Genomic DNA, 144,179 nt, shown 5'->3' with positions numbered 1-144,179 from the left:
GAAATTGAACATCAATCTCATAATGGTTACATCAAGAGATCAACACAAGTCTACTATAGATGTAGCTGTTCTGTAAAAATGTGCAAATAAATTAAAATAAAAATAAAAATACAACAAATACACAAGCACTTGTACCAATAATGGATATTCTTCGAACTATTTTTACTGTACCAGTTTTCTAATACAATCCTGTGATGCGACAACCACTAAAATAGGTAGGTAAAACACAGTGATGCAACAAAAAACTACTTCTGTTTTCACCTCCCCTCTCACTAAATAAAATCTTCCAGAATCCATTTCCCTGGAAATGTTAGGAAACCTGCTATGCTTACTGTAAAGGAACAGTGGCAGAGTAGGCATCAAGGGTAGGTTTGGTAACAGGAGGCTCTAGGAAAGAACTGAGACAAAACCATGAACTGTCCTGTGCCAGGCAGATAGAGCCTCCTCTGAAACCCCTGGGAGCACCCCATTCAATTCAAAAAAATTAAACCAAAGGACACCACTTCTGCTCAGATATCTTCTCAGAAACAGTGACAGCCACTGGAGGAGGAGAAATGGAAGGGACACACAGCAGATGATGATGTTGGAGACTACTAGTGCTTGGATTAAGTTAGAGGAGGTACAGCCCCAGGAGGATTGCGGGCGGCTAAGCCATGCTGAAGTCAGTACACATCCCCAGCAGCAGATAAAAGTTAACTTGCAATCAGAGAAGAACACACATACAAAGTCTAAAAAGCAGCAGTGAGCAGGCTTGTTCATGAAGTCCTCACATGGTTTACTTATTTGCATGCATTAATGGACTGCAGTGAAAAGCACTGAAGACAAAACATTAGCTGATGAGGATAGGTGACAACCTTCAATTTGACGACAACTATTCACTGAAGATCTACATCCACGCCTCTGGATGGTTACAACAATTCATGCTACATATTCTATTTCTTTTGTATGTGGGGTTGACAAAGCAATAAATAGCAGAAATTTAATCTATGATTTTTAATAAAACAATAAAGAATGTTTTGTTTTTTGTGAAGATATACTAACTTGAAATTCTAAGGAGAAACTATCTATTTTTCTTTTTGGTAGGTTCATGCCATTTTACAATGCTCTTGTACCCGGCTCTAGGGGCTGTACAGATTAGCCATGACTTGAATAGAAATTCATTCTTTTTCTTTGCTGAATGAATGCCATTATTTGCTGTGGGTTGTAAGTACAGTTATATTTCTGAGAATTTTATTTCTGTCTATAACAGCTCAAGAATAGGAATATTACTTATGTTCCATTTCATAGTTCTGAAAGTGTTTTGACCCCACATAGAAATTTGAAGACCTTTTCTGAATAGGGCCTTCTATTCACAAAATGATTTTTTTCTGTATTATTTTATTAATACAAACACACTTCACCTAGTGAAAGCAGGTCTTACATAATATATAAGAGGCATCTTATTACATTGTGATAACTTTGAATAGAGTCTTTTGACTATGAAACTTATTTTTTCTACTTAAGTGAATGTAAACTCTGTGGACAATGAGAAGTAACATTTTTTGAAATGACCTTCAGGTGATATTTCAATAAAAAACCACATGTAAATATTTTCAAATTCAAATAAAATATCCACAAAAAATAGGCTTGAATAACAAAACAGTGAAATAGATTATCTTGTTTCACACGACTTTGTAAGTGTTTGAGAGCTGAATTTATATATATTTTTTAGTATCCTTTTAGATTTAAGTCCAGGGCTGATACTCTGTCAGAAAGGTGTTATCATCTTACCATAGCTAGTATATTTCTGTGATTCAGCACCTCTACTTTTTCCAGTGTTTTCAGGAAACCATTAAATTTGTAGCAACTTTGCAATTTCTGTAAGAGTAGCAGCTGTTGACTTAGGACAACTTTTCCAAAATAAAATATTATTTCACAATCAGACTATGACACTAATCATTGAGAATATGGTTTAAGTTAGCCTTCGGTTAGTTTGCTAAATATTTAGCATTTATTTTCCCAGGCTTTTGGTAGCAGAATTCTCCCTCAAATCTGCTCACATCTCTGGGTCCATTTGTTCACAGTGACATTGCCATGAATTCACCTAACTCTCATCTAATTTAGTCCTGAGAGGATGCTGAGGGGAATTTTTTTTATATAGCAACTATTAAAAACTAGTTTTTAATATTAACAATCTTATTAGTAATCTGTTCTCTATTTGGTCTTCATGGAAGTTCCAAGCACCAACTAATGGTTTTGACATACCAACACATACTGAACTCAAGGACAAAGTAACTTGGCACAAGGGAAATTTAAAGTAACATTAAAAAGGACATTTACTTACAAATATCCCTGAGATGCCCAGTGCCATCAGAAGGAGCAATTGAATTCTGGAGGCAGATTCACCCCACAGCTTGTATTGGCTCTCCAGAAAGAGCTCCCTGAGGGGCTTCTTCATAGGACAAGACACAAGAGAGAACATGAAACACTCAGCCAGAAAAGGAAAGACATGAGACTCCATCAGCAGTGCTGACCAAAGTGTTCAAAGTTCTGCCAACCCCTTGATGTAACTTTTAGTCCTGACTCTTTGCCTCCTATTCATACTCTTGTACAGCACAAGCCCTGTGACAGAACAAAAATGACTGTGGAGGGAAAGACAGCAAGGGTGGTCTTCAGCTGCAGAGACACTTTAAGTGGACTTAAAATGCTTATGGGGTCAAACTCAAGCCATTACAGAGTTCTATTCTTTCCATCAGCTCCTCTGAGTGATGCCAGAGCCAAGTGTGCTAGTAAGCCATGTCCCATACATCTGTTCTCAAGAGAGAAAGCAAAGCCTCAAAAAGACAGAAGCACTGTGGAACACAAGATGCTTTTCCGTTGAGCACTGCGGGAAGGCAAAAAAGACTACTTGGACACAGGAGTGCTTAACAACTGAAAGTAAAGCTAAATGTCAAATTTTCACAGTTACCTTTAGGACAGTAGCAGGGAGACTTTCACAGTATAATTTGTTAGGATTATTTGCATCTCTAAACAGTGAAATAGATTTCATATCCACTTGTATGCAGATAACCAAATGTAAACAGAATTAAACATCCCTTTTAAATAAAGCCTTTAAATATTGGGATCCGAAAAATATAAAATGGAATACTGTAATTATGCAGATCACATATGACATTATTTTCAGTTAGAAAAACATGCTAAATATTTTCCTTAGGTTAATTTCTGTTGCCTCATGCATGCCATTTAAAACTTATCTTCCATTAATGAAAATACATAGGCAATTTAATAATAAACTTTGAAATAGTAACCCTCAAAAGATATTAGTGCACCAATAGCAATCCTATTAAGTGAAGCATCATTTAGAAGCGTCAATGGCTCTTACACCATCGGTTGCAATCCTTTACTAATTTAACATTACAGCTTCATTTCTTGTTCTAATCTGATCTAATTTACCCTTCTTATTTCCTTGCTTCTGGATATGCTAGGTTTGCCACCCAATGAGTTTATTTCGCTAGTCATTCACTTTTAACTGTAAAACCAAACTATTTGAGGGGAATAATCTCCCTGCAATCCAACACAGGCTAAAGAGCTCTTATTTATGGAGCATTTTGTGTCTTGAATTGAAGCATTATTGCGAAGAGTGAGCAATAAACAAAAACACCTCAGGGGCCTGGGAGGAGCAATGTAACCAATTACATTTAATTAAATCAAAGGATGGGAGCCCTAGGGTTGAATGAGCTGAAGAACAAATTTGCATTAACACCTAGCAGCCAAACAAGTAGTTCTTGGTTTAGTCTGGAAGTACAATTGTTGCCATCTATTCTCCGCACTGAAGGGGGGCCATTAGCTAAATTCTTAGGATTTGTTTGTCCACTGATGAGGGGCTGCCTTCTCAACATTTCACCTGCTCACACAGGAAAATTGCCTACTCAAATAAACAGCTTCTTCTGAAACCCAGCAAACAAACACCAGCACATGATTCACAAGTTTGCAATTCTGTCACACCTTTGTCCAGAGTCAACAAAGATAACTCTGCCAGGGCTCACACACCTAAGGGAAGTGGAGTCTCTCTGAGACCTATGTGGGTGGGTGAGGGGAGAAGAAGTGGGAAGAATTAATCTGGCCATAATGAATGCTATAAATTGGAACACCGAGGATAATAATTACCTACAGCACTTCAGAAATGGATGCAAACACTGAGCCTCTCATGTAATGAGAAAACTTTCTAACACTAAAGTAATTACCACTGTAATGCACCTCAGCCTTTCTCTCCACTGTCCAGAGGCTGGAAAGAAAGATCATGGAAGTCTGAGAAGAGCAGGAAATTGAAATTTATAACCACAACTATGAAAACTGTAGAGAAATTAAGAGTAATTAAATACAGAAATTTTAGGAGTCCCCAACTCTGTGTTTTCCTAACTATGATGCTGTAGGGGAAAACTGGAGAGAAAGACTACAAATGTTTCATCCATTATCTACTGCTCTTTTTTGAATGTTTGTTGCACAGTTGTGAAAAAAGAGAGAGTTTACATGTAAAGAGGGCGACTTTTTTGAAGGTATCTATGAGGAATTTGGCAGGGTAGCAATAACCAAAATTCTTTTTTCATTATTTTAAAGATATACTTTCATGGATTTGTAAATATAATAATTTCAAGTCATTAGAGATTCAAACTTATTGTCCCATACCTCATCCCAGACACAAAGTATGCCTTAATCTACATCTGCCAAAAGCATAAATTAGCTTATCCATTTTAGGTTATACAACAAATAAAAAGGAATGTAATGGCTTCAAAACACTGCCCTAAACCTAAGCTAAAAGGCTGAATTATTAAAATAATTTTTTAGGCAATCAGTGGTCATTGTGCCTTAAAAGTGCAATAGCCAAGATTCTCATTTTGAAAAATGCTGAACATGCGTACATAATATTTTCTTAGCTCTTGTTCCTTGAATATAAAGATGAAGAGTACAGTAAACAGCAAATGACTTTTGTAGAGGTCTACATAGTCTGATGGCAGTCTTTTCAGGAAGTAAGCTGTTTCCCTCTTAACCTTCATTTTCTTGCTTTGGAAGAAATGAAATTGCAGCCTTACTCTGCAAAGTGACCATGTAAAAATATAATTTTATTCTTACCAGACAAACTTGCTTCCTGTATTTACTCATAGCTACATTTTCCTCTCATAATGACAAATAAAATATGTTTTAGTGGCCTTTTATACACTGTTAGACCCTAAAAGCTAAAGGAGATCTAATAGCTTTCTTTAATGACAGAAGTTGACTCATACTTTCATCTTGTTAAAGGAGTAGTATCCAGCTTAAAATAAATGAGAAAACTCTATTTTGGAGTAAACTTCTGTTAAAGATGTGCTTCTAGACTACACCTACTCAAGCCTTCCAAATTTAGCAGTAAACAGTGACCTTTGTGTCAGTTCTTGTGATAATGAGGATACAGGGAGTGTGAGATAGGTTTGTTAATCTGGAAAAAAGCCCCAAACAAACCAAACACAACACTTGTGCTCAAGGTGGGCAAGTTTTTCCATTAGATCAAACAGCTGATCCAACTGACAGATTGGTACCAGAAGCCAAAATAAGGAACAGCAAGGAGCAATGATGATCATGTACTGGGATTAACACAAAAGATGGAACAGCACTACCTCCTTTAAGCAGCAACAAGCTGACACATCAGCACGGCATATAGTGGTACAATACCAACAAGTGACTAGCTCGCAATTTACCATCACCTTCACTTAGACATGTTTCTCAAGAGATCAGACAAAATTACCTCAAAGCTGAATTTGTGTAGAGAAGCACTAGTATGTTCTGGAGATTGCTTTCCCATTTTGTTTTAGAATGTGCTTAACTAAAATATTTTAAAACCATGCCAAGACAAAGACTTCAGTTTCACATGTCCTCACCTGCCTTAATCCACATTAATTATAAAGAACCCCCAAACAACAAGATTTCTTGCTATATACATGTACTTGTACTTTATGGATAAACTGCTCTGAACATCACTGCTTTTCCCTTCTTTAGATAACTACAGACCTGATACACTTCCTAACTCTTGGGCTTGATCTCTGCAAAGAGGGGTAAGGGGAGGAAGACTAAGATTTATTGTAGCAGGAAGAATATCACAGGAGGGTAGAGGCAGCCAGGCAATGGTTGTAGGAGCTCTTGAAAAAAAATCCTTTATCTTACATCCTACTTCCAGTGTGTTTATAAAGAAAAAGACAATGTTGCATGTGCATGAAAGTAGTTGTGTTTCTGCCAGGGTTTTTTAAAGATTAGCATGTCAATCAAAATGAATACAGCTAGGTTTGAGGTGTGACATTTATTTTAAAAAAACCCTTTGCTGGAGAATCCTCTATGCCAATTTTACTTATGAATGAAACCAGATAATGGCAAGAACCTGTGAAATTACCAGCTATTTCTGTACATTCAGAAGTTTGACACCGAGCCTACTGCAGCCATCCACTGCTGCAGTATTGAACCTCAGGATTTACCTACACACAGAAAGCACTATTCTGGAACTCAGTCTCCATGCATTCAACAAGCACATATTTTTTGAATTACTATTTTGCACTGTTTCTGAACAGCTCAGCTCTCCTGCTCAGCTAAGAAACTTTCTTATACATGAGGTAAGTAGGATTCCCTTTAGACTGAAGGAATGAAAGAAGAATAGCAAAGCAAATAGAAGTGCAGCAAAAACAGTTTGACAAGTAATTGCAGGCATAAGAAATGGTGGAACTAAGGAAGAGTGATATATGGCTTACGTGAAAAAATTAGAAAATATCATAACTATGGCACATCTGCCATAACAATTCACCTCCAGCACTTCTCTGCTATATGAAACACAAAACAACAAGTCCTCACAAAGGTCAATCTGATGATGCAGTAGCTCTGTGAATTTACAGTGCTGAGGAAATACATACCAGCCACCTTTCTAAATACTGACTTTCTTACAAGATCTAAAAGCAACCACACTGTGAGAGAACATTCCAGATGGACAGAGTGATTAATGTACCTGCTGATGAGCAGTACAACTTCAATCTGCACCCTAAATCCCTACACACCAGAGAGCTTCTGCTTGCAGCACAATTAAGGTTTTACACTAGTCCAGACAGAAAGTGGAGAGAGGTGATGCCAAGGCTGTTTCCAAAAAATTGCTAACTTCTCTTGAAGACCTGCTTGGAAAGATATTTCCTGTAAAAAATATACATGTTAAAATACATTACTTTCTTGAAGGAAAGAATAGTTTTACAATTTCAAATGCTAATACATTCCTCTTCTTTGAAAATATACTACTTGTTTTAGTTTACTTTCATTTCTTAAATGTTTTTTTTCTCAAAAGTATCCAATACTAGGGGGACTTTTTAATTGTGTTTTTGAGGTCAACATGCTTCTCATTTGCAGTGATATTTTGTGGGTTTTCTGTCTCAATCTCATCCATTCTATACTATTTTCAAATCTATTGTCCTCAACTATTCTCAAAAAACAGTTATTTCAATTTGAATTAATTATCTCTTTTTTTATATGCTTCTGTTTACCCAGTAGAAAACTGAAATGTGCTTCCTAATTACATATTTGCTCCATCATTCTAATTAAATTGTTCATTAATTAATCTCAGCATTCTTTCAAGCAGATTCATAGCACTTACGTAAGTAACACAGAGAGGCATTTTACACAAAGCAGGAGACAATGACATGAAATTTCACTCTGCAAAATATAGTTGGAGTGTATGAGTAAAATTTTCTGCTCCAAACTGCTCTGTATTGGTATTCAACTGTCTCCCACTGCATGTCTGACACTCTATTCTTGATATGTTTAAATTAGGAAAAAGCAATTAAACAGTTAACTTTCAAAGCAATATACAGATCTTACGTGAATATTATTTTATATATTCACACATGGTAAAAGATAGTGAATAGTGACAAATTAAACCAAAGCACTTTCATTCAAAATAACCAAAAAACATCAGTTTAAAAAGATGTTAATTAACCCTGCAGGATACATGCAGGATTTGAAATGAGTCCAAACAATGTCCAGCTTAATGCTAAGAACTTATAAAATGAGCTATCAGGGCCTATTAGTGCATTATAATGGCTTAGATACTTGAAGAAGTGACCCTAAAATCTCTGTTCTGACCCGACTTTCAGAAATGGGGCAGAAGATTGACCTTCACACAATATAATCAGCAAAGGATCTAAAAAATGTATCTCTCTGTTATGTGAAACCACAGTTTTATTTACTCAGGCATGTTCACTTTGGAGTTAAGGTCCACTCAAGCATCATTTCAGGGTTAAAGGTTATAGTATAAAGCCATTATGTTTTCAAGCAGAGTAGCATGCTACCATTTGTTTTGCAGTAATATCACAATCAGACATTACCTTTTTAGCTTGGCCCAGCGGTGAGTTTAAGACCCTGGTGTATACATTGTAAAATAGACTGGTACTTTCTAAAAGTCATTCAAACTGCATTTGCTAAATTTTAGATTGGTGTCTATTTTGTCTATGCTCTCACATATAGACAAACAGAGATACAGAAAGGTTTATGATCTCTGATGCTGTAGAAGATCTGTTTATATAATAATGAGATTGATTATACATTCAATATATAATTAATGTACAGAAAAAACCCAGTAATTTCATAATTAGTTTTACAATGGGGTCAATGTCTTTGTCTCAGAAAAATGAATAGACTAACTGTAAAAGTAGCTACAAGGATAAAAAGGATTTATAAAGTTCTCATTCAACACCTGTTTAAATTTTTTTGCTACTGTTTATCAGTTCCTGGTTTTCACTACATACCTATTCCAAACAGTGCTGATTTTGGCTAAGGTAGAGTTAAGTTTCTTCACCATGGCTGGTATAGGGCTATATTTTGGATTTGTGCTGAAGACAGGTTTGGTAATATAGAGATGTTTTTGTTATTGGTGAGCAGGGGTTACACAGAGCCAAGGCCTTTTCTGCCTTTTGCACCGCCACACTGGTGAGGGGACTGGGGAGGTGTATGGGAAGCTGGGAGGAGACCCAACCAGGAGAAGCGAACCAAATAGGATATTTGGGTCAAAAGGGACCAAAGGGATATTCCATATTTGACCAAGGGGATAGTCCAGACCACATGACATCATGCTCAGTGTATAAAGTGGGAGGACGAAGGAGGAACAGTGGAGACATTTGAAGTGATCGCCCAATTCACCATTATGTGTGATGGCGCCCTGGAGATGGCTGAACACCTGCCTGCCCATGGGAAGTAGAGAAATTCCTTGGTTTGCTTTGCTTGTGTGTGGCTTTTGCATTCCCCACAAACTAAGAATGTTTTTTGGTCAGGAGCTTACTAAATTAAGACTTTGTGCAACAATAAAGCCTAAGTTTGATCAGTGTCTATAAGACTATTCAAAACAACAAACTGAAAGTTTCTTAAACTGACAACAAATGACACAATCTTGATTTTAACGTACTCTTTGGACTTACACGGGGCTACTGAAATTTACCTCCAACTGCTAGATTATTACATCCAATTTTATCACCACAAACTACTATCTATAAAACCATAACAGAATTATGAATCATAGGATGATTCAGGTTGTAAGGGTTAGACATACAAATGAAAATACAGATTTCAGAAATAAGATGGTTTCTGAGTACAAGTTATGCATGCCAGTTATCTCAGCAAGTACTATTTTCCACATGAAGGATTCTTGGGTTTGTGATCTGAAGCCTAAGCATAAAATGATTATAGTACAAATTTGTATACAGAATTACAACATGCATTTCCCTCAAAGTAACACTGAGTTGCCAAATTTTGGAAATTACAAAATTAGTTAGGAAATGCTGCTATACCCTTAGCATAGCTGTGTTGCCTGTTTGCCTTAGGAAGCAACATGTAACTAAATACTCCCACATACTGTACTTCACCGAGGACCACCCCTTCCTTCTAGCCCACAGAACTAGAGGCAAGTCTTCATTTAGTGATAAAATAACCAGTACTCACACTTCAATTAAATACAGATCCTTCTCTTGCTTTCTGAATTTACCTATTAATAAAGCAGGCTTCTCTAGTTAGAAAGCCATATGTAGGCTATTAATTGTCTGCTTTTCAGTATCTTTATTTGAAGAAGAGCCAAGCATTCACCTCTAAGAGAACAATTCCTTCACCTCACAGTCCTTGCTGGCTATGTTTCTTACATGTGGTGGTGACTGGGAATAGACAGAATTCAGAACAAGGCCTTCTTTAGGTGAAGCCCTGAACCACAGAAAGAGGAAACACATCCACTAAGTCTTAAGAGCCTAAAGAACCTAGAACCTTTTTTTTTTTTTTTCACATTTCTGCTTTTGCTGTTCCAATCATCATTTCAGCTGTGATTTTTTTCAGCAGATCAGACCTTAACCTTTGAGATAAATAACATACAAGCCAGCCATTACTGAGAACCTTCTGGCAGGTGGAGGAGATCTGATCTCCAAGCAGCTGCACAAACTCACAAACTATGATATTTTCATTTGCACAGGCAAAATGGTGCATTTTGTAAAGCCAAGGCATTAAAACATACTTCTGTGAGTATTTTTAAACATCAAAAATCCCATCGTCTGGAGTATCAGCTCCTCCACAAGTTGATAGCAGGACTGTGACTTTCAGATTACCTTAAATTTCTTTACGATTACACAAATTAAGTAAATTAAAACAAAGATCAGCAGTTAAAAAGAATGAAATACATATTTCACCTGAGCAGGCACAGGAAGGGATCAGCGAGATCTCTAGAAATACAGTTCTTTTGCTGGCCCTATAGGAAACATTACCTGAGGCGCCCATTATTTCTCTCCAGCCCCCTTGAAGCTGAGCTGCATTGCCTCCTTACCACCTCTTACTTCTAGTCTGAGCCCACATTAATCTTATTCATTGTGATTTAATACAGGCTCCTCTCTGCCTAATCTGATTTATCTCTTGGAAGAAAACTAATCAAATATTTCCAATTATTTTTTATTTATTTTTCTTTATTTCCAATTCCCCTTCCAGCCCAGCCACTACTCTTCCACTCATTTTTCTCATCTACATTCTCCTTGCCTTCTGACACTTTGTTACCAGTCTCAGTGTTATTCCTACTCCCTCCTGCAATCATCTCCTCTTAGCATCAGAAAGCAGCATGGATCTTTTCCCCATACCTCAGCTATGACATTTCTGGTAGGAAAAAAAAAAACAATTAAAATATTAAAGACAAACAACTGTGGCAGTACCTGCCACCATCCTTCAAACTGTTTAATATACAGATGAAATCTACAAAGTCTACAAATATATATACACACACACATATACTTATGAAATATGGATCTATAAAATATGAAATATATTACATTAAAGCAGTTATATCACCTTAACTGTATTAGTTTTTATTTTCTTGAACTGTACATTTGGAATATCAAGTACTGTGTTTCGGTAACTACTTTATGCAACATTCAAATTGCCAATTCAAAAAGAGGAGGAAAAGTAAAATTTGCTACTCATTTCTATGCCAAGTTTCAATTATCACACTCCTTATTATTCAGTACAGAAAACATTTCAATACTTGCTAGATTCTCACCTCATTCAAATTAAAATAATTTGGGGGGATTTTTTTAATCAATTTTAAAGGGAAGACAATGTTTCTGATTCATTTGACAAGTCTTGCTGAAGACAATGAAATTCTTTATATTACTAAGGCAAGTCAAATTTGACTTGTACTAAAAACAATTGAAAAAATATGACAGTAATTCAAAAGCTGACAATGCTTTCAAACATTTGGGGAAAGATGGCACATTGTAGTTCTACTTTCATGATCTTACAATAATTATGTCACCAATAAGATCCTATTTCAGACAGGGTCAAAGTAAACTGTCAGGTAAAATAAATCTCTGACAATATCTTAGCAAAAAACACCCTGTTAAAAAAACAGGTTTTCTTTTCCATATATATAATAGGAACATATAAAATTATGTGTAATAGCGTTATATACATACACATTAAGAAGTCCATACCAATTAGATCAATTAAAAAATCATAAGACTAATCTCTTCTGAGCAGCACACATGTCTGTAATTGTAGAATTAAAAACACTTTGCAGTTACAAATTAAATACCTATACTTAAATGTTTTGATTTGTAAAAGTATCTAACAGGAATAACCATGCAAATAAGGCCAGGTGAAAGTAAGGTGCTGCCCCTGGGGTAGGGCAAACCCAGGCACAAATACAAGCGGAATAGAGAACAGACAGAGAGCAGCCCTGGGGACAAGGACTTGGGGGTGCTGCTGGGTGAGAGGCTGGACATGAGCTGGAAATGTGCCCTCACTGCCCAGAAAGCCAAACCTGTCCTGGGCTGCAGCCAAAGCAGCGTGGGCAGCAGGGCCAGGGAGGGGATTCTGCCCCTCTGCTCTGCTGGGACCCACCTGGAACCCTGCATCCAGCTCAGGAGAGACATGGACCTGCTGGAGAGAGCCCAGAGGAGGAGCACAGAGATGATCAGGGGTATGGAACAGCTCTCCTTATGAAAACAGGCTGAGAGAGTTGGGGTTGTTCAGCCTGGAGAAGAGAAGGCTCCAGGGAGACCTTATAGAACTCTTCCAATACTTAAAGGGAGCTACAAAAGAGCTGGAGAGGGACTTTTGACAAATGCATGTAGTGATAGGACAAGGAGTAATGGCTATAAACTGACAGAGGGCAGGTTGAGATTGGATAATAGGAAAAAAATCGGGCTGGTGCAAGGTGTCCCGGCCCATGGCAGAAGGGTTGGAACTGGATGGTCTTTAAGATCCTTTCCAACTCAAACCATTCTATGATAATTGGACTCATCATTTCCACCTTTCTGCCTACTTCTTTTTGATAGTTCACATCCAACTATTACAACAAAGCCCTTTAAATGCCAAACATAGAAAAACCTGTTTATTCTAAGAAAGAAAAAAAAAGTTAAGAAACAATTGAAAACACATGAAATATATTTCACAATATGAAAACACAGAATTTTCATTAATTATTCTCACTCATTAGCAGTTCAATCTGATCCTAGATAAGCGTTCCAGAACTAATTGGCATAATTTCTCTCCTTTCTGTTAGGCTGTCACATACCCCAACAAACCATGAAATGTGTACTTCAACACAAAATATTTACCATATCATTTTCTGAAGAGCACATAAAGAGAATCCTCAAAAGGAAACACTAGAGTAATTATGAGGAAATAATTTTTTTAAATAATGGCAATCACAACAAATCACAGCACTTATATTACCTCTACCAATTTTTGTCTGAAATTAGCTATATTGTTGTGCTGCACCTACTGTCAGCAAAATTAAGTATTTGAAAATCTATATTATTTATGTTGATTGCTATCATAATTACTTTTGCCTGCCAATGAAAAGTGTGAGGTATTATAACTTCTGGAGATTAACATGGGAGATGTGCAACCGGCTCCTGCAAAAATTTACATTGTAAAGCATTTATGAGTTACAAAAAAGATTGCAGTGAATGAAGTATCTGCTAAGTAGCTGATCTTCAAAATATATACAATACCTCTATTATAATTTAAGCTTTTTTCAATGCTAGGCATGACAGCATGTTTCTATCTCTGGAACAGGAAAATTCAATGGGAATTGGAAGGATAAATATTTCTTTTTCAACAGGTGCTTTGAAAACAAGGGAAATAATTCAACAAGAATTTTAGCTGAGCAAACAATTAGAAGGCATTATTTGGAGGGCTTCCAAAAGTTGGAATCCCTGCTTGATTCATATGATTCTATTGTCTTAGTGGATACCTGTTTATTTCTTTGAATTATGTATATTGAAAGATAATATATTTTACTGTCCATTTAAAAAATATAGATATCTCCATTTTTAAATGTCAAACCTGTATGGCTATTTTATTCCTGTGTATCTTTAACATTTTGTGGGCCCAACTACATTTCTGAGTAGCTTAAAAATGCAGCTTAAAACCTTTGTAAACGGTTTCTTTTTGCTACTGCTACTGTCATTACTTTTAAGTCATGGCTTACAAAGCTGTTCACATTTTAATGCTCAACTTTACGGTAAGTAAAAAGCCTGCTTCTTCATGAGAAAGTTACAAAATTCCTCAGGAGTGTGTCTACATACAGCAAAGAATAATTAAATTGCTGCATGCATGTGTTTTTAAAATGCATAAGTTCTTTAACTTGATAGCCATATGTCAGAGTTTCTTTAGGGAAAACAATAAAAACTGTACCTTATGAAATTTAAACACAGCTCAAGAAAGGGACAAATGTCATATCAAAAAAAAAAAAAAAAGAAAAGAAAAATATTGAATGCAAACTTCAGTTTGTACCTTAGACTCATGAATTTTCAACCTTTTTCAAATATTATTATTAATCTAAAACCAGATACAAACAAGCACAGTCCTTGTTATTAATCAATATAATGAATCTTCTGCCCTGGTAGGAGTTATTTTATATAAACAGTTGACTTTTGGTTTCAGCACTTTCTCACAGATGTGCAATTGAAAATGCCTGCTAATCTCACCTGGCAAAGGGAGAAACATTAGAGTACATAAATACTGACAGTTCACTGCTGTTTAAGAAATAACTGCACTACTCCAATCAAAACCAGCCAAAATCCACCTACATAAATATATTTTCTGAGACACTCTAAGATTAAGAATCTTCCTCTGTTACTTTAACCTAGGAAATAATCAGAAAATGGACTCAGATTCACCTGTCAGTAAGTAAGCTTCTCCCACAGCAGATGTGCAGCTGCACATGCCTTTCTCATAGGGAATTTATCTTGGTTAGTCTTCCACAGAAAATATAATGCATGATTTTAAAAGCAGATTATGGCTGTGGACAAAATTATCAAATTAATTCTTACTAGTAATAAAACCCCTTCTGTTTATCTGGCTAAGCTCATTTTCAGCAGAGTCTTTAACCACGCAAACAAAAGGAATTAATATTTTCTACTTTGGGAATGTCCAATTAAATAGTAAGCAAACCTACTGCTTCAAATTCCCACAACTTAAAAATGACAACCAAAATACAGCAAAATAAGGGCCCTGTATACAAGCTGCTTTGTCCTATTATATTTTATTATGAAGACATTCCAGTACTTTTAGCCTGACAGAATTTATACTAAGGTGCAGATTTGTAAAATGGCTTAAGACTGTACAGTGTTTCAGCTGTGTGAATAGGCAAATTTTACTGAATGAGCTTTTGGTGAGGTAGGCTACTGTCTTCACATTCTAAATTCATACTTATAGGCAGATTGCAGTGGGGTTTTTCCTGACACACTGTCATGAGGGATTACCAAATACATTTAGTAATATTTTTTCTTGTCTTACTGTCCAAAAGGAGCTCCAGTATACATAAAAGCTCTGAGCCCATTCTCTTTGCTAACTCAAGTGTGCTGACTATCCCTGTTTTCATGAAACTTCCTTCTAAGTGTTCTAATCATTAGAATCATATCTGAAACCACATAAGTCCTACAGAAAATCTGCAGCTACCTCATAGAAGGTTAAACAAACAAAAAAATTAAGTTACACCTTCTATTATTTTTGACAGACACAGATAAAGTATGAAAGTAAAGGAAAGGATTTAAGATTTTGAATGCCTCAAGTTAGGAACTGACATTACAAAGAGAGGGAGTGTTAATGACACACAATCAGCTGTGGTGAATTCCAGGCCATGCCACTCAGCATGTAGAAAGGCCTCCTTACCTGAAGGAGGACAAAATTTTATTGTCAGAAGATCTAAAATTCAGTTCAGCAATGACCAGAACTCTTTTTTTGACACAGCTCTAAGTCCTTCAATTTTGACACCCCCAATAGGTGGCATTTAAAATGAGAAGGCACTCCTGAAAATATAACACTGCAAATTAACAAAGATCTTGCAATAAATCTGTATGTGGGAAAGGTTAGAAGTCAAGTGGTTCTCTGCACACCACCACTGTATGATGGCTTGGTTCTGCCTCCCACTTCTAACCATGAACAGCTCTGTAGAGACTTATGGGATCTCCAACCTCTAAAATGGATATAATATTTGTTTCACAAATGTGATATTGTATGGATGCATTAAAAATAAGAAGAGTGCTTTGGGGACTACAGCATTATCTTCTGAGCTGATATAAATCAGATGTTTAAACATGACAACAAATACTGCCTTAAAATATGGGGATGGGCCTAAGTTTAAAGGGGAACTCAAAAATTCAATGGTAAAAAAAAAACCCTCAGATAGTGAAACATCTTCAATCAGTACTCAAATAGATGAGAAGAAAGTAAATTTAACTCACAAAGCATAGGCTACAGTTTGACAAAAATACAATAGACAAGGAGTTGGTGTTAAAAGGTATAACAGGCTCAAATTTCTTTCTCTTTCGTCCTGAATATTATTACAGAATTCTATTTCTCCAGTACAAGAAGCCCAAACGCATTTGAGTACTCCCAAATTACCTAAAAGGCCCCAAACAAAAAAAAAAAAATTAAAAAACTCCAAATCTTGCATTATTTCACTTTCTGTCACACTTATCAAAAGTAGGGAGATGGGAAATAAAGGGTATTATGGTAGATGACTTTTAAAATCCTATACTAATTTTTGCTAGATGACCAAACGTCACAAAACCAGTACATAGCCCAGAGTACTTGCAGTTCTCCTTCAGAACACCAAAGAACTCAAAGAAAGAACTATGCATAAAAGTGTAGATAGGATATATCTGTAGTATAAACAATTAAAATAACAGCTTCAGAAAATGAATGAATTTGTAAGACAGAGAATCATCAGGTGGCTTTCAGTGCATAAGACAATTATGCATTCGATAATTAAGTATAATGTTTCATTCAATTCAACCTCTCCCTCATCGTCACATAATTAAAAACTTGAAACAGATTCATGTTTTTCATTCTTTTAATGCATATTCCATGATAAAGTATAACAATAAAAAATAAATTACAGATTTTAATTAAAAAGCTATTCACTAGAGGAACAAGATTAGTGGCCTTTTTATAGGGCAGAAGGAGTAGATGTCTTGCATTAAAACTTCAGAAAGTCTTTTGACAATTTCATAAGAAACAGGCTAAATAAAATTTGGTTAAATGGGTGAAGAAAACTGACTATGGAGAATAATGGGAATAATTCTCAATGATTTGCTATAAAAGCAGGTGAATTTAACAGGTGGAGTTTTCATAAATGCCTACACCAGACTGTGCTTTGTTCTGTGTTTTCACTGATCATCTAAAGGAACATGCCTATTAGCAATTTATCCATTTTAGAAGTCCAGGAAGTTGAAAAACAGGCTTCAAAGGATAAAACAATGAACTGGGAGAAGTCCGGAAACAGGAAGTTCAACAGGGACAAACACCAGGTATTCAAATTGGGTAAGAATAATCTGCTACATAAATACACAGTCAGGAATAACTGATTCCTTCTGAAGAGGACCAGGATTTTATGGCAAGTCAACAGCTCAACAGGAGTCAAAGTCATGCTGTTGTAAGAGGAATATTCAATATTGGGATTACAGGCTGTAAAACACAAAATCTCCTGGTTTACTTAGCATTATAGAAGTCTCAACTGGAATACTATGCCCAGATTTGACAAACACTCTTCAAGAAAGATGCAAACCAAATGTATGGAGTCTAAAGAAAAGTCAGAGCCTAGCAAAAAGTGCAGCTTAAGAAAACATGATAGAATTTGGCTTGCTGGATGTAAGTAAAAGAAGATATAGGCAAGGCCATGTGATGATTTAATATACCAAAAAGCTATGGCAAAAGAAAATTTCAGTTTTGCCAAGGACCAAACCAGTAATAAGTTTAAGCTTTAGTAAAAAAAGGCTACCATTAGATATGAGGAGATACTTTCTACCAGTAAGGAGAGTAGATGTGAAATCATTGCTAGAGCCAGTATGTTCTAAATCATTGTTTATGGGATAGTCACTAAAACCTTTTGCAGGTGGGCTTCAGTCTTAATTAAAACCACAAGGCTGAACTCCAGTAATTCTAACAAGCTTACAGTTACTCTTCACACATTTTCTGTTTACCAAAACATTTGTATAGGAGGGTCTTTTAATTCACTAAGCTTACCAAAAAGTAGTTCTTTATATATCTGAAATAAAGTCTTATCCACTTCTTTCCACATTATCAAAAAATATTTTTAAAAGAATACCTTCAACCTGATATAATTTAATTTAAATGTACATACTCTCAATAACAGTATTTAATTTATGAAGCTAAGTACTAGAATACTAGAATCTACACTGAATTTTCAACACTACTTATTTTAAATACTAGATCTACATTCCATTTTCATCTGGTCATGGCTATGTAGATCAGTTTTCATCATATTTTTCAGTCAGAACTATCATCACAATGCAACAATCAGACAAAACATTTCAAATGGATACATCCACCAAAGGTTTCCAATTTTCATATTCTTCCAGAAATATTTTACTCAAAGTAGGGTCTTTTTAATACAATTTTAGGAATTGGTGTTAAATTGAATTGGAACCTTTTACTGTGACATTTTCAAAAGAAGACATGAGTTGATCCATTTGAATATTATTTTTTAAAATTAAACAGAGTGCAACTTTTGAAAAGTTCTCTAAACCAAACTTGAAACAAAACCAAAACAAGGTTCAAGTTATGCATAACATTTCAGCTGCTTTTGTATGAACAAAACAAATAACAAGGACTGTCCTTGCTGCCCCCACACCTCAGCCACTGATGGGGCTATAACACAGTACAGAGAAATGCCCATCCAATGTGCATGTCAGAAACCACCAGCATCAGGTGGTGGTGTCAAACAGAAGGGAGATCTCAGCCCTGAAAAAAACAGCACTGAAAGCATGGCTAGAACATGGCAAGTGAAAGGAATTGTAAGAATAAAGTGAATTATTACAAAGAAGCATGCAAGTTCCACACAAATGGTAACAACCCAGTGCACATCAAACTCATTTGAAACTATTTACTTCAATTATGCTCAAATTTGAAATGTTTTTAGAGAAAACTTTAAAATGTTTTAAAAGACTAAGATGAATAATAGCAGAGCACAACTTAAAGGGATGCTTACCATTATCCTGCCCTATCTCAGTTAAAGAGGTGACTAAGATAAGTTGCCTAAAGCAGAAGTAAACCCCATAAAATTAATTAAAATCATTCACACTTTCCTTCTACCAACCTACTTTAAGGTGTTATATTATACTTTCACAGTTTTAATTAATGTAAATCAAAATATCCAATTTCTCATGGTAATCCATTTAGAATACATGGAATACTTTCAAAAATACTTCACATTGTAGAAGATTAGCACGAATAGTACACTTAGAAACCTACTAGTGCCAACTACTTTTTAAAGATTAAGACAACAGATGATGCCAAAACATAGCTAATCAGAGTGCCAAGGTACAAAAAACTGCTCAGCAACACAGAAAAGTAACTGCAGTTGCTCTGAGAGATTCACATATTTTTACCAAAAGGTTCTCATTGGAATAACCTGAACAGGAGAACCAGTTCCTACCAAAACTTCAGTCTGACCCAGCAAGAAAGAGGGTACTCAGAAGGGCTGAACTGGGCTTCTTCACCTCCCACTTCTCTAAGCTAGTGCCATGCTTGAAAGCAGAGGCAAAAAGACAGATAATGTTTGGAATACATAGTAGGAAAAAAGTACTTTAGATGAAAGGGAAACTGATCACAGTTATGACTTCTCTTTTCACACACAGGTTCCTGATAGAAGATTTTAGTGAGTGGGGAAAAGCTGAATATTTCAGGACAGTACCTACAACAGACAAAATCACTGATGTTCCATCAGAGAACAACCTCATAAAAACAATTCTGGTAGCAAGAGTAACTTAAAAGGTGCCTGCTTCTCTCCATATACTTATTTTCTGCTCCATTCCATATGCCTTATGTGGGTTATGTCAACATGACTGCTTGGGATGATGCTGTAAACTGAATCATTGAAGTTAACTGGATGAAGGAGGGAGGGAGGAAACAGCTGGTTTTTCTTAACCCTGATCATGAAATGTTTTATTTAAAAGGAAGCTGCATAGTGAATAGTAAATTGTAGGTATCACAAGTAAAATATTTAATTCAAAACTACAGGTATGGTTGCTACTCAAACACTCTTCTGGACAATTTATTTTTTGCTGAAGACCTCCAAAGGGCTCTGAGGTTCTGCCATGGTAAATCATTTCAAACTGCCACAGCAGAGGAATGAGAGAAGGCTGAGAGGACAATGGGTGGCAGTTTCTTCAGGTGAGAATACTGACTGAGGCATGGAGAGGCAGGAAGCATATTCCAGCTGGCAGGCTTTTCACCACTGATCACCAGATGTTTACTCAAAACAATGTGGCAAACTTCCACAGCAGCAGCTGAAAACTGCACTCTGCTCCCTGCCTGATTCCAGGTAACATTCCACGCAACACAGGAGTGCCTCTGCTGCCATAAAGGATGTCATCTGCTGATTGTCCCCAGGTAACTTTATGGCATCTATCCTTCCAAGCATGATCATTCTGTAGCTGCCATCATCTCTCCACTGAGGAGTGCACATATCTGAGGCACACAGTGAGAGCTCTGAAGAAACAAGTAGCTCTCTAAACCCATCATCATATACCACCAGAAAGAAGATATTCTTCTTGCTTTAGTTATTTGAGAAAATGGAGGAAAGAAGAAGAGGTTCTTTGTTTTAAAGAAAATTTTAAAATATTTTTAAAGTAAATTTTAAATGAAGTTGCATAATTACCAGTTTTTAGTATCATTTTAAAATTAATATAAACTAAAAAAAAGGTGAGATCTAAACAGAGAAAAATAATTTGTTTCCTTCTTGATTTTTGTTTCCAAAACACCTCGACACAAACTTGAAAGTTAAGGAAAAAAATCATTCTCTTATGTTATTTTCATGAAAAATATTATATGAAGGGCAAAAATATCCTTCAGTTTAGCTACCTTATTTATTTTGGAAACATATTTTAAAACACATAAATAAATTTAAAAAAAAAAAACTTGTTGCAGAGACTAGAACTTCTAAATGTAAAATTATCATAAACAAAAACAGCTCTAAAGATGTTGAGTAAGTGTTTTGTAACAGTAGCTATAGCCAGACACTATGTTTTGATGAAATTCATGAAATCATGTAACATTTTCCACCAATTAAACTATTAAAATAAAAAAATCAACAAAGGAGGGAGTATATAATTCTACTTTTTCGGGATTTCACATAGATTAGCTGTTTTCCTCTATAAACAGAAGCAACAGAATTTAAAACTATCCTGTTTACATCTATCCCAAATGCAAAGCCTAAGAGTTTACAGGATCTACTTGCCTACAGGAGCAACAATTTTGGAGTGTGTGCCTGGGCAGCTCTGTAACTGTAGCACCCTCTGCTGCTCTTTTAGTTCCAAAACATATAATTGTACACCTAGCCAAGTAGAAAATAAAATGAGTATGTGTTGAACATGTTGTTTCTTGAAAATTAAATTATTAACTAATGCTATGTGCAGTTTACAATAAAATGTTTTGCTATCACATATAGTATATTTTCAATTTTATACTACTTGAGCATCTAGAATATCTTGTTTCTGGGATAACATCAGACAAAAACCTACTAGATGAACATTCCAAAATATGCTGTATTTCACTTATTAAAATTCTCCTTTACACAGCCTGTAGCTCGCTTAGACTGGGGGCAAATAGTAAAGAGGTTTCTGTTTTGGCCCTTTTCATTTCACTTAATCTAAATGTTTACATAATCTGCAATGATTGCTTCTGGGATAGAGTCATAAGCACTTCATTATAACTGCTTTCTCACACTCGGAAAGGCAAGGGAAGGAGACACTCTCAAAAGCTCATCCCTGCAGAATTTTCCTTAATTTTGGATTTCTTCTGCCAGGATGAGCATGTGGTTCCAGGGGCCAGCTGATGCTATCCCATAATGCCACCACCAAACCCTCTGCCTGGGATCCATCAGTTCTTTTAAAGGACTGTCTCAGGACTAGAGATGGTGTCAGGTTGTACCCTCTCTTTAACAGATGGCATACTGTTGTCTAAAACGAACAGACTGATCCTTTCCCTCATTCCAGTCCTCTTTTCCCTGCCTCCTGTTTATGCATAGAATTAAAGCTGAAGGAAGGGCATTTAGCACTGCATCCTCTCTGTGTGGAGAATTCATTTAGAGTTTTCATGTGGAAACCACTCTCCCACAAAGGATGAGCAGAGAGAAAAAAACTTCCACATTTTTCTGAGAAAGTGAAAACCCATTGCAACTTGTAATGTGAATTTTCATTCACAATGGCAATCCTATAGTGCAAATGCATCTTCAGAAATCTTTTTTTAAAAGGCAGAATACAAGTGTAGGTATACAAATACAAAGTTTGAACGAGCCATTGTGCAGAGGCAATTTTCAAAGTTAACAATTGGGACCCTGCAATACACCACTGACAGCTGCTGCAGCTGGCTCCCCTTTTATCTAGAAGTCTTTCTGGTGTAAGGCAGCATTTTTGGAAGCAATCACAAGTACTCCTCAAAAGCTGCTTATTGATATTTTATATAATGCTGCCAGCTAGTGGCACATCTTGTACTGAGTTGATACCTACTGGGAGTATGGGGACAGTGGTACTAACTGGAGTCTGCTCTACCACTTCTCTTTTGATGGCATACAGTGATGTGGCTGTCAAAAACCATAAGCACAGAGATCAGCAGGGCAAACAGAAAGACCATAGAAACAGTCCCTGAAAGAGCTTGTTTTAACATAAAGTACTCACTAGAAGAAACAAAAAAACTCCCCTCAAACTACAAAAACCGTGTTATTCGAAAAAATTATTATGTTTAAAAACAAAGTGAAGTTTTTACAAAAGCTAATCTGTTTCATACAAAATTATTTCATTATTTCTACTAATTTCTAGAAAAAACATTAATCTTGCTGGTAAGTATTCAGTACGGCAACCAAAACAAACACCCAGAACACAAAAACATTTCCCTGTTTTGTGGTAAGTCAGTCCAAGTCATTAAACCTTAAACTTCATTTAAGTGAAGTTTAGTGGCCAGTAAATAAATGCTAGCTATGCAGTGTGCCCCAAAAGAACATAGCACATTGACTTCTGGCTAGCTCCATTAGTATTAAATATCAGGAGAAATAATCTGATACTGTCAAAGATTATTTCAGAAATATCTGGGGGTTTTTTGAATACACTATGATTTGATAGTAAAAAGTTCTTGTAGAACACTACAGAAACTATAAAAACCAGTCAACCTAATTTTAGAAAGACAACAGTAGTTACCTCTGGGGGTAAAAGGAGGCAACACAACACCCTCATAATTTCCACACAAAGAGGGGTAACACAAAGAGAGTCAAGAAATACAGAGGAAAAGTGCAAAAAAAAGACCCAATTTGAATTAAGGGAGAACGGGAGCATGCAGAAATTCCATCAATTATGACCCAAACAGAGCAGCTCACTAAACATATGACTGGGAGAACTTCACTATGATGGTGTAGCAGGCACAAAGTTATTCTGGCTTGGATACTGACAACATCTATTCCATACAGGTGGTAGCAAAAAAGTGTGATTCTTGCACTCCAAGCCAGTAGTGCCTGCTGCCAGAAGATGATAATTTCACAGTTATGCTAATAGAGTGTAATCTAGAGTGCATAGTAAAACAGGCATAAATCAGTAATATGTAGATCCATACAGACAGACAAAGACATTTAAAAATAGGGAAGCAGTGAATCTGGAAATGACTTGGCAAACGCTGTATATAATAGCACGGCATGAACCCTCAAAGAAATTCTGAATCCAAAAGGACAAATGTGAATCTTTGTATAAACAGAGAAACAGTGAGAACCACAAATGTCATATTACTCTGTGTTAGCACTGGTGGTGTGCCTATTAGAGTGTAAGTCTCTTTCCACCATCTGCAATCAATAAAAAAGTAGCTGAAATACTGGAAGAGGAGCTGACAACACATCTATCAATAGGAAAGCATACAAGAACTTTAGCAGAATAAATTCTTTGTGTTAACAAGGAAATCTGTGTAGATTGAGTACAAACTCAATACCCACACAAAGAACAAGAAATCCTGTTACCATATTACACTGTACTGATTCATTACCTGAAGCACATTTAGACACACACACAGAAAGTATTTTCTCTGCTGTTCAAAAGAAATACTTAAGTTGTTATATAGTTAGAACTAATAGAATTAATGTTTATTAAAACGTAGCTTTGGAATACTAAGACTGGAAATTTGAGATGAAACATATATATCAAAACAGTTCTATATCATTAGCTTGGGGGGGGGGAAATATGTGTAGATTTCTTTAACATCTGGCAAACTTCACCAACTTATTTTATCAGTTTTCTTCTTTGAAAACAAACAAACCAAGCTGAAAGATAAGGCAAATAACCAAACAACAATTACATGTATATCTCTAAACGTTAATTATATAATAGTAATTACTCATCACTTCAAAAATGTTTCAATGTTGGCTCAGCTTTGTTTCCACCACCTACCACAATTTGATAATTCAAGTCCATTAATAGCATAGATGATTTTATTAATAAGTATACTGAAGCAGAGCCATACTGGGTCAGACATTGATGGCCCACTTAGAGCTCATCTTGCCTCAGGTTAATGCAGCCAGTAACTGATGCTTAGACAAGAGTGAAAGATCAGGACAAACATATCATCCCACTGCCCCATTAATTCTCCTAACACCCAGCACTTCCTAAGCCATAAGTGATGTCTGTATATTTAATAGTCACAGTATATTTTTCTTGCCCAATTTTTTCTTCTTTTTTTGAATTTATTTCATGTTTTAGGATTCCAAAACATTCTGTAGGGAGGAATTTCACAACTTGACTGAGTGCTTTCTTTTGTGTTTCTCTGGTTCAAGTTTGTTCTCTCCAAGCTAGAAGTATCCCTGATTGCTTCCCATGTTCCTGCACTGCTGTCCCTCACACAGCCACTGCTGGCCCCTGGCCAACACAAATCAATGGGCTAAACTAATGTTTTATCCACTCCAGTCCAGTTGCTCTAATGTTCCCACCATAGCCACAACCAAAAATAACCTGCACTGGGAGAACTTAAGGGTGTATCCAACACAAACAATGGTGCTACATAAAACTGTAATGCTATGGTAACCCTACCCAGCTAAATTAAATGGTTATTGAGGGCTCATACAGAAATGTTTTATATTGGTGCAGTTAGACTTTTATCAACATAGTACTGTACTTGAATAAACAGCGACTTACAGACATTCCCCGTGTTGTCAAAACTTGTAAGAACATCTTTAACATTTAAGAGGCCATTGTGAAATCTGGAAGAAAACAAAAAAAGCAACTTTACTAATACATAAACCATGAAAAAAAATCTTCAAAAAAGAGATTTACCGTTTGCATTCACTTCTCACCATCCCCTTTCACAGTGAAGCAGCAAACAGGTACCACTGTAGCCACCAGGGGGAAAACAAGGGGACAATCACCAGTCTTCAAAGTCCCAGCACTGAAATCCATTAATCAGGAGGACTGTGTTTCTCAGAAATTACTATCAGCAGGAAAACATTATGAAGGAGCATCAATTTTTATTTAGTTGTAGAAGTTACACAGAGAAAGGAGGAACTTTGGTAAATCAATTTCTTTGAAAGGGAAAATCCATAAAGTATTTTTTAACAGCAGCTGTATGCACATTCCTATTTTCTCCCACAAAATCAAGAACACTTAATTAGGTTTATGCTAATTAATGTGTTCAGTTAACTGCATTTGTTTTTGGTTTTACATTTGCATAACCCATAAGAAATGAACATTTGAAAGTGGGGATAATTAATTACCTAAATTTCATACACCTACTGCAAATTTTAGAATGCAGTGAGCAAAACACTGACAGCAGCAGAAAGAATAAGCACCAAAACTGAATAAAAATTTACCTAAGATTTGCCTTCAAATGGGCAGTGGTACATACATAAAAAAGCATCTAATTTTGTTTTAAATATTCCAAACTAATCTAAGCCCAAAATGAACAAAATATTAGTCTCACACTTTACAACAATCAGATCACACAGCTGTTTCACAAATGCATGAAAGAAAATCTAAAAGGAATTCAGCAAGGCAGCAAAATATGAAAATATAGGGTTTTAATAATGTTTCAAATATAGCTTCTAAGGCTGTTTGGGAACACATTAATTTGAAATACTAAAAAAAAAATGCAATAAATCCCAGATTTTTAGCACCTACAAAATTAGTTCTCATTGCCTCAGCTGTTCTTTCTTGAAGAAAGACTGCTGTAAGAATGGGGGGAAAAAATCAATTGCAATTTCTGCAAACATGAAATTGCATAATTATTGTGAAAAGCCCACTATTTATAGCTTCTGATAAGCATAACCATTAAATAAATAAATATTAACAAGTTAAATTTTGAAAAGCACCAAACAGCAACTAGACAAATTCTTAAAAAATGAAAATTAAATGGAAATCAAATTAACAAACTGAACTGAGCTCATCAGAAGCCACAAAGAACTCTATGAGAGATGTTACAAAAGATTCAGCTGGACATGAGTGCTCTTCTCCCAGGTACACAAAACCAAACCAAAATTACATGCCTTCTCTGCAGAGAAGTCTGCAAGAATGCTGATGGATCATACGGATTTTTAATGTAGTTCTTTTTTGCAAGTTTGTTTTCCGTCAAATTGGACACCCAATTCAACAGAGCTGGTGCAAGAGAACTAACAAGAAAGGAGATAGGTTTGGTAGTTCTGCCATCCACAGAGTGCCCTTTAAACTCTCCCCTGCTGACTCCTCAGAACTCTATAAACTCTGTAACTCTGCCTCTGTCTGGGGCTGGTGGGGTCTCCTACACAACTGTGAATGTCTCATTTCTAAATGAATGCAAATGGAGGGTGGGAGATGCTGAGGAAGTAAAGAAATATTTTAATCTCTGTTGGCATGCAGGGTAGTCTTGGGATAACATGTTTTGGTTTCTTTTTCCCCCCTCGATTTCTAAATGTACATAGTTCATATCTAAAGGAGATTTATTATGTAACTCTCCAAGTGAAACAAACAAAGATAAGAATAAAAATTTAGTAGTCTAGTACCAGTAGTTAACAGAATGAAGAAAGAAAAACAGAAGTAAGTGAAGTGTCCGGGTCTAGAGAAGAATACAATTCATATACTTAAGGGTCAAAAGGTAGGGAAACACAAAAAGGAGAAATTATAATATCACAGCACAAGCCAAAACTGCTTAAAATTTGTGGAATCCAAAAGCTGAGGAATTCAGCATAATCTCTTCCAGCAGACAAGTTTTAGGACTGAAGAAAGCAACATGCCAACACCTGATCTACTTGTGAAAGGGACAGCTCAGGAAAACACACTTCCAAACAGCAATAGCCATGTTTCTCCATTTGGAGATCTGTACTTGTGGAACCAGCAGACAAACTCTGCACCAAGCATTGCCCAAGTCTTCCATCACAGCCCTTACTCACAGACTTAAAGTTACATGCACCTGTAAACACAGGTGTTCTCTAACCCCAAATTCTGCCATAAACAGTGTGCTACTCAGTCCTGCACCTAAAAACCAGCGCCTGTAGTTTGGGACCCACTGCCCTGCACATGCATCCTCAGCAGTTCTGTAGCAGCTGCTGCTTCACTGTCCCATCCCATCAGCTGCTCCTCCACCAGCAAAGCCAGAGAAAACTGCCAAGATACAGCACATCTTGCTTTCATGAGTGCCTGTCACCATCACAGCTTTCCCAGTGCAGCTGACAGAGTCTTAAGTGTCATGTGCACTGAATTATTAAAGTCAAGGAATCACAGAAGCTTGGGATTAAACCCCAACCCTTAAATTCCCATAATTTCCACAAGTATCTCAAAATATGGAAGAACGTTAGTATTCAGTTCTTTAGAACATGTCACTGATGTCATTCAGTTCAAAGTTCAAAGCTCTGATTGCTGAGATCAACAAAGTCCTTCAAAGAAGCACAGGTAAGCATCATGGAAAAAGTGAATTTCAAGCTGGCGTGGTTAATCTGATTCACAGTGTTCTTATAATAAGTCTCCAAGGAACAACAGGCAAAAATTTCTATGGCTGAGGCAGTGAGTAATAGAAGACAAATCTATGAACAATAAACTAATTCAACTCATGTTTCTCCTGATACAAAGCAAAGAAGAATTCCTTACTCTGAACTACAAATAAATCAACTTTGGATGAAGTCAGAGAGAGTGAGATCAACCTTTAAATATATTAATGTTCCTTCCTCTCCAATTCAGGCAACATAAGTGCAGACTTTTCCATGTATATAAAAATAGCTACGGGTAGTACAAAAAAAAGTCTTTCAGTAGGTGACTATTAAGGCATGCACCTCATCAACCATAATGAAACAAAAGTAAGTTCCTTCTTTCCCTTTATATTATTCTTAAACTGAGTGATGAAAAATAACACAAGTAAGTATGCGCCTATATTAACTTTAAAAACCTACAAAATCTAAGATAGAATACATTTCCACATAATATGAAAAGGGGAAAAAAACCAAACACATCACCATAAACTATTAACCTATGTACAAATTAAAAGTATATTTGTGAAAAATGAAAGATGGAATAATGGTAAAAAATTACTGTTATGGGTACTTCACAAAAAAGCTTGTTGTATATCACTATCAATTGTCACTGCGGCCCACTGAGAACCTGAGTTATCTGCAAACTTTGCTCTCTATCAGATGCTCTTTCTGTGCCAGAGTATAGCAAAAAAAAGTCAACTCCTCTTTCATTCCAGTTCTAGATCCCAGCTTAATATGGCAAGAAACTGAAACAAAGGTTGTTCGACTACAGGTTTTTTTTAACACAGGTTTTTTGGGCAATATGATGGAGCAGCCATTGCTTGATCAGTGAATAAAAGAAGTACATTGCCAAATCACTTTTCATCTCTTTCCTCCATTTCCAGCTCCTGGGGCCAGCCCTTTATGCTGCTAAATTCACACAGTCTCTTAGCATGCAATACATGGAAAAAAGCAAGTTTGTCATATCCACATGAATTGTCCATAAGAAGTAGGCAATATTCACTGAAATTTGTTTCCCTTCACTTTTTTGATCACTATCCCTAAAATAAAAAGCTTTAAAAACTGAAAATATTATTAGAAGAAATATCCAAGAGGAACAGCCAATGGAATTCAGTCCTATAGCATCTTCTAACACAGCTTGCACAGACAAGTAGTGTCTCTGCATGCCCCTCATTTCTAAACTACAGGTCTAGAATCATCTAATAGTTTCTGTCATATTTTTATCTGCAGGTTGATTCATATTCAGAATAAAGGCATGACATCTTGCAAAGTACACTAAACACCTTTTACAAAGATTTAACCCTTCCTGTAACCTGCTGACATTGTTCCTTTCAGTTCTGTACTTTAGTATTTGAAACAGCAAATGACTGATCAATGGAAAATATTTTACCACAGAAATAACTTATTTCTGCACTGTTTTCTTAAAATGAGCCTACAATTTAAAAGCAAATCCATATCCTGAAATAGAAAACTTGAAGATATTGATTGCTCCTTTTTTAACTCAAATAAAAGAACAATTTTCCTATCTAAAAGGCAGGCACCATCTCCACAGTGAGACACTGCATCTTTATGATCTGTAATCACTTCATTGCTAAAACTATTCATACAAAATTCAAATTTAAAAGCACATTCCTGATGAAGAATACAAGGATTTAGAAAGGCAGTATTAAATAAATATTTTTAACAGTTCTATGTACTTACTATATATTTTCCTATCTCTAAGAAAACACATATTCAGCACATGCATAATTTTTTAACAGCAAAGTGAAGTACTGCCACAATTAAGAAGAACTTGAAAAAAGCTAATAAACACACCTGAAAGTTCTATAAATAAAAACACAGGGGAGTTAAGGAGACAGTGGTGCTGTCTGTCCAGCTGCAGTGCTTGTAGCTCCCCCTGGGGATGGATGAGGAGCTGATGGGTCAGGACTGAGGGGAGGACAGGGACTGGTGACATTATAGTGGGGCTTTGCTACAGGGACACCAACAGAGGAAACCCTCTGCTGACAGGGAGAGGAGCAGCCTTGCATTCCCAAGCCCTGGTCTCCATGGGGACCTTCCACCACCCCCACAGCTGTTGGAGGGACAACACATCAGGGCATAAAAATTCCAGGAGATTCCTGAAATGCTTCTCTGTTCAAGAGCAGCTGACAAAGAGAAATGCTGTGCTGGACCTTGTTCTTTCCAACACGGAGGGGCTGATGGGAAATGTGAATCTCCAAGGAAGTCTTGGCAGCCAGGACCATGAAATGGTGGAGTTTGAGATCCTTAGGGAAGTGAGAAGGGTGCACAACAAGCTTGCTACCCTGGACTTCTGGAGAGCAAACTTTGGCCTCTTCAGGGATCTCTTTGGTAGAATACCATAGGATAAAGACCTGGAGAGAAGAGGGGCCCAAGAAAGCTGGCTAATATCCAAGGATGACCTCTGGAATGGTGCATCCTGAACAAGAGGAAGTCAGACAAGAAAGCCAGGAGGCCTATGTTGATGAACAAGACACTCCTTGACAAATTCAAACACCAAAAAGAAACCTACAGATGTGGAAGCAAAATCAAGTAGCATGTGAGAAATACATAGAAATTGTCCAAGCATCCAGGGTTCAGGTCAGGAAAGATAAAGCTCAATTAACATCATCAAGACAAGTATGCAGTGTGTAGGAACATCAAATACAATACAAATCCAGACGAGACTGTACTAAGCAAATGAGGTTTTTGATTCTAACACAAGAAATTTCATTTTCACTGCTAACAAAACCCCACACTAACCAGACACCCCTTTTGATACCCCAGAGTTACTGTGAAGCACCTTAGTACCTAAACAAACCTTGAGATCATGTTCCACCATGTATTATAAATCTACATTTCATTAAGCACACTTAACCAGAAGAGTTACAGAGATTTTTAAAATGAGTCAATGATATTTCACTGCAAGGATCTAGTCAAAACAGCACCTAAATTCAGCTTAAATTTTTTAAGCTGAAAATTGCCATATACTGGGAGTTTTGGCTTTCTACTTTGGAAGATTTGTTATGAAGAATGATGCAGAAAAATATAAACTAGTGATGGAAAAACATGGCATAAGCTCTTCTTTCTGAGATATGAATCCAGCCTGAATTTATTTAGAAAAACAGCAAAACCAACAAACTTTAGAAAAGCACACACATGACTGGTAGTTCCTATAAAAGCTTCTATTTTCCTGACAAACTGGTCCCCAGCCCCTCTAGAGCAATAATTCCAGCTAGGTCATAGCATATCTGAATATACAATTTTATCAGTTTTGACAGCCCTTGAACTGATACAGCTTGACCTTTATACTCTTTGCCAAAAGCCACTAACAACCTTATGAACTTTCTTAAGTATTTAGTCTCGTCAAGATATTAGCTGACAACCCTTTTAACATTGAACATATGCAATGAGCTTTTCCAAGAAGATGTTAATGCACAAGGAAAACAAATGTAGATGAAAATTCCAAAGCACTTTTGTCAAGATTTTAGAGACGATATAGCAACATTTTTTTTCCCTGACAAAAAGATATAAAAACGTTTTCCTATTCAAGCATGCTGTTCTGGATTTACCTGACTGAAGCTATTGTTAATATTATGCTCTTGTTAACTTGCTAAATTGTTTCTGCTCTTAAATATTATAATAAATAAAATTTTGCCAGTGGACAGAGAAAAACCGGGGATAGACTGTCAGACATACAGAGAGTGCTTAAGTTTCCAACATATGATCAGTTTCCAAAGATCCAGGAATGCTTACTCCAAGAATTTTTATCTTTCAGATATGTAAGTTTCAGCAAGAAGAACTGTTGCTTTGTTATGTATGTTAAACTGTTAGGCTGATCCCCTAAATTACTGCTTTTGCAAAAATGGGGAAGAAACTTGATTTAACACTGACTCATGGTAAAGTCAATTTTGTTGCAGTCTATTTATACCTTGTTCCTAGCAAAACCCACAGTATTTTCTCCTTCCCTTCTTCACCTCCCGCAATATTCTGAAATAGTAAGTACACTCTATGTATTGTCACTGCTTCTGTGTGGAGAAGACATTTTAATATAGAAGTGTGTAAGACTAAGCAAGTTCTGATCATTATTCCTAAAATGATCAGTGATTACTATTTTTAGAGGTCACTGAATATCTTTTGGAAAGGAACAAATGCAGAGAAAACATAAAATAAAAATCCCCATCAGAAGACAATGTCCATATTCTCCTCAATATTCAGTTTTGGAAATGTGGTGTGAGCCTGCTCCATCACAGAATCTATACATTTCCACTGAACAGGATTAGAGAAACACAATAAAATAACACATAAATAAAGTTGCTCTTGGTCAAAGTCTGTAGTTGAGCTGAGTCCTATTATCAATTAAACTACTATTAGGCAAATAATAGTAAATAATAATAAATGATGGCTTAGAAAGCCAAGTAAAATGATGGCTTCGAAAGTGTGGACAAAGAAGCACACACATGCCAGAGCAGGATCAGGATGTCAGACTGATCCTTGGCTTCTGTACTGCCAGCACAGGTGAACCTTAGCTCATCTCCTATCTTAGAACTCCAGAACAAGTAAATCAAGTGGCAGCGAGTGTTGCAAGCCATGACAGTGACCTAAAGGAGTTCAGGGCTGCATTGCAAGGGACTGCAGCCTTGTTCAGCCCAAATTCTACCTAAACACCTCGTGCTTCCTATCCCCAGTGTGCCTCTGAGGACCTAGAAACAAGGAACAGGGACACTGCACCAAAGGCATTATGTAGACTGGCAGTGTTTGAATTAATCCACAGCATTCACTGGTGGTTTACAGGAAAAGTCTATACATGGGAAAACACTGCACCTACTTCTATTACAAACAGCAGTTTTCCAGTGGAAAAGTTTCCTTTTGAACCCTTTTAACACCCCTGAGTGTAAGCCTGGAAAATGGAAAATTAGGAGTTTATAAAGCTGTAAAGAATTTTGTTCTGGACTTTACATCCAGATGCAAACTTAAAATGCCTGTAGTGTTGTGGGGTTCCTTTAGTTTGGTTTTTTCTCATTGGTTCATTATAAAACTTTGCAAAAATGCTGCAGTTTACTGATGGTCACATTTTTGTGTTAGATCTTAATTCCTAAGCTTGACTTATAAGTCTCAGGTAAACAAAAATGCACTTCTTGATTTGGGCTCTCCAGAACATCTTCCACTGTGCAGACAATGCGAAATCCTCCACCTTCAGAGATGTAATTAGCTGCTGCAGAACAAGCATCAATTCAGGGATTCTTAAGTTACTGTTGCAAACTTCCTGAGGCAAACCAAGTAAGATAGATACAAAACTGAACGTGGAAAAGAAAACCAAAGCAACAGAAAAGAAAAACAGAAACAAAACCTCTCAAACACAGTAATGAATGAGAGTTATAAACAAAGCTACTGAGACTTCACTGAAATTCCTTCAGAAAGTTTTCTGGAGGGGAAGTAAGCTTTCTGTTGCTCTGTTTGTGTGCGTGTGGGCTTTCTAATTGTCAATTTCTTTAATAAAAATAACCTGCCTTAATATAAGATTACTTTGTTAAGTATATATTATTTTGTAGGAATTTGGCTGCCAAATTATCATTGAGTTTTTTTAAATAGCACTAAGAATAAAACTGAATAAAATTACCAAAATCCTTTTAGAACATCATTAATAACATCATGTCATAAAAAATTTTAAGACCATAAATAACTGTGTTCAGGTTTTTTATATCCTATGCATAGCTGAAGAATGTCAAAACAGGAAGCTGTTAAAATATAAAATACATGCTCATATTTGCATTCTGTTTTAGCTACAAGCATCAGTATTTTCAGTCAAGCTCTGCCACTTCAGTGAAATGTACCAGAAAGAAGAGTCAGACAAGCTGCTTACTGTGACAAACAACTAAAAATAACATTTACCAGTTTATTTGTAAACTATGCCCTAGTTAGACAAAACGGTGGAAGAATGACTAATGAGTTTTATATTTGAAACCCATTCAAGATCTTACTTAAAATTTAAATTGTGGTTACCTTAAGGAGACACTGTACTTGGGATAAAAGATGCTTCTATACTGAACCCAGGTCCCAGTTTCCTCCTCTGTACTCTGGTCTTCTATTGAAAAGAGATTGAATGATGCAAACCTTCTGACAGACACTTGTTGGAGATGCACATCTTTCAAGTGCTTTTTCCTCAGAACCTTTGAAATTAAGAACAAATTAAATATCAACAATAAAACAAGAAAGAAAAGAACAAACCCATGCCTTTTTGAGTGAAGAGGAAAACCATAATGGACATGCTATCAGCTAGTAGTTATGAATAACAAAGTCAGGCCTGAACAAAATACAGTGGTATTGATGGCAGGAGTCAAGAGAATGAGTTATGAATTATGTCTCAATAACTAAAGCAAATGTACTGTATTCAGAAGTACACAAAGTTGCTTTTTTAACTCAAGCTCCAGCAAACCCATGCAAAAATTCAAGGGCCAAACTGGGTTCTTCCCATCCTCTCATTTTACCAAATTTCACAGCCCAAGCCGTGCCCTCCCCAAGCAATTTCTGTGCCACTCACTGTCCCTACAGAGGGGGAAAAGGTCAACAACAAAGGTATCTTTTGTAGAATTAAAATGACAAACCCAAAACATGATCTTCAGGTGCCAGAGTGCTGTGTGTTCCCCTGATAGATTCCTTCCTAGCCTAGAAATCTTCTGCTGCACACTTGCAGAGATGCTGCCAAAGTTCCCTAAGTGGAAAAAATTGCTTCCTATCCCAGGCCCCAGACTTTCAGACACCACAACTCTATATTCTCCAACCAGACCCCCACAAGGGGACTGACACATGAGCCAGACTTCAGGTGAGCCCCAAAACACTCTGAGAGCACCAAGTTCAGTGCTAAGAGACTGAGGAATTCAAGGCAGTGACAGAGACAGAATGGCATCTGCATTTCTTAAATGATTCAAACACTTGTTCAGGGCAGTGAAAACGTGGGCTGTCTGTGCTGCCTAGTCTGCTGCACTCAGCCATCTTCAGGGAGTGAGGCATCAACCCCTCTGTGCAGGAGAACCCAGCACTCAGCTGCTTGAGCTGTGCCATTGCTCAGAAGACAGCCAGCACTTCCCTGACAGACAAAAAGATTTATTTCTAAGGGCAGTGATGTGGAAGGAAAAGTGTCCTAGATTTAACTTCTTTCTCCTAACATTGGAGAGAATACATAAATAATTACCATTGCATTTTTAAAATTAAGGTGCATATGCAGTCCCCAGTAATGGATTAAAAACAAAAAAAACCAAAAAAACCAAAAAAAACAACAAACAAACAAAAAACCAAACAAACAAAAAAAAAACAAACGAGCAAACAAAAAAACCAGAGCAGAAAATAAACTCATGCCTATAAATTGATAGGGGTACAAGGAAGAGCTCCATGGAGTAGGACAGCAATTTACAGGTTTTTGTCACCTAGAGATAAGTCAAATGAGAAACAGCTCTCCAGAATTATGAAACTTGAAAGCTTTGCATACAAGATGTGTACAAAAAAAATAATGGGTCAGTGATTTTTTTTTGCTGTACACAACCTATGTTAACATGCTCTAACTGAAAATGCACTCCCATTTAAAAGCCTTACAGTTTGGGGCCATGACATTATTTTGCAGGATATTTGGAAGTACTACATATGTGAGCAGAGCAATTGTATTTGCTACACTTTTGGTACTTAACAGCAGGTCTGAGACATCAGCCTTACTGCTTTTGGAGCTATTTTCATTGGCAGGTAGGTCTCATCATATGAGAGGCATTTTTCATGAAGTATTAAAAATGTCTGGGTGCTGTCCACACTACCTTGTAACACGTGAGAAAAATACACACATGAATGAAAAATGCAAAAATATCAAAGCAGAAAATTAAAAGACCAGCAAAATTAAGATCTTCATGCAATAGCTGTGTGCCTGAAAACAAAATGGACTATCTTGACAACTAAAGAAAACCAACAAGACCTAATTTTCAGAAAAGTGTGTTGTTTGGGGACTTCTTTAAAGAAATAGCAAGCCATTACTAAAAGGAAAAAAAATACAGTGGCAACACTTTCCTATTTTCAGTTTTTGTTGTACAGAGACACCTTATAGCCACTCTGTAAAATTTAATTTCATTCTCTGGGTTAGCAGAAAATCTCATGAGCATTTGAATACTCAAAAGAACATTTTTCCCACAGACTCAAACAAAAATCAAGTAGTCTAATATCTGAAAATTACAACAGCAGGTCAAATATTTTAAAACCCTACATATAACTGAGAAAATAGTACAAATGGAGAATATGGTACATCATTTATATCTAGCTCTGTACTTTTTACATATGGATCAAAGGGGGTTTTTTCTCAAGTCTATTCCTAAAAGGACCACAGTTGTGTTAAATAGGGTACAAAGATAAATTGCTGCTATAGAATAACCCACTGATAAAAACAAAAGGTGACAAACCTATCTTAACTCATCACCAAAAATGTTCTACAAAGATTCTGGTAAAATATTACCACAGATAATAATTCCAATGCCCTTGGTTTAATCACAGTATTAGTACCATGTTTAGGACTTCCTATAAAACCTAAAACTGGTTGATATCTCTTAAAAAAAACTCACTAGAAAAGAATCTCCTACAAACAACATGGAGAAAGGCAGTCACCTGAATTTCCCTGTACTTGTACATCCTTGTGTTAGGCCTAGTTGCACTAAGAGCCAAATTCAGTAATAGCTTATGGTCTACAAACCTCTACCAGTTCTCTGGCAGTGACTGCAACATGGTATTTGTACATGCAAGAAAGTTTCTACACAATCAACTACAACATAACCTGTAACTGCACTCTTAAATATCATCCTTAGGACTATAGTATTTATTTTTACAAATAATTTTTTTACCAAATTGTTTTATCCAATTGTAAACACTTTACAAACTCAAGACTAACAAAAACATGGAAAAAAGATCTGAAGCACAGGTACCCTTCACAGAGAGAAGAGCAGGAAGAGATGAAAATTAGTTTTAGAAATGCTTCTGTTCAGGAAAAAAAGTGTCACTGACCTGTCCTCACTTTAGCTTTTATTTTTCAGTTCTGGAAGTTAAAGTACATTAGCAGGTGACAACACACTCTCAGGCATGTGGTGTGGCTCTTGGGGATGGCCCTGTGCAGGGCCAGGAGCTGAACTTGATGATCCTTGTGCCTCCTTTCCTGCTCAGCATAATCCGTGATTCTGAGACTTGTGTGAGAAGAGCAAGAGGAAGGTAACAGGCAGGATAAATAAAAAAGCTTACAAACTTAATGAAACTTTCTCTAGGGAGCAAATGTACATATGGGGAGGAACCTAAAGTGTGCCTATTGCTCTAACTTCCCTGCTGAAAACTACTGACTGGATAATGCCTTCAGCCACAGAGACTGGCAGAGCTCAAAACACAGCCTTAGGGAACTTATCCAGTCATTTACAAATGCACACTAAATGGGTAACTTCCCTTAGCATTTTTTAAATGCAAAAAATACTTTTCTTGATTGTGACAGACTAAGTTTAAAAATATTGTCAAACTTCAAACTCAGTGCATACATAAAACATTTCATTGATAAAGAGCACACAGGTAATTATGCAAACCCCTGCTTCTTTATGCCAGCTTCATAGGATACCTCATAAAAGGGCTTTTTTTGCTTAATTAAATCAGCGAGCATGCACTCAAGCATCCTTACCATAGTAAATCAATTTGTGTGTGCATTGAATGAAAGCAAATTCAAGATATAAACACACCACAGAACTGATTTCACGTAAGGCGTTATTATAAGCAGTATGAAAAGTGCTTTTAAAAGCACTGTAAGAAACACTTTGACAGTGCTCCTTTAAAAATGGATTTAAAGGGAGGTTGATACCTTCTTCCAATCCATAGATAGATCTGAGCACCACTGTAGCAAAGAGCACAGAACTGATTTTTACTTCAGATGTACCAGTAAGATTAAATTGATCCTTGCTCATTGTACCATATAAAAATCAACAGAAAAGCTAAAGAACATGGAAAAACCAAGAGAATCTGCAGAGGTAAAGGTCACAGATACATGTAGTTTGAGAAAAAAAGAGAAGCCTTCTCCCCAAATACCTACATGCACTCTTCCACAACCCCACTCTATTGTTATGAAAAGCTCCTTATGATTTTAAGAGACAGGAATATGCCAAAGGCAGTATATGTTGAGAAGAAATAACAGCTAGTACAGCCACAGAGTGCAGCTTATATAGGCTGCTAGAACAGAAACCTACAAAGACAAACCTGATACTCCTACCAGTAACTTTGACATTTCCTGCTTTGGAGTATAATAAAACAGAAGTTGGTCCTGTTGAACAGGACTGGCAAATTTTGAAACCAAAAGCACACACGAAGTGCAATATCGATGTTCCCGGGCCTCCAATCGTGACCCAGCAGCAGCCAGGTGCCCCTTCCAACCCGGCTGCCACCACTGACTGAGTGCCACCCCTCTGCCCTCTCAGGGACAGCTGTCCACAGGCGGCTCCAGATGTCCTCTGAAAGGACAGAAACAAACACTCAAGTGAGGGCTGTCAATTTCACATCCCATAACAAAAACAGCCAATGAAACTGACTAGAATTTTTAAGCCTTTAGCCTACACTCGTCTGAAGAGGAATCCTTTCCGACCTTGCAGCGCTCTGAAAGGGTCTAAAACAGTGCGGAGGGCTGCAGCTGAGGAGCTGCTGTTTACCACAGCACAGGTGTCACCACTTGCTCCTTCTTCCTCCTCACCTTCCTCCAGGCACAGCCCCTCAGCAAAATGCAGCTTTCACTGCCAGGCGAGCAGCGTCTCACCCCAGCTCCCCACCAAAGGCGGTCTGGGGGAGCAAAGAGCAGGAATGAGGTGTCAGCCACAACAACCAGCCCCAGCGGCATCGATGGAAGGTGTCAAACTACGGCCTGAAAATCCCAAGGTGCCCTCAGGGGTGAGGGTGCCAGTGGGGTGCTGGTCCTCCTCCCTTAACACGGGCCATGGACAGTTTTGGGGATCGACTGAAGGCACACTTTAGAATCATAAAATCACAGAACAAGCTGAGTTGGAAAGGACCCATCAGGATCATCGAGTCCAACTCCTGGCCCTGCACAGGACACTGCAAGAGTCACACTGTGCGCCTCAGAGCATTGTCCAAACTCTATCAGGCTTCAATCCTATCAGGCTTGCCAGACACCACTTCCCTGGGGTGCCTGTTCCAGTGCCCAGCCATCCTCTGGATGAAAAACCTTATTCTAACATCCCACCTAAACCTCTCTTGTACAACTTCAGGCCATTCCCTTAAGTCTTGCCACCGGTCACGAAAGTGAAGTGATCGGTGCCTGCCCCTCCGCTTCCCCTCTCTTTAGAGAGGGTTGGGTGCATATACATATATATACACATATTTTTATTATCATATTTTCCAAGGAGAGTGCTGCAAGCCCCTTTACATGGCCCGCCATAGTATAGCTCGCAATACTCCTATAGGGGTGCAGGACCTGCCGCACCGCCGCCGGGGCACAGCCGGGCCCGAGGGAACAGGGCGAGCCCCGCGCTGCCCTCAGGCTGCGCCGCCGCCCTCCCGCCCGCCATGCCGCCCCCCGCCCGCGGGCTCCCCCTACCTGTCCGAGCAGCCGCCAGCGGGCTCGGGCCGCCGCCGCGCCGCTCGCCCCGCACCTGCCCGCGGCGGGGCGGCGCGGGGAGCCGGTAGCCTCGGCCATGCGGCGGCGGGAGCGCCGGGAGCTGGCGCGGCGGGAGAGAGGGAGGGAGGGAGCGGTGCCTTGGGCGGCGGGGCCGAGCCGCTGAGCATCCAGCGGCTGCAGGACCGGCCGGGCTAGGGATGGAGCGGGAGGAGGGGCGCGGCCATCTTTGCTAAGGGCAGCGCCGGAGCGACTCTCGGCGGCCGAGGAAGCGCGCTGGTCTTCAGGCCCTGCACGGCGTGGGTGCGCCTCAAGACAAGTCGCCCGTGGCCACCGCACCCGGGGACGGGACTGGGTGTGGCACGGCGGCCACCCGGGAAAGCCGCCCCAGGGAGCGTGCCCGCCCCGCCGTGGCTCCGCGTCCCGGCGCTGACATCAGCGGCGCCGCTGAAGCGCCCTGCCGCCATCTTAGTGACGGGCAGCGCCCCCGGGAGCGCTGCCGCCTGCCCGGCCGGCCTCTGATCCCGGGCAGCCCGGCTCGGCAGGAGCGGGAGCGGCGGCAGCGCCACGGCGAGTCCTTGCGCGGGCCGCGGGCGGGCGGAGCGGCAGTGCCGGCGGGGAGCGGTGCCGTGCCGGGTCCGGCCGGACACGGGGGGCCCGTCCCCTGCAGTGCTCCTGCGAACGGGATTCGGCTGCTGCTGCCTCGGGAGAGAGCGTGGGTTTGGTGTTATATGATGGGGAACTGAGGGGGTACGACTTCTCCAGACTTTCCCAGTGTTCTGTCCTTCAGCGTTTGGACGTGCGCGGTTGCAGCTCCCCTTCCCCTCATAGTTTCATGGGAGTTAAACTTTGGGCCGCCTGGAATGTTCAGGTTAAAATGTGGGCGCCAGTTGTTAACAGACAAAATTTTACTTATTCTCGTTTGATTTACCTAGTGAATCAGTCACATTTCTTTGGAAGAGGAAGTTTACGCTATGTCTATTTCCTCTGTATGTATGTATATTTACACCTGCTGTTTATGTATATTTCACACGCACAGTGTAAATGATCGGCAGTTCGGGATGTTCAGAAATTTCACGAATGTTTCAGAATTTTTCACGAAATGAGGGCTAGGATGTGCTGTGCTGGACTGCGGAATCTTCTCCAAGAGCTGAGCTTCGGTGCCAAGTACTACTCCAAGCATAACCCTCCTCAAACAGTGTGTCTTTTCAGTAAAATTGCTCCAAAAAAGTGCCACATCCTGGGCTATTCAAAAAGCACATGCACCCACAGGACTGCGCCACCTGGAAGCATCCTGCCGTGCAGATTCTTTTCCTGCAAGGTATGCTGTTAAATACAGACCTAATACCAACAACCACCTTGGCACATCTGATAAGGGATCCAGTCATACTTTTTACATGTTGAAGAAATATATATTTCCTACAGGATTTAAGCAGAGGAATAAAGTCCAGGATATCAGTGACATTCAAGGGCATGTACCATTGTTCAGCTTTCCTATGCTGTTTTGACATAAAGCTGCACTTTCATTGATTTTCCTGCTATTGTAATTTTGAAAAAATTGGTATCTTCCAGACTTAGGTAAAGTGTCAGGAGAAAACTGCAGGGAGAGATCAGCTAGTGTAGAGGCAAAGTGTCCAAACTGATTATACCAGATTGTGACCTGTCTCAAAAAACACTTGACTTTCCTGTGCTGACCAGTAAGGTCATGGTTTCCATCATATTAAAATAGAACACTCTCAGCTCTCAGCAATTATACGTTTTATGTTCATAGGGAGTTTGGTTACTGAAGTAGATGGTTTCCCTTCAGAGTCAACTTGGAACATTCACATTTGGTTCTTACATGTTTCTGAAGACAAACTAGGAACAAACCAACGTTCCTTAATGGGAAGTGGGGACAGGATATGAAGCACAGCCTGCTTTTTAAGCTTGGACACATTCAAATCATACATTGAATGTTATGAAATGCTACTTTGTGTGATCTGTGCAGTATTAGGTAGTGTAATATAAGTTGTGAAGCTTACTACTTGATCAAGTGAAATTTCACAGCATGCAAGAGGAAGTAACATTGTTCTAGCAGTTTTAACACGCTTTTAACATTTTTTACAATAGAGGACAGCTTGGTTGGCAGTGAGGTAGCAGTAATCATCTCACATTTCATGGAAAACCAGATCCTTAAACTTATTCCTGATAAAATTCTTGTGGAGCCCATATCAGTTCACTTCATTCTGCACCTTATGAACATTTATATTAACACTTCTGAGAAGGTGGAGCAAGAACCTGAATGAGCTGCTGGGACTCTAAGGTACAGGGACAGAGGTGTGGGCACTGTTGTCTAGGAAAGGAAACGAGAAATTACATTCAAAAGACAGGACATTGTGAAAGAAAGCTGTGAAGAAGGAAAAGTAATAGAATTCCATAAAAAGTAAAACCTAGTTCTAGAACAGGAACAAACATATTTACTTATAATCAATTAAGAGCATATATTAATAGTACCCTAAATTTTGGAGAGAAGACCTCAATGTGTTGAGTAAAACACGTTTCACAGTGCCTCCCCAAAGATCAGGAAGAGTTAAAATAAAACACATACCAACTACTGTTTGTTTTTTTTTTTTTTTTACTGTCATATACTTTTGTAATAACACAAAGGTGATTTTGGGCTTGTGGCTCAGGAGATATCACCTCAGTGTATTCAGATTGGTGTGCAGAGTGCTGGCTTGTAGCCATTGTTGTCTTTCCTTACTTAGCAGGAAGGAACAAAAGTCCTTTCCAAAAAGAAGCAAAATACATCCATGGTAACTTCAGAACTTTTGCACAAGAACCTTCTGAAATCAGAGCAAAAAAACTGGAATAACATTTCACCGAGATACAAAACTATGACAAAGAGGATCAAAGAAAAACTGGAAGAATTGCACAACATGTATACACTCAATTCCAGAAGCCCAAGGGTAAGTGGCAAACAATACAAACATTTCCCATCACTGAATACAATTAAAGACAGTGAAGCTGTTCCTGCTATAAAATGCTGGTTTACTCATTTTTTTACAGTAGAAATTTTGAATATTTTAATAGTTGTGCATAGCAACAGTTTGTGTTTAGAACAGCTTATACTTGTTATGACAGTGAATTTACCTTAATTTCTCCATAGGCAAAAGCAAGTAAAGATAAAATAATCATCTGACTTTTGGATAAAGAATACACAACATTGTAAGTTGCAAGAGCAGTTGCAGGTGATCTGAGCCTTCTGTGAAATTTAGAGCAGGTAGAGGTAGTTAAGTACCCTAACTGAAAAAAACCTTTCTTATGTGTGCAATTCCTTCTTCAGTGTGGAATATATGTTCTGTCATTTGTTACGTTTGTTACACTTCTGCTGTACAGAAAAATTACAGTATAGGGATTCAAAGGAAATAGTATGCTGGACTTGAAATATTTTTCTTTGTATTGAACAGATCAGGTTTGGAGAAAATGTGTACTTTGAAGAGAATGGCTGCATATTTCTTGCAAAAGCAGATGATGGTAAGGGATCTCTCTTCCTAATATGGAAGGATTCTTTAAAAAGGTATACATGTATCACTTAGTGTTCTTTTCTTGCATTAATGCTTAACTTGTCTGTTTCTTAACTAAAAATACTTTTATACTATTCTGTACTAGAGTAATAATTTTAGAATCCTGCATCTGAAAATGTGAGGTAAAGGGAGTTAGAGAATTGTATATATTGATACTCAGGCAAGTTGCTGGAGGAAAGAGATAAAACACTTCTTTGCAGAGCCCTAACTTAATATTTTGAAGAAAGGAAAGGAACATCCATGCTTTTTTATTTCTGAGAGGGGATGAAAGAATTTTAAATTTTATTTATTAAAAACAACCACCCTTTAGCTATCTGAGCTTTAAAATTCAATAGGTTTAGCAGAAACCAAGATCTACACTTTTGAAATATTTTTAGTAGTAACTACAGTACTTTTTTCCTTTGAACTGTAATTTTTTGTTTATTTTTACAAAGTGCATTTGCAAATATCTTGCAAGACAGGTATTTGTTGTTGATAAATTCCAGTAGAATGTTTGTGAATATTGGAGACAGATTTGTTAAATACAGACATTAAAAATCACCATTCATTTTGACAGTGTTTTAACTACAGGATTTTTTGCTATCTCTTTTTCCTATGTAATAGGTGAGGGAAATGCTAAGATTTTATTCAGTATTGAAGATCTTGGCTTTTCTGATGCCTTTATTCAACGGATCAGAATTTCACCAGATCAGAGATACATGGCCATCAGCTTAAAAAGTGAAAATTCTGAAGAGGCAACCTGCATTATTATGAAACTTGGTAATCTTCCTGTAGTGGAAAAAGTAATTTCAAGTGTATTTAGCTTTGGTAAGTCATTTATGAATATCCTGTGGATCACACAAGCTTTCAGCACAACATCTTTTTTTAGTTTAAAGATAATAATTTTTTTTTTATATGAAGGCAACATTTAATCCATATAAATGTTGAATTTTTTCTTATGGTTTCTTTAATGCTGCATGATTAGAGGTTGTCTGATATGGATGAAAGGGACTGCTTCCTGGATACAAGTTGTCCTTCATTGCAAAAGCATTTATACACATTACAACAGTCATAATTTTTTCCATTAAATCCAATATGCTATATTCAAAATATAGTCATGTGACAGTTTGTCATATAAAGATGGTTTTGAGGGATGTTCTAGTTGGTAAACCCTTGCAGCTACAACTGAAGTCACTGGTAGCTGTAGACAGTTAGCTTTGTTTGAAAATGTGGAAGTACTACTTACCAGTGAGTATTGGCTGGAATTTCAACTGGAATCCACAATGTGCGTCACACTGCAGAGCCCAGAGAAGTCAGCCAGGCCTTGAATCAATTCCTTCAGAATAGATTACAGAGCTTTACATTGCTGTTAAAAGAAGCAGAGGTAAATGGAAGTGAATGGGAAAACATTCTTTTTTTATAGTCTAATAAAGAATATAGCAAAAAGAGTATAATAGTATGTATACAGTGTTCCATGTCTTGTACTTTGGATTATATTGCTAGATGTCATCAAGTATATCTAGTGCAGTAAGCAATTTGCCTGGGCAGAGCAAAAAAAAATTTCATGTTAAACTTCCTTGTTAAAAAAAATGAGGAGTAGCAAGAATTTAATGCTGTGTTTCCACACTGAAGATTATAATACCTGTTGAAAAATAAACATGCATATTTGCCAATGACATTTTACAACATACTTGGTTTGAACATCTATCTAGGTTGATCCAGAAGAATCAGTACAGTTAAGAGACCAACACCCTGTTCCCTAGATAGGTGTGACAGATAATAAGAGTTCAAAAGATGACTCTCAGAATGGTAAATTCTGTAAAAGGAAAAGATAAAGGTAAGGCTAGGTGTGTAAAAGTAACCTGTAAAGGTAAGTCAGATGTTAGTGAGGTACAGCAGTAGTGCAATGAAGCAAAGAGGTGCCTCAATCATGAGCAAAAGAATTAGGTCTTAAAACCATTTGCAAAGTTTATGGGCTTGTATTAAGTGATATAAAATAGCAGGGAGACAGACAAAAGCTCCTGAAAATTTACACCTTGATTTTTCTATAAGCTAGACTATAGAAATGTCTAGACTTGCCCTCCAAAGGCTTGTCTTCATAGTGAGTCCTCAGCCACCTGTGCACTTTGGAGCCACATTGCTGTTCAGAAAGCAAAATGTTTGTGTTATTTGGTGTTATGAATTCCTCGGGGTTTGTACTGAAAATCAGTATTTATGCATAAGACAGCAGCTTTTAAAAGCACGTGTGTTAAACATCATTCTGTTGGCCGCAGGAGCAGCAGAGATGGCAGGAATGTGGCTGGATCCAGCAGAATAACTTCAGAATAACAAGGGCCCTGTATTTATGCCTTTCTATGTTGGTGAACACATACACAAGCTTAGAAAAGTGGAGAATTTTTATCTCAGCAGTACCCATGGGGCACAAGCATCATCTCTTTTCTCTAAATGGCTTGTGTGCAGTCACATGCAGCAGTGCAGAGCTTATGAGTCTTTATTGTCTTGCTGACTCCATGTAAACCAGTTTTTCTCTGCTGTTTTAAACAGCCACGTTTCCTATTTTCCTGTTACCTCCAGAACCCACACAGAGTCAACAGTTCCCTATTACTGGGCTCTGCAACATTGACCTCGGCTTTTTTTTTGCTTTTTTTCCAATGCATTATGAGATTCTTGTTCTGTGGTATTCAGAGAAAATATGGAAAAACCTTTTGGCTCTTACCTCAGTCCCCACAGGATGAAGAAGTGCTGTCCTCAGTTCCATGCCACCTGCAAGCCACCTTTTGCAGCACTGGGTCCAGTGTCCGTGGAAGTCCCATCTTCTCTCAGTAATATCATCTTCTCTCTGAATTTGATATGCATTTTTCTTTTTTTCCAGAATGGGCTGCAAATGATGTTCTGTATTACACAGCTCAGAAGAACCTTAAATGCCAGAATGTATTCATGACCACTTTCACTTACCAGAAACATACTAAGTTAGTTTATACAGAACAAGATGCAAGGTAATACATACCTAAAATATAACAAGTCCTTTACATATTTTAGAGTATTTTATATGTAAAATATAGCTGGTTTGGAAAACAAAGTGTTCTATATTATATTTCAAATAGTAAAATGCATTTTTGTGTTCTACAGTCAGTAGTGCCTTATACGGCCTGAGAATGTGCTCTGTTCTCCTTTTGATATGTGATCAACAGAGATTAAACTTTCCTCTCTTACCTCATGAGTTCAGCTGAGTTTATAAATGTCAAGGTCACTCTCAGGTCAGGGTGTCCTTTAATGAATGTGTGACAGTTTCATACAAGGTAAATCCACAGTTCAGACTGTGGATTTCATTTTGTTTTCTCTGCTATTGATGTCTGATACATCTTTTAAAAAAATACATAAGTTCAGGCTAATCCTTGCTCTGGGTAATGGATGAGCAAAATCATTACAACATTCCAAGAGACAGAACTATTGTTGACTGAATACCCTCTCAATAACCTTTCTTTAAGCAGTGGTTTAGGAAGACAAGAAGGCTCTTTGCTAAACTGAGCACAGAACTAGCTTTTCAGCATTGTAGCACATGGTATATTTATACAGCATTGCATAAATATTTGTGATTATTCTTAAGTTACATATTCAGTAAAGAAATGCCTATTATACTTTCATCAGAAAAAAAAAGAAAACAAAAAATCTACAATGGAGATGGAATAAATAAGATCTTTTTTTTCCAGCTGCATTTGATGCATCGTTTTGGAAAATCAAGTTGCACTGACCTGGCACTTCCCCACAGGGAAACTGTTGGCATAATTCTGAAGGTCACAGTCATTACAGTAGATCTACTGGAAACTTACTCTAAAGGTTCATGTGCTATTGCAGCTCATAGCTGAACTCCTTCATCGGAGATGGCAAGACATTCTTTTGTATTGCCATTGAGCACTTCTGTTCTGTATCTCACCAGCTCTTCTAGTTGCAATCAAACCTTTTTTTAGAAGCTGAAATTTTCCTTTTTTTTTTTTTTTTTAAAGCTACAAAGATTTAAAAAAAAAAAGTAATATCAAGGTCATAATCCTTGGGGAGAAGTGTAATATGCATTTCAGCTCAACCCTCTTAGAGGCAGGATCAGCAGAGCTGAACTCTTGGAATCTCTACTGAATGCAGTGCCACATTCTTGCCAATTTATGGGTATTAGACAGGCAGGAGGCTGATTTTTCTTGCAGACTTTAGCTCTCCCCCTCTGCGCCTGTCCTAAAGATGTCAAGAGGGTGCAATTAGAAAAAACAATAGTACCAAAAAAATTTGAGATCCTCCACCTGCACATAATTAAAGGCACTATCTAAAGCATCCTTTTCTTCACCAGTCAAATACTCTGAATCCTAGAGAGATCATCATTGCAGCCATTCATCTGATCTGTGTGATGCAGATTATGGTACTCAACCCTACATTTTCTTGATGGAATCTGGATCTTGGTGTTGGACAGTTTTGCATTTAGAGACATCCAATCTAAAGGGTTCAAAATGGCAAAGAGACTGTTCTGATCCAAGATGTGACATTCCAGTTAATTCAGGTGACTCACAGAAATTTGAATCTGAATTTCAGCCTGAACTTTTCTACTATTAGCATCCAGGCACTGTTTATCACTGCTTTCTGTTTCTAGATTTCAGACAGATTTAAATCCAGTATGTAGTTTCTAGTTTCTTAGTTCCAAAACCAGTGCCTAGTTTTATATCACTCCAACATTGTCCATCTTGCCTCATATAAGCCTCTGTGCTTTTTTTCTTTCTAAACAGTACTTTTGGTCTTATTTGCTTCAGACAGTTAGGTCAGTAGCACATAGACATTTTATGAATTTATTTTTTAATAGCTCTTACTTTTGTTATTGCTGTTCCCACATGATGTCATTTATTATTTTAACTATCCATTACTACTTTTTAAATTTTAAATAGGGGTACAAGTTCAATAAAAAGATCTGCATTTTGATTGAATTTTAAAGCCTGTATGCATAAACGAGCTTCTAGTCTAGCTCAATGATACAAAAACCTGGATTTAGTTGGACAACAACTAAATTGCTTTCCTTGCAGATTTCAGGTTTCACACACAAGATTGAAGGGTTTTAAATCCCAGGGTAAATGCAGCAGAAGTGGGTCTGGGAGCCAAGTAGCCTGAAATTTCTCCAATTTGCTTACAGAAATGTTTTTTCTTACCTTGAAGATGGAAGCCTATGATTCTGAAACAACTGATGTATTTTAAAATACTGATAACATTTTCTTTCTTTTTTTTTTCAATGATTCCCTACAGATTCTTTGTAGACCTTTATTGCACAAAAGACAGGCGTTTTCTCACTATCAACAGCAACAGCAAGACAACCTCAGAAGTTTGGCTGGTTGACTGCAGACATCCCTTTGAGTCACCTGCTCTTGTACAAGCACGAACCACGGGGCTCATGTACCACGTTGAGCACAGGAAGGACCAGTTGTACATTCTTACTACATATGGAGAACCTGCAGAATATAAGGCAATTTTGACTGATAATTGCATTCATAGGATTCATTTAGATGCCTATTGCAGGTCATATAGAAATAGTAAGGTTGGCTTTTAATTCTGTTCATCACAGCTTACTGAAATAAATTAAGAGAGAGAGCTGCATGGATTAAAAAGACTGATAGTGCTGCATGGAGTGTCACCTGTAGGAGGCCAGTTTTATCCTAACTCCCTTGACAGCATCAAGAAATGACTGTGCTTCAACAGTCTTTTCCCCTGTACCAAAATTTAAGTTGGTGATCTCAGTTTGTGTAATCAAACCTACCTACAACTATGCTGGCCATACTGAAAGCACTTATCGTATTACAGTCTTCTGTAGAGTACTCTTTGAGACTTTGTCTTCTCCAAATGTTACTGTATTGTTCTTCCATTTTGCCTAAGTAAAGGGAGATTAAAAATCTCCAGTTTTAGGCAGGCAAACACCCCAAATACAAATAAGTATTTTTTGCAAGAAAAATGTATGAGATCACCTATAAGTCTGTACCTCTCATTTGTAACTCTTAGTACATTTTAGTAATACAAGGTTGTTTGGTTTTGTTTTTTTTATAGTTGATGAAGGCACCAGTAGCTTCCAGTGGCAAGAAGAACTGGCAGTTAGTTTATGCACTGGAAAGGAAAACCAAGCTAGTAGACTTTGAGATGTTCAGTGATGACTGTATTATGTTCCTGAAGAATGCTGGTCATCTTTACTTAAATGTGATTTCCTTTGTTTCACACTCAGTTCAGTCGATAAAGGTATGTTTTAGCTTGGTTTAAGCAGCATAATATTTTTCCAGCTATTTTTTTTTAGCATAACATACTGAAAGCAAAGATAAATTCCAAAAGCAAAAAGCGGTTTGGAAACTATTAATACTGGCAATTTCATTGTTATGACTAATTGTATTACCTGTGGCTTATTGCAGCATTTAGAAAGTTTAAGAGCAGCTATCCTGTGAGCCACTTCTTTCTTCAACAGATTACAGTCAAGCTCTTCACAATACAGCTGATTTCTAATGTAAACAGGACTTAGTTCCCTAAATGCTCTACTTAGTTTTACTGAGCCTTTTTCTGCCTACACTCATTGGTGTAAGCAAGGCCCCTCCCACAGGAGAAAGAAATCGGAAATCATACTTGTTCAAAAAACAAGTATGGACACTGTTCCATAATAAATGGGAAGAGTTGATATTGCAGTACAATTGGTGCAAAGGATATGCTTCCATTCTCTAGTTATTAAATACCTGCTTAATTCTCTAGCTATTAAATACCTGATTAAAACAAAGTGACTTAAGCCAAATCCAATTTCTGAAGACCATTTAGGTGAAATATTTAATTGATTTGTTTACCTGAAAAATAACAGTCTGAGCAACTCACAAGTTTATTGCAACAACTGCCAATGCTGCTCTCTATAAAACTGCTACAGAAAAAGGTTTTTGACAAAGTACATTGTATGGTCTCCAAAATCTTCAATTTTTTAAAATAGCCGTAGTTTATTTATTCAGAAAGGGCCTGCAGTTACTCAGGAGAACTTGGACTTCTGCTGCCTTTTCAGAAGCCTCTAGCAACCTAACCCAAGTAAGTAATGGTCTGGCAGAGGGTTTGGCTATGTCCCTGCTGCTCTCAAAGAATGAATCTTGATTTCTTTCATTCTTAGCAGAGTTAAAAACCTTAAATATAATAACAGTAAGTATCTGAGGGTGAATGTGCCAGGAAAAGGTTTTGTTCTTCACAATGGCTGGCACTAGGAACAAAGTTAAGAGGCAGGGATTTTCAGTGGCTTAGCATTACTGAGCTAACTCACAGTAAAAGCATAATAGCTGACATGGACTTGGCTGTATAACGTGTTGAAGTAGAACTGGAAATGCCAGGAAAAATAGGATCTAAAAAATAAAACTGATGCACAATCATTTCAAATGTTTTCTTTTAAAAAGTCTGCACTAATACCCATTTTAAACTGAATTTGAATTTATTTTTTGTTTTTAATTAATTGTCCAACTTTATCCAGTGGTTTTGGGAGAAAAGTTCACCAGTCTTTCACTTCTTGACTATTTTGTTATTGAATTTAAATGAAATACAGATTGTGCTACATACAAACTAAGACAATTAGTTAATATCCAAAGTCTTTTACTCTGAAGGACATATTAAGCAAAATTTGCAGAAGCAGTGTAAGGGTCTCACTTGAAATGCCATGTTTTCTCAGCTACCTACGTGGGCCTGTGAATTTGAATTGGAATCTCATCCTGAACATACCACCAGCACCTGCTATTTTCAGCTCTCCTCCCCAGTACACCCCCCTAAGCGTTTTGCATATTCATTTAAAGAAAATAATCTCATTGAGCAAGCTGTGCAAGAGGTACCAATTATTACAAATTGTCACACTACACGTTTACTAGCTAAAAGCAAGGTAAGATTTTTCAGTCTTTTTCCCATTCCTTTTATTCTTTCCTTCCTCCCCACCCATTTAAAGAAAGTGCATTTGGCAGGGAACAGAGATTAAAAAATGTAAAGAGCAGTTGGTGCTATAGTTATTAAACAGTGGGTGTTTTCTTCAGTGCTACAGAGAAGAACAAGAAAGAGTCGTGATTTTTTTTTTTCCATTAACCTGGGTATTCCACAGGAGATAACAGCACACGATGAGTCAAGAAGCTTAGTATAAGTGAGAATTGCTAGTTGATGTAATGGTATTGTGCTCCACATGATAAGTGAAAAAGGTGCCAGCTGTTGAAAAGAACACCCCACAACCAGCTGCACAGTGCAGATCAAGAAAGGAAAGTTTTAACAGCCTGAGTTTAAAAATTTGCAGATGTTAATAAAGAGTTTGTACTGTGGTAAGTGGTAAACTCTATTGTTAATAACATATATTCTTGGTGTTAAAGGGGGAAGGAAGACTTGGGTGCTTTGGTATTTTAAAAACTCCTCAGGTGTTGCACTTAAATGAATTTATACTCTGCATCTGTAAGCCCACACAGCAGAGATTCAGTCTCAGGCTTTATTTTTCAAGAGTGCTTTGTACACTCTAAGTGAAAAAAAATTACTGTAATCAAAAAAACACATTTTAAAATAAATAATTGAAGTTTTCATTGCCATGTGTCATTGAGATTTCTGCAATGTCCCTTATTGTAAAACTACTCCTTCTTTTCCAGGATGAAACTTTGGTGCCAATTACAGTTTTTCATAATAAGAATTCTAAAGAACTACACAGGAGACCACTTCTAGTTCATGTATATGGAGCTTATGGCATAGATTTGAACATGAGCTTTAAAGAAGAGAAGCTGATGTTAATTGAAGAGGGTTGGATATTAGCATATTGCCATGTTAGGTAAGTCAAATATAAAGTAGAAATAACATTTTATTTTGCAGGATACACAGGTACTTGCTCATGTACAACTGAATATGCACCAATTTTTTTTTTTTTTTTTTTTGGTGTACCTATACCTAATTATTCCTATTTTCTTAGATTTTTTTATTTAGGTAGTTTTTTTAATTTACCTCAGGGAAAAAACCACAAAAGCACACTACATTTTAGGTTTCCTAAATCTACATGATGGCTGTATGTACCTTTTAATCTTTTCAAGTCTCATTACTTCTTGTCTCATCTTTGCTCAAGACAAAATTTGGTGAGATGCTGAAATTGCCATGACATGTTATCTCCCTCTCCTTCTGAGAGCATTGTGTGCTAATGCTCAGTCTGTGTCTTCTGAAAGCCATTTACATTCCACAGCAACAGCTTAGCATTTAACCTGCAGCCCTTATTCTTTTATTGGCTAAATCATCTGTCTCCAGTTTAGCTACAAATCTACCAGTTTTATCAAACTGCAGTGCACAACAGGCTTCAAATTTTTCTCAGTAGCTAAGGAAGATAACAAAAGAATCACTTTAGGGAGGGGAGGCAAGGGGAGGAATGAATAATTGTTGGAAATACCAGTCCCAAAACAAATTCAGCAAATATATTCAGTCTGCTGTACTCAGTGGCAAGCATTGTGCTCTTCTTCCTCGCACCCCACTAAGAATCTTAAAATGCAGGTCAGTCCTACATGAAGATGGATTTGTCATCCAAAGATGGCAAGCTAATCAAATAATCCATTTTAAACTTGAAACCAGAAGAAAAAGCTTCAAGTGGCTTAGAACCAAAATTGTGGTTGCATAGAAAGAAGTATAAATTATTTTTATAATTCTATACTACAAAACATAACATTTCAAGTAGCATTTGAAATTCACAGATTAGAGGGGAAAAAAAAAACCCAAACCCAACTTTCTAACAGTCTCAGAATTTAAGCTAAGTGGAAGATAAATCCTGAGAGTCTGGTGTGGAGCTCAGAAATACTATTCTACTGTTTTTAATAAGTAATAGTGTTAGTAATGGAAGTATTGGAAATATTTTTGTAGTTTCCTGTATAAAAAGATAATGTTATCTGATTTTGTATTGCCTACAATGAAAATGTAATTTCCTAAAGTGTTGCTTTTCCTGTGGATTCCAGGACACAAGCACATGTGCCCTTCTACAGGTAGTATTTTCACCAGTCATCATGACTGGATTTATTTTGCCTTCATGTTTTCTCTTTTAGCCATAAAGAAGGGTAAAGGCAAAAGCAGAGAAGAGTTAATTGGGAGAGCAAACTGTGATGTGCCACTCTGTGGCTGCTGCTGTTCTTTGGTTATCTGAAGCTATGCCATGTAATGTTTTCTGAAGAGACTCCAACTTGAATTGCATTAAATTTCAGGGGTGGAGGAGAGCAGGGCCTTAGCTGGCACAGAGATGGATGTCAGTATAACAAACTCAAAGGTCTCCATGACCTCAGGGCTTGCATCACGCTGCTGCACCAAGAGGGATTTTCTCAGCCCAAGCACACAGCCCTGGCAGCTGCCAGTGCTGGAGGAGTTCTGGCTGGAGCCCTGTGCAACACCGACCCAGCCCTGCTCAGAGCCATGGTGTTACAGGTGAGCTGCTGCAGACCTTGTACAGGTCATAACATCAGACTGTGTTATCTGTGCTATTGTACCACTTTCAGAATTGGAAACATTCCAGTTCAAAGCTCACTCTCCTCATTTGTTTGAGAACATCTTGACTCAGATATTCAAGGTCCTCTGTCCTATTTGCCAACTTTTTTTTTTTAATGATTTCTAAGGCCCCTTTCGTAGATGTTCTAAATACAATGATGAAAACTCATCTCCCACTGACAATTGAGGAACAAGAAGAATGGGGAAATCCATTAGAAGATGAAAAGTGTATGAAGTATATCAAAAGCTATTGCCCATACCAGAATATTAAGCCACAGGTAAAACTATGCTTTCTGTGCAGAATACTTCAGGCATAAAGTGTAGTGGTTTATAAGAAAACCAGAAGTAGATCACTGAAATTTTTAAAAAACCTCCAATATAAATTATTTCAGTAATAATCTTAACAATAGCTGGAGTCACAAGTGACTACTGAAATTAACCGAATGCCTTCTCCTAAATGATATGAATTTCCAAACTTGCTTTTGTTTTAGGACTTTCAGGAAGTAATAGATTATTGTGTAGCAAATCTCAACATGCAAAATGCCTTCTTTTGTGGGGCAGTTTTGACATTCTGCTGTGTTTTGCTGGCTTTTTTGCAGACACAGGAGGAAGGAGGTTTCCACTGGAGGTATTTTCCACTGATGGAAACTACCTCCACCTGAGGTACTTTCCAGTGGAGGTGGGGGTATTTTCTACTGATTTAATACCTTTCTAGACGTATTAAAACAAACAAACACTGAAAGGGAAGAGGACCTATAGCTTTGACATTGTCATCTCAAGGAAATCTCTCTTTTATGACAGTGTGTTAGCTGTGTTGAGCAGCTTCATTAAGTAAAATTCTTACTATTTAAAAACCAACTTCTTGGCAGAAAGATTGCAAAAATATGTTCTAAGGTAAACTATGCCATGATTATTACTCCCTTTTTTCTTTTTTTGCAATCATCAGCAAGCAGACAGGCATCAGGCCTTTACCAGTGGGAAGAGGATGTTTTTATGACCTTTTGCAAGTAGATTATGCCCAACTGTGAAGTGATTTTTCAGACTAAAATACTTTTTGCAGTTAGAGTGATAAAACTCTTAGGAAACACTAAGTAATTATGAAATAGATGAGTTCTTAAATAAACCCTAACAAGTTGTACAGTAAGAGAAAAATGTGTTACTGTTTGAGAAAGACCAGTTGTCAAGTGTTTAACTGGTTTTGGTTTTTGATCTCAGTGCTATCCATCAGTTTTTATCACGGCGTATGAAAATGATGAACGGGTACCACTAACAGGAATTTTACAGTATGTTCAGAAGCTCAGGAAGGCTGCACTAGATCATGCCAGCAGAACAAGTAAGAAAGGTAAGGATAAGAATATCACAGATAAATGGAGTTAACCAAAATTTAATAGTCATGTAAATTAAAGACCACAGAGATTGACTCCTCCTTAAATGAATTCAAACACATTCCCATATCACCAGCTCCACAGCAGACTCAGAACACTCTCTGAGATGCAAAACCAAAGACTGGAAGCCTGTCAGGGGGCTCACTCTTTCCTAGGCCTCCACATAGGGCAGTTGTTGGATAGTGCAGAGTGAACCCACACTGTCACTCCAGCTGCTGACAGGGCCAGGCTGCAGTTCTCAGCAACCCTTGGAGAAAAATCTTACTTTTGCTGCTATACAAAAACCTATTTTTCTCACTTTGTTAAGCTGCAGGTCCTTAGTCCAAGCTAGAGTGACAGCGAGGCCAAGGCACAGGTGCTTTTATACCTGAAACTTACCCTAGCTTTGGGAGTTTCCAGCAAAAGGTACATTCAAGCTTGACAAATTTCTTGTACCATCCAATCTGGGGAGAGGCTTTTACCATCATTACCAGAAAAGGTCTTGGATAACCTTTTCTACATTTCATGATGCCCTGTCTCTGAGCAGCACAACTGCAGTGGCTGAGAAACTGCAGCCGGTGCTGCAGTTGCTGTTGTGCTCTTTGTGCAGGAAGAAAAGAGCATGTCTTTCCAAAAATACTCAGAGAGAACAAACACACTAAATAGATTAATATTTTCCAAATATGCAGTTACTAGAAATACAAATAATTCATTCAGAAAGCCCCTCTACAATTCTCTTTTTCCTAAGGAATAATCGAAATTCTGTCAGGACAAGGAGAACTAGCTATCCTTAAACAATTCACATACCCACTTAATTTTTTCCTTGTCCATTCAATGTAAAGTGATCATCAGCTTCATTGTTCCAGGAAATTGGATTCCTAATATCATCCTAGATGTCCAGGCAAATGGCAGTCATTGTGATTCATCCTGGGAGCACTCACTGAATGAGGTATGGTCCCTTTACTGCACAGCTCCATAACATGGTGCAGGGGATATTCCCCCTCAAGGAATACTTCAGCCTCAGTAGTTGGGCAGACATTGAATGTATGGTTAAACTATAAAGAAAAACTGCTAGAGCAACTGCTGATTTTACATATATATATAATTTTAAAACCCAGCAATCTTTATATATAATTATATCTATTTTTATACATATATATACTTGTACAGATATAAAAGAGAGTGACAGAGTCAGATTATTGAAATAGCCTTAAAATAGTGTTCAATTCCCACTGTAATGTGCTAGGAGATTTGAATGAAAGGTTCCAAGTTGTGCAAAACATCATTCCAGCAGGAAGAGTCTTGCTCTGTAGAGTATTAAGTGCTTGAAACTGTCATAGTATTTACTCATATCTTCCTCTTTGTGTAAAACATACATGATGGGTTGGATCTTTACATTTTGAAATGCATGATCTGTGCTATCAAAGCTATTACAGTTAGCTTTCAAGAATTTGCACTTTTTACAAGCATGCTTGTTAAAAGCAAAATATTGCCAAGACCGAACATATTTTTACTGATGTCTCAGACTGTCACAGTTGGATACTAATTTTATTAATCTTAATTTTAACAAATCCTAGAAAATGTTAATTTCATGGTGGTGGCAGTTATTCCCAAGAGGAATTCTTTTAGGAAAAGCTCCATGCTGTCTTGGGACAAGGTATTTCTAAGCATTGTATAGAAAAGGAAGATTACTAGAATAGCTGCACAAGAGCCTGAATGTTTAGAGTGCAAAGAACTTGACTTTGTAATAAAATATTTTAATTATTTTAGGTTGCAAGACACCTTGCTTTTCTGAACAGAGAACTTGAGGAAGTGTGCCATCCCCAACATCACAGCAAATCCTGCAAATAACTCCCAGACACACTGACCACCTGAGAAACTTAGGGTCAGATTTGGATTTGTATGGAAAGCAAGAGATCCATCTCCAGAGGATCTCTCCTCTCAGATCCCTGCTTTATGGGCACAAGCACACAGAGCTGGGTGTGGCACTGCCTTACAAAAATACAGAGCAAGACCTGGACTTCTGCCCTGCCAGGCTGTGCAGAAGCAGCTGCCAGCAGAAATGAGTTTGTGCAGCAGCTCTGTTCACTGAGCCAGCAGAGCAGCAGCACACAGAGCCCCACAGGAGAGCCACAGGCACCAGGCACAGCCTTCCTGTCCAAGGCACATCTCACACGAGGCAGCAGAACTCCTCCAAAGTATCTGACATCCAAGTCTCGCTGCTTCCAGAACTAATTCCCGTACGTAGGTGATGGGGGTTGCTGCCCTCTCTCTCTGCACAGCAGCCATGCTGTACTGATCATGTGGTGGGACTGAGCAAACTGCAAAGAAAAACACTCTCAAGAACAGGAATTTTAGCAGAACTCTGATCTGAATACATTAAAAATCTTTAAGTTGCTTTACCTAGCGTGGTAATCTTAAGAAGGAGGTGCCGAATCCCTCAGGAGGACAAGATCAATGTGTCAGAAGATGCCAGAGTATCTCCAGTAAAACAAAAAGAATGCCCCCACTAAAGCAGCCTGATTCATGACTTAGCTGCCCTCTGAGCAAGGCACAAATCTGCTGGGCCTTGCTTGTTGAAAGGGATGTGTGGTGCATACCCGGGCAACATCAACGTCTGCAGGTGCAGCAGGTGCCAGTCAGAGCACCTGTGCTGACATTCAGCGGGGTTGGCTCAGCTGCTTCCTCTGAACTGAAATACACACCCCTCACCTCAGCCTTAGGGCAAGAAGAGAAATGAGAGAATGCAAACATATTCTAACTCAGCAAGGAAGGGGGGAATCAACTGGAAATGCAGTTAGGAGTGTGGAATTAGATATTAGCTACATTTTGTTCTTTTTCTTACTAACTTTGAGGATAATCAGTTACTAGATTTGAGAGAAGAGGTGAAACATCACAACAATATACGCCAGTCCTGCTTGTGTTCCCCTGTTTTAACAAATATAGGGCTATCCCTTTGGAATAATTTTTACAAATCTGCAGACTTCTAAAAAGTTACAGTGAACTGCCACAGGCTTGGGATTCCACAGGAGCACTTAGAGACCAGCAACCTCCAGGGTCAGCAGGCAGAAAGCAGCTATTCTCTCTCCTCCCACAAATACGTGCTTAAACAGGACAGTTTTTGGAACAGGTTTACTTTTCCACACATCTAAGGGGGAGTTGATACCATTATTTTTCCTTTTCATCACAAATACAGATACAAGACAATTATGTATCTGATTTTTCAGGACATTTATTTTGTACACAAATAACATTCTAAAAGCTGAAGAAAATGGAGCATATTTAGCATTTCCCTGAAGCTAGTATCGTCTAAATTAATATGAAAGCACGGGTATTCTACTCCTCTACTTAACAGTTCACAAAGAGTAAATTGAGGGCCTTGGAATAACAAGCTTTTTCTGCCACAAAACACTTCCCTTGAAAAGCTTCCATAGTATGAACAGGCTTTGCTGTTTTATATTGTAGGACCAGGCCTTCTCCCATTTCAGTTTTAATTAGTTTGGTATTGACCACTTTGCCAGCATTGCTAAAATGAGTACTGAGTCTCACTAGAGCTTCAGAGGGAAGGTTAGGAACTCTGGCCTGCAGGTCTGTTGTTGCCTCCTGGCCGAAGTTGAGCACCATCATGAAGACTCTGTCCATCCCATCCAGCTCCCTGACGTACACGAACACGTCACTGTCATTCCAGACGTGGCACATCCAGCCTCGGTTCAAGGGCAGCTCCTCGTTCCGCAGCAGAGTCAGCGCTCTGTACAAAGCCAGGCTTGAGTTGGACCAGGCGCTCTGCATCTGCAAGAGTCAGCACCAGAGGGTCAGCTCTTGGTCTGAGGGAGGAAACACAGCTCCCTTCTCACACCCACCCAGGCTGCTGGGAATTCCGTGCTGACAATTACCCCTCTTCAAATCTGTCTGCAAATGCCACTGAAAATCTGCTTTTTCTGTGCACTTCTTGGCACGTGTGGAGTGGCAGTCACAGAGTTTATTAAGTGTAACATTTCCCCAGCACTAAAGTGATTGCTTCCTCCCCCAGCTTCCTTTCAGTACTGTTGATTCAGGAGAAAGCCACAGCCATTCAGAGCTTGACACTGAATCTTTTTCATTGAGTCCAGTCTACTGCAGTCACTGGGTTTATTTCACATCTTCTATTTCTGCTATCGTAGATTTTTTTCTGCCTTCATTTTTGGGCAGCACTGTAGGTCAGCAAAATCTGTTTGATTCACTGCTCTACTTATGTTAGAGTCAGTCTATGTCAAGTTCTTGTTACAAAACCAGTGCTTTCTATAGCAGTAGAAATGCGGGAAAAGAGACCAGTTTTCAGTTTAACATCAAAAGCATTAAAAGGATGTTAAAGAGCCAAATTGCAACATCAACATCATAATTGTAGTTACTCTGCCTAAATGAATATAGATGAAATAGGCTCCTTGTTGTGCAAGGATTTTCTTTTCTAATATAACTTGTGAGGATTCAGTGCCTTTTTTTTGCCTTGAGTTTGTTCCTGCTACCAGTGCTCACTACTAAAAGGAAGCCAGAGCAAAATAGATACATTAAAATATTTTGAGACCATTAGTTTGTTACACATGTAGATACCTACCTCCACATTTACACTTTGGTAGTCAGAGTTAACAGGTAACCAGCTGCTGTTGCCTTCAGTAAAACCAGCATTAGCTTTTCCATCCCACTGCATGGGGGATTTCTCTGGGAGGGTTGCCTAGAAAATAAAAGTGGTGATTAGCATATTAAAAATTATTCATTGAATAGCATGTTCTCACCTCTCCCAAATTATCTCCCTTTCAGTATTACTTTCTTTGGTTTAAGTTAAAAGTAATGAGGATGTAATTGTAGTCCAAATCTAAGGAGAAAATGAACCAAGACAGTTCTTGAAATGGAAGGGAGGGGATCATCTCAGATACAGCATTGCTGGGTAAAACGTGGAATTCCTGAATGACTCTTACTAGAGTTGTCATCCTTTGCAACAGATGGTTGGATAAAAGTTTACTGATGGCAGCCAAGATATTCTGATAAATATCTAGACATGCAGAGAGTGAATATGTGAGGTAATGAGTCCTTAGAAGAGATGTCATTAAAATAACAGTAAACAACAAGTAATTGCTGTTCAGTGTCTGTTATTTTCTAAGTATTGCACTTTTCACCCCAGAACTCTTCAAGCTTACATTTGCAAGGGGTACAATTTTGACAGGACTGTTTGTGTTAGAAAGGTAAAATTATTATTTCCAAGTGCAAAACTATTGAAAACTGGCTTTTAGCTGATTAAAAAGTGTCGATGTAGAAAAAGTCTGAAGTTCTCATTTTGAAGAATTCAGAAAAATTCTGAAAAAGCTTCCTTATTGTTACTGAAGAGCTGCCAAAAGATCTGACACTTAAATTTAATGATATAAGAGGGCATAAAATATTTTGCACATACTTTGAGTGTTTGTTTTCCATGAAAACTGTTTTTCATATAAAGGACACTTTTCAATACAATCTGTCAGAGCAGCAGCCTAACAAAAGAAATTGTCACTTTGCTTTGTGACATTATAAATAATGGGTTTCTCCTTCTTAGCATATTCTGAAAAGCAGGGAAAAAAATCCTAAGTTTTCAACACTGGTAACACTGCCTCTCATCTTTACCTCTTTCAGTGTCTCCTGAAGTGTTTGAAGTGCTGGGACTAAAGCCTGTATAATCCTGAGCAAATACTCTCCATTTTCCTAAGACACCCATTAATCAGGGAGCCTTCCTCTCCAGCCTGAGTGAAGGGTGGGTTTGCATTTGTTCCAAAGCCCTGAGCCACAGGGTAGCCACTAAAAGAGAGTGAACCCTGAGGAGCTCAGGGTGAGCCACTTTTCTTAAGAGAATCACCCTGTCAGCAGTAATCAGCAGCAGCAAGAAAATGCAGGAGATGCTTTGACCTGGGGTTTTCTCAGAGGAAATGGTTTCCTTTTAAATCAGAGAATCACTTCGCCATATCTGAATCAGACAAATCTGGAGAGGATCCTGTGCTTTAAGTACCTGTGTCCCTTTGATACAAAGCTAGCCAATGCCATGTCTAACACTGCCAGCAGCTGCCTCATTCCCTAACAGGCTTTCCTTCCACAGGAAAAGCAGCATCTGCCATAGGACCATGTGCTCATGGTGCTCAAATACAGCCAGGAGAGGCAGAGATGAGTCTGTCCTTTTGGGACAGACTATGCATGATGACCAAAAGCCACTTCTGCCTGCCGCCAGACAGCCTTCCCTTCGTGCAGATCCCTTTTTCTGAGCTTGGGCACACTCATGACAGCCGTGGCTGGGACAGAATCAGAACCCTGACTTCCTTTAAATAACAGCCAGGAAATAATGGACTCTGGCATGATGATGATGAGGGCACGGGAGGAAGGAGACAGCTCAGTTATCTTCCCTCATGTGTCTGCAGCACCTCTCCTAACCCCTGGCCAGGCCCAGTGCTGGCACGTGCTGTCCCTTCTGCTGAAGCACCACTGCTGGAAACCATGCAAGACTGATCCGGAGCAAGACAGAAATCAACATCCGTAACTGAAGTCTACCAGTTCAGACACACATCCAGGCCTTGGTTCTGGTCTCTGGCCTGGCCATTTCCACAAGCTGTACAGAGGTTTGCCATGAGGAACATGGAAAACCATTTAAGCAGAGAGAATGACTGGGTTTGGTTAGCAAAACAAAAGTTCTTGTGTTTTTGAGTGTTCTGTTACTTGGAACTAAACAACAACAGGACCAGAGTTAACATGCTCTTCACTTACATTTTCTGATGCAATGTTCTCCATGCCTATTTCTTCACCATAGTAAGTTACAGGAGTGCCAGGGAGGGTTAAAAGCAGCATGTTCATGACATTGATGTACTCCTTCCCAATCCGAGTTGAAATCCGAGCAGCATTAGGACTTCCAACCTGAAGAAAATGTCATTCTGTTAAACACAGATTATAAAATTTCATGCATATGTGAAATTGATTAACTAATTTAACAAGGTAGTAAATGTTTTGGGTTTTTTTCTTTCCCTTCCAGGGCTATGAGGTACCTTGATGCCATTACAAACTTCTGTTCCAAAAAATTTAATACACAGAAGTCCTGCCAGCAGCACATGAGGCAGAAGTGAGGAATAGATAACAAATAACAACTGCTTGTTGTCCCTGCTTACAGTTCTCTGCTATTTTCTCTGCTGTGTGAGGACTGCTCTGCTTGCTTTGAAAAGATCCTTTGCACATTCCCAACATGCTTCCTATGAAAAAGAGGAGCAATGTTTTAAGTTAACTGCTCTCCCAAGCCTGCTCCTCTCTGCCCTGGCCCTGGGCGGGTTCCAGAATCCATTGCAGTGAGTCAGTTTATGGTCAAGATAATTATCCCAATTCCATTTTCACTGGTGGTTTAGCCATTGGAGACACTGAGGGAGAGGCATGATCATAAATTCCCTTCTGTCATCCTTGCAAGGGGAGTGGAGCTGTTACTGAAGGGCAGCAGAGCCGGACAGTGCCAACGACTCCAACTACAGCAGCTGAGAGTTTTCACAAGCTCAGCCATGGGCCCAGGCTGCTGATCCCACTGAAATCAGAGTGTGTGTGTTTGTGGTTTCTGTCCCCTACAGGAACAAGCCCTTCCTATGAGAGTTGGTCTAGAACTCTTACTGCCCAGTTTGGCCATTTTCCTGCAGGCATGTTTTGCATCCACGAGTTGACAGCTTCAGAAACACTGTTGCCTGATAGATTTTTCATGTTAATTAGGTTGAAATTGAAGGGAAAATCTGCTTCTTGGACAAAAGTCGTTCCATAATACATCATTGTTGCTTCAATATCTTCCTTTTCATCATCATCAGAACCCATAAATCTACAAAGAAGTACACAAATAGCTTTTTTGGCTCATTTTTGGTTACACAGAACAGAAATAAAGCTAGAAATGGTTGGACACAGAGCATTAAGAATTATGGTCACTTCCCTCTCCCCGTCAAAAAAAGATTAAAATGGTAAGGCAGACAAGGAATCAAGGAGCAGTACTCCTGGGAAATTGCTGGAGAAAAATCTAAAGGAGTCAACACAAGGCTAAAGTATCTGACGGAGGTTTCATCTTTCTGAATCCATGTCCACACACTCCATTCCAGCAATTTCCATGCTTTCCTTCAGAGCAGAGGACGTGGGGGTCCCTCAAGCTGCCCGTGAGCCATCAGTGTGCCCCTGCAGGCGGCTCAGGGCAGCCTGGGCTGCATTAGGGGAGTGCTGCCACAAGTGAGGGCAGAAATCCTTCCCTCAGTCTGCCTCGAGGGCCATTAGGGACTGAAACATCTCCCCCAGGAGCAAAGGCTGGGGCTGTTTAGCCTGGGGAAGGGAAGCCTCAGGGGCATCTCATCCATGTACTGAAGGCAGGGTGCAGAGGTGACAGAGCCAGGCTCTTTTCAGGGGTGCCCAGAGCCACGGCCACAGGCAGTGGGCACAAACTGAAACACAGGACAGGTGTTTCCCTCTGAACATCAGGAAACTCCCACCAGTCAGGGTGGCTGAGCCCTGGCACTGGCTTTTCAGGGAGGTTGTAGAGTCTCCATTGCTGGAAATGTTCAAAAGCCATCTGGACAAGTTCCTGGGCAACTGGCTCCAGGTGGCCCTAAAAAGCAGGGGATTTGGATCAGAGAACCTCAGGAGGTCTTTCCAAATTCAACCTTTCTGTGATTTTAACACTCTCTGACTGCGTGTCTCACTTGAACTGCACCATTAAAACTAAAGAATAAATCAATCACAGGGCTGATAAATTAGTATCTCTGTGATTAGAATGTTTTCCTTTTCTGCTCTTTATACCTTTATACAGTCCATGGATGGAGCAGAGCTAACAGAGCCAATTCCTTTCTGCATACACTGGGGAAGAGACAGTACAGCCTCTGCACTGGAGGATTTGCATTTCTGTGGCATATTATGTTAATAAAAGAACATTTTCTTGCTAGCAAGAGGCAGATGAATACTAGAAAGGACTGGCCAGCTGTGCTGGTTACCTGTATCTGCCAGGCTCTCTGCTGAACTCATCCATGGTGTGACGGAAGCTGCGGACGATGTCATGCAAACCAACTTGGGTGGTGGTGTAGTCATGGTAGAGCTGGGAATAGGCTGTGATACTCTCCTTAAAGCAGGGTAGAGTACTTCACATTAGTTCACCAATGTTCTAGGTTTCACAATTCTCCAAATTTTCCCCATTCTTTCCTGAGGCAGTGCACCAGTCATGAATTTTTACTGAAATGAGTTCAGCATGCTAACACCAACAGCACAGAGCTGAGGACTGATAATTCTGGATCCCATCCTTCAGCAGGGAAAGCCCAGCCACAGCACTAACCAACAGAGCCCATCTGGAGCAGTGGGCACAGCATGAGCTGTGGCCTCAGACCAGGCTCCAAAGATGGGCAGTGCCTTGACAGAGTAACACAACACCAGCACCACCACCGTGGAGCTGGCCAGCTGCCTGTGACCCCCAGCTGCACAGAAGTCTCTTAGTGCTGGCACCACCTGGCAGCATCACCAAGTGATGATAGTTCACTATCAGAGCAAAAGCAAGTAACATAAACAACAGTGAATGTGTTTAATCACCTCTCATTGTGCCACATGGCCTACACCAGTGGTTTTCAGTTATGCTCCCATTCTTACTGGGGCTCCCTGGTGGTGAGTGCTCTTTGTGCAGAGTGCCCGGGACCCACCCGCCTCCCAAGGCTGACCTGATTTTCCTACAGCCACAGTTAAGACCCAAAAGAGTCAAAGCAGGCACTCTTGCCTCCATAGGAAAAGCAGGAAAGAAAGCAAAGACAGAACATAAACATTACTCCATTCTGAGACTTGTTCACTGGAGGCTCATCCCGGAGATGTGTTGCTTCCAAGAGAAATTTAACAGTGCCAAAACTAAGTCCATCAACTCCTTTGCCAAGCCAAAATTTGATAATGTCCTAGATAAAAGCAAAAATTGAAAACTCTGAGTAAGCCCACTCCATTTAAAACAGTATACTCTTAAAAAGAAAACTAAACTTGGAAGGAGGTGTTAATACATAACAATTCATTTTTTGATTTGTACTTCGAATTTTTCTAGAAGCTAAAGTGAATCCTGTTGGTCTAAGGTCAAATTAATAGCTAAATAAAATATGTCTTACTATTTCATTCATAAAAAAAAAAAAAAAAAAAGACTGGTCTCTAACTTCTCCCATAATTTAGGAGACCAAAGCCAGGGCATGGCTCACTAAAAGCAGTTTCTAATTTCATCCCTCAACATAACTGGGCTCATGCTAAGTGACGTTGTTGATGAACACTCATGCCATGGCTGCACACAATTAGAACACATTGATTCAAATATGCAGGAATATGTTGTTCAGCACAAACCTTGTGCCACCAGTTTTCTTTTACACAATAGAGCTCTTAAAACATTTGTTCTCTCTTATTTGACTGATGTAATTTTTTAAAATTTTCAGACTTATTTGTTGATTCGCAAGAATGTAAGAAATTATTATCCAACAATTACAAATGCTATTGATTTGAAATTTCACTATCAAATTCCAATGTTAGTCACTACTAGTAAAATTATATTCTACTTCACTAATTATATTACTACAGTTTTAACTGCCCCAGTTTTAACAAAAAACTCCAAAGTTCAGTCCCTCTTGAGTGGTTTCTGCAAAGTCCTTTAGTTGTGATTCTTGTCTTCATCAGAGGAAAAAACATTTTATATATATATTTTTAAAAAGTCTAGTGACTTGCCTTTTTTGAACAAATGAAGTACACTTGTCTGAACTGGCTGGAGTAGAACCAGTGCACACTCAAGCTGTACAGATTTTTGTTTGGCAAATAAGGACGGCCTCACTGAGCTGCACTTTATCATAGCACAATTCTGAAAGCAGCAGCTCTCAATACAGTGTCTGTCCAATACCGAATCTACCCAAAAATGTCCATGCTTATACCTGTGCTCAGCACAAAAGCAAACCCGGGTATCAGCACTGCAAACATCAAGCACTGATGTGTCTCTCACTGGCACCTGCACTCTCACTGGCAATCTGCATCTATTTACGCATGAGAACCACAACATGCTGGTTGCCCAGTTTGGCTGTTCTTGGGTGCCCTTGTGCTGCTGAACCAAAGACTTGAGTTTCTCTGCAGAAGTCCATTTGCATCCTGCTCAGTCCTCCTAACCTTCTGCAACAGGATTTAGAATTAAAACACTAGACAAAAATTATTCTTTAACATGATGCTCATACACATTTACCAAAGGCTGGTGTTACCAGGACAAACTTCTCAGCTTTCAAGTATTCTTTTTTTTCATAGGAAATGCCGGAGTTTCAGTAGTTCTCATTGTGTGCCTGAGTTAAAAGTTGTGACCAGAAGCGTTTTGTCTCCTCGAGCTCATGCAGTACCCTCGTGGTGAGGGGAGAGGCCAGCAGAGACCATCCCAGGAGGACCGGGCAGCAACAGAGCAAAGTGGCAAACGCTTACGATTCAATTAAACACATGAAGTGGCGGTACTACCTGCTGAGGGATAACTTAGAGAAAGGGGAAAAGAAGGAGCAGTTGTCCTGCTCCCCATATTCAGGCCTACACCCCCATATTTTAATGAATTCCACATTGTCAGCTAGGAAACAGTGCAGACAGGAATGAGATTCCATCGGAGCAGCACCATCACCACCACTCTCACTGGGAAAACATTCATTTTCCCCCTGGAAAGTCATCAGACACGTGGACAGATCGAAACTCGCTATCTCCCCCTTATCAACAAGCCCAGGCATTCCTTGTAATTCAAATCAGCATCGCCTCTGCTTTCCCGAGAATGCAAACATCTCTCTGCTAAACAAGGTGCCATCCCTCCGTTTGACCGGCTAATTAACAACTCTTTGTATCAACAGAGATAAAAAACTTCTCTGCACTTGCCATCCTAAGGCTTCAGTGCAAGAGCTGCTCTGGGTGGGCTCAGCACCTGGGGTTCCACACTTACATGGATTTCCTGCTGGACAGCTGCGTTGCGAAAATTTAAGTCTGGCTGCTCCTTCCCAAACTGATGGAAATAGCATTGCTTTCTCACGTCGTCAAACTCCCAGCTGGAATTCCCAAAGACACTCACCTGCTCAGCCAAGGGAGAGAGACTATCAGAACTATAACGTAACAAACATTTCCTCCTGTGCATCCATTAAAATGTGGGGCATTACAAGCATTAAATAAAGCATAAAGTGCCTAACCAGTGGACTACATTTTGAACAGATTTTGGTAGTTATGATTTTCATTTCTTTTTGCCACACAGCTGCTCTCCCTTTAGTTATGCTTTACCACACCTATTTCTTGTTCAGTATTGTAGATTTTGAAAATTTTTTATTAAGTTAACTTTCATTGGGAAATATCTGGAATAGAGGGGAAAACATGCGTGGGAACATTTATTTTGGAATTACTTCTCCTAAAACTTACTTAAAATAGCTTTGGTTAACTTAGAGATTTCTACAATTTAGTATCATCCCTTTGAAGGGTCAACAACAGTCAGCAAGTTAAAAATGTTAAACTTTATCACCATCTCTCTAATAAAGGATTCTAAAAGCTAAGATAGTTCTTAAGACTCTTAAGTTTAAAGAGAAATTATACAAATTGGTACAAAGTATTAATTCCACCTGGACTTTTTAGAATATACAAGTTCCTAATCATGCACCCACTGGCTCTAATCTAAAATAAATCTATTTGAAATAGGCAATGCACTTTCTGGCCTGAGCACTTCCCAGAAAAAAGGACAAAAGCCAAGACCACATTGTTTTGTTGCAACCAACTATGACTTCAGAATACCTGACACAGTTTCTAGAACAGAATAACCATACACAGAAGGAACAACTTGTGCCCAACCTTTTCTTTGTGTGTTTGTTTAATGAACGAAGATTTCACACTGAGGTGAAGAAAATTTTAAAATTTCACTTTAAGTAAGAACTTTTCAAGTGATCTCCCAACCTGGTTTTAATCTTAATCTGCACTAACTCATGTAGTAACATCAGTTTGTGCCTCTCACCAGTCACTTACAACCCCGTGTACACCAGGAGAATCATGTTACAGCCGATTCTGCTCTGTAGCACCCAGCTTGGGGTGTGTGTGTGTCCCTTCCCGTGTTTACCCAGTTGTTGGGAGGGATGACTGAGCCAGCAGCCTGCCTGCAGTCCTGCCAGATGTAGTAGTCCGTGTACTTCCCTGTCCGATTGCGGCTCAGCTGAAACCACCGGTGCTTGTCACTGGTGTGGTTTGGTATTAAATCCATTATCACCTTTAGCCCTTAAAAATAAAAACAAAAACATAAAAAACCCCATCAATCCTCCCTCTGCACTACAACGTGACATTTAGCCTTTTAAGACAATATTCATATTTTTTCCAAATGCAGTATCAGAGGTATTTGGGCTTCTTCCATGCCAGAGCTCTGGTGAAGGAGAGGGGAAGAAAAACCCCACAAAAAGTACCAGACTACCAAAACAGGTGGACCTGACTGGTGTTTGCAAGTAGCTCAAACACAGCTTGTGAGGGAAAGGAGAGTGGAAAGAAAATCAAAACAGATTTCTGCTGTTATGAACCACTTTCACTAACTCTGACTTCAACATCTGTCCCGCACCTCCCAGGTGAGAAAGGCGCTTCACCAGCCTAGCATCAGTGATCACACATTCTTCATCACCCTTCCTAAAGAACAGACATTTTATTGAAACCTCAAATATTTTCAGACTTGCAAACCATTTTCTGTTTGGCTCAACAGCTGTAAGAAGAAACACCTGAGCAAACATTTGGTCTGAGGCACAAAAGCACCAAAGCAAGGATGCGAGGGCAGGAAAGAAGCGTGTGTTCCCTCATGTTCAGTCAGACAGAACTGCACCTCAGCTTGATCCCAGCCCTCCAGTGCCCATAAGCCAGGCCTCAGGGCGCATGGATGGCAGAAGCATCCTCCTTGCAGAGGACAGGCAGCCCCTGTGCTGCTGCTGTAGCTCCCTGTGCCCTCTGTCCTGCTTTCAGCTCTGCCCCAGAGCCAAGGGGCAGGAGAAGGCAGTCACGGAGCTCATGTGGCTGTGGAGCTGCCTTGTACCCTTTGCTGGCACCTCCATCTGCTCCTGATTAATGCCACCACGGAGGGACTGTCCCTATAAGGTGCATCTTTTTAACAGAGTTACTTTGCTTGGAGGTGCAGCTTACCTTTGTCATGTATGGCTGCAATCAGATTCTCAAAATCTGTCATTGATCCAAAAATGGGATCAATGTCATAGAAGTCTTCAGCTCCATATCCAAGGTCTTTTAAAGGGGATTTAAAGAAAGAGGTGATCCAGATGGTTTTTATATTTAAATATGTAATATGGTCCAGTTTTTCTTGGATACCTATTTAAAAAGAAAAGGACATCATCTGTTCAGAAATAAACAAAATACATTTTTGTACTCTGGTCCCTTTATCTTCCTGACACTTTACTGTGGTATGCAGCTACAGGAACAGTTTCTGCCCTTCACCTGCCAGTACTGCACTTCTCACTTCTTGTTTAAAAATGCATTGTCCATTTTGGTGCTGGGCCTTCCCTTCCTGCAGGGCAGTCTCAGCTCAGCTACTGATAAGTGCCATTGCTTCCTTGCTAACAGGTGCCCCATCTCCACGCATTTTTGCCAGCTGATAACACCTAGAGCATGAAGAAAACAAGAAGTAACACATCTTTCTCCCCTCTTAGTCAGTTTTAGTTTTCCTTAGGAGGAGCAGCCAGCAAACAGGACCAGGTGCTCAGCACCATTCATCCTCCTGATTTTGTGGAGGTGTCTGACTCTGGTAACAGCTGTGCTGCTGCTTGCTCTAAGCACCATATCTCAACTTCCTTTCTAATTCTACACTTAGACTCTACTTGAGCAAACAGCTCCTGGATTTATTCACAACAATGTGAATTGCCATTAACGCTGCCTGACAACTTCTCTTACTTCTCTCCATTAAGGTGGCTTTGTCCATTGGACTGTACTTGTCCACTGGTTTTCCTTTTCGTATAACACATACACACAGACAACTCTTACACAGCAAGAATGAAACCTGACCCACCTTTCAGATCCCCGTTCCCATCCATGTTGCTGTCCCGGAAGGAGCGAGGATAGATCTGATAAATAGGGCTGGCCTGCCACCAGTCCAGGCACTTGGGAGAGAGAGCAATGATGGCAATTGTAGCACACACGAGCACAATGGCACCAGCAATCACCAGCCAGAAGAGGATCTCCCTGGTGACTCTGTAGCGGGCCTGGCTGGAGAACTGCAGCAAGACCTCCTTTGGCATCCCAGCATAAGGCTTCAGCACGGTCTCCTCCACAGCCACCGGCTCCACATCAACACTGCACGTCTTTGGCACTTCTTGGCTACTGGTGGCCATCTCCTTGTCCTCAAAATCCTCATTTTGAACAAATCCATTGTTCTGCACGCCTCCCTTCTCACTCAGCTCCATAGGTAAGCTCCTAGCTTCCACCTCAGCTCTTCTGCTAGACAGCTCTTGTCCTGGAGACTCTGGCCACAGCACCTTTGTTCAGTGAAATGAGAAACCGTGCAATTAGCTATTCTGGGTTGATAAACAATCCTGACCAAGTGGTCAAAGTTCAAAAAGGGACAAAAAGGGCAAAGTGCTCACGATGTTCTGCATATTCCACATCTTCAGCAAGATAACCAAGTACTAGGAGAAAGGGCAGTCCCCCTGGGAAGTGAAGCCTATTGTTGGTACCAGCTGAGCACAGTTACATTTACTCGTGCTCCCTCCAGTACACCACACTTCTCTTCCCTTTGACAGCAGGGGGAAATTCAGGTTTTACCAGTACCAGATCTAGTAAATATGCAGCTTTCCAGACTGGTTGTAGTCCCCCCTGCCTGAAGCAATCCAAATATGGATAGTTTAAACACAGACAGCAAGAGAATGAAGTGTTGGCAGCCACTGGCCCGAATGCAACAACACAAACTAAGCAGAAAAGAGTCAAAGGCTGGTTGTGCATCTTTTTCCCGGTTTAACTCAGCTGCCCCAGCCCACCCCCAAGCCTAAGCACCACCAATGCTGTGGTACATACCGATCCTGCGACTCACAGCCGGGTACGTGGGGTGGGTGCTACACCCAGAGCCAGCCCCGGGGCAGGACAGGAATGCTCTGCACAGGCACAAGCCAAACTCAAGAGAAACACCCGCTGCCCACTATTAAAATCCATCCCTCCTTTAAAAGAAAAAAACAATTTAAAATTTTAAAAAAGTAAAAAAGGGGGAAAAAAATAAATGTGCATAAGAATCTTTCCCTTCTCCCTCTTTCCTTCCTTTTCTGCTACTCTAGGCAGGAAAAAGCACTGCCCAAAGTCTGCACAGACATGCACATCTGTAGACATCTGTGTGCCTTAAGCCCCAAGTGCCTAAAGTCAACATCAAGATATCCCTTTCCACCAGTACCCCCTGCCCAGCATACCAAAGGACACACAAAGCAGTCCAGATTTGCCAAGGAGCTGCCTTATCACCTGTAAAACTCCTACCTCTGATCATAGGGTCAGGGTCCTAAGGAAACTTTTGGACAGTGCAGTGGAAACAAGGTTGGGTTGTGACTCAAAACTGTTTATTACATTTGCCTCAAGCCACAAAAGAAGTTTATAACCTACAGACTGCAAACAGTCCAGTATGCAATATTCAAATTACTCAGAAAAGTGTTATTTCTGCAGTAGCTGAGCTAAGAACAGGTATTTGATGCTGACAGATTTAATCCTTCCTTTTCCTAGCAGCAGTACCTGGCAGTGTCAGGCAGCTGTGGGAGCATCAGAGATAACAGCTGTAGTGCCAGTGCCTGTAATTCAGTAGTGCCAGGAGATCCAGAAGTGGGAAATTATTAACAAATAATAATGTTAAATGGTTCACTCCCATTTAATGACTCTACAGTCCTAACATCATCATATCAGTAAGCTGTAAAAGTTTCCAGAGAGGCACTGTGCACTCAGGATGTGCACTTGTATTCAACACAATGCCAGTGACTCCTCACTCCATTTCAATTGTTTAATTTCAGCGTCTTAACTTGTAATGAAAGTGGAAAATGTGCAAATGCAGAAATTTTTTTTGACTGCATGAAATACGCCTCAAGACCTAGTACTCCCCAGCTTGCTTTTTCCCCCCCAAACTCAGAGGTTTCAAAGCATAAGTATCTTCTTGCATACACAGAAGCTCCCTCAGTCACCCAAGCACAGCAAAGCAAGTCAGAGGCAAGAGCAAATGATGGCCAAACAGACATCTGCCACAGATGCACGGGTCTCATAAGCCAAGGAGACTCAGGACAGTCAGGTGGAGAGTGTTACACCCACCAGTCCTGCTGGAATCAAAAGGAGGAAACTAGCTCCAAGTATTTCAGCTCCATCAGTATGCCAGTAAACTCTCTGATGATTATTGCCTGCATGGACAAGTTTATTTGATCTAAGGACACAGCCAGCTTACCCTTGACACACATACTTTTACAACTGCTAAAGGCCAATTTAGCATCTCCCTAGGCAGAAGCTGCCACTGCTCTCTGTATGTGTGGCTGGGAATCCATTCCCTTCCCCTATTCGAGCATCTTGCGGGAGCAGCCTGCTTTGTGAATCCTGCTGTGCCAAAGCCCGGCCTTCAAAAGAGCCCCTCATGTCCTAATGTAATCCCCAAGTAACATTAAAGGCTTATTTATACCTTAAGTAGGGCAGATCGTGTCTTAATTGCCAAGCGTCTGGCTGAAAAGAGGAGGATTATAGTGCTCTGGTAGATAAATGCAGCAGGCAGGCGGGAGGCGGAGGCCATGGATAGATGAATCCAGATGAATCCATGTGCGCCATGGCTGCTGGCTGCAGGGCACACAGAGCCCCGGCGACACGATCAGATCACCGTGAGGGTGACAGAGAGTGTGAGCCACGCTGGAATGACCAAGTGGCAGAGCTGTGAGCACACAGTGTGTAGTGCCGGGCTGGGCGGGCTCACGGCGTCTCCGCGACAAGAGCTGAAGCCAAGCTGGTGCCAGCGGAACACAGGTACACTTAGGCTAGACACCCGGGCCTCAAATCCTAAAAATTACTCTTGAAAACTTGGAGAAAATATACAGCCAAGGAGCTTAAAATAGTCTGGATGATCAGCTACCACAGACCCAGGAGAACGAACACAAGAATCTGGGATTGTCTCCTGAATGATTTTCCTCACAGACTAAAAATAAAACCACACAGGTATTTTGTTGTTATTACAGACCTATTTTTTTCCCTCTCCTCATCCTGAGGAGTTGCTTGCCTTAAAATTATTTGATAAAGGAATAACATAAACTTCATCTTAGAAAGGCAGATCACCAACAATTCCCACTGAGCTTTAACTTTTTCCTTTTAAAACATATTTTATGTATGCAGGCATTATGCATCTGGCTTGCTCTCAAGCAATTCTGAAATGGTTCCCTCCTGAGCTATTTTACAGTTTAGCAGGAGTAACTAGCCAGCGTAACTGTGTTAGCAGAATCCACTGAAAGGCATTAAGTAGTAAAGAAAACACTTCATATTCTGTGCCAGTTACTCTGTTTACCTCGGGGTTAGGTAGGGAAACAAAACCAATCTGTATGTGGGCAGTAATAGCTGCTATCTCCACACAGATTGCCATGGTTATTTCTGTAAGATGGAGGGGTTAATTTTCACAAGTATTTCTTATATATAATTATTTAGATGCACTGACTGACTTAGTCATCTACTGTTTGATGCCCTACAAATGCCAAATAGCTTGCCAGTTCCTCAATACCACACATATTACACCAAAAACCATGCAGAGGGGTGATTATGCACCCTAACGTGCTAAGTGTAGGAAGACATTTATTGTTAAAAAGTTCTCTTGCTTTATGCTTTTTCATTAAAAGGTTTGTTGCCACTGGAACTCTTCTGACATAATGCACTTTAAATATAACTTCGTTATTTACAGAACCAGGGCCAAATTTACAGGTATGTAAAAAAGGCAGACACCTCAGCAGCAGCTTTACCTCAGCAGCTCCCACAAGACTGGTGGATAATCTGACCTTTAAAGCTACCTTTCACTCAGCACTAAGAAAATCCTCCCTTGACCTGGAGGGCAGCTGTCAAGAGAGAGAAGGTCTAGGGGAACAAGTTTCTGACACAGTATCTTTTACCAAGAGCATGTCTGAAGTTCTTGCCATCAGCCTCAAGTCCTGGGGGTGGCAAAACGTAATTGCACAGGACACCTGTGACAGGCTTTGGTGGGGGTTTTATTACTTTTTTAATGCTCTTAGTCCACTATGGACAATGTGATTAAAGGTTCATGTCATTATAAATGCTGTAATTAGCTACTGCTTGGCTCAGGGGATATTTCAGGGGTAGGTTTCAGGGGAAGGAGGCACCCAGCCCCTGCCCCCCATGGCTGATCTGCAGGGCTGGCCTCTCCCACTATTTTTAATGAAAACAATTAACCACTAATTCCTGCTGTTATCATAGCTGCAAGAACAAGAGCATGCAGCACTGACTCCTGGCTGCTTCCCCCCAGAGGGTCAAACACTACATACAACCCACAGAAAAACAAACCTGAGGTTTGTGCTTCTCCAGGAGGATGCTCATTTACATAAACTGTATTCATTTCAATTTACACTCTTCTCTTTGTGGCATTCATCTGCCCCATTTCTGTCCTAGAGGATGACAACTTCCAAAGGATTTTCTTTTCCAACCTACTCCTCAAAACCTTTCCCAGCAAGAGACCCAGACCTTGCTCTTCCCCTTGCACGAGCTGGAGAGGTTCAGCATGCTACTAAATCATGGCAGACTGTTGAAGTTTGGATGGCTGTAACTCAAGAGTGACCTTGTGTTACTGAAACAGCCCTGAAGTGGGAGATCTGCAATACAGACAGCACAGCCAGGCAGCCCAACAGGAAGCCAAGGAGAAGCTCAAAAAATAAAATGGCATCGCACTACATCATCACCACATCCATCCTTGGGGTTACCAAAAAGACAGCACCCCACATGCTGCATCTGCCTTTGCCAGGGCTTATCTCTGAGAACAATTTAAATCCACTGAACAGGAATCTGAGGAGCAGGTTTTGGTCTGCTAAGCACAAAGCACTTCTTGTAGAAGAATGAAGGATTTACTGGAAGGGGCTGTCAGGCAACAGCTGTCACTACATGAGCACACCTACTGCCACACTATACAGCTTTTCACAGTGCCTCAGCTTCCCCACCTGCAGGAATCACACACACAGTATCACAAATATATTTGGTACTCCATATAAATTTACTCCTTTTCCCTTGTCTCTCTCAGTGTATCATGATAGGCCCTCCTGCAAACAATTTGCTTTTTCACAGGTATCAAATCAGTGGCAGGTATTCCATGATGAAATGTTCTCAGGTTGTGCTCCTGTGAAATAATTTCCTCCTGGAAGAGCTCAATTCATATCAAACATCTCCAGTCTACAGAAAGCTTCACTCTGCAGTACTGAATTGCACCCCAAGGTTCTTACAATGGCTGCTTCTGACCAACAGTTCATGAACTCCACATCAGACCATTCACAGTTCAGCAGCAGTAATGGGTGTCAAAAACAGAGTGAGCACTGGAAGTGAAACCAAAGGACTGAAAGCACACTTTCTGTAAAAAAGCCCAAAACCAACAAAAATCCTATTCTTCCATTCAGGACCTAGCATGCTGCACAGCAACAGCTGGCACATGCAAGGGTCTGTACTCAGGGAAGGGCTCTCTGACCAGTACAGACTAGACCTCTGTATCAAGAAAACATTCCACAACTACAAGAAGTATTTTCCAGATATACCACTCAGTGTGGACACAGGTAGCAGAACTTCACCTTAATTTCATATTCACCTGAATGTGCAACAACTGAATGAAGACAATCTTTACTTCTGTAGTTGCAATAAGTACTACCCTCACAAACACTGCCTAAAACAAGGTTTTGGAACCATCTGGCATTCAGGATCCAGCCATGTGGGTGAAAGCACTGCTTGGTGCAAGGTGAAGAAAGCATCACCTGCAGTGAATACCAACCTTTCAATTTTGAACTCCATGAGTCCATGGAACTGTGTGGGCTCTTCAGTGCCAGATCTCACACTGCTTATCTGCACAAAATAGCTCTGTCACCTCGCTTGTTTGTGCTGGTGAACCAGAGACAAACAACCCCACATCCTGCAAGCACTCAGTGCATTTAAATGCCCACTCCATTCTCTCCACTCTAACAGAGAAGCAATTCAGCATCACACACACCCAATCCCCCCTCCAAGAATAATCAAAGTACATTTCTGCTCTTCATTTCACATACATCATGGCAGTCTCTCACAGCTCTCATGCTGCTAGCTCTGCTATGCTCTTTGGGAGTCTGTCTCTACCAAGGAGAGCAGTGCAAACTGGTTTTATTCTGAGTGGGTGTCCTGCTTGCATTTCAGAGACAGATCTTTCAAATATTTGAATACTGCAGGCTGAACTGGAAGACAGCTGTACAACATCTTCAAGTCCGTGATAACACAACACCCATTTGGTGCATATTTTTCTCCTTTCCCTTCATTTAATACAAAGTCTTTTTATTTAATGCAGTTCAAAGCATAGGGGCTACTAAGATCATATGAGAAGTCACATCTATAGTCACAAAGCTATAACTTTGTTGGGTTTTGCTGGATTGGATTTTGGGTTTGTTTTTTTTTTTAGTTCACAGAAACAGCACTTGAAATATGGTAACAGCATGTAAAGAAGTTGCTGCAATCAATTACTCCCATGCTTGGATCTCTGGGTTTTTTAAATTACTGAATGTGAAGTTTAATGCAGTAACTGTAATCTCTGAAGCAGCAGCATGGAGCTTCCAACATATTTTTAAGGTAAGGACAAATAGGAATGAAGAGATGAATGTAAAATAGATTTCACCATTTCAAAACTTCACAGCCAGCTTAACGTAAAAAGTACTAAGAGACTGAGAAGTTCTTGTAAAGCACTACACTTCCAAACACCTTGACACTGTTTGTGTTGGCAGTGTATTTCCAAAAACTATCTCCTTCCAAAGTAAATGCAGATTTATTGGAACGGGAAAAAAAATAATTTGGTTTCATTTAATACATTTTCTGCTCCCAGTGTTGAAATATAATTATTTAAAATACACTAGGAAAACATATCTGCTTTACATACCCAGGTCAAAATCTTTCCTATACCATTAAAATTAAAAGCATTTATGAAGATGACCATTGGATAGAGGATTAAAAAAAAAAAAACAAACCCTGATATCATGCAGCTTCCCCTAATAACAAGGTAAATAATGTAAATTATTTGAATATTAGGCAGGCATCCACCATTTTGCATCTGGATAACCTGCCAAACAAAATAAAAACAATATTCACGGAATGAATTTGATGGGAATGGTGTTAAGAAGCTTCCTTACAAAAATAATGGGAAATATATCTTCATTAATGCAATTTAAATATGCATTTTACTTCAAAGTTATAATGCCTTTACTTCAAACCTTCCAACTAATTTCTAAATGTAAGATATTCACTAATCTACATGTTCACTCCCCAAAGAAGTAGCTAAAATACTTCAGTATAGAATGGTGCGTTTTCACCACAGTTTCTCTTTTTGCACATTTTTTAAAAAGACAATTCAGGGATTTTTTGAGAAATTGTAAGTCTTGCAAGGAATGTAACATACACAAATATTTTTAGGTTTTCTTTGTAAGTCCTGCACACTAACTTCCAAGACTAGGGTATTATCTCACAAGAGAGAATTTTCCTTCTATGAATTTCTGCCCAATTTCTTTCACTTAAGCTTTGCAGCTCTTCCAAAATGATAAAGGCAGAACACATTTGGTCATTTTCTGACAGAACCTTGCACGTAAGCTTTCTGTAAAATGTTTGTTCCAAAATATGCCGTATCTATCAAACATATTCCAAAAGCCACCTGAAAAAGGCCAGAAAAATCACTAATTCTCTGTTTAAAGATCAGAGAAACTTCCAACACCACCATCACACTTCCAACATCATCATTCAGGCATCTCATGAATCTCATTCCAGCTTTTTAAAGGTCAAGTCAGGGTCCTTACAACACTAAACAATACTCCACCATAGACTCAATCTTCCCACAACTCACCTTAGATTCCAGAAGTCTGAGAAAGCAGAAAACCAGAGTCAGAGTTACTTCTGAAGCAGACTTGACACAACAGGAAGAATTATATCCAATGAGACTGTTTGAATTAGTTGCCACAAGTCTTTAGTATGTGTATTCATTCCTACTACAGTGTTTTTCATCCTTTACTGGGAAGGATAATTGCTTTCAGAGAAAGATTACCCAACTGATGGAAAATGCCCACTTTTTCCTCCTATCAGCCCATCCCCAGACCTGAACTTTTATCAGTCTTTGTTATGTTTAAAAGCAGGTGCTGATGCAATCATTAGTTGATGATTCAGCCATTAATCACAGCAATGACTGATCAGCACAGCAAGGATTTTTCTCTGAAAATTCCCAGTCAAGCAGCACATAGACAAATCAGGAAATAAGGAAAGCCAAGAATCAGAAGAAAGATCTCAATAATCTCAGTCAGCATTTAAATCCAGACATCACAGCAAAGGAGAACTTTAAGATTTCTGAAGACAGAAATGTAAAGTCTTTGGGAGCACATGACCTTTGAGACATACAAAGAGCAAAGCACAGCAGCACTGGTGAAGGGACAGAGTGAATGATGGAAATGACAGATGAGCACCAACAGTGAGCTGAACACAAAGAGGAGGCACAGGCATGCTAAAATGCAAAAGTTGCTTGTGTTTTGATCAACAGAGAAGCATCCAGGTACCAACATGAAACAGCACGAAACAACAGGTCTGTACAGCAACAGCCCAAACAGAGACAGGACAAGTTCAGGTTGGCACACAGAGAAAACAGGTCACAAAGGCATAAGAGGTGGAGCCTCAGCTGCATAAATTGCACACTTACCTGGATTAGACAGCATAAATTCAGTGACTTTGGGTCCTTTCTTGTGGTTTTGTCAAATTGCCTTAATCTCTGGGAGTATCCCATGGAGTTGCTTACCTGCACCAGTGCAGTTCCCTCCAACTTAATTTCCAGTTTAGAGCTAAAAAAGAACTATAAAGAGCCAAAAGCAACAAGCCTTCAGACAATACTCAAGCCAACAAACTGCAAATTAGCTGATAATTGAAAACTGCTTAGCATTGTGGCCTTTTTTTTTTTTTCCATTATAGGCCTATACCTAATGATACAGCATTGCTTTTAGCTTCATCTTCCAGAGACAAAAGTTGCCTACTATAGTTTGGTACAATGCTGTAACTAATTTGGAATTCCTATTGTTTTTGATTTCCACTCAAAGTGCCAAAGAAAAATGACTGGTTTTCAGGGGCTAATTTTACTATTTAAGATTTAAGCTAGTAATTATGGCTGATACAAAAGTTCAGAGATGAAGTGGCTGACTGAACTCCACTTTACATGATAACAAGAAACTACTTAACCACTAATAGCCAGCCTCATGCGCTAAAAGAATCAACAACGTAACAGTTTGTTTGGTTTTGTGGGTTTGGATTTTTTTGTTGTCGCTTTTGTGTTTTGGTTCGTTTTGTTTTAAACCACCCAAATAGCAAAATCAGCATCAGATTCACATTTAGGGCCATGAAAAAAGTGGATATTTTGGCCAGGTCTTGCAAAGGTTTGCATGCAGGTTCGAATAACCACATGAAGATCCAGCCTATTAAGAGGAGACTGTCATAGTCTCTAATATGAGACTTCGGAGGTCAGAGTGACATCATCTATATTTGCATCTACTTTATTACCCTTATTCCATTTAAGATGTTAATGAGGAGCAGTTAAAACAGATCTTTATTCTTCAGATTTGAGAACTAACATGGACTGCTTTGCCTCTGTTACAGGAGTAAAATCAAGCCGAATTTGATACAACAGAAAGACCCCAGGTGGAAGAGGTACTTCCCACTCTCAGTATCCTACATAACTATCTTTGTGTTAGTTACCAGGTGGCAATAAAATCAAGACGATGCAATTTTAAAATGTTGACAAGCTATGGCAAATACAGGAACAAATTTCATCATTCATTCAGATTTCTCACACTAAGAATACAAAGTCAACAAGCAAAGTTTTTCCCAAGCTGCTGTAATCTACACAGTATTTAGATTAAACTAAAAACATGACTAGGATTCATAACCAAGTGGATGCATGAATGGCAAGTAGTGATAATTTAGGGGGGAAAAAAAGCTGTCTTGATTTACCTTTTGTTGTAGCTGTGCAAGCCATTATCCTTCTCTTTGAAAAACCTGTGTGTATGCTGTACTTCAATACAAAGAAGCATCGACCCTTGTACTTGAGGGAGATTATCCACTTAATGTAAAAAATCTACACAAAGAAGTGTTCATGGGACTGGAGCCCATGGAATACCAGAAGTCACCAGTGGAACAAGGCATTAAAATTGTAGCTCATGAAAAAAGCATGTAGGGGGTTATGCTGTACAAGCAAATCCAACAAGAATGTTCAAAGAAGTTAGAGACGTGTAGACTCAAAAATCTTCAGGTTGTTTGTAAAGATGTCCATTCTAGAGTAACACTAACTATCCAGGCAGGTTATTACCCTGAAGTATCAATATCATGGAAAGTCCATTCACCTTTTCAACTAAAAATCTATATTAGTAAGTTGGAAAAAAAATCTGTAAAAGTTCTAACATGAGAGCATTAACATCAGAGAAATTTCTATTCAAAACTGTTCAACAGTGAAATGTCATAGGTTTAAGCTCAGATCTTTAAGAAACTTCAAGAAATGAGCGGAGCAAAAAGTCTAATTGAATCTGAATTTTTAGTCTTTAAATGAATACTCTCCCATAGCTGGACTAAGACTCCAGCTAAACTTGGGATGGGGATTTGCCCTAGAAGCACTAAATGTTGTTAGCCCTTTCCTTCCTCCCACAGAGAAGCCCACTTTGAGACTTGTGCTTTTCTGGGATGAAGGGGCACATCTGCAACAGAACAACCAGAAATCCATCAACCAGGCAACCTCATAAATCTTACTGGGTTATCTTTTCATATGGAACACCTGCATCCTCTTAGTAAGTCCTTCCCAAGAAAATAGAAAGCATGTCACACTGTTTTAGCAATCCTTTATTGAAGATAACAAGTTGGTTATGTTCACTGTATTGTATGAAACATCACAATATCATACTGGGAAGGTACTATCAGTACAGGGTTGGACCAGAGTGGACAGTCTGAACAATAAACCATTTTGCATTCTTCATTCCCTACCTTTTAACAACCCCAAAAAAACCAGTAAAGGGACAAATACCTGTTAACATCATCATTTAAAACACTTTAACTTACAAGGCTAAAATCTAATGAATAAATAAAATATACTGTGGCAATAATCCTCTCTAGACCAAAAAAAAAAAAAAAAAAATCAGATACACAGTGAATCAAAATGACTGGAAAAGCTGGCCTTCGGCATCAGTATGAAAGAGCGTGTGGTTTTTACAGACTCACCATGGGGATAAAGTTACAGAAAAATACCATGAATTTAATTTCACACAAAACCAGTTGATGACTGTCATTAGCTTAAAACTACACACAAGGGCAATTACATCCTCGCTGAAACACAGTTTAAACAAATAGGAAAATGTTTACAAGGCATCCACAGCATGTAAATCATGTACAGATGGATACATTCATTGTTTCCCCTCCCCAATAGCTTTTATTTTAGATAAATACTTTACTCTTCCCCATTTTCAGCATTTACCGGACTCATTACATGCACAACTCAAAGAAGTCAGAAAAAAAGTCAAGGTTATTGCAAAAATAGAATTAAACTAAGAATCTTCAAGTACCTTACATGACAGCCACTCTGTACCATGCCCATTGCTTATAAAATGAAAGGTCATTGAACCCATGAAAATATCTCTAATATTTTCTTAATTTAAAATAGATAATTTTAAGTGTATTTATAGTAATCTCAAAGTGATAATTTGAACTTCAAAAATAATGCAAACAATTAAAAATTATACCCATATTACACAAGACTTCTGTCTGTATCTTAAGCTGAAAAAAAATCAAAAAACTATAGAAAACCACATATAGAACAAAAAAAAATAATCACAATTTACATTATAATAAAGGCAAATTTTCAGCATTTTTAAAAAAACCTGCAGCTGTGAGAGATGTCAAAGCAAGTCACTACTAACTATAAATTCACCAGTTTGTTTTTTTTCAAAAAGATTTTCTCTAGCAAGAGTTGAAGGGTGTGTTGTACACATGCGTAAAATTCTTACTGGTTTTAGATGCCTAGAATCTTCATATATTATTGCCAAATAATACACTTATCTTCAAGCAAGCAGTAGGCAATGTATCACAATTTGGACACTGCAGGGAAACTTAACGGTCTGGTAATACAGGTAAACTGGAAAATTTTAAAAAAACCCCAAAAAAACCAAAAAATACACATCTGATAGCGTATTGCCCAATTGAAATTACCTCCAAGCCACAGAGCTGCAAAGCCTTCCCAACTTGGTAAAGTGAAATAAGAAACGTCTCGAACAATTACTTGTACTCTCTCTCAAGGTTGTGTGTTGCATGTTTCATTTAGCCACAGTGTGTCTTCAGAGTAGGCCTACAATCCTGTGCACCTCAGGTACACACACCGATCTGCTGAGAGAATATTCCTTCCTTCCTTCCTTCTTTTTTAGGGCCAAAGTTCATTACAGATGTAATCAGTATGCCTGAGGCTGGTAAAAATACTGTAGTACAGGCAATGCTAAGAGTGGCAATATCAGAGAACACAAAAATGAACAAACGATGGAAAATTCTATTATCTTTCTGCCCATTTCACAAAATGTTGGAAATCCACCAGAAATTTTCCCTTGTATTGAAGAAATCAGATTTAAAAGTTTTTTTCCCCCTTTCAGAATCAAAAGCATTTTAGCAGATTTGTAAGGCTACCACGGATCTTCTAGATCTCCAGAACCCTACAGGAAAAGAAGAGGAGAAACATTACTACTCACCAATACAAATGAAAACATTTTATTGCACTTTGGATTTCAGCGGCATAATTAAGAAGAATACTAGCGTTAAGACAGAAAACATTTTCCTTGTTTTCCATACCTGCCCACATCCATACACAAATATTTCCTGTTTGTCAACATCATGATGAAATTTACTTTTATAAAACATGAATCCAGTAAAGCTCTTATAGCAGAATAACTCAAACCCAAGATTTACCTTACTAAATCACTACTATCAATACAGACTATATCTGTGGACTCCAAACCCAAAAAAAAGCTCTACAAAATACTATGGAACTCAGCTATTCAGGTATTCCTGGTCCGAAAGAAATTCCTGCAGGGTCATTTTTGTTAAGGCAGTGAAATTTGTACCTGTTTTGAACAATTATATTTTTGTGCACATGTTATGTTAGGAACTGACAACTGACACAAGCTTAGAGATTTCACTTATTAGCAGATGAGCTACCAGTACGGCACAGTCCCAGTATTACCATCGACCTACCCAAATGGACATACACGGATGTGGTGTACCCCAAGAAACAAGAAAAGATACAGCAGAAGGCAAGCTTTAGAAGAATAGTTTATTCATTTATACAGCTGATGTTTAGCTTGAACCTGAGAAATGTTGCTCAGTACAGTGGGCAATACAAATGCTCCAAACCCAAAAATCACTGAAAGCTTTGTAGAAACTAATGAACACTCTGAGTTTGCAGCAGAAGCTATGAAATGTTTCAAGTCATGTCAGAGTGATAACACTTCAAAGAAAGTTCATTACTCACTTAAAAGAGTCAATATGCATACAGATATTCCACAGCATATTCTTTATTTTCACTTGTTCACAAATTATTGTAACTTGACACTATGTACTAAATTTAAGTACATTTTCATTTCTGGATGTATGCTATGCTACAACCTGAGAAGTAATAATACCGTTGTTTAAAAAAATCAGTATTTATGATGAACACTGGATACAATCTAAACTAAAAAGGAAAAAAAAAAATCAAACATTTCATAAGTGACAACCTAAAATCAAACAGCTTTTGTAATTTAGCTGTAATAGAAACTATATACAAATCAAACACAAACATGCAGTACATAATGCTGGGAGAAAAAAAAAACGGAATAATTTGTATAATTCAATTAAATTGCACAAAAGATATAACTAAGATGTAGATTACTTTACAATGAGCAAACATACACCATCAAAACTATTATTTAATAATGTTCTCAAAAGAAAAAGTTTTAAAACGCCTTTTTGTGTATCATGTTAGACTCCTGTTGTTGGTGACACAGGATTTGAAAAAAGATCAAAACCTCAAACGGGAAGTTACATCTCGCTACACAACTTAGGATGCAATAACTAACATCCCACCGTAGCTGAACTCGTAAGGAAGTCAGAGCTGCGTACAAACACTCTGTACAGGTACCACAGTAGAGCCAACCATTCTTGCGGGCTAGCAGTGCGGCGGTGCGATGCGGGCGGGGACGCCGCGGCGGGGAAGCGCAGCGCCAGCGGGCCGCGGGTGTCACGAGTGCTGCTGGCCGCTGCGGTCGCTGCCCGGGGCCGGGCCGGGGCCGGGGCCGGGCGGGGGCGGTACCTGGGCAGCGTCCGGTACCTGCAGCTGCGCCAGGCGGTACCCGGCCAGCATCTCCTCCAGCAGGTGGCGGTAGTTGCCCCTATGATTAATCCGCATCTGCCTCAGCGCCTCCACCAACCTCCCCTGCGTTCCGCCTTCCTCGGCCGCGCCGGGCTCCTTCGGTTGAGATTCAACACCCCAAAAAGATCAGTAGTTAAACTAAAAGTTTTTCTAACCACATAAAAAAAAAAAAAAAAAAAAAAAAAAAAAAAAGCAAACCGAAAACCCAATCTTTTTTTCAAACTGAGAAAGCAACTCTATTTGAATGTAAAACACCTTATTAGCAACATACAACTTAGAACGGTGTATTTCATGTTCATCCTTTAAAACAACATAATTTAAACAATGGTAACTATGAAAGCAGCATTTTTAATAATTTCAATTCATTTTGAGCCAGTCAAAGTACCTCCTCCCAATTAACTCCATCTTTATTTCAAATGTCTTAGATAAATACAGATTATACACCCCCACAACTTTGGACAATTATCAGTGGAAAATTTTGAAAATTTAAGCTTCTTTAGCCACCAGGTCAATATATTTAATTGTGAATTTCTGCACAGCCAGTAGCGAGTAGCAGCACAGTTCTGTGAAAAACTCAGAGAATAGCTATCTCTACTCATAGTAGTTTAGTTGAAGCATCACATCAAAATAAAGGCTCAGTGTTTTAGTGAATAGTCTCTGATTTTTGCATGCATGATGCCACCAGAAAAGCAAGCAGCTACCCATGAGTGTGGGGAATGCTGGTATTTGAACAACATAAGACACATCTTTGGGAAGATTGTCTATTGCCTGGAAAAATTAGCAGGTAGAGCAGTTGTTTAATGTCAAACCTGAGAACCTTCAGTGCAAAATCTGATCATTGAGTGCTGATTAAGGAATAGAAGTCTCCTCAGCAAATGACCTGCTTGGTTACAAGCCTTCAGTTGAAAAAAGTGTCGTGTTTTTTGGTGAGAGATTACAGTGCTTTGACACTGACAGTAGGTATTTTCACTTTCAAGTGCTAAAGCAGTACTGTTGCTTTAAGGGAACAGTAGATTTTAAATTATTAATATCTAGCAACTTATCAATCTAGACAAATGAAACTATCTCTGGAAGCTGGCAGATTTTCAAGACATTAGAAGCACAATCCAGACTGCCTTATTTTCATGCTGACCTCATTTTATTGTCATGTAATCCAAAAGCTTCCTAACTACAAGTACTGCTGCCATTCATTTACAAGCTTAATAGCAGTATTGAGAAAATACCTTGGGATCAGTAAGATTCTGCATGCTCTCTGTAATGTTGCTGGAATAAAAGCCCCAAGACTGACTAGCACAGTCCAAGTTTAAATGGGGACAATTTTACCACAAAAAGGAGAATTACTGCATATAATGGCATCCCTCTAAGTTTAATTTGTTCGGGAAATACGAGACAGACTTTCACTGTGGTTTGCTGGTCTTAGTTTGAGATGTTTTGACTCCCATGTACTAGCATTTTCACATTCAAATATGAAAATATTCAAGAGAATATTCAAGAATTCAATACTCTCTTGTCTTCAAGAGCACAGAGAGGAGAAGCAAGATAAAGGAGATAGTTTCAGTGTATGAAATGGAACTGCTCTAATACCTTACAAGCACAATGTCAGCAAAAACCCAGGGCACCAAGAATGGGCACAGTTATATACTGTTTCTTGGTTTGACAAAGAAAAGAAACTGAGTTATGCATATACCTAGCTAATATTAAACAAGGCAACATAGCTGAAGACTTCCAGGTTTTTAAAATTCAGGGAACATTTAAATTTCATATTTCATCTACTCCATCAGTTTTGCTCTGAGGTTGACATTAGCACACGTACACCCTGAAATTTCCACATTTCACAATACCAAGATCTTTAAAAATTCCTTTGGCAGACTGAAGTGAATAATTTTGCTCCATGCAACACTGAAGAGTAAAAGCAATAAGCAATATAATAGCAGCCCTGAGGCTCCTAAGCAATTCAAATGCTGGTAGGAGCTGAATTAGCAATGCTGTTAGCGTTTGATATTCAAACTCACATCCTGCATGGCACTGCACCCTATTTTACAGCAGGCTATTTCGTGCTTCCCTTGTGTCCCTCAGTGCTAACAGACAAGAAACCCCACAGACAGTAGGACAGAAATTGCCTCTTTTATATATTATACGCTACATAGACCGAGATTTCTCTTTAATGATGTGTGGCTAGAACAGGTCCCTGAAAACTATGGTTATCGTGCAAGGTAGCATTTGCCTTCCTTCACGTTTCAATTCAACTGAACCGCTACTGACCATAAAATCAGGAATAAATTTGTGCTAGCTATATTCAACATGAACATTGACAATTTTTACACAAGTTTTGTGCTATTAAATTGTGTATGAAAAGGGTTGCAATGTATTGAAGACTGCATTTATAATATTGTGAGAATGATGTAAGAGTTGTGTCCATCTACATTTTATGTGTAGCAGCCCTTAATGGCATCTGATTTGGTTCAGCCAACTGCCAGAGTATATTATTAGTAAAAACAAGAGAGAAATATTATTGATTTCAACTAAGATGCTCAAAGGCAGCTCTTTAAGCAAATGCCACTGAAACTATTAACACACTCACTGCAATTTTAACATTCTTTCTTGTGTTTAAGGATATATACATATAGTGAAGTAGCCTAATCAGATAGTAGTCTCCTAGTCTTAGGAACACATCAAAAAATTAAAATGGTCAGAGTAGAGTCACAGAAAAAGAGTAGTACTTTAGCACAGGAAGTAAGAACAACTCTTCAGTGGTATTGTAACATCACAGTGCTAACAATTATTTAGCTATGAAAACATTCTTTTGAATTTCCTTTAAAGATCTGAAAGCATCAGACCCCAATACATAATAGATTTCTTGCTTTCACTCATATTAGTAAAGGCACAAGGTACCTCATTTGTAGCAGAAGCCTCTGCTCAAACAATGATGAAGTTGTTCATTGTGACACAGTGCAGGGCTCTCTCCAGCCCTGGATTTATAAAATACTCGTAATCTGCTGAGATTCCTAGCAGAAACAACTTAGGATTGCTACACCCTCAAGCCAGACTAGTGATCTCTGGATACTGCTGTAAATAAGGATTCTTTTACTTGTCAGACTCTTGCTCTGCATGGCATCTCCTAACTTAACCTCTATGTTAAGGTTTCTCAGAAAACAAATGTGTGAAGAATAAAAATCTGCTATCACTAGTTTGGATAACCAAAAAACAAAATCCAAGGGCAACACTACCTGAAACGTTTACGGTGCTGAGTAAAACAAAGCTAACCTAGAAACAGATAAAACCAAGGTTTTCATTTACATACTAAGAACTGACTTGGAAAGCTATTATGATCCAGTTCACATGAACTCATGGTAACTATTTTAAAATTGTTAGACACTAAAATGCATAGTCTTTAGAAGGAAACCATATTCTCAATTGTAAAGGTGAATCTGACTGTTTGTGTTGTTGTTTGTATGGTTTGGAGAGTTTTTTTTTTAGCCATTTGCATTAATATTTTAGCAACTAACAACATGACTATTTTGCCATGATAAAAATTGCTTTAGTCTTACACAGAACCATAAGATGGAAGAGGACTGCCACAGGCAGAGTTTCCAGTCAGTAACAGAAGTGTTCTGCACAACACCCACTCTCAGCAGACACGGGTGCACTGCTAACCACACTCAGGGAAGGATGCTCAGGTGCTGGGGTGCCTTTGTGCTCTGCAGACTCAGCATCCATGTCTCTAGCACCTCATTTTTCATATGAACATCTGCTCTAGCCTCATACTAGTTTAAACAGGAGCATCTTGGCCAGATTTCAATCTCATTTGGCAATGTCATCATCAGGATATTTCAATCTCATTTGGCAATGTCATCATCGGGATATAGTGTATGTTTCCTTCCTGCCTTTGCTTCTTCCTGCTTAAATGTGAGATGTGTAGCAAGATTATCACTGTGTGTAGACATTCTGAAGAGTCTGATGTTGAATAACTGAACAGCTTCCTTCCCTTTACATCTCTGGACACTACAATATCCAGTTCAGAAGGCTACAGAGATCAACACACATACACCTGAAACTGAGTAAGACCAGCAAGAAAGTCATGTTTTCATTGTCTCAGATGAGGCACAGCAGATTCATCCACTCCAAGGACATTAAGATAACTTGCTGGGAAGATGCAAACAGGAATTGTATCCTTCACCAAACGGGAGTTTATCCTCTCAAACTGCTCTGGGCTAGTACCACTTGGGGGGAAAAGAACAAAGGTGCTGACTGGCAAATGACATGCTATCACAAGCTCAAACTAGAATTTAAACCACTCTATTTAAAACACATATCTGAGATTTGCACATCTATATCAACATAAAAAAAAATTAGGAAGCAGACTGCAGTCTACTGTTCAAATCTCTTTTTAAAGAAACCAAATTAAAAGTAAACCAGCTACTCAGGGATTTTAGTGGCAACAAAGGTCAAAGCTGTTAATGGTATATTCTCTAAGGAGCAAAATGCGTATTTAAGTTAGCTAACTCATTTTATTAAATTACAATGGATGATGCACAAACATTTCCTGAAAGGAGCCAATAGACAAACAGATGCTGTACTACATATTAGAACTTTCAGCAAACTTGTACAGCTATTGAGAAGTAAATCTAGACTTAGAACAGGTGCATCATAAATACAACTACGGCATATAACATTTCTAAAATGTAACCATTAGACAAACATTCAGGTTTTTTTCTCAAAATATCAATTAATTTGTAAAACCTATGCTGTTTTTTGGGTTTTTATTTTTAAAGAAGCCAAATATACCAGAAACTTTTCCCCAAAAAGCAGGGGAAGTTCTGGCTAAACACCAAAAGTAGTAGCAGGCTGATAGAAGTGCAGAGTTTCCTGAAAGACTAAAGAAGCTGAAAAGAGGAAAATTTTGTGTATCTTGGTTTGGGGTACTGTTGCACAATTTCTTGAAAGTGAAATGAAAAAAGCATATCCTATGACTTTCAAACTAGACAATGGAACAAATCCTAAAAAATTAACAAGTTGAAAGATTTCTTCTCCATTTGTACACTAACAGAAAAGTGGCCCCTTCCACCCACACAAGCTTTCTGACTGAAGATAATAAATCAAATCTAGGCAGATAAGAAAAGAGGACAATGGAGAAGGCACAGTAACAACTGTGGTGAGACTGTGTATTTACTATCTCAAGGTGTGCAATTGATCATTTCAAGGTATTTCAAGTGCAACACCATTCACTGTAATAACTACCTGACTGAGGGCCTTGTAGCCATCTCAAAAGGAAAAAACATTACAAAGGATTGACTACAATAGGAATGGTATTTCCACAAAACAGTTCACATAAACTGCACAGGAAATGACAATATCTACAAGCACTGATGTTTTTTTTATCAGTTCTTTGGTTTTCCACAGTTTTTAAACAAATTTAACCACAACTGATAGAAACACCAGTTATTACTTACACTAATATTAAGAGCTACCTAATAATCAGGTTTAGAGGTACAACAAACCAGATTTCAATGTACAATTTAAAATTCAGCTTCGTAGGAAATGGGAAGAAGAATGTAAGCCATTTTAGAAATCATAACTGAAGTAATCTAAAATTACTTTTCCTTAGACCAGTAGAGATGGGACATGAAAAGATAGTGTAAATGCTATGAAAATAGTCAATATTAGTTATGTAGTCTTTTATATTCAGTGTACCAAGGCCTGCTTACAGGAGACAACAAAAAGTGTGTTTGCCCCTCTTGTACTACATTTCTGGACAGTAGATATAACAGCCAGTTGGGTAATGGATTTGTTTACTACTAATTTTTTACAATTTTAAACCATAGTTTAGAAAAACCCTGCACTGTTGCCTCACAGGTTTGACTGAGAAAGTGACAGCCATTTAGATGTTTAAAGTCTTTCAGAATTAGGTGTCAGTTTTCTGTCTTTTAAAGGAAGAACTTCTATATCAAATCCATCCAAAGCAAGGTAAAAATCAGAGGCATGTTAAAATATGTATCTTGTATTTCTAATATTTTACTCTCAGTGACAAACACTTTTGCTTAATGCACGACAACTTCGATGTTCACATTAATAAAGAGCAAAATGGGAACTTACCCCCTCATTGTCTCTGTGTGGATTCAGCCTAGTATACACATTTTCAATAATATTACGCCTAAAAAGAGAAGTTTTTAAAAAAAAATTAAGCAAAACAAAGGATTTTAAAACATTGAGAAAAGTTTGATCAGAGTAGGCATTTTGAAGTGTGTAAGGTATTTTTCTTTTAATCTGCCTTTTAAAAAGATGAAACCCACTCTGTGTCTTTACTCACTTTCAATAAGAATTTGGGGATCTAGCAACTGGTTAAGATTTGTAAAGACTGAGCAAAGTAAAACCATTTTCTTACCTTACCCTCTCCATGATCCACCTCTTTTTAGAGCTGCATACTCAGATTTTGTCAAGAGTAACATTTAAATCTATATTTTGCTTGTTATGAAAAAATTCTTCAAGTTTGCTGGTTTTCTTGCCTTATTTCTGGACATGGAACTTGAAGACAGTTGAGTTTCCCCCCATCTTTCTTACACATATGCAGGTTACAACCCATCTACAAAATTTTGAAGTGTGATATGCAGAGTATATAACCCTTGAGATATGTTTTCTATTGTCTAGTCACACTGTAGAAATTAAAACACAAAAGCCACTAGCTAGACTTCTTTTGTAGCAGTGCCATTTAAGGTCACACTTTCGCAGGCAGTCAAAATAAGCACAAAGAACTTCACAAAAAATAAAACCCATCATATAAACAGACTTCTGATGCAAAGAAGGTTATGTACTCACGTTTCAAATCAAAGTTACAACAGGCAAACATTCAGAGAGTTATAATAAATATGATCAAAGTTATTGACAGCTGCAACAAAAATGAACTGCTACATGGACTAAGACTGAAGTGACCAAGATCTCTAAAAAATTTGTCTTACAGAATGAGGGGCACCAACTGTTAACTCTTCTAAAGAACAAAAAGGCATCAGATGCCAAAACAGCAGCAAATGTCTCAAATACACGTGGCTCTCAATGCAACAGATCTTTCTGCCCCAGAATACTGAGGATGCTATAAGTTTGATGAGGCTCCTTCTGAACATATTTCAGAAATCTGTAAAGGCTGCATATTTGAGGAAGTATGGGGTCCATTGGGATTGATGGAGGGTCTTCTAGGGAAAAGAAACTGAATCTTCTTGCCAATGCTAGAGGAAAGGGTTCTCTCCATATAGTTCCAAATTTAATTAGAGAGGAATGGGACAATTGTGACTAAATGTCTGCACTACATAAAGCAAAGGCACCTCCAACACCTGGACAGTCCAAGCAAGACTGCTACATGGGTTTAAAAAGACATGAAAATAAATAAGCTCCTTGAGAATTTTCCAATCTTTTTATTTCACTTTTCTTTCTTTCACCAATGTATTTCTCTGTGCTTTTCTTTGATGGGAAAACTCAGGAGGAAGATTTTGAGTGGAACTACTAAGGCCCAGGTGCCAGAGTACTTCAGGGCTGCTTTTGTTTACTTCAGCAACAAACCTCCATTCTTGAGGCAGCATTTGAAATCAAAGGGGATTGGAGTCAAGCCAGAAAACAGCCTTTGGAGAGTAAGATTTTCTAGGATAAAACAGCACCATCAGCTGACCCATACATCTCCTGTCTCAAAGAGTGGGCCAGCAGGGGCTTCCACATAAGTGAGAAGCTTGAAGGAAGCAATTATACAGTACCAATATAAATGGAGCTACTTAAGGGGTTCCTAAGGTTTGCAAACATACTCTAGCTATAGCAACACTGAATTGCAATTCTCCAGCTCAGATATGCTAAAAATCGGGAGCAACTTTCACTGTTGCTAAAACTGTGGATTACAGCCATAGACAAGATGTTTTTGCATTGCAACCTGTTTGAGCAAGGTCTTGGAGTTCAAACACAAAGTGTAATTTCTTTGTGACCTGGTAACATCACAGGATAAGGACCTCAAGAAAAAGAATATCCTCTTGTTAGGACAAAAGTTTTAAGTAACATAGTACGTTGATTTGGGTTGTGCAAAACTATTTTTTTCCAATACTTCCATTAATTTCCTGCAAGTAAAATGAACTTACATATGTCTGTCTTTGTCCCAAGTTCAGAGGCCAAGAACAAGTTACCTAATACTTAATAAGATTAAGTTATTTAACATTTTCTTGAAAGAAGCTGCAGGTACACTCCTGAAGTCAGGGGACTTTAAAAGTCAAGATGAAGAGAAAGGCACCAAAATGCAAATACTGAACCAAGTCTATGAAAAACAAAACCTGGTTCACAATAAATTAAAACAGAATTTATATGTCAGCGGTCCAGAATAGTGCAGCAGTACATGATGTAGTTATTAATGAGCAAAACAACAAAACACAGTAGTTGGGAGGCACCAAGAAGAACAGCCAAACCAAAACTTCTCTGAATGCCTGGAATGTACACAAGTGGAAAAAAAGACCCAGAATGATACTTCCAAGGCCAGAGATATATAATCACGGCAAATAGTGCTCATTAACAAGTACATGCAATGAAAATAGATGTACACATATACAGATGCTCAGAGGGCAGGACTTGGTATTTTGTAAAATATGAATATTCCAGAAACAACATGCTCTATGGCAGGGAACAACGATCAGTCCTACTGTCTGGGAAATTCCAGATTAACAATTGTTTATGCAATCCTGAATTCTTTTCATTCAAATCCTCAAGTTATAGGTTGCCAGAACATCACCATTGGGCTCCCCACAAGGCCAATGTAATTTCTCAAGGTTTATTCCTGTTGAGGTTTAAGATGCATATTATAGTTCAATATTCTTGGTTATCTACTGTTCAGTTTCAGACTAAACAAATAAAAACAATTTTCTTATGAGAATGTTTGCTGAGCAAATAAGTACTGTTCCAAGCTTATAATGGACATTAAGTGGTTGGGAGAACATGACATCAGGAAAACTGATCTCCTGGCATTTTTGATATTCATTTTGATATGTTTGATAGCTCTTCACAAATGTAGTAAAGCAGTAAAAAGCCAAGAATACATATATTTTTATTTTAAATGGCCACATGGAAATAATAAATTAATATGTTATGTATAAATTCATATGCTGTGTATAATATGATTATGTATTTCCTCTTTACCATTCTGGAATGGGAACAATGACACAAATGTCTATATACTGCAAAAGATAAACTAAATTCAAACATAAAAAACTTGAATCAAGTATAGCTACTACAATAAGAAAACTTTAAAGCATTAAATGAAAGAGTGTCAGTGAATTTAACAGTTCAAGAAATTCTAGTACTGTACTCACTTGCCAGCTAAACCACCTCCTGGTGGTAAATTAGGGATATTCTCTGCAGTTAAAATACGAATAACATGAGCAAGATCAGGCATTCCTTCTTCACCTGCTTTTTCCATAATTTCTAATTTAAAAACACAAGAAATCCCGAATTAATATCACCCATTGGCTAAGACACTGAAATATAAGATATTATCACTTTTTAACAGAGACATTATGAAAAAGTTACATGTAAATAGGTAAAACATGGTTTGCATTTTAGGTTAACAATCTCTGCATGATAGAACAGAGCCTGAATTCATAGTCTGTCATTCCAGTATGCATCAAGCCTTACTTTCTAAGAGAAATTCAGAAGCAGAGTGTGAACTGAATGAAATACCCTGGAGATAGCAGCCTGTTCTCTCTGAAAAGACAGAGCAGCAGCTGGGAGTGTGTTTCAGTTAGCTCCCCCTTGCAGTGCAACACGTTACAGCCATAAAGCCAACGCTGCCTTGCCAGTAACACCTTGTATCCTCAAAGGCTCACTCTCCAGGGCACAAACACTTGGACCACCAAGCAATCCAGAGTATACATAATGGATGGATAATAGTAGCACTCAAGTGACCAAAACAGAATATAATGAGGAATAATTAAAAATAATAATTTTTAATAATAATTTAAAATTATATTCCATTGTCAAAGTTGACATACAACTCAAGTCAAGTCCAGCGCTTCTAGTCTCTAAGTTCTCCTAGCTTGGAAAAGAACTGCCTGAAGTGACGTAAATCTTCACATATTCTCTTTCATCAGGGCTGCTATTAAGATGAATTTATTAATATCTGTATATACACTCACATAGGTGTAATGCCACCAGCTTCCAGTCATCAGCCTCTACTCATTCAACCATGGCATAAAGGTTTGGAGTTGTATGCACAAGTCTTCTATTTTTAAGAGAGAATATTTTTTCTGAAAATTAACTAAATTAAGGAATGGAGTGCTATTTCCTGTAGACATTGTTTTAGATAAAATTCTCTTTAAGAAGAATTAAGAATGAACCCTCTCAAGTATCATCCTAAAAAAACTTCAGTCATTCTGTATCTTGGCTACTATCCAAAGATAAACAAATAATTTCATTTCTTACAATTTACTATATTCTGGATGACTGACATGGAGCCTGTAGTTTATGAGTTTCTTGAGTTATCAGAAAAGCACTCCACCTATCCACCTCAAACCCCTCATCCCAAGTTTCCTAGGATTTAAATCTTGATTGATGTCTTTCACTTTTTTAAGAAGCAAGTGACATTCAGGCTTCTCTTGGGATTACCAAGATGAACAAAGTGCTTGGCAAGGTACTCACCCACTTTGTATGGGGCACATCTGTAACCCCTCAAAGCAATCACTTGTAGGATAATTACATTACCTTCTAACAAATAAGGCACTACTAAGCTTCTATGTCCCAATTTTAAGGCAGGACCATACAATTTTTGCAAAGAATAAGATACCTGCTCTACTACTAGAAGTGATTAAAATTAAAGACTGTTCCATGAAACTTGGACATGTATTATCATCCATCCATCCATTAAGGATAAATCATGGCTAGCAAAGGAAGTGATAGCTGAGTAAGTATGCCTAAATCTTGGGATTTTGATCTTTCCTTCCGCACATGCTCACACAAATAAACCACAGCTTCTCTTATAAATTGCATCCCTTTGTTCAGTTCTACTTAGTTAGAAGTAATTGTACTGCTATAATATAATTTTGCTGAGATACATTTGACAGAAAACATTTCTAATGAAAATATACTTTTTATACCAAGAACAAATCTGATTCTATACACAGGAAAAGTAGACAAATAGCAAGAATTAGTAATAAGAAAAACTAAAAATCCAAGAAATTTCTAAATATTTATTGCAAGCATAAGGGTTTTATATCTTCTTAAAAAGGAATGACACAGCTGAAGATTGCTGTATGTTTCTTGGTACTAGAAACATATACATTTATACTGCATAACAACTTCTCAGGGAGTGCTGAACTGAACCATAAGCATTTCTAGAACTGAACCATAAGCATTTCTAGAACTGAACCATAAGCATTTCTCTCCATTTCTAGAAGGTGGCAAACCAAGAATTCTGGATGAACTAATCATTATCTTTTTCATTTCCTGGTATTAGAGTGAGTAATCCAGAACTTGTTTCCTCTCTTGGAAAAAAAAGCTTCCTAACAGAAAATCGAGAATAAAGCAAATGAGCATGCATGACCCACTGTCATTACACATCAGTTAGCAGGCACACACTGTGGATGTGCTTGACAAAGGACAACAGAGAAAGAAACCAAAATTTCTGAGGAACAGATTTATGGGTATTTACAATTTTCAGCTTAACCTCTGTGATGTTAAGAATAACCCTACAGTTAGCTTTGCATTGCTAATATAATTCAGACACTTAAAGAATAATTCCTGATATTATTAAATATGTATATACATCAAAGTCCACATCAAAGTCTACTACCTTATCTCTGAAACACTTTTCACTAAAAGCCTAACACTTCATTCACAGACAGGCATTTTGAAAATTCAGGTAACATTTAACTTCCATTTTATATAATGCAGGTCCCCAGCCAGACAGCATTACAAGTTCTCCATGTTCCAGCACCTCCTTTCATGCCCAGCTATCAGATTATAACAAATGACTTTTATATACAGTATACATTCCACATATATTAAATGCATCATCCAACTTAGGGGATAAACTGACTATATCAGTGAGACTGTTTAAGCCTACACAGATCATGTGCTCCAACTTATGATTTGAGGTTAGTGGTTTTTTGGGTTTCATGGAGTTCTATGGTTTATCTGTTATTAACTGCAATTCTGATATACCCCTTCAAATAAACTGAAACATATCAGAAAAATGAACTGACTTCTGTACCTAGTTTTCACTTTGTGGGACCAAACTTTGGATGAAAAAGAGAGCAGAAAGTATTTGAGGGGCAGTAAGAAAAGTGACCTAGCATAACCTCACAACTGCCCCAAACACCTGTGGAAGTGCCCCATCCAGGGCAGTGCCACTGGAACTAGATAATCTTTAAAGTCCCTTTCAACCCAAACCAGCCTGTAATTCTGTGACTGTGCTTTGGAGATGGATCAATTAAATGACTCAAATGAGAAGCAGGGCTGTGCTCAGAGTCATAAATGACTCAGGCACAAGCTTAACCTCATCAAGCATTTCAGTATACCCTACAAGTGGCAGCTCTGGAATGCAGTCATTCACATTCCGTCAACCTCAAAACCCCAACTAGCAACAGCATTTTGTTATATGCTGTACATATTTCTTCCACTGGAAACCTCTGTAAACAATGACTTGTTGAGCTTGCTTTTAATCAATCTGTTAAAAGAAAAAAAGTATCTCTAGGTATTAAGACAATAATTCTCTTTTAAGAACTCTGGAACGATCTTGGGGAACTACTAACTCAGCTCATTATACAAATATACAAAACATCAGCATTCCACTTATAGAATGTACAGAGCACAAATGTTACATGTGCAAGTATTAACCTAATTTTCAAATTTTTTTTACCTTTTTAAATCTAACAAAAGCCTGCCTTAAACACTGCTATTCTCCCTGAGCCAGAGCTTAGAATGTCTAAGCATAGCAGTGAAAAAAACCCCCTGTTGCCTAAAATGTTTGATGGGTTTGTACAGTCAGCTTGATATTTAAGGCCCACAAGAGAATAGAAACAGAACAGTGTGTATTCATTAAGAACAAACACCAGTGATCAAACTAAAATTGCTTCAGGAAGTCCCAGAGGACTTTATACTAAGTTCTAATGTTGCCCGGACTTACATTAGTCACTTAGTCAAAGTGAAGGGTATCCAAGAGAACTCACAGTTTACATTTTTGACAACATCTATCTTTGCAGCTTGGTAGTTCCAAGACAACCTTGTATTTTTCAGAATGTTTTTACTACAGGCATAAATATAATTGTTACTGGCTATCAGCCAACTTCATATAACTTGTGAGCTGCTAACTCATTCATACATTTTTTTAAATGTTGTTCTTGTTAATTTGTGTTCAAACACCATTATTTGCTTTTGAGAGGAATAGTCAGTCTCTAAAAAGGCATTTTAAACAAATCCATATTATCAGTGTCACAACATATCTATCAGACTTTATGTTTCTAGAGTTGCAGACAGTTTAAACCTTTCAGGCACAACTCCTTTATACACTGTTTTCTACACTAAGTTAAAAGATAAAAACAAAACTGATTAAGACAATTGTCTTAACCAAAAAGAAACTCCACCTTCCAAAATTTTTACCAACTCCAACACTTGAGAGGATACTCTTGCCCTCATGGGGTTTTTTAAAGTCAAAAGTATTCCTGCTCACTACTTAAAACCTTTAAATCAGATACTGTTTTTAAAAATTCCAACATATTTCCAAACAATTTTCCTCATGCTGCTTAGTGGTTTGAAACACTTGCTAAGGCCTTTATTCTTTCTGAACTGAATAATATTCAAGGCATGTGTAAGGTAAACTGCAGCCCCACAATTTTTTTTCTTTTTAATTAAGGAGACTGTATCAAAATTACAATTTCATAGAATGTATGAATGCAAAAACTTGTTAAAAATCAGATAGGTATTTCAAGTTCTTCTGAAGTCTGTTTCATTTCCTTTCTCCACTCCTTGTCAGAATTTCTCAAATATGCTGTCATTTCACAGAAGTTCAAGCTTTGGAGCAATTAATTTCTCTGAAGCACTTAAGCTAAACAATCATTTTGAGTTATATTTGAAATGACCCCACATCAGTTTGGACTACAAACTCTCAACTATTTTTTTTTTTTTGTATATCTATTATTTAGTTAAATGTGATAACAGAGCTAAAAATAATCAGTTAATGATTAGTTAATCCAGACACTCTGATCACAAGTTATTTAACAGCTTTTCTATTAATCTTAACATTCACATATAAAAGCAATAAAATCCACTGCAGTTCCATATATTTTTCACCTATTTGCTACCAGAGAGCAGGCACCAAGAAGCTGGGAACACTAACCTGTAACCACTGTGCACACCTGACTGCTGCCAGTGAAGGCAACTGCTCCTGGCTCTCTCCCAGAGCCTATTAACAGCTCATGTACTCTACTCTGACACAGAAGATAACAGGTATTTATCTTAACTAGTGTCATCTAGGAAACCTGGGATGTAAGCCAAATTCCAAGAAACAGGCCTAGAGTTAGCATTTGGAGTGACCACTAGGGCTCTCTAATCTCAGGAGAAATTACAAATATACAACCCAGTTCAATTTAGATCCCATTTAAACAAGAGGAAAAGACACCACACACAACAGCAGTGTGCTCAGAGATAACTCATTCCTGAAGACCATCATGTATATATATGAAAATTTAGGGTGGCTACACCAAGTATTTGGATTACTGGGGCACTGACACAAAAACCAAATACAGCTTTTGCTTTCTGTCAAAAACTTGCACAGAAAAAGGGAAGAAATAGTACAAACAGTACATTCCTTTTAATATTTCATAAGCAGGACAATAGCAAGATCACAATTTACTGAGCTGATACAACACTCTGCAAGGTCAGTAGTTGTATTTTAACTTACAAAGACAGCACTAAAAACTTCTGGCTCCAATTAAGAAAATGTTTGCAGAATACCAGGATTCTTCCTGACATATAAAAGTTCAAAGTTATAATCAGGTCTGAATTTAACCTAACATGAAAGTGGCATAATGTCTTTCATGGTTTCTGTTTTCATGCTCAAGATAGTTATGACATGTGCTCACTATCACAATCAAACTGAGATTTGTTCACTATGTAGTGAACTAAGCAGATTTCTTACCTTCAACCCGTGATTCCAAGTACTTATCCAACTCAGCATCTTTTTTCACTGCCTCCTCTGAGACCTTAGGAGCATTTGAAAAACAAACTAATACAATACTCATGTTATCACGACTCCCCTATGTGACAAAAAAGAAAGAGAAGTTAGTATCTTTAGTCTTATTCTTCATCTTTCAACTCTAATCACATCTGTACTTTTTCCAAATACAGTGCTACAGACAAACCTGGAAAAAAACACCCTGAAAAAATGCTGTATTTTCATCAATAAGAACCTCTCAGTGTCCCAACCACACCTCTCACTAGAAATAATTTGACTGATTTTGACTGTATATTCTTAGTATTCAAGTCTAAATAATTAATGGACTTATCTATGTGTCAGCCATTCAAAAATAGTATCAATAAAACAGGTCAGAAATTAGATACTTGAATAATGTTACCTTAAGCCAAATTGTAAAACAACTCCTGTTGCAAAATCAAATGCAGAATGGTCCCCTATACTATTAGAATAGCTCAGCTCAAGCAACTAATTTTTAGTTGCAGGGTATTCATGTAAGCCATTACATGCATTACAAGTCTGTTTTATTAGAATGCACCTGTGTCACACAGCACCTTGGAGCAAGTATAAAACATAAATGTTTTGTATGGCCAAGCTGACCTTAGAGACTATCACATGCTCAGAAATATCACCCAATGGCTTTTTTAGATACTAATTTAAAGCCAGTTCTTTACCAGCACACTGATACCATTCTCCTGCTCAAATTTCATTTTCAAAATTGTAATTCACAGCCAAATTTAAAAACACAATTCTAAGTCTCTTACAAGGGGATCCAGTAGAATCATAATTTAAACCACTGGGTGGTTTGAAAATCAAATCTCAACTTCACTTTTTTTGTGTAGAATATTAAGTGCTATCAGCCACTGCACTGTTGCTGTGTTAACCCAAGCTACTGGATAGTTCTAATTATCTATCACAACAAATTCTTCTCCTGAAACAATTAAGAATTTGACATTAGAATGCATTCCTTTAGAAATACTGCTTAGGAGTTAGCCTATATTCCCTTCTGTACCAAGCATATGAGGACACCTATCACTTAGTATTATGTGGTATAATCCACAGCCTAGTTGTTACAGAGATCCAGGATTTGACTTTGGAAAATAAACATGTGGCCAGCACTCAGTTTTACTGAAAGAATCTGAGAGTGACCATCCTTTAACAAGGTTGCTTGAGTTCTTGGCCAGAAAAGCAATTTAAACCAATTTAAACCAATCCTAGACTGTATGTTATATGCTAGAATACAACCCTATTTCTGGAAAAAACACACAACTTAGCCTTCAGAGTTACAATTGAGAATTTCAGCATATTCCTCAAAATTGCATGTTTAGTCTGTGGCCTAACAAAGGAACTCTGTTTGTACTAGCAGGAGTTGCACTTTTCAGGGAATGTTGGAAATGGAGTACCTATTTAACATATGTAGACCACTAGTACTTGCCCCAAACAAAATTTGAGGAGTGGAAGCAAGCTCAGATGCAAAGGTGGTGTTTCTCCATCTAAGCTGCAACAAGCTGAGGGCACAGGTGACAGACAAGCTACACCTTGAAGAGGAGATGGTGCCAACACTGGTTTTATGCAAAGGATACAAACACTACCCATCTTCAAACGATCAAAAAACCCACAAAGTATCTTGCTCAGAATAGATTAATTTTACAAATTTTGTATTTAGAATCAATGTTTAGAGCTGGAACTATATGCAAGCGTTACCTGGGAGAAAAAACAGCCTTTATTTTTGCAATTGCTATCACCTTTCTAAGCATATATGATGAGGCTGTATATTCTTCTATACAGTCAAATGGGAACAGAACTTTGAGGAAAAGAAGTTGGAGAAGGGGAACAGTAGGCCAGGAACAGCTGTTAACACTGTACCTTATCTAACCAGAAGATGATTTTAGACAGCTGTTTGGAGAAAATACTTACATACCTTATGTAAACAAGTGTCCACTACCCAATTGCACACTGTTTCCAGGTCATCTGATACTTCAAGTCTAGACTTTACATATTCACAGAGCTCTTCATTGCTCATTACATCCCAGATGCCATCACAAGCCAGGATGATAAACTCATCTTCTTCTGCCCTTAAAATTTCACACACCTCAGGCTCTGGAGACACAAGTTGTTCTGTGGGGCCTTTACCATCAACACATTTGTAGTCATAGTCCCCCAGAGCTCGAGAAACCGCCAACGAACCGTTAACACGCTGAATCATTACACTGCCTCCCGCATTCTGGATTCTCTCTTTCTCCCTCGGGTTGCAAGGTTTGTGATCCTGTGTTGAAAAACAGACTTGTCCATTCCTATAGAGAACAGCACGTGAATCACCACAGTTGATAAAGTATACATGCTCAGGTGAAATCATAACTCCCACTGCTGTTGAGCCACTTCTGTCCATGCCATTTCTGAGGTCTGCGAAATTGCGCATATACTCATCAATTTTCAAAAAGCCAGTTCTGATTCCACTCTTGACATTTTCCACTGAAGGTTCAAGAGCAGATCCAGGTTTTTCTGTCGCCCTAAAGTCTTCATTGTTAGTGATGTGTTCTAATAAGTGCGTGGAGCAGTAATTTGCAACACGAGATCCTGCGTGACCATCATAGACAGCAAAAAAGGACCAGTCCTCTAAGCCATGGGGAATACCCACAACAGCTGTGTGAGCATCTTCCATTTCCACTCTCCATCCCTGCATACTGCTGAGGCCGTAACGCAAGCCATTCCCTGCACCATGAGCATTGTGTTTTTCAGTTTTTGGTTTATCCAAAAATGCACCCATGTTTATGCAATATTGAACCTGGAAAACAGAGAGAAGAAGTATTATTTATACAACCGCCATTCCATATAAGGTTTGTTGTCTGCTTCCTGTGTTTCTTCTTCATAAAAGAAGTGATAAAGCATGCATGCATGCGAAAGTCAACAACTATATTGGAAGAAAAAAAATCAAGACATGACATGAATGAAGTGTGAATTTACAAACCTCTGTACGCATTTTTAGTATTTTTTGTTGGGGTGCTGTCTTTTTTGAAGAGTTACTTCAAAATAATTAAACAATCTCCATACGAAGGCAGAGTAGATCACATACCTGTGCAGCCCTGCTGATTTTGTCATCCTCTGCAGAGACAAATTTATGATGGAAAAACAACAACTATATCACTACTACTTTCTTTCCAGTTTTACTGTGGTGTGAAGAAAATCAATTCATGGTCATAAATCAGAATGGACTGGTCTCGCTAGCTTGGCATGTGCCATGCTACCTCTGCATTCTCGTAAGGCATGGCAAAAGTGACCGTAGGGGAACAAGGCAGTAATTCCCACTTAAATACAAGAAAACCTCTCACAGCAATCTTTTAACAAATTAACAACATAAAACAACATTTCAGTATTTACTATAGAATCATAGAATGGTGTGGACTGGAAAAAACTTTAAAGATCATCTTCTTCCAACCCCTCTCGCCATGGGCAGGGACACCTTCCACCAGACCAGACTGCACAAAGCTCCCTCCAACCTGGCCTTGAGCACTTCCAGGGATGGGGCATCCACAGCTTCTCTGGGCAACATCTTCCAATGTCTCACTCTCACAGTAAAAAATGTCTTTCTTATCTCAAATCCATACCTACCCTCTTGCAGTTTGAAGCCATTTCCCTTGTCCTATCACTACACTTGGCCAACAGTCCCTTCCAGCCTTCCTGTATGCTATCTTCAGGTACCTAAAGGCCTCTATAAGATCTCCCCAGGCTTCTCCAGGCTGAACAACCTCAACTCTCAGCCATCCCTGAAAGACTTTCGTGTGCTTACATGGGATTTTAAGTTCAGAATTTATTCCAATAAACTTAAATTCATAAACTTTATAAATTACAAATTTCATTCAATTACAAGAGATATGAGCTAAGGGAAGTAAACAACCCACAGGAAGTTAGAAGTTCTTCAGTATTTGGAGACTATCTCCAGAATGCAAGCTCACAGGTAAAATGTGAATAATCTACATGGAAGCTCTGAAAGACTTCTGATTTCCTCTCCTGTACTAGACTCAAGTGTCCTACACAGACCTGAAAAATTACCTTGCCCTTTACAAAGTCAGTAGAGAATACATTCTTTAATCCACAGATCTCAGAAACTCACATATCGCAACTTCAAACCATTCTAAAAGTCATCACCCTACAAAATCCTTAAATGTGAAAATTACAGCAAATTTCATCCAAAAAGAATTGACAAGAATTCTGCCATGACTGATCCTGAGCAATCACTCATCTCTGACACAGCAGTACCTACCTACAGAATGTACAGAGTCATGATAACCTAATGCTAGGCTAAGAATTTGTGGCCAGGCCAGGAAGAGATTAATTAATCCTTACTCCCACCATTCCCCTCACCTAAACACATATGAAGTATATATAGCAGACCACACACAGACAAACCAAACTTCACACTAACTCTCTGCTACAATGATCTCCATGCAGTGCTGAAGATCCCAACAGCTTGCTCAGCAGTTTTGTTAACACTGAATCAATGCAAAGGACACACAAAGTGTATCCATCAATGCAATACGTAGTCAAAACTTTGCACAACCCCCGCTCTCAAAACATCTGATTTTGCTTTGAAAACAAACAAAATTAATCTGTGTCAGAGGGTAAGTAAGACAATGTGACATACCCCCACAAAACAGAGTTCTCAGCAACCAATGCTCTCAGTTGAGAGCTGAACAAGTTCCACATAGTTTAATAGTGCAACTAACATCAGTCAGAGAGACTTGTGAAAGGATTATTGTATCTCACAATCACTTATTTCCAAATTACACACAACACAAAACTATTTTAAAAGCACACAAAACATTCTTACCAGTAAAACTGTCACACAGGACTGAAATGCTGCCAAAATGCCAGATACTCTCCAATACTTCACACCTTCTATGAAATTCCTTTAATTGTATTATGTCATTGCATTCTTAAAATCAAAAATGTGGAAGACATAATGTGACTGAGTGAGGAAGAAGATCAAAACTTATGTAATTGCAAAGGCCTGTGAGCTCAGTATTGTGTTGTGTTTTATATCTATAAAACAAAACACAATTTAAAAAAAAACAACCACCAAAGGCATGTGTCACACCTTAGTTTTACTTGCTTCATAAGTAGGTTCACTTTTTTACAACTTAAAACAAACTGGAAAATAAGAAAACCCCACTACTCATGATTATGATCTTAATATTCTAAATATCCCATTTAATATTGCAAATAAAGGATGGAGAGATTGACTATCTATCAGTAAGTCTGGGAATCAACTTGTGTCCTTTGCCTGACAGGCTTTCACCACACATCTCCAGGAGGAACACAGCATTACCTTCTCTATCCCTCCCATGAGGTTGGAACTTCAGAGAAGTTGCTGGAAGACAGCTTGGCCTTTCCTCCTCCACACAGAATAAACTCCTATCTCCCCCTCCTCACACAACACAGGCTCTGGCCCCTCAGTAACAGAATGCTTCTCCATGTCTGTGCCTTTCTTGGAGGTGAGCAGCCCACACTGCATTCCCAATGCAGCCTTGCGAGCTCCTAACAGAGGAAAACCATCACTTCTCCCAGAATGCTGATACACCTTTTCTGACAGGTGCCAACTTTTCCCCCCTTCAGACACACTGCTCTCAACTGTTCAACACATTTGTCCTGGTTCTCCATCAGGACCCACCCCTGGGCTCTCTTTGGCAAAGCTCATTCCCCAAAAGTCATCAGACAGGCTGTAGAGAGGGACAAGGCGACTTTATTCCAGTGTCCTAGGTTACAATATTAAGATATATTCTATTCCCATCCTCAAGAGCTGCTGAAAACCAGGAGGGGCCCATCTTCCTTATCTCCTGTTCATGGGCCCATCAACGCCTTTCCCCGTGACTCAAAGATAACTCCCTCCAGGAGCCATTTCTGTTGAATGGACTCACCACATGACTCACAGAATCATAACAGCCAATTGTGAGATGCTCCGCCCAGGGGGGAGGAGCTAAGTATCCCCACCTGGATATAACCTAGGATTTGGGGCAAAACAGTCAGTCTTTCCACTGGATTCCCAGAAGAACAGGTATCTTTTCCACTGGATCTTCAGAGGAAGACTACACCCTTTCTACAGGATAACTGCTCCAACAGAACCACATGTGCCACGCCAGGAGGATTGCAGCCACCAATCCAACTGCACTGCTATCAACACCCTGACCAACAGGGCGTCAGGTTGTATTCTGACTCAGTGTTTTTTTCTTTTGTACTATTGCGTGTATTTTGGTTTTCTTTTCCCTTTTCCTAATAAATTATATTTGACTTGGAGTCTCTCACTGGTTTTGCTTTCAAACCAGAACATCCAGGTACTGGATTATACCTCCTGTGGTTACATCACAACGCTGGTCCAGCCTACCAGGATCCATCTACTGCTAAGGCCTGCCCTTGGGCTAACCAACCACTCACTCCTATCACGTACACCGTATTTTAAGCACGTACACCCTTCCACTACTTCCACTGTACTTAACTAATACTTCACTGTACTTCCTCTTAGTCAAACCATCTCCACATTTCTTGAGAGAGTTAAGGCATTAAGCAGCCCTAAACATCCTTTGTGGAGAAAGATGCAGTCTCAAGATAAAGCATAGTCAGCAGAACTGATGAAGCACCCACCTGCAAACCAGTATAATCAGCATAAACTCAAAAATTCAGAACCCTTCAGTCTTTAAATTTCATACAAAAATGAGGTCTTTGGAAAAGAAATCTAATTGGATAACAGATTAGTTTGAGAAAACATTAATTTCCTTGTGGTGAAAATATTTATCCCACATAAAATTATTAGTTGAAACTTTCAAAATCAGGAAGACCATGTCTATTGCAATTCCCAAAATTTTCTTGAAAATGGAGAAAGCCTTAGTTCTTGCCCATGCTTCACAGACCATGTATTACTCAGACCAAATCCTAGAATTCTCTTCTCCTTGTAGTCTTTCCAACCCAAAGGTTGGAAAAAAAAGAAAGCAATAATAATCAATTTTTTAAAAAAATCTACTGCCTGGCAGGACCAATAATCACCAAGGCTCAAAGGCTTTTGGAATGCCTTTGCAGAGGAAAAATTACTTTATAGGAAGAAATTATTGGCCTTTGCCCCTCTCTGGCAAAGAAGAAGTTGAATCTGAGCAATACACTACCAAAGCAGAGACTCCAACTATCTCTCCAGGGCATATTGTTCATCTCTAGTCTTAGATCAATAGTGGAGTCACTTCCAAGAGAGTTCAGGGCAACAAGTCTCCAACAAAAGCTGACATTCCAGAGCAAAAATCCAACCCAAGGCTTACTTCTCTGAAGTTCCAACCTGTATTTTTCTCTGATGTCCTCTACCAGAGTGAAATCTTACTTGAGGTCCTTATCTCATATACAGGCAACACAGGCAACAATTCAGACTCAGGAAACCAAAAACATCTATCCTTTTGAGGTATAGAGGAATGAAGGCAAAAGTCATGTCCTCTGACATGTAAGAAAAATTCATGATCAATATCCTTTCTGCCCCAGCTACGCAGCGAAGACGCTTTGGTATTAGAGCAGCCATACAGGAAAGTCCCTTAAATTTAGCTGTGCACAAGCTTGTGTTTGCATTTGAAAGACAAACAACCCCAACTGCAGATTTTCTCCAAAGATCTACTTAAAAACTTACAAATAGTTCTTGCTCAGGTATAGATATTCATTATTTTGTATTATATCATAAAGGGGAAATAGGCAGCTACTTTAAGTGAGAAGCATGCTCTTCTCAATTTAGATTTATACTTAGCAGGCAGAAATATTTATTTAATGACTGTCATAAAGGCCAGAGCTGTCCTGACTTGAGCTGGGATAGAGTTAATTGTCTTCCTAGTAGCTGGCTCATAGTTGTGGTTTGGATACAGTTATGAGAGTAACGTTGATAACTCACTGAGGCTTTTAGCTGTTGCTAAGTACTGTTAGCTATACTAAGTCAAGGATTTGACAGCTCTCATACTCTGCCAGGAGGTGGGAGGGGCACAAGAAGTTGCGAGGGACACAGCCAGGACAACTGGACACAGCCAAACCAGCCAAAGGAATACTCCACACTATATGACATCATGCTTAATATATAAACTAGGAGGAAAGCTGGCCAGGGCTACCTACCACTTGGGAACTGGCTGGGCATTGGTCAGCGAGTGATAAGCAACTGCATTGTGCCTCATTTCTTTTTAATTCTTTCATTATTATGATTTTCTTCCTTTTCTATCCCTTTAAACTGTCTTTATCAGAACCCATAAGTTTTCTCACTTTTATTCTTCTGATTCTCTCCTCCATCTGACTGGGTCAGGGTAGTGAGTGAGCAGCTGTGTGGCACACAGTTGCTGGATGGGGTTAAACCATGACAGATATTTCTGGTGCCCAACACAGGGCGCGACAGGTTGAGATAATGATAAATCTGACTAGAACGTATCAGAAGAAATTTCTTATTATATTATATATTAATATACTCATTATATTAATCACTGTCACAGTGGTGATGTATTTGTTCCCCAAGTTGGTGTGGTGTCCTTGTTTGTAATGTTGAATTATAAAATACTTAATTTGTATATATTGCCCCCTGAGCTGTTTGTCACCCATGGGAACAGGGCTAAGGTTATGTTGTTGCACTCTGTAACACGGTCTCATAATATGACAGAATTGCCGCTCATGAAACTGATCTGGTCTTTGTACTCAGCACTGCCCACATCTCCATACTTTGGGAGCCATCTATAGGAAACTACTAATAATTACAACTTTTACCTCTTCCCAGAGACCAAATCCATGAGGGAGACCGATATCTGCCTCCCTTAATCTTCCCTTTCTCCTCTAGGCCAATTAAAACAGCACTTGGGCATCCAGTATCTGAGGCAATTAGCCACACTGGAGGAGATGTATGATGATGTGGATTTATGATGATGTGGATGATAACAACAAGCAGTTATCCAAAGACCCAGATGAAGACAAGTGTACACGACCCATGTGGTGGAATGGAACGCACCACTGTCATACACCAACTCATTGGCAGTAATGACCCGGAAAGATTGAGAGGGACAAATGGTGGACAAATTAGCCAACTCCCATAATACAAACAAAATGCCTCTTCCTCACTACAGCCTGTACCCTGGCTGTGGACAAGGAAGGCTTATGCATTCCCCACCTGTATGGACCAGTGTCCCAACTATTAGAAGGAAGCATAAACAGCACAGGCCACCCTGTGTGACCACAGAGAGGACATGAGGAAGTGGAATGGAAAAATCTACCTTGACCCTAAAGGCATGAGTGGGGAAATAGCAAGGAAAACCACAAGAGAGGGTTATTGCAGGACATTGCTGCTCCTGTCTCTAGTGGGCAGCTCCCCAGACAGAGCAGAGGGGCTACTCTTACTCCTCATCTTCAAGGGAGTCTGATTCACATTTACAAGAAGTGAATAAATAGTGAACACACAGAATCACACCAAACACTAGGTTGGAAGAGACCTTTAAGCTAATCGAGTCTACCCCAGCCCCTAACACCGAGTGCTGCATCCAGTCTTATTTTAAACACATCCTGGGATGGTGACTCTACCACCTTCCCAGGCAGACCATTCCAGTGCATGATCACCCTTTCCGTAAAAATCTTTTTCCTAATATCCAATCTATATTTCCTTTGGTGCAGCTTAAGGCTGTGTCCTTTCATTCTGAGTTGCTGCCTGGTGAAAGAGACCAATGCCCACCTGACTACAACCTCCCTTCAAGAAGTTGTAGAGAGTGATAAGGTCACCTCTGAGTCTCCTTTTCTCCAGGCTAAACAACCCCAGCTCCCTCAGTTGTTCCTCACAGGGTTTGTGCTCCAAGCCCCTCACCAGCCTTGCTGCCCTCCTCTGGACACGCTCAAGCGTCTCACTGTCCTTTCCAAACTGAGGGGCCCAGAACTGAATACTACAGCCAGGACTGGAGGGGCCTGTCTCCAGCCAGGTGGAGGAAACAAACAGCTGGGTTTAGTGGACTGTGTGGATTGGACGACCTTGCACAGCAGAGCCACAGGAGTCAAAGGCTCCAGCAAACACTGCTGCACAGGGGCAGGCGCCATCTCTGCTTCTGGAGTGGCAGGGCAATCCCAACAGCTAACTCTATTGGAGGTGAAAGTGAGCCTGACAGGGAATGAGTGGCAAAGGCACTCCATTGTGCCTGGCACTGAGACTCTACAACATCCTTTGCTTAGACTGCCTCACAAGGGTGTGCTGCCAAGGACTCAAAAGGTACTGCTGGGCTTTTGCTATAGCTGCCTTGGAGACAGTAGAAATGAAACAGCTATCTACCTCACTCCATCTCCTGGAGGACACTTCTGGTGCGGTCAAAGAACAACAGCTGCCATCACAACGGTGCACTGGACATGGAATCCCACCAACCAAGACACCCTGACACCATCCATAAGTTGATCTGCCATATGGAGAGCCAAGAAGTGATCAGCAGGAATCACTCACCCTCTAACAGTCCCATATGGCCAGTGCAGACTAACACTGTCATGGCCTGGCCAAAGCCATGCCATCTCTGAGTCCAGCAGTGCCAGACTTGCTGGAACTTCAATACAAACTGTAGTCAGAGGCAGACAAGCAGTATGCCACAATTGATACTGCTAGTGCAGTTTTCTCAAGCCACTGGTAATAGAGTGCAGGTGCATCCAGCACACCTGGAATTCCAGGGGTGGAAACACAGACCTACTATTAGCCATGGACTGATATTAACAGTACTGAAACAAAGCAAAGCTCTTAGTACATTGATGGCAATGTTGTGTGAGGCAATACAATAACAGAAGTTGCTGAGAGAGGGAAAAGTAGTTCAAATCCTACTGTAAACTGGTTTTGCCATAGAATTAAAAAGGTAAAGAACCTGAACAGGAGACCCAGCAATCATCCACAGGATTGCATTTGCTCAAGGAACTGGGTGCACTTGGTGGGTAACACAGAGGGATGGGGAAGTCTTATGGATACCTCCAGGGCATTTGATTCTGGGTGAGAACAGCAAATGATCTGAACTGTATTATGTTGTCTGCTATAAAACACTGTAGGTCATCACTTCCAACTGTTGTTGGATGCCATATCAAGGGTATTGTAACAGCATTACCCAGCCTAATGAAGAATGGAATTTTGATGATAGAACCAGACATGCATAGCAGTGATGGAACTAGCGCTGGCTTCAGCATAAAACAATCCAACACTCCACACATTCTCTCCTGCCCTGAAGGACTACTACAACAGACAAAGCCAAAAGTCATGGACTAAAACTCAACAAACATACTGAAGGGATGGCCCACACAGTATGGGAATGGTATCTCTGGGTACATATCAAAATACAGGAAAGGTGATAGTGATTACTTGGGTGTATTGGAAGGTGTGGGACCTGGTAGCATGCAAATGGATATAGCCCTGATTTCAGGTGGGATAGAGTTAATTAACTGTCTTCCTCATAGCTGGTGTAGAGTTGTGGTTTGGATACAGTATGAGAATAAAGTTGATAGCAACAACTAAAAATATCAGTGTGCTATGTAGTGTTTATATTAGTCAAGGACTTTCTTGCTTCTCATATCCTGCCAGAGGAGAAGGCCAGAGTGGCACAAGTAGCTGGGAGGAGATGCAGCCATGACAGCTGGCCCGAAGTGGCCAGAGATACTCCAAAATCTATGACCTTGTGCCCAATGTATAAACTGGGGACAAAGCTGGCCAGGGCCTACTGCTGACATTGGTTGGCAAATGGTAGGCAATTGCATTGTGAATCACTTGTTTTGCATATTTTAATTCTTTTTCTTCCTTCCCTGACCCATTAAGAAGCCTGTGTCTCAACCCATGAATTTTCTGGTTTTTATGATTCTCTTTCCCATCCCACTGGGGAGGGAGGAGGTGGAGTGAACAAGCAGCTGTGCAGTGCTTAGTTGCTGGCAAGGGTTAAACCATGACAGCAACCACCACATAATTAGATTACAAAGGTCTAAAAGCCATAATCAAAGTTTTTGTAGATATTATAAAATAATTTTCCTATCGCATGTCAGTTTCATACAAAACATCAGAACTAAACTAATACCACCTTGATGGCTAACAGTCCCAAAGGCAATACTGTATCTTTTCATAATATGAGAATGGTCCAACATAAATCTTTTGTGCTTAGGTCATAAAAGTGTACTGTAAAATGTCTCTTCCTCAGAAGGATTCACTCAACAGGCTAGTCATTTCTAATAAGTCAGTGCTGTGGAAAAGAAACAGTGCCAGAGTTTCCTGTTACAAAGCACACGTGTTCCACTATAAAAAAAGAATGACATTTCAAAAGAAAAAATGCTGCACTAGATATTAAAGATGTAAATGACAAATAAATAATCCAAGTATCCATGACAAACAATTTCAAAATTTATAGAAAGTGCAGGAAATAACTTCTCTGGTTTAAGTTAAAAAAAAAATAAAATCAAAGTTTAGTCCTGGTAGAAAGCTCCTCTGTATCCACCCTGCAGTCCCTCTCTAGTGTGTTATGTGCACATATAGACTTTACACAGTACATCTGTCCACACACACTGCAGATAGTTTTAATTTTTGATCCCAGAAAACTTGGTCTTGCTTCTAACTTATTGACCTTAAAAATACTTGCACTACATGAATTTATATTAGGCCAATAGTTATTGGAGATTGGCTGTAACAGCTACTCTAACTATGTAGCCACAAATACCGCCAAACAAATTACTGCAACCTAAGAATAAGATCTGAATATTTTATTTTCATTTAAAAATGAACTACACAGAAGAAGAGTTATTACCATTCCTGGGTTTTATTTGGAGGATTTGAGTTTGGTTTTAGGTAATCTGTGGCCATGGGTGTAGGCTTTAGGAAGGATGTCAGCTGACCAGAGATACTGACAGAAAGAAAATAAGTATCAACATAAAATGCCAATACTGAGCTTCCTACCAAAAATTTTTCCTGCCAGGATGTCGAGAAAGAAGCCAAAGAGACTTCTAAACCAGTAATTGAAAAACATTTTGCAAGCCATCCCTACTACCAGGTAGCATACATGCCTAGGAGCTACAACTGTAATTTTTAAATTAGATTCAGCACAACATTGTTACAGCAGTTGGGGAAAAGAACAAATAACAAAGATAAACAAAACACCACGTTCGCCCACCACACTACTTTTAAACCAGCAAGTTACAAAGGAGATGAAGATTTCAGAATGAACTTCAGCTATTTCAAATTGGTCTGGAGGCAAAAACAATCACAGGCATAATTTAATGCTCTATATTCACACCTATTTTCAACGTCAGTAGCAGTACCTGAAAACATGAACGCTTCTGCTCTGCCTCAGCTACTCATCACTTCTACATTGTGCCAGCAATTTCTTTTCTTTCAGAACTGCTGGCTGAGGTGTTTTTGCCCTTACTCTTTGAACTGTTTCACTGAAGAAGTGCAAAGTTAGCTTTAGTATTTTGAAACTTTGCGACTCTGACTGCAGTGGGTTTGGAAGCCAGCAGCTTAGACAGCAGATCCAAGGGGGCTGTAACCTTCAACAGAAAAGACAAAGAAATGGAAAGGAGCACCAGGAGCTAGGTTAAGGGCTATAACCTTTCTAGCTATGTTACCACAAGAAAAACATGCTTGTGGTCCTTTCAGAGATTAGTTTTATAGTCTGCTTTCTTGTACTTTACTAAAATATGGATGATGCTACTTAACTACAGATTTTTCAGCTCAGCTTGTGTGGCAACCATCTGTCTCCCATGGGCATATTGCAGACTTTATACTGAGGCTTCTTATTTTCCTGGAATGCAGCTCAACAGCTACAAAGTTAGAGATCATACCTCAGATAGCCAAGATGAACTTCACAGAAATATTGAAAGTGGACTCAGCATCTAGCTTTTTAATTACTGCACTTAGCACAAGACCACCAGTGCCCAGGTTGCTGTATTCTTTAGTCACAGACCCTTTATATTGCAGCTTCCTTTTTATTCAAGTTGCAGAAATCAACTTCACGCAGTTCTGTGGCCAAATGAAAACTTTAAAAGACATGCAGCGCTTTCCTTAGCTACACAGAATTCCATGTGTGCCAGTATGACTTCTGATTATCAGCAGCCCTTAGCTCAGGTTAGCACTACTGCTGGGCACTTAACTGAAGAAGTATGCAGGGTCATTCTCAGTAAGAGACTACTCTTGTCAATGTCTTAATGTCACTCATCTTAGGTTTTCAGGTTACATATTCAGCTTTTCTTTACCAAGGCTTCCTGCAAACACTATGGAGACTGGGAAATTAATCCCGTTTGTTACCTGCAAATGGTTTATCTGAGGTACAGAGTAGCTACACAGAAAGTAACACATAACAATAGGCAAATATCCAGGCTGGTTCAGCAAACACAAGGCTGGGCCCAGACAGGGCAAAGCAGACTCCTGCTGCCAGCACCTGCCCGGGAACAGGATGGAAGCTAAAGTCTTTAGAAGTAAAGACAGCTCAGCCTAAGTCAGCATTCATGCTCTTGTACCATTTTCTTGGAACAGAAATTTGGTGCACTGGCACTGCAGTGAAATAGGCCTACCTGGTTAATTCAGATATTGCCTGTGCAAGCTTATCATCCTTGAAATCACATTTTGTCCTTAACTCAAACCCTGCAACTCTCTGTGCCTTTAATATACCACGCGGAAGTCTGCACTGTACTGCTGCCTATCCCTACTGACCACACTATGACAAGACTCATATCCTGTGATAATTGGTCAAATTCCTTGCCCATACCTGCTCATATTTCCTGTAGTCAATAAGCACGTTCTCACTTCTTTATGGGCTGTTCAAAACAGATGCACAGGTGGCCCTTGGAAACTACAAAGACTTAGCCTAGCATAAAAGTGATACTTCACAAATAAAGTTTTTAATAATTTCTATGCAGAATTGCTGTTTTAGTTCTCTAAATTCAATAAAGGACCAAGTACTTTGAGTTAAATTTAATTTGCTCCTTTTCAATCATCAATCTAACAAACAACAGCCAGCTTTTACTACAGAAACCTCACCTCACATTTTCAAGAAAAAGAACCAAAATTTATCCACTACACTAATGGTATTAAAACTGAAGAATTTTACATGTATAAATCTGCCATTAGCATGACACTTTATGTCACTGGGAGTGAGTTCTCCCCTGCTTTAAATTTAGGCATTTAAGACAAATTTTCTCACCTTTTTCAAAGTCTGTTTACAAAAAATTTGAGACACACTTTTGTGAGAATAGGGCAGCAAAGAATCACTTCTTCATATCACCTGTGAATTATTCCTAAACGGGTCTGAAACACCAGAATAAGTGTTCTGCAGCAGGTCTGCAAAACCACAGTAAAACAATACACCTTTATTTACAGAATTGAGGGCTGGTTTCTTGATTCACACAAAAATCTGAGGAAGCCAGACACAAGGGTTGGGCTGGATGAGTGCTAAAGGCCCATTCAAATATAGTCAGTATAAAAGGTTGTGCCTTTTTTCAACATGTTACATCACTGCAAAATAAGTACAAGCATTCAATCAACACAAAACTAACAAAAACCCTCAAAACAAACCACATTGCAACCTCCCTCTCATTTTAGCAGCAGAAAAACCAACACCACTTCCTTGGCACAAACCTGTCGCTGATTTACAACCTATCCATTATTGAACTTCAGAGTAAGACAGACAGGACTGCTTCAGACCAACAGTCCAGACTCCTGCCTGCCACTACTGAAAAGAGACAACTCTTCCCGTCAAAGATACTGAAATGTGTAATCAAGACTCAAAAACCTTCATTTGATCATAATCCTGAAGACAGACGCATGCAATAAACCCATTTCAAGGATAGTCTTCAAAACAAATGGCCCCAGTTTAAAATCAGATCTAAACCTTTCAGAAACATACAACCCAAAATATGCAATCTCTATCACAGGTATTTGTGGTGATATAGGATTTTTTCCCATTACTATGGTCTTACAGCACTGTATTTATCCTTTTTTTCAAAAGGATTCAAAGAATATTGACTCTTAGTTCCCTCTACATGAGTTCAGAAGAAGGTGACAGAGTGTGACAAGAGTTCTCAGTCATCGTCAGATAAAGTTAATGACACAAAACCAGCAGCCAAAACATTTTCATTGACCTGGAAAAAGCCATCAACCTTTACCCTTGAAAAGGTGGTTCAAAAGCTGAAGCTCAGGAACCTTGTAAGGGAAATTGAGAGATTTTCTGTAACTGATTAAAACAGGTAATTTAAGTAGCACTGCTGCTGTTAGTGCATTTAAGGAAATACAGACCTTGTAGGGAAAAAGGCCACATGCAGACAGTAAACTGATCTCAACACATAGTGGGCAAAACACTTCATGACTTTTACTGACACTATACAGTCTTCAGTGTGAGAACATCATTTCTCCAAAATCTGGTCAGTAGACATTTTAGGTGGTGAAAATTACAATTCCCTGTCCCCCATTTATTAACACTGCTTTGTATTGTAACAGAAAGAAGCTGTACTTGAAATTGTATTTCCTCCCTATTAAAAAATAACAGTAAGCAAAATTCAAATACATTTAAAGTAGAAAAAACACCATTTTACCCAATCTCAAATTTCCATTAAATCTGTGGTCAATTACAAACTGCAAATCAAAAACACAGTCAAAGGAATAATATATTCCCATAAATTTCCAAGTGGCAGAATTCCTTCTTACCTGTAATTTTAACCTTGTCAAGGTTCTAGTTCAGTGCTGAAAGAATTAGTTTACATTCCTGCTGCCAAGAAGCACGTAACAGAATGACTTGCAAAACCTTGAGATAACAGTACAGGACACAACATCTGCTTTATTTTGGTATTTCCTAGAAAGAAACAAAGGAAGTAGTTAGCTACTCCAGATGGCATACAACAGATTTGTACATTAATTTTTTCATGAATACAACTTTTTCCTAAATAGAAGTGTTTGAACTAAAGCCATGCCTGGATGTGCAAAGACCTTTTAGCAAACTCTCTAAACACCATATTCAAAATTTATGCTAACAAAGAATCTGATTAATATTTTTCTCTATTTCCCTCACCAACACTGACAAGCACTTAAAAAGTCATCAGCCTATTACCTGCCATTCAAGTCCCTAAATTCAGTAACAGAAGGAATAGCTTTTGCATGCCTGCTAGCATCACTGTGCTGTCTTAATTTTATTCACCTACTCAGATGACAGAGTACACTCCTTGAGTGTTTGACATGACTTAAACCCACCATGCGCAGCATGTGTAATTTGTGAGCTCTTTATTCTGCTTCCTTAGATGTAAAAATGCACAAGAGTTTAAAACAAAAGCAGTAAGCTTCAACTGCAAAAGTATTTCAGATCCTCTGTAATACAAACCATTACATTTCTTTAAAAATAGTTTCTATAAAATTAACTAGAAATTCACCTTAAAATGTAAAAGTAGTGAATAACCAACAATTCAGATAAGTGGATCAACAACAGCATCTACACATTGTTTTGAACAGGATGCAAACACCCAAAATCCTCCATGAATCAGGGACTACATATTTAAGCTTATAAACCATTGCATCTTACAGAATTGGCTTAAGAATACACTGGTAGAAGGAACTATCATAGGAAAAATTCTGGATAACAGCCAGCTTTCTCTGGGACAGGAGGGAAATAGAAGTTTTGTAGTGACAGTGAAGATTTTAAACTGATAACAGCACTCTGGATGAGCTGAGTGATAAAGGAGACTTACTGCTGACCTTAACTTTAAGCCCACTGATGGAGGAATGGAGCTATGACAACATTTCATTATGGCTCACCTCCTCCAAACACTCAGCAGTGCTTTTCAACTACTAACAAGTGTCATAGGCACAAAATCGTTCAAAAGGACTACTTTACCCCTTTTGAAGAACTGCAGGAGTTCACTAAGTTCCATGCCTGTAGCTCTACACTGCTGCAAGCCCTGAGTTTTCCCCAGAATTCTCTCCTCTTATGCACCACAACAGGATGGAATGTTCAAGGAACAAAACTAATCCAGAAAAAGTCAATTATTTTCTGTCACTTGAGGTCTCCAAACCAGCTTAGGAAATGCCAGATCAGACAAGTACCAGCAACAGAAATGCTGAACTGGGAGCTGCTGCCAATTCATATTTGTTCCAAGTATTGTGTAACTACACCTTAAGCAGCATCCACTTAATCACTAATGAACTCTGAAAAAGTATCCTAAATCATTGTATTGAACCACAAGGCAAAAGTCCTCCCCAGAAGGTAAAAAAGTTGGTTCTACCTCAAGGAACTTCAGGGAGTAAAACTAAACACACCTGGGGCAAATTCATAAAGATGTTTACAACAGCTCTACTTCAACACACAAGGTTTTAGGGCACAGACACAAAGCACGTGGCCAGGACACAGCTCCCTCCATGCACTGCCTCCCACCTTCAGCACATCCCCCAGCCAGGAGCACCACAAGGTGTTTGCACCCCGTGCTCAGCAGCCTCAGCGCTTCTGTGGCCAGTGGCCTTTAAAAGCAGCAAACTCACAAAAGCAGCCCTGGAAGATGAGCATTCTGCTTCTCAGAAACAAGAGCCTTGAGCCCTCCCAGATTCTGCTCTACAGAGGACGTGAGAGCATTCCTTAGACCAGGATGACTTTGAGCTGAAGGCTGCTTACAATACAGCGGATTCCAAAATAGATATTTTGAGCTGAGAGCATTTTACCTCAGAGTATGATTGCATTTATACAAATTCTACGTACACTATCTCACTTCTCAGAAGTGAGGAATACAGTATTCGGTGTCCCAAAACACAAAAGCACCTTAAGATATAGCCTCCACCACTAAATATGGCACAACAAAGAAGGGACACTACTTCTACCTGAATTGCACAGTAGTGACTCTTACCTCTCCAAGTAAGCTGCATGGTTTGTTTGCTCTCAGTATGAAAAGACTTTTAGATTCATGATACAGCTTTGGGATAACAAACCATTACATCCAGCTCCTAACAATTTGAATGCCAAAAATGCTCAAAATACACGAGTGTAAATGTCTTGTCCAGATTGCTCACTGTAAATTATACCACAAGAATAAAGCTGAATGCTTCCTATTAAAGGCTTAACAAAATGACAAGATGTATGAAACATTTTATTTGAGCTACTTAAGGCTTTGTACTATGTAAATGTGTAATATTTCAGTAGGACTAAGTTAGTTCAGTAAACTTTTTTGCTACTAAGACACCTGCACCCTACAGCAGGATAGGTTTTATTTGAGAAAAACTTAAATATTCCTGGCTTAATAAAGCATTTAATTTGACCATGTTTACAGGATTTTCTTCAGAAGGTAAGACCAAATAGATAAAGCCATCATAAGCAATTCACTGCTAAAGAACTAAACTCACTACTCGAAAATAAGATCATTAAGAAAAAGAAATTATGCAGTCCAGAGAAAGTTGAAGAACCCTATCATGTTATTTTACAGAGTGTAGGCACCAAATGTTGGTTTTCCTGATGATTAAATGCATATTTAATAATGCTGGTCGCAAAGCACTAATGCTCCTCAAGCAGAATCCTAATGTTCGAAACAAACAAATCCACTACAACATCCAGTCCTTTGCAAGTTTCTAAACTCCGGCCAGACAAGTACCAGAAAAACACTGTTTATTCTGCCTCACAACCAGCTAGACCTGGACTCACCTTTCATTGATAATCAAATCACAGCTGCTTTAAAATAAGCAAACAAACAAGTCAACTCATTGACTGAGCATCAAGAGAAAGAGCTATCATCTGGTGTGCCCTGATCCACCCTCTGACAGCACAATACCACCACTGTCAGTACTGTCCCCCAGAACTGAAAGCTGGGTCCCACACATAGGAAGATTTTGCAAAAGAGACAGAAGGAGAGGGAAAGAAAAGAGCAGCAGTGTATCCACAGGTTAGCTAGTAAACTGCAACCTACCAAGGACATGTCTCCAACACACAGCAAACCTAAGGTAACATCCCTTTCTTCAAAAAGGCATTCACTGGGATACTTGACTTTTTGGGCAAAGTGAGAGCACAGGGAAATGCACTATTGCTGCAGATTCATGCAGTAGCTTTTCCTTGTTGTACCTCTATGACAAAGCCAAAACTAAACAAGGAGTTATTTCTGCTTCTTACGTGATACAATGCACAACTTCCATCCTACAGAGAGAGTTGTTCATCCATTGTAACCAAAGATTGTCTCTACATTTGCAAAGTGGTTCTTCTTTCTACACAGAACCAAGACTGAACAAAGTCTTGATTTGTGGATTTGCAGGTGTGGGGGTTTTTGGTGAATTTTCCCCCCCTTTTCAAACATGGAAGCTGCACTAAAACATTCATATTAATTAGTTAAAGTAAGGAGAACTAACTAAAGTTCAAAACTAAGAACTCTATGAAGCAATATAGAGCCTTATCCTTTTTGAAGCACTTAATACAATATTATGGTTTTGAAAAGTCTGCAAAAGTAGCCTTCCACTGTGTTTTAGAAGAAAAACCCAGAACTTCCTGAAAAGCTAAATGCCTTGAAATAAATTTGCTTGGGGTTCCAGTCAAAGTTGAGTTAAGCAAGTTGAAGTTTGCAGTTAAAAGTTCTATAGCCAATTAGCAATTTAAACTATTAAATTATGAATTTCCAACAGGAGTATGCTGTTGGACCATTATTTCCTACTCACCTAAAAGCTTGAAAACACCATGGGCTTAGCATTCTAATTAGGTCCATACTTTAAAACATCACCTCACAAATGACAGACATAGGTTCAGAATATCTTTTGTAAGATATATCTGATGCTGTAACTTTTCTCCTGCAGACCTGTCTTTAATACATATTTGCACTTTTGTAGTTCCTAAATTCTCTGTGACTCACCTTCAGGTAAGCTTTAGATCAGTGAAGTCACATTAAGGCTGTGTGGGTATCTTGGCAGCAATGGTAGCTTAAGTGATATTTGCTCTCAGCAGCCCTTTCCTGTTCATGCTCTGCGGCTGAGCAGACACACAGACAGCTACAATGGTACAAGTGAATGCCTGAAGCAGCGATTGCTCATCTGGCTGATGAGGAAATCAAACTTTGTTGAATTAAACAAGCAGAAGATGAAGGAAGACGAAAAGCCAGCCTTACTGGAATTCAGAATGTGGGTATGCAATCTGCATTTGCCTACTGGGAGATCCCTGGCAAGCACTTACTTCTCTATTCTGTAACAGATCAGAGTTATACTCAGCACAAGTCCAGCAGTGCCATGTGGAATCATCTCTCCATCAGTTATGCTGGGCAGCTTTGCAAACAGCCAGCTATAGGAAGAGAGGAGGCTGAAGAGCACAGTCATCTAACATGCTTCAATAAAAACCCCGAAGTACAAAACTCTTCCATTTTCAGTTATTTGATCTTTAGCTGAACTAAGGAGAAGGAAGTACCTTCAACAGTTAAAATATATTCCATATATATGTTAGTTTTCTTCCAAAAAAATCCGCAAGTGAAACAAGAGAGCATTGTAAACAGCAGACTTTTACTCCAAACAAACACGTTTATTGGAGCTGCCACGACTTTCTAGAGAAAAGCCTGCAAAAGTTTCTAACTAGCTTTTATCTTACCTTACACAGTAGCTGTAGTGGAAGTCAAGTTCTAGATACATATTAAACCTTCCACAGCAATCCAGGAGTCACTAATTGAGAAAGACGTGTTTGTATTCTGTATGGGTTTGTGGTTTGCCTTGATGCAAAGGGTAGAGTCTACAATCATTCATCTCCTTCATGGGAAGTCAAAATTCCAGCTCAGACACATTGAAGTGATATGCATGGGCAACCTAAGACCATATTTATTATTACTGCAGTGCCTATCATTTGAGCACATTCTTACACTGCTTCTCCATGAGGCAAATCTAATATCACATAACTAGCTAGTATACCTGGGTAGCAGTACCAAATATGTCAGTTGGAAAATATCTGTCCTTTGCTGTCTTTGTTAACATCTGGCCTTCAAACTGATGTTTGAATTACTTAATTTTTGTCCACAAAACCAGCCTGAGCACTGGTCAGATGTTATGAGAAAAACTCCACCACACCTGTCACCTAATAATATTATAATTAATAATAATTTTCTGAAGTACTCTGGGAAAAAACAGCATGTCCCTAAACCACACCTCAGTCTCATCTATCTACTATAGCACTATTAATGAGCATCCAAAGTCTGTCACTCCTGTGCCTGAAAAAGTATTAGTAAACTATAATATTACTCAAGCTCAGAAGAAATCTTGAAAATAAAAAGCCTCTGTTGATTATGCAATACAAAAAGCTTAGCCCTTTCTAGTTAAGCCATTCAAAGAAGGCATCTGAAGCATAAAACCATAAAAAACTCCTGCAGCAAAACTGTCAGCAAAATCAGAGAAAGTAACAAAGTTCAGATCAGTTAATTCGGTAGCAAGTACATGCTTTTGGATAATAAAGTCCATTGTTACAAACCTCATTGCACTGTAGGATACAGAGTTAAGAAAATTGACAGAATTGTATAATTTCATTACTAAGACAGCAAAGGTGACTGAACTACAAAATTTTAAGATGCTTTAGCTGTAGGTTACAGTCCAGGTCTGATAGTTTTCAAAAGATTAATATTCTTCTGAGTGCCTCATATGAAATGTTCAGAAGAACAGATTACAGATGGCTACCTTGACAAATTCCTCTGTGACCAGTATTCAGTGATTTTTTTAATCCAGAGTCCTCAAAAATTAATATTTATCTGAGTAGAGAACTTTACCCTAGCTCCTACTGGCTGCCAATGCATTTAGAACAGGTCACATTTTGAATCAAGTCTTGTTACTATCATTGAGGCCAATTAAGAATTTTTTTATCCTCAATACCGTTTCTTAAATTTCTGCTGTTTCTGACACTAAAAAAAAACATAAAAACCCCATAAAACACAAAAACCCCTTTTACCTGGTTTATACATGTCTTCCTGCACAGATCCTGTATTTAGGACTAATATCCCACAAAAGATTCTCAAAGGCACAACAGCATCACATTTTCTGTATTAGGGGAATAAAGCCATTACAATACACACACGCCAACTAATCACGTTTTTCCCTGTCTCAGAAATATAACACAACCCTAAGTGTGACCACGAGTATATCCAAACTTCAGAAGGAATTTAAACTCCATAAAGTGGGGTGAAAAACACAAAGTATCAAAATAACAGTACCTCAGTTAGGACCAGGTACAAAAAATACAGCAAGAATTCACTAATGCTGGTGTGTTTGACAATGACAGAAATCAAGATGTATCAAACTTAAAAGGGATAATAAGAATGGGGTTTTATTGCTTTATATATGATACCAATGACCAGAGGAAGGACTTCCCCTCTTGAATAAGGCTCCTCTTCAACTTCTAATGTAAGTCTTCAGGTGTAAATGCACTAAAACTGAGCCCTCACAGCAGATTTAAAAAAAAAAAACCAACAACTTGGCCAGTACTGATGTGCAGACAGTTACAGAAGGCATAAATTCTCTGCCACACTACTTAGACACTTGGCTCTATTTGTAGCTTTTTTTAGCCATGTTATCACCTGCTAAATTTATATACATCAGGAGTTAAACGCAAAAAAGGTCATTCAACACCACAATAAAATCACCAGCAAGTTTAAATTGGTAACATAAGAAAACCAGTAGCATGAGCTGCCAAATATTAAGAGTTACAATGCTATAGGCAGTTTAATGTTTACTGCAAAGCACGCAGCTTGGAAAGAGAGAATTCAGGCATCTGTTATGTCAACTCACAGCCTACACACACAGTCTTTCTAAACAAGTAATTTAAGTAATACAGGAACTGAAGGCTCCAAATAGGAATTGTTCAAACACATAGTTATTATTATATCTCAATGACAGTTTTAGAACATTTTTACCTTTTGTCTCTTCCAGATTAAGATGCTTCTTCTAATTACTAGCAAAGTTACTTCAGTAACAACACTGTATTACTATTAATAGAATCAGCACACAGAAATGTAAAGACAATTAAAATTTTTGAGAGGGTCCATTTGTTTAGAAAGTAATTTCCCTATTGCTAATAGAGATTTATCACCTTCCTAAATCAGCCTGATTTGATTCATTTCAGATAAGGTATATCTCAAAGCATTTTGAAGGCAGTTATAACCAATGTGCAAGAGAAGCAGCTGATCCCACACAATATATAATTATGTACTCCCATACTGTAACAGAATCAATACACCTGTAGTCAAACGATACCCAATTCATAAAATGATAAAGAAAGTAATGTTTCAGAACACAGATGACTTGTCCAGACTATTTCAGAAAATACTACACAGTACTCTCCTTTTACAGGATGCTCAGCTTCTCCATCAGGCTAGAGAAACTTTTTAAGAAGAAGCCTAGTTAAAAGAATTACTATCTCTAGGAACTGCAGAGTGAAGCAAACTTCCATTACCCTTTTTTCCAGCAGCAGGCTCCAGTATTGTTGCCTAGACACATGGAATCTTTTTCAGGTGTCTGCATTGAGGCTATCTCAACTGTTTCACTTGTCATCTACACAAGAGTACTTGGCAAGAGGCAGCCACTTGGCAGCCTGTAAGCATAAAAACTCAAGGTTTTCATGTCCAATTCATTCTGCAACTTCAATTCCACAATAAGTCACTTAAACTATTGATTAAAAGTGAGTCTAAGTTCTCAATTTGCAATATATATTTAAATGTTGAAGTTTCAGTTACCTCTATTGAGTAAAAACTGTTTTAATTTTGCCACTGTACCAGTATTTACAATACATGTTGAACTATACCTGCAAAATTTCAAAGGGGAATTCTGCCAGTAAGAATGTTAAAACTAACACATAAGCAGATCATGTCAATTTTCAAGAAATCAATTATTAGAGAAGGTGTTTAAGGGCATGACAGGCAGTCAGTGCCATAATGATAGACATGACAGCCAAAATGATTCCAGGAAAGTTAGCATGTTAATAATTCAACATTTACTCTATGCTACCCATCATTTCAGACATCAGCTGCAGGCAAATTTGGATAACACAGATTAAGACACCATCTCAGCTCCACCAAAGGTTACTACTGCTCCTGTACTCTGCTGGCTGCAAGATAGGCCCTTGCTGGACTGAACAGTGATGGAAACATCTTAGCACAAAGACACACTTAAAAAAACATATTGTAGCAAGGGGGCAAACACCACATTCTGGCATCTCATTTATATGACAACTTGACAAGATATTTTCAAATTATTTCTATATTCCGAAGCTCACATATCAGCCTTACCACTTCACTACCATAAAGCTTAACCTGCATGTATTCTACACTAGTGTAACAAACTATCTGGATCAAACTAGGAATCCATAAAATAATCATGGCACACAAAGGAATACTCTTAAATATTCCGGCATTTGCAGAATGCCAACTGAAAGAATCAGATGAATTTAGCAGTTTAAAAGAAAAGCAGACAATTAGCTTGGGGATTACACAAATAATTCAGTAAAACCTACAACATAAAAAGCAGACCCCCAGCCACAAAAAATCAGAAATAGGTACGTGAATAGAAGACTGCTGACCTGAGCTTTCAAAGAGGTGCTGAATGCAGCACAACAAGTGCCAATTTCACTAGGTTTCCATGCCTCTGAAACTGAAGAGCTGGCATTAGGCAGCCAGCCACCTATATAAAGTGCTACTTACACATTAGTCCCCAAAACATCTCCCACTCCTTCTAAGTGCCTCCAACATCATTTCTATGACTTGAGATCATGGCCTTGTATTCTCTCTTCTATGCAAATACCTGTCCTGTAAAGCAATAGCTATGTGCTTCTCAGATCTTCAGAGTGGTTTGGGTTGGAAATGACATTAAAGATCACCGTGTTCCAACCCACCTGCCACAAGCAGGGACACCTCTTACTGCACCAGGTTGCTCAAAGCTCCATCCAGCCTGGTCTTGGACACTGCAAGGGACAGAACGTGCACAATTTCTCTGGGCAACTGATTCCAGTGCCTCACTACCCTCACAGTAAAAATTTCTTCCTAACATTCAATCTAAATCTACCCTCTTGCAGTTTAAAGCCATTATCCCTCGTACCATTAAAGCACACCCTTGTCAAAAGTCTCACTCCAGTTTTCTTGTAGGCACCCAGCCTGAACAACCTCAAAACCTGAACTCTATCAGGAGAGGTGCTCCAGCCCTCTAATCAGCCTCATATATATATATATATATATATATATATATATATATATATATATATATATATATATATACACACATACATACACACACTTTTTTTAATATATATACTCCACTTTTCCCTGGGAGTGGTGTGGGAATGAAACAACAAACATTATAACATTATTAACATTTTGTTAAACTATGCATGTAAGCTGAAGGCAATGGCATCACTGCTGAACAGGGCTAATGGCTCCTGCTATTTGATTGTGCTCTAACTCGCAGCAAGGTGACAATGGTGCAGGTGCTTGAAGCTATGGCTTGATTAAAAGAAATGCATCTCCCATTTCCTCCAAAATGCAGCAACCCTGCCCTATTTCCTAATATTTTGAAAGCGACTGAAATATTACTCAAAAGGGTGTTCACTCTCTGCACTCACAGAGAATTACAATAATAAGCTCATCATGGGGCCACAAAGTAAATAAAAGAGTTACTAAGACACCACCAATTGAGTACAACATTTCATATAATGGAACTTAGTAACACCTATACTACTCAAAAGACAGAGGTGCAATAAACATTAGCTACAAGTAGCAACCTACTTGACTTTTAGTTAAGGAACACAGACACAGCTAGCTTTATACCTCTGATCATTAATGCATTTCAACAGAAATATGCAGAAGTATTTAATAGTTAGTAAAGAGTGATAACATTCTGCAGGAATAGTACAATATGCAAACCAAGAACTCAAACAGTACCATTTTTCCAAGTCTCAGTATTCATGCTTTGTTTCATCTGATTGTGGATAATTTCCAGTGTCTTACACAGTAGAAAATATTTCTTCCAGATCTTTGTCTTTCTGATTGAGATTCACTTTAGAGACTCTTCCTTGTATATTGAGGTGAATAAAGCAAAAGGGTCTGTGAGTCTGAAAGCAGTAAAGTGGAAGAATTTACCAACTTCTCTCCTAGTTCACCACAACATTCAATAAAATCCCTAACTCAAGCACTTAATAGTAACAGCTAAACTGAAACTAATGAACTCTGTGAGCCACTGGAAGAGGCCAAGCTAGACAAGAAGTTCCTACTCGTCTATGGCAATGCTGCCAAACATCAAGTGACTGCTTTTCACTTGTTAAAGATGAAAGCAGGAAGTGATCTAAGGTACCAACCATTTGATGGCCATTACTTCCCAAAAAACTCCCACTTTCAGTATGTACCACCTTTACAGATGTCATGTAAGCAAATCCATTTCCAAGCCAGGAATATTCAAACTCTAGGACAGGAGAAGCTGCACACAATCGCGTGTGCGCGCACACGTTTCAGTGAGGACAAAACAGAGAAGTCTGGCATACAAATGCAGTTGTTTACAGTAACACACCCACATCCCGGGTGCAAAGGAAAAGACAGACTAAAAGCTGAGATTCTGATATATCTTAAAGCACAGAAACCACGACAAAGAAGTCTGTTACTGGCCACTACAGATCTTTTCAAAAACACAGAAGTGTTCTTCACAGAAGTTCTTCAGAAACACACCTTAGCTCTCTTGGTTACAAGAAAGAAACAAAGTTGCATTTCCCCCAAACCCATGAAAAGGGCTATCACAATTAAGCCACCACACCTTCACAGACCAGAATATTGTTTCTGCAGCGAGAATCTGCCTCAAGCATTGCCTGCTCTGGAGATTGTCTACATCTAGTGTCCAAGATGACAGCTCACTTCCTTCTTTATCCAGCCTTGTGAAAAGAAACTAGCTTCACAAAAGCTGAGATTTAATTTCACCACCCCGCATCCTGCTTACCCTCCCTTCCCAGTAACTTCAAACGCTCTACAAATTGCTTTGCTTTTCCTCAAGGTTCAGAATACCAAAGGCAAGTGAAAGACAAGACACATTGATAACTATAATGTTTTTAAAACTTCATTTTTGACACTAAAAAAGAGCATTTTTCCTTTCTTAGATTAAATGTTTATTCAGTGAACAAACCTTGCTTATTCCAAGCCCATTCAATGGGCAGATTCTAATTAACTACTGCTTAATACCAAAAACGTTTAACATGAAACTATTTTATTTAGTAGCCAGCAGACCCTTGAGGAGCTCTAGCTGTAACTGCTGTTCAGAAAGAGCATGAACCATTGACCAGCCACCCTTTAAAATTACTCCTCAACCAGTTTTCATTTGTCTAGTCATCCTCCCATTGAGACTGTAAATAGGAGTATGCTAAGGGGCACCAAAACATCTTCCTAAGGTCAAAATAAAAAAAAAATAAATCTCTAAAGCTCTATCCTCAGCTGAAGATCTAGTAATTTGACAGAAGGCAGTCAGGTCAGTCAAGCACAACTGACCCCTGGTAAAGTCAGCCAGACTGAAAATAGTCACCTTTTTAAAATATGTTTTTCTACAGATATATATAAACTACTTATTGATAGTGCTATCCAAATAAAGCAGTATTTAACATTTTTATTAAGTGAAATGGAAAGCTTTATTATATAACATAGCCTGAAACACTGAACAGGAACCACCCCTTATGCTTCAACAATTTGCAGAATGCAAATGTTCCAAAGCCTAGATACAAGAACTCTGTGCATTAAAAAAAAAAAAACAACCCAGGTCTCAACATGTGAAACACAGACATCAAACAAATCAGTTTCTGGCTGGTTTTCAAGGTATCTGGCTACAAGACAGTAAACAGCAGAGGTTATAAAAGGGAAAACTTGGTCCTTGTAACAGTATGTAAAATTTATTACAGAAATGGATGGCTGAGAAAGAGAAGAGAAAGAAGTGGAAAAGAACAGCAAATGACCAAGAAAACTCAAACACGTTTCATTGTAAAGAACTTCTAGAATTCAGATTGCTTCCATTTTTTCAGACAGCTTGAATTTCTTCCCAATCTTCTTGCAAGAGACCTCCAACACTGAACAAATACAGAAACTCCTGGACACAGAATCAGTCAGTGCCTGACAAACAACTGCAAACTCTATTCTTTACTAGTGATGACATTACTCATGTTTCACCCAAAATAGTTCAGTCCCTCTGCAGTTCATCAAAACCTAGGCTTGAAACAGGCAGTGGGCAAGATACTCTAACCACACATTAAGTGATGACAAACACCACAGTGATGAGCTGAGGCAGTCCTCCTACCCCTAAGGAAATCTGCAAATGTGACAAAAAGCACCCAAAAACAGCTTGACTCGCTCAAAAACTTTCTGACAAACTCCTTACCATGACCTTTGCTATGCAAAGTTTTGGTTTCTGCTGCTTTCTCATGTACCTACAGATATTCTTGTCAGCAAGCGCTGGTATTTAATTAAACTGGAATGACTACTATGAAGGGAGTCATATAAACATCTGTTGCAGGCTATGCATTTGGGGAAAATCCAAAAGAGGGGACAGACCTTTTTCATTTAGTTATAATAGATGTTCTAATATCAACATTTAGTTCCATGCTCTTTTACTTTAGGACTGCAACATGACTGGTGACACTGCTAACACTGTCACGGTTATGTGACTTCTCTGTGGTCTTCATCAGCAGTGACATTCCAAGTAAATACAGAACTTCCATTCACAAGACAGGCCATCAGGTATCAAAACCACCAGTGTCAAGAACCAATGTTAGTGACCACACAGGCACCTCATGTGAAACAGTTCAGCATGCAGTCCTACAGTAAGTGAGGCTATGCTGAACTGATAACTGCTGTAAGCTCACCTCTGTCATGGGTAGTTTCAGACCCAGCTTTGGCACCAGGAGCTGCTCTCACATCCTCATGCAGCAATCTGATTCAAGAATAAACTAGAAGAAAATTCATCTCAGCAATATGTACCCAACATATACACATTACCCACCTCTTACCCTGAGATGAGACACAGCCAAGTATCCACATGAGAAGGAAGAGGATCCTGCACACGGTCAGAAGCACAAAACTGCAGAAATACAGCAGCACTAACATACTCAGGTAACTATGCAAGAACTTCTTCCTTAAAGAAAGTCAGGATTATGAGTGGGTTCCAGAAGCAAATGCCTGAGTGTGTGCAAAGGCCTAGCAAAAACTCTTTTCTGTACTGTGTAAACACTGAAAAGTGGTGAAAAAAACAAACTAATCCAAGGACCTTTCAAATTTAAAAAGAGGAATACCAGATACTCAATCTGGGCAGCATGCAGCAAAAATCTGTTTGGGTAGAGAGTACAAACTTCCCATAATGGGAGACAAAAGCAAAGCTGCATTATGTACAGTAAGTGACTCAGCTTCCAAGAAGGTGCTATACCCATTGTTTTTAAACAGCTACAAAAACCTAACAGCGGTGCCTGGCTGACAAAGAAGGGGATGTATCTAGTGCCCAGCACTCTCACCAAGGCAGCATAAGATTTATTGACTAGAAACCAACACAGGAGAAGCTAAGCTTCAAGTGAATTACATGCTAGCTACATGAACTCTCCTGTCTATAGAATTTTGAAGACACCAGCTTTTGGCAGTTGGACCTAATAAGCTTTATTGCTTTTTCCCCTCTTAATGTAAAAATTAATCTGGGGTCACATCAGCTCACTCTTACTTTCCTTTTCTGAACAAAGCAGTTCAAAGTACATCTTCTCAGTCATCCAAAGACCTTAAAAGAATTTTTGCTTTTTCAGCAACAGTGACGCAAGTCTACCAATTCCATGACACCTTAAATCCCTAAAGCACTGAGTTTTCCACTAACTGAAGAATTTCTTACACAATTCAGGGTGAATAAACCAAACAACCTGCACAGTTCAGGTAAAAGCACTATAGACTAAATCTTCTCTCACTACCCCTAGTTCTTCTCAAGAGTGGATTCAACAGGAGAAAATGAGCCCAAAGAAACCAAACACAAACAAAAGTAAGGACAGAGAAAGACTAATAGCAAATCCCCATCTCACCCAGCAGTGTCAGTGGCCAATTTTTACTTGCTGGGTTTTACTCAAGCCAGTATCAAAAAGAGTGAGGATACTGCTGCAAGGCAAGCAGAGGTAGCGTCAGGCAGCAGAACTTGGTAATAAAAGGCAGTGCAGTGTATGAGCTGATAAAAATCTTTAAAATGAGGTACAGACAAATGAACAAAAACCAGAACCCCATGACGAGAGCAAGAAGGAATACTCCTCGATGAATTCTGTGTTCTGCCTACTCAAGTATTCTCTGGATTAGCTGAAGTTATCAGTGAATTTATGCAATAAGTTTTTCAGAAAGCACCGCAGTTTTCTTCTATACCAAGAACACTACTTTTCATGTCCTCCCCTCACTTATTTCAGTTTCTCCCTTGCAGTAACACCATCAGACTTCAACTCAGGGAAAGGAAAGGATAAACACTGACTGGAAAAAAACCAAACCAACTTGAACAAATGAACTGTGCAGGAGAAAGGCTGCTCATAGGCAGGCCTGCTTCACCAGTTATTGTACTAATATAGCTTAAGATGGCGGCTACTAAAAAGAAAATAAATAGCAGAAAAGGATGATGAAGTTTCCAATACAGTGTTCGAGGATCATTACTTGACTTTAGGAAAAGGCTTTAAGCACAATCTGAAAACTCATGACAGATCTAAGCTGTCACATGTGCTTTGCATGCAAGAGGTTGTTTTAATCAGTGCTTCAATAAGCAAACAAACAAGACCTTTGGAAGAAGGGACAATAGGGAGAGACCTATTAACAAGTTTTCCACATTAGCTTCTGGTCTTTGTCAAACTCGACAACATAATCAGGTTTCAAGTCTCAACAAACCTTAAGACACTTTTCCAAAAAATAAGTTACTTCAGTTCATGACATTGCTACCCCAAGCTTTTGTTTATACAAAACACATCTGAATTTGCTAAGCCTGAACAAAACAGAACAGTGAAAAAAGATGAATTACAGCAGTAACTGAGCCCTACATTCCCTCTCTATATATGCAGAAATAATGAAAACTTCAGACTGAAAATAGTGTGGCTGTTAAATACACCTGTGAATAACTGGTATTTTTCAAGGAATTGTTTTTTCCAAATATGAATTAATAAAGTACAATTGCAGAGTACCTTCCATAGTGGCATTTTTCTAACCATGTTAAATTCTGTTTCCTGCCACTGTCAACAGCAGCATACAAGCTAATTTCAGGAATCCTGAACTATACTGGAATTGTATTTATTCCCTTCTGACTCCAGAGGTATCGCACTTCACACATTTCACTTCAGGTTAAAAATCATGAGAAACTGTTTCAACTGTTTGTAACCTTATCCCCTTCCCTCCACAAGTCAGATATGCTAAGTTGACGGCATTTCTTTTTTTCTTTAAATTAAATTAATACTGTAACAATAGTCAAAATCACAAAATAAGCTGTTTTGTTTAACAACAGCCACAATACTTGAGTTCATTAAATATTTTAGAGAAGTTCTCTGGCCTAGAAATGCTTGTGTTTGTTATGTTCTAGTGAAGAAATTGAGATATCATCCAATTTGATTTAATGTTACAAACCAGCTATTGATCTTCAGCAAAACTCTTAACCTCCATTATTTTCACACTCAAATACTGTAAGAAGACATAATAGTAAAGACGTGGTTCAGTGTAAGACAAACCAAAGGCCAAACAAAAGCAAAATAAATTTATTGTTTACTATGATATAAAAGCAGGATATGAAACACCGTTGGCACTACAGCAGAGTCCTAACTACCCTTTCCTTCCACATCAAAAGCCTAATTAATTTTTCAATTTTAAATCATAGGAAAATGCTAAACTATCACTTCTACCACTTATGGAAAAACAGATGAGCTCTTAAGGCCTGACTGCAGAGGAGACTATTAAACTCTAGCAAACACTGTGAAACATCTCTTTCCAATGTAATCATCCACAAAAGTGGTATGCTTGTCTTTTCCCTGATCCCACAAACTGCTGTCTGTAAGAGACAGACACACTGAACTGCTTCCAGTTTCTTTACACTGCAAGAAATGCACAGAATCTAAAAGAGGGCTGGTCAGAAAACCTCACACAAAGCAAACAACTCCTATTAAGAATGCATTTTTTAAACTACTGAATGCTTATGAACTGGAGGTTATCTACCTTTTGAACAGCATTTTGAATTGCAGTGCACTTACAGAGGATTTACAGAACAGATTTCATGCTCCCCTCTTCCTCCCAGCTCTAGCTATTGTTTTCACAACATTGTTTTCATCTTGTTTATGTATGAAACATCCATTATTTGAAGTCTTGTGCACAACCTGCTACTTGTTTAGATAACTGCTCCTCAGAGTAACATAATCAGCCACAACCTAGACTTTGGATGAGTCCAATAAGTTCATCCATCAGGGTAAGCAATCAGCAAACAAAAGAGCAGGAAAGACATTATCTCAGAGAAAAGGAAAAGTGAAACAAAAAAGCTCTTGCTGTAATATGTCTCCTGGAAAAGTGATAAAGGCACAGAAAACACGACAAGCTAGCAAATGGATAAACATCCCATCTGAGGAGCCCATTTGATACACACACAGGCAGCAGCCCCACAATTACTGAGCAACACTCACTGAGTGTAAATCCCACCTGCAATTAGACACTGTTAATGACCTCCTTAGAGGCGTCACTTCAGTTCTTACTCACCCAAAGTGAGGCATTTGTGAGCCCTAACAGCCTGTACTGTGCACTGGGGCTCTCTTCAGCTACACGGAGCTGCTTTGCTTTCCAAGGGGAGGGACTGAACACTACCTGGGGCACTCAATGGACTACCTCTGCTAGGCCTGAATTCAAGTTCTACAACAGCTGAAATAAAAAAAAAAAAAAACTTCATGTTTCCTTTAAACACGAACACTCAAATAAAACCCCTATCCTTTTAGTAAAAAGCCAGCTATAAGCAATTTTAATCAAATGTTCCAGAGAACCAAGCTTCATGTCAGACACGAGAAAACAGTGCCTGCAACTGGTATCATATCTGAAGAGAGATCTTATGCACAAGCTGGTATGCAGAGTACCTTTTGACCAGGATAAGATTTTCCTGTTGGGAACCAGAACAAGCAGTACAGACACATTTTACTACTACACTAGGTAAAGAGAGCAGGAGAAGAAAGGACACAGAAAAAACCCTGAGTAATATCTGTGCTACATTCACCTTTCATATCTTTACAGCTCTCTGAAGGCAGTGCTTTGAGTACAGACACACTTCAACAGAAGCAAAAGGAACAATTTCTTCGGCTTCATACACTGAAGACAGAACTCTCAAAACAGCCCACAGTGCCACATGTTTCAGTACAGTACTTCTCATCTGAAAAGTTTCAAAACACATGACAGTTTCAGCAGTTTTTCAAGGTCACAAGGGCAATGACAAACACAAGTCCCTGCCCCCTCCAACTGCTAATCCACCACCATCTAAATCCAGTCTAGCTGTACTCCAGAGCCTTATGCAATGTGAAAACCCTCATTCACTTCCCTCCTGGAATCATGGTCCAAAACTATTGTACGTGGCACCCTATATACAGCTGCAATATACAAAGGCACCTTTACACCTGCTGACATTTATTTGGACGTGCTTTAACAAGCATGTTGAATACGTTGAAGAATTTTATCTAATTTATGAAGAAAAGGATTTCAGCATCCCTTAAGAAGCTGCCACGAAGAACACAATTTCCTACTTCTAGATATGTTCTCCAAAATGTTGAGGGGAATATATTTTTAACTCTTTTGGAAGAAACTTCAAACAGTGGTAATTATTTTTTTAAAAAACATACAACCAACCACACACACAAACAGCAAAACAAGAAATAACATTAGTGGAAAATAAAATAAAACCCCAAGCCACGCTACAGTGCATGTTGTCTGTGTCCTCACAGTTTCACTGAAACACAACTCAAAAGTTTACACAAGGGTAAATATTTCACAAATAATCAGGTCCTATGAGTTTTGTGGAATAAACAGTCACATCAAGGAGAGAATCCAAACTAGTGCCCCTTGAGGACAAGGGGAGCAGAGGCTCAGCTGTGTTACCAAAACCATCATCCCATACAGGATAAACAAATGTGCCCCAAACAAATGAGAATACTTACAGAACTCACAGTACCCTGTACCCAACCACAAGACACAAAGCCACAGGAAGTCAGGCTTCAGAACTTACTGCTCACACAGACAGTTTCATTCTTGATTAACTGAAGAAAAGCCATGAAGCAACTACTCTCCGGAATTTGTTGTAGTTTTAACACCAGTCTTTTTCACACAAGATTTCAAAATTAGGGACAATAACTTGGGAACGGATATTTAGTTACCAGGCACGATGAACAAGCCATCCTTAGAGAGCAGCAGGCCAATTTCTGCAGGCCTGGCAACACTTAGGAAGCAGCAGAGGGGAGAACCCACTCCCCCTGCGTAGCTCAGCACCCTCTGCAATGCTCTAACGTGCTTTTTAGTGGGCACAGCTGTACTGACATGTCAGTTTGAATTAGGAGCATGCTTTTCAAGTAGATCTGTCACCCACTTCCTGTATTTTAGTTCACATCTCATAGAAGCTTCTGAGCAAATTATCTGAACATCTCCAAGACTGACCTACATCAAATCTCTGGGAAAGCTTGAACAGACTCAGCCCACAGAGCCAGACTACAACTGGTCTGAAATAAACCCTACGAAGTACACACACTGGGGACACTGAGTCTACCTTACAGCTCCACTCCACAACCTCCTTCAGCTGCAGTACTGCTTGCTAGTGTAAACAGAACCAATGTGGCAGGGACTGTCCTTCCATTTATGAGAGCCTCAAGCAGCAGGAAGCAAACCCACAGGTTTAAGCTGCCAACATGCACCTTAAAAGCCCTAGAAAGGAGGTCTGTACGGGCTGCTCCTTTTCCTGCAGTAATGATAGCAGCAGTGTACCACCACTCATCCACTTTTGTTTCCACTCCTTTACAGGTTAGGAGTTTCAAAAGCTAGTGGGATACACTAGAAAAGTTTCCTGAATAAAGAGAAAAATAGCCTACCAAAGATCTGCACAGTTCATGCATCACCTACCATTACTGTTTTACAAAACTTTTCAAGTAACATTGAAGAGACAACTCAATCCATGGTTCCACTGGAGGTGGTGATAGCAGAGGAAGAGCAGCATGTACTCAATAATGCTCTTTATGACTTGCATATCAGCTCAACCAACAAAGCCACCCAAAACAGAGGGTTTCTTTTCTTTTTGAATAAGCTGACCACCATAATGTTCATTATTCCACTCGAATCAAAACATTAGTTCTTTACAAATAATTCCATCACCGATATGTTCTTTCCTGTTACCCTTTTTTTTCTATAAAATTTTAAATAGAAGATGATGAGTTTCAAACATATACCTGCCTTTAGCAGGACCAACAAGCTGGTGAGAACAGACCAAAGCAGTACTGCATGAAAAGCTTACAATAATATGTTACCTCCTCTGCTCAACAAATCCTTACCATCTTAATTCATTACCTCCTTGATAAAAACAATTCATTCATATGCTAACAATGCAGAGCCATGTTTGCTCTACATTCAGTAAAGATCAAGTTCCTATACTGGGGGGCAGACACAAAAGTAGGATTATTGAAGATTACATTTTCTGTTAACACATTAATCCCATGAAAACTGAAAGAACTAATGACACTTTCCTTTGTGATTTAACTGGAAGTTTGTGGTTTTTGACATGTCATTAACATATTCACTAAAAAGCCATTTTAAATTCTCCAGCAGCCCAGTCTGAAACATCCTTAAGCTATGTTTTTATGATATGTTTCATGTTAAAACAGACTTAAGCACCTAGTTGCACTATTTGTTTGAAAGAAAACTCAATGAAAACTCAACTCATCCCATCAAAGATGAAGAGAATCTATGCCAGGAGATAGTAATGTAGTGACATCATAAAATGACACACTGAAGTAATGTTAATGAGAAACTAATGGTGCACAGGGAAAAAAAGAATTGTGGGTAACATTTTCATAGCAGAACAAAAATACCTGGGACTGAGTAATTTCCTTCAAAAATATAAGAAAGGCTGCTGTCTGCTGAGACACCTAATTTCCCCTTCTGCCATCACTCTATACATTAAAACATCTTTGTGCTTTCCCTCCCAACACAGGGTTTTCCAAGAGCCAGAAGACTAATTTAACCTACACTCACTGGCAACCCTTATGTCTCAACATGCCAATGATGTCTCAAGAAACTGAGCTGAGTTGAGCTGCTCATCTCTAGAAACCAGAGATGAGCTACCCCAGCTCAGTACTTTCTTACCATCTCATGAAGATTTTCAGACCAGTTTTCTTCTGGAGTGACACTCATAAATTCTTCCAAATACTTATCTGATTTTATCATATGATACAAATATAAATTTGTACAAGGCTTGAGCAAATGATAAGCAGTTTGAACAAAGTTTCCCACACTAGACATCTGTCTAAGGCTGAAAAACATCCAAACAGCTAAGGAGTTTGCAAAGTTGTCTGTTAAGTAAAAGCAGTACCGATAATCTTTCTGGAAACTCTGCATCCTTGTTCTTACATCAGGGATCATCTTTCAATTTCTCCTTTCTCAGCTTCTCTAGTCAGAGGTCATTCTACTTGGCTAGCTTGTTTTTTATTAAGAAGCTGCAATTACTGATCCAGATTTTGACATTAAATTCCCTGAACATTTTATGTATACGTGAGATTCTGGAGGTTGGGGCTAAACCTGACTCCTGAAAGATGCATAAAACATTTATGCTGCATTCACACTGCTAACAGACAGTGAGAAAGAAGAAGTTACAATTCACACCCTGTACAGCTATAAGCCAAATCATGAAGACCATCAAGCATAAACTGAAGCACAGAATTTAAAAAGTAATACACAGGGAAGGAACCAAGACAGCAAAAGTTTTGATTTCAACTGTTTTCCAAAGAAATTACCACTGCTCTCCTCCAATTTACTGAGAAGAACAATACTCAGATTGAATCACTTCAGTTACTAAAAGGCCCAAGATCTGAAGAATGCTCCTTTTTTACAGGGTAGGGAAGTGCAGCACTGAATTCAGAGAGATCAGTGAACAAGTGACAAGAAGTGAAAAAAACAAACCCCAAACAAAACAGAGCATATTTGATTAAGGTAGTGGGCAGAAAGAATCAATACTAGGAAGAAAAACAAACATCTATGGACACAAAGATATGCATGGCCTGTCACAGTAAACACTCTCCACAGTGGAAACAGAGTCTGGAGCTTGGATTCTTTCACCAAGGCTTTCCCATTCACTTGGAAGAGACCATGCTTGTAAAAACCAATGGTTAGCTAATTGTCTTCCAGTGCTGATTGGGAAAGAACAGCCATTCCCCACTTCCTAAGCTACAGCAGTAAACCTATATGGCAGATTTAAGCATTTCTATTGGACTGATGATGCAAGGCACTACCAAATGTTCATTTTCAGTGTTTTTTTGAAAAGAAACCAAAAAAAAAAAAAAAAAAAAAAAAAAAAAACAAACCAAAAAAACCAACAACCCAAGACCAAACCAAGCAACAGAAACCACACTGACAAGCCAAGCCCACCCCTGCCCTGCTGAACACTGTGGCAGCACTCAGCAAGGTGTGCTGCAGCCTGCTCCATGTAAGGAGCACTTTCAATACTCACTGAACACTGTTCTATGCACATCCCCATCCCTTGCAGTCTAAATAAGCCCTGCTCCAAAGAGTAGTACAAATATTTCATAAACACAGATTTCTACATCCACTACTAAGAGCAGATTTTAGTGCCTTTCCCTTTAGTAATATGGAAGCAATACACTAATGTAAGAAATACTCTCTGCTCTCCATTGGACCCCTGAGAGCAGTAGTTTTTGACAGTGAGCAGGTGAAACAACTGCTCAACACACACACTTCACAGGCTTGAATTTCAATTGCAATAGGTCTTTATTTCTTGAGACAAGTTTACTAAGTCAGAAACACACATAAGTGATTATCATTGGAAAAGCTTGAGAGCAATGCACACCAGAGACAAGAAGAGAACTGGATTGTCCAGGATAACTACAAGACTACTCATTTCTTTCTCTTGTTCCTTACATCACTGACTGATCACCTCATGACTACCACTATAAAAGAAAAATGGGTTCTCTATGCAGCCCTCTCCATACTGCACTAATTACATTTCCCTCATCCTGCTGTTGTGTGCCTTAATTAAATCACTGCCCTATGTAACAGCCTCCTCTAAAGATCTGCAGAACAAGAGATGAGGGCCTATGCAAATAAATAGAACCTACGAGCCCAAACTTCAGAACATGGGATAGACACATAATTAGTCCTCATTTCCAACTCATCCAAGCAGCTTTCCATTCTAAATGGATTGTCTCTTCACAAATCTCTGACCCTCAAGTGAAGATTTCATACACTCTGGATATGCAAACTCACAGTTAAGTGTTAAGGTACAGAAAATGCAGGTAATAAACACATATAATGGATGTACTGGAGCCCGAGCCCACACATACACACAGGAGCTTGTCTACACCACACTGAGTGCTTTTAGTTAGCTGCTGACCTGTCAACATCATGCTGAGTGCTAGTTTCAGCAAAAGTTTACCTTTAAAGTTAATGGTCAATTTATCCAGTGAAACAAACAGAACAAAATAAACAAACAAAAAAAGCACTTGACCAGAAACCCCTTGACTGTCCTGTAACCTCCTTTAATCCAGTAATATTCATAAGAGTACTAAATTGCCTCATCACCTTTATTCACTTTTTTCCTTTTCACCAGGTGTCATAGCTATAAAATACTTCTCTCCGTATATGAGCAGCAAAGAATCCCCACAGCCTCCAACCTGTACAGGACCCTGGAGCCAGTTCACCATCCCTCCCCCACACCATTTCAGCGTTTCACAGCCTCAGCCAAAACCGCCTGCCTCCTCTCTCTATGCACAGACTAACTCACTCAGCAATACGAAAACTCCAGTTTCCCTTTTGCACAAATACCATTCCCCTGATACACACATGTATACATATCCTAACAGAATCTTCACCCTCTGTGCAAATTCATCTTCCCCCCATTTTCAATATCACAAACGTCCACCCAAACCCCCTCACTTTCCTATAGTCCACGGTCATCCTTGAAAATTTACCTACAGGAAGACAGCACTGATGACCTAACAGACAGAAATTCAGAGTGCATCGTGCCTGTCAAAAACATATATAACTATAGTTCTACAGCTCCCGAGCACATGCACAGACTTTTCTCCAAAAAGTACTATCATGATCCCAACACTGGGCATTTACTACACGTTTCCCCATTTGTATTCCATGGGCCAAACAACAAATATCCAGCCTTTCCTTTCATTTCATTACATATGAAACATCAACTCTTGCTTCCTCTCAAGTTTCCAGGACACAGACCGCGTTGCTTTCTGCTCTAGCCCATCTCCACACACCAGACAGAGAACTGTCTGAGCTGGTGACAGCCGGGCATCTCTCTCAGCTCCCAGTGTGAGCAGCAGACAAACCAAAGCACAGCAGTAGGAACACGCATGACTTGCTGTCCACATACCAGCTCATATTACACACGAAGGTCTCGCACATTAAGTGTAACCACAGTGGCCACGAAACAAAACAAGTCCAGAACCTTGTAGCAACCTGTTACCACTGTGCCTGTAACTTGTACACAGGCTTCCCTACCACCCAAAGCCTCCCTCCCCCATGGCCTTTAGACGCCTGCCAACTTACCACCTTATTTCTCACAACACACAGAAGCCTGTTTACCTCTTACTCCTAAACTCACAGGCCTTCCTGTAGCAGTGCTCCCAAACACGTGTGCTTTCACCCACCACCTGCATCCCCACGGAATAAACACATCCCTCAACCTACCGCACACAAAACGAGACAGGTACAGATTTTATTAGCTGACTCCAACTAAATTCATCAAAATGACGCCCTCCTTCCCAGAGAGATATTATTGTAAATTATGGTAAAAGTGTATCTAATGGGTTGGCAGAGCCAGCAAGCTCCGAACTACGAGTAAGAACTGCCTTCAACTCCTTTCGCCCAAAGGCTCCCAGGCACTGCCCATCTGCCCGGGATTCCATCCCCAGCTCGTCACGAGCACGAGCCCTCACGGCAGCTTCTCCCCCGGCACCGGGGCCGTGCCGCCCGCCGCCCGCCCCGTCCGTCCCGTCGGTATCACGGGCCCGGCCCGGCCCGGCGCTCCCCAGGGCACGGCCCATGCACGTGCGCGAGCCCGGCCCGCCGGCCGCCCCCCGCCCGGCTCCGGCCGCCGGCACACGCGGGACCCCTCCGGCGCCTTCCCCGGTGCCACCCACGCGAGGCCGGGCCTGCCGGCTCCGCGGCCGTGCGGGGCCTGGGCCGTGTCAGCGCGGCCCCGGCCCTCCCTTCTGCCGCGGCGGGAGGAAGGCGGCGGCCGGGCCTCGCGGCGCCCGCTCGCTCCCCGGGGGCGCACCCGCCGCACGCCGCGTTCGCTGCCTCCCCCGGCGCCGCAGCCCCGGCCCCGGCCCGCCCGCTCAGCCCCGGCCGCCCTTTCTACCTGTGTGCCCCGCGTCCCCAGGCGCCCGGCGGCGCTGCGGGGCCCGGCGCGGGTGCGGGCGGTGCTGGCTCGGGCTCAGGTGCGCGCCGCCCCGCGCTGGCCGCCGCCGGCCGCCGCCGCCGCCCGGTCGCGCACTCGGAGCGCCGCCAGCAGCGCGGACATGTTGGAGCCGCCGTCCCCCCGCCCGCGTCACAGCGCTCGGGAGAGCTGGGCGGGGCCAGGCTCACCCCGCCCGCCCCATCCCGCAGCCCATTGGCCGCCAGCCCCGTCGGCACAGCCCTTCCTCGCTGTCATTGGTAGATGCGTTCGCCGCTCACACCCAGGCCCCGCCCAAAAGCTTTTCTCTGATTGGGTCTCCCCCGCCTGCTTTGGTAACTATTGGCTGTGGCTCTCGTCAGTCAAGACGACGGCGCACGGACTCCGTCTTTCTCCGCACTTTTTTTTTTCCGGCCTCGCAGCCTCGGGCAGGACTGACGGAAGCGGCTGTCAGCGAGCGCCCTCGCCCCTCCCAGCCTCCCTCCCGCCGCCACATCCCCTCCCTCGCGGCGGCGCGGTTTGCCTGCAGGCCATTGGCTCCCAGCGCCGCCACTCCCGTAGCCTCTCTCGCCCCGGCCGCCTCTTCGCCAAGGGGGCGTGAACCGACCCGCGGGCCCCTTTTTCTGATTGGTTGCTGCTCCTGCCAATCAAGCGAGGCCGGCGGGGGAGCGGAGCGCTGTCCGGCCCGCGCGCCGAGCCGCTCCGCACGGCGATTGGTCGCGGGGCGGGCGAGGGGCGCGCGACCTCCCCCGTGCCCCACGGGGGGCAGTGGGGAGTACCCGTATGTGCGCGCGATTACATCACCAGCAGCCAATCAGGGCGCGCGGGGGCAGGTGTCCCGCCCGAGGAGGGCGGGGCCTGGCGCCCCAGGCGGGACTCGCTGCACCTAGCACGGCCCGGGGGTCGGGAGCCGGGATTTGGGATCTGGGGCTGCTGTCGGTGCCGCTGCCGGTCGGGGCTGCTGGTGTTACCGCACCAAAAAGCGCGGCTGGAGGTGTCTCGGTCTCTGCGTTCCCATCTGCCCGCGGGGCTCGAGTGCCGTGTCCCGGCTCAGGGGACACAGGGGCCGGAGCCCTCCTCAGGTGCCCGAATGAGGCGTCTCGGGGCCGCCCCTGGTACCCCACCGAGCCATGCTGACACCGGGGCCGCCTGAAGAGTAGAATCACTGAATCACAGAATCGATCGGGTTGGAAAAGACTCGTGAGTTATCAAGTCCAACCCGTGACCGATCACCTCCATGCAACTAGACCGTGGCACCGAGTGCCTCATCCAATGTTTCCTTAAGCACCTCCAGGGATGGTGACTCCGCCATCACATCCCTGGGCAGCCCATTCCAATGTCTAATCTCCCTTTCTCTGAAGAAATTCTTCCTGATGCTCAGCCTAAACCTCCTCTGGCAAAGCTTGGGGCTAATTCCTCTCGTCCTGTCACTCACTACTTGCCTGGGAGAAGAGGCCGACCCCCACCCCCTCCTTTCGGTGCGTGTCGAAGGTGATAAGGTCGCCCCAAAATCTCCCCCGGGCCCCGAGTCGCGGCAGTGGGGAGCGCAGGAAGGCGCAGCCGCTCCCGCCGCCGCCGCTCCGGCCGCAGGGACGGCCCCGCCGCGGGAGGCCGGAATGAACGCCCGGCCGGGACTCCCCTGCCCTGCGGCTTCTGCCTTGCCCCAAAGCAAAACTGTTTGTTCAGGAAAGAACATGAAAATCTGTGTGATCCCTCGTAATCCCGTGCTATTCCCACCTTTTCAGTCAATGGCTGGCTGAAGCCAGCTGCCGTTCACCTCGCTGGAGAGGGACCCCACTCGTGCCCCTACAGCTCTGTATGGCGGTTCAGCCGCTGCAGGAAAGCCCTATAGGCTTTCCTGGAAAGCTGGAAGGAATATCCTTGCCTTGCACTCCCGAGAACCCAGACTTTAATGTGCTGTCTGTAGAAATGGCATAATAATTCCCACACCGTAGTTCTCTGATGCTTTTGTCCCTTTCCTTACTCTGAGGTGTTTCCTTCCCACACACTGAATACATCAGCATGAGTGAGCACCCTTCACATGCAGGACTTGACACCATGGCTCAAAACACTTTGTAAAGCATTTTTATTTACTCTTCTATTCATTTTCTGGAGTGTTTATAAAAGGAACTGACCCTGAAAAAGATGAGAGCTTTTCTATCTGGAGTTGAAATTATCTCCCCCAGTCTTCCAAATAGGCACATGATGGGATTATTTTCCCAGGGCCCCCGGAGTTATATCCACAGTGCAGAAAACACTGCAGCTTTTACCTCCAAGGTCATGGGCACCACCACTCACGGCAGGAAATCCTTGGACAGAGCTCTTGGACAGAGCTCTGTGGGTGTGACTGATGCAGCTGCAGCTCTAAGAGCCGATGCTTTGCTCTCTGTGGGTTCGAATGCATCCATTCCACACTGAGAAGTTGGGATAGTCCACCCCTGTGTGCCAGGGCTGCTTCCCAGAGCTCCCCACCAGTTGACAGAGCTGAATGAGAATGAAACCTAGATTGCCTCAGCACAGGCACTCGTGAGCCCGTTCAGAAAGAGCCAGAATGCTGAGACTGCGTTTCCCCTTCTGTCATAGAAAACTTGCTCACAGACAAGCTAATTTGAGTGCCCAGACCCAGCTGCCAATCAACCTAGTTAACTTTGCAGTGTCCACATGATCTGGGACTCAAGATACTTTTATATAGCTAGGGATCTTTCTTCTTCTTTTTTTTTTTTTTTCCTTTCCTCAGGCTTATATCTCATAGTCATTTAAATATAATTCATGTATTATTAAAGCAATCACAAATCTGC

At 39.5% G+C, this 144,179-nt stretch overlaps 4 protein-coding genes across 7 annotated transcripts in view; 1 reads left to right on the top strand and 3 right to left on the bottom strand.

The window, feature by feature from the left end:
- Positions 1-39,683, bottom strand: part of CAMKMT (calmodulin-lysine N-methyltransferase) — a 211,683-nt gene extending 172,000 nt beyond the window's left edge. The window contains exons 1-3 of the mRNA XM_058021049.1: positions 39,585-39,683; positions 33,989-34,155; positions 25,191-25,255 (exon numbers count right to left, since the gene is read on the bottom strand). Coding sequence (XP_057877032.1) covers positions 25,191-25,255; positions 33,989-34,155; positions 39,585-39,683 — 331 coding nt within the window. The remainder of the gene's footprint in view (positions 1-25,190; positions 25,256-33,988; positions 34,156-39,584) is intronic.
- A 582-nt stretch (positions 39,684-40,265) lies between these two features.
- On the top strand, positions 40,266-57,887 carry PREPL (prolyl endopeptidase like). 3 transcript variants are annotated; one of them, XM_058020531.1, is made up of 14 exons: positions 40,266-40,352; positions 42,347-42,547; positions 43,049-43,115; positions 43,769-43,972; positions 46,017-46,140; positions 48,419-48,635; positions 49,211-49,396; positions 50,838-51,041; positions 51,781-51,956; positions 53,359-53,575; positions 53,764-53,913; positions 54,851-54,977; positions 55,866-55,948; positions 56,770-57,887. In XM_058020531.1, the coding sequence occupies exons 2-14, from the start codon at positions 42,392-42,394 to the stop codon at positions 56,848-56,850; spliced, it is 1,992 nt and encodes a 663-aa protein (XP_057876514.1). In that variant the 5' UTR covers positions 40,266-40,352; positions 42,347-42,391; the 3' UTR covers positions 56,851-57,887. The 3 variants fall into 3 exon arrangements, with proteins under 3 accessions (XP_057876514.1, XP_057876513.1, XP_057876512.1); XM_058020530.1 differs by having other exon boundaries at positions 40,266-40,923; positions 42,350-42,547; XM_058020529.1 differs by having other exon boundaries at positions 40,266-40,923.
- Positions 57,888-57,890: 3 nt separating this feature from the next.
- SLC3A1 (solute carrier family 3 member 1) lies at positions 57,891-70,729 on the bottom strand. The gene is made up of 10 exons (XM_058020532.1): positions 70,022-70,729; positions 69,148-69,327; positions 68,093-68,247; positions 66,944-67,069; positions 64,797-64,916; positions 63,981-64,105; positions 62,632-62,830; positions 61,753-61,899; positions 59,591-59,707; positions 57,891-58,788 (listed from the first exon to the last, which is right to left on the bottom strand). Exons 1-10 carry the CDS (start codon positions 70,413-70,415, stop codon positions 58,348-58,350), a joined length of 2,004 nt encoding a protein of 667 aa, XP_057876515.1. The 5' UTR covers positions 70,416-70,729; the 3' UTR covers positions 57,891-58,347.
- Positions 70,730-81,048: 10,319 nt separating this feature from the next.
- Positions 81,049-141,425, bottom strand: PPM1B (protein phosphatase, Mg2+/Mn2+ dependent 1B). Of its 2 annotated transcripts, none has more exons than XM_058020401.1 (7): positions 141,346-141,425; positions 116,476-116,620; positions 101,731-102,594; positions 99,756-99,873; positions 93,937-94,048; positions 90,704-90,761; positions 81,049-82,916 (listed from the first exon to the last, which is right to left on the bottom strand). In XM_058020401.1, exons 3-7 carry the CDS (start codon positions 102,574-102,576, stop codon positions 82,887-82,889), a joined length of 1,164 nt encoding a protein of 387 aa, XP_057876384.1. In that variant the 5' UTR covers positions 102,577-102,594; positions 116,476-116,620; positions 141,346-141,425; the 3' UTR covers positions 81,049-82,886. The 2 variants fall into 2 exon arrangements, with proteins under 2 accessions (XP_057876384.1, XP_057876383.1); XM_058020400.1 differs by lacking the exon at positions 81,049-82,916 and adding an exon at positions 84,479-84,706.
- Between the last annotated feature and the right edge of the window lie 2,754 nt (positions 141,426-144,179).

The sequence above is a fragment of the Melospiza georgiana genome, chromosome 3, assembly GCF_028018845.1.
Source record: "Melospiza georgiana isolate bMelGeo1 chromosome 3, bMelGeo1.pri, whole genome shotgun sequence".
In the NCBI taxonomy this organism is placed as follows: Eukaryota; Metazoa; Chordata; class Aves; order Passeriformes; family Passerellidae; genus Melospiza; species Melospiza georgiana.
The sequence above is the reverse complement of the archived record's forward strand: the minus strand, read 5'-3'. Positions and strand labels throughout refer to the sequence as shown.

What these genes read in the sequence shown, in the direction of transcription:
- PREPL (XM_058020529.1), top strand. Translation starts at nt 40,705, where the DNA reads ATGAGGGCTAGGATGTGCTGTGCTGGACTGCGGAATCTTCTCCAAGAG. An exon ending in TCAATTCCAGAAGCCCAAGG is followed by an intron (nt 42,548 to 43,048) that starts GTAAGTGGCAAA and finishes TGTATTGAACAG; the next exon opens with ATCAGGTTTGGAGAAAATGT. An exon ending in GTTTACTAGCTAAAAGCAAG is followed by an intron (nt 51,042 to 51,780) that starts GTAAGATTTTTC and finishes CTTCTTTTCCAG; the next exon opens with GATGAAACTTTGGTGCCAAT.
- SLC3A1 (XM_058020532.1), bottom strand. Translation starts at nt 70,415, where the DNA reads ATGGAGCTGAGTGAGAAGGGAGGCGTGCAGAACAATGGATTTGTTCAA. An exon ending in CTGTCCAGCAGGAAATCCAT is followed by an intron (nt 64,917 to 66,943) that starts GTAAGTGTGGAA and finishes GCTTTTATCTAG; the next exon opens with GACATTATCAAATTTTGGCT. An exon ending in AGAACATTGCATCAGAAAAT is followed by an intron (nt 59,708 to 61,752) that starts GTAAGTGAAGAG and finishes TTTATTTTCTAG; the next exon opens with GCAACCCTCCCAGAGAAATC.
- PPM1B (XM_058020400.1), bottom strand. Translation starts at nt 102,576, where the DNA reads ATGGGTGCATTTTTGGATAAACCAAAAACTGAAAAACACAATGCTCAT. An exon ending in CTTGGAATCACGGGTTGAAG is followed by an intron (nt 94,049 to 99,755) that starts GTAAGAAATCTG and finishes TTTTTAAATTAG; the next exon opens with AAATTATGGAAAAAGCAGGT. An exon ending in CACACAGAGACAATGAGGGG is followed by an intron (nt 84,707 to 90,703) that starts GTAAGTTCCCAT and finishes TCTCAACCGAAG; the next exon opens with GAGCCCGGCGCGGCCGAGGA.